Raw genomic sequence first — 123,515 nt, 5'->3', positions numbered from 1 at the left:
GACACAGGTTCGATCCCTGGTCCAGGAAGATCCCACATGCCATGGAGTAACTAAGCCCGTGTGCCACAACTACTGAACCTGTGCTCTAGAGCCCGCAAGCCGTGGCTACTGAGCCTGCGCGCCACAACTGCTGAAGCCCACGTGCTCTAGGGCCCGCGAGCCACAACTACTGAAGCCTGCATGCCAAGAGCCTGTGCTCTGCAATAAGAGAAGCCACCACAATGAGAAGCCTGCGCACTGCAACGAAGAGTAGCCCCCGCTCGCCGCAACTAGAGAAAGCCCCCATGCAGCAATGAAGACCCAATGCAGCCAAAAATAAAAATAAATAAATAAATGAACTGGGAACTCTGAGGCCTACCAGGTGGGCAGGAGGTTTACATTAGGGTCATTGTCAATCTGTGTCCCCTGAATGATGTAGATCCCACTTGGGAGGCCCCAGCAATTGTAAACAGGGACATCATATATGTCCCCAGGACTATACTTCCTTTGTGGAAGCCAGGCATTAACTTGCCTTCCTCCCTGAAAACATGGTGTCTTGCACCATAGGGTGGGTCATGATCAACCTTCAAGCGTTTAAGGAAGCGCCACCAGCAGATCATGTAGCCTTCAGATGACTGTGGAGATGGCTCCAACATGAGGCTACCCTTGGTTACACAGGGAGCTTCCTGGAGGGGTGACCTACTCATGTATGCACTTCTTCAGGAGGTTATCCCGATCTTGAGAGTCATCCTATTAGAAATGTTGATATGAAATTCGTTCCCGACTTTAGCTGAAGCCATCAATAATATACCTCAGCCCTGGAAGGCATTCAGGTGAACTTCAACTCACTGGCCACTGTAGTTATGAATGATAGAATTGTTCTTGACTTCCTTGTGGGCCAAGGTAAAGTCTGCAATGGCTAATATAACCTGTTGTACTTGGATTAATGCCTCAGGCAGGGTACAGGTCAATGCATAAACTAGAGAATACCACCTGGCATTCCAAGATAGATCTTAATGGCTTATGTTTGGTTTTTCGGTGGTTGTTTTTCCAGCTGGTTGGGTCCAGGCCCTTGGTTGTGGTTGAGGTCAATTCTGCAGGTTGGTCTCATCCTGTTGCTTGGATGTATACTTGGATAGTATCCTTAATTAAATGCTGTATGAGACCATTAGAATAGATTTGGTTCCATCTCTATCAGATTAATCAGAGTGGCCGATGAAGTGGCAAACTCAGAAAATTCATCAGAATCCATCTGTACAAAGTGCTGTGGAGGCCAGAAGAGGAACAACTGTTTAGCATGGAGGCCTGGAAGGTCCTTATACAGGAAATGAAATGTATTTGATCTGAGCTATGGATGAGGAGTGGGGCCAAGTGTGCCCTCTTTACAGATGAGGAGCCTGAGGCACAGAAGTTAAACAACTTGCCAAGCTTACTCAGCTAGGAAGTGGGAAGTCAGGATTGGAGTCAAGATCGCTTCACCTCCAAATATAGAGATTGCTACTAAACTTCACTGCCTCGGGCATTAGACTAAGACCAGCAAAGAAGAACTGAGAGAGACTTGGCATTAGCTTTAGATATTTTTCTAAAATTGACTTGGTGATCCAAGTTGGTGATTGTGTGCTTGGAGAGGTCTGGTGAAAAACCCTAGGACTTTGTATGAACCAATCTTTAAAAATGAAATAGTTTAGACAAACAATAAGGCTTAAAGAATAATAAAGTGAACACCCATGAACCCACTGCCACCTTTAAAAAATATGTTACCGATACAATTGAAGTCCCTTGGGTTTTCTTAATCACACCCTACTTCCTGCACTCCCAGAAGTGACTGTGATCCTGAACTTGCTATTTCTTATTCCTTTGCCTTTTCTTCACACGTGTCCACTAACAATACATAGTATTATTATTTTACATGTTTTAAAACTTTATATATTGTATTTGGTTGAGCATTCCCAAGATTCAGATTCAGCCCTAGATTCAGAGATTTGCTAGAAGTACTCATAGGACTGAAACAGGAGGGAAGGGGGCAGGGCACAGCCTTTAAAAGAATGACATAACCCGAGGGCACAACATAAACTGATTAGAACCAAATAGGTCCAAGGTGGCAGATGAGTCAACTTCCACTAGACCTTGAGCCTCAGTATATGCTCATTGTAACACATAAGCAAGCTAAATGACACACCTACAGGCGCCATGATAGTTCCAAGGCTGACCATAAAGGTAAAAAATTAGGCAGTGGCCTGATTCCTAGAAATCCCCACCCCTTCTCCCAAATAGCTGGAATACTCCTCCCACTCATTAGCCTATGCAATTACCCACCTCTATAAAAACTGACAACCCCATACCCTGGGGCTGCTCTCGCCTTCTGAGATGGCCCACACTCTGTTTGTGGAGTGTGTTTCTCTCTAAATAAATCCACTTCTTACCTCTGACTTTGTCTCCCACTGAATTCTTTCTGCCATGAGACATCAAGAACCTGAGCTTCATTAAATCCTGAGACCAGGTGTGTGATCTCAGTTAAAAGACCGTGGGTTCAAGTCCCAATCTGGATTTTGGCTGGGTTTGAGTCCTGGCCGGTGGGTTCAAGTCCCAGTTGGAGTTACACGGTTTCAGCACTAGGCTATAGTTGTACTCACGGCTAAGATTGATTACAGCAATGTATTTAGTATGGACACACACTGGATCATCAGAGAAAAGGACTGCAGGCTGAGTCTGAAAGAATCCATGTATAGGCTTTCTTATGCTCTCTCCCTCTCATGAGAGATCACGCTTTCCCCCAGCACAAATGCAGCATGTGTGCCATATTTCTGTCTAGAGAACCCATTAGAGACTCAGCACCCACAGTTTTTATTGGCCACGTGGGTACTCTCTTCCCAGCATGTTTCAAAATTCCAGACTCGCAGAAGGAAAGCAGGTGTTTAGCATAAACCGTAATGTGTTCAAATAGCCTGTGCACGGACTACTTTCATAAATTGGAATTCTACTATAGGAAGAGATTTCCTTTCTCCCCTGTTTATAATATTTATTCAATTGTGCATATCAATGTGGACTTGTGGGTTTTTATCTTATTCAGTGGGTCGTAATCTAATACTATTATTTTCTCAAAAAATATATACACATGCACACACATAAATATATAAAATAACACATATAAATATAATTTTTATTTTCTTAACGGTGGGTTGCCCAATGCTCTGGATCTCTGGACGTTTTAGTTGAGTCCCCTCTGAGGCCCGGAACCTTCGCTCCACTCTCAAGCTGTCCAGGGAAGTTTTAAGCGTGATACCCATCAACAGACCGGCAACCAATAGGTGGGAGCATGGGAAAAGGGGACTGAAGACAGAGGAGCGGAATGGAGGGGTGAGGGGCGGAGCCAGGGAGCTCCGCAGCCATTGGAGGGGGTGGTGGTCGGGTGGTGGGAGAGGAAGGGGCAAATCCTAAGCCACGGCTGGGTCGGGACTGGGGGCCGGAGAGAGGAGAGATTTCCCAGCCTGGGCAGAGAAGGGACCGGGCGGCGGAAGGAGAGGGGTGGAGCTTTGGCTGAAATGGCCCGAGGGGGCGGGGCTGACTCCCCGCCGCAGCCAACGGCCTGACCCAACCGCAGGCGGGCTGCGGCCTCCGCGCGTCCGGGACTGGCTTTCCTACCTGCTCTTCTCGGTGTCTTGGGTCTGTCAGCCCCGCTGCCGGCCTCTCGAGGTCTCTGTCGGCCTGCTTCTTTACTTTTCGTGGTTTGTGTCCGCGTCCGCAGTCCCTCTCCTGTCTCTCCAGCGTTGGTCATTCTCCCGGGCTTCAGTGTACGAGACGTGAGGGCTTGACCCCGCGCCCAGACCTACCCCAAGAGAGATGGAGGAGCCGGGGTCCCGCGCAGGTGAGTGGGGCTGGGAGACTGGAGAGCCCCCCAAAACGTGGGGCGCTGTGACTCTGGGGACAGGTTTGGCAGCACTTTCTGGGCTTAGGGAATCCAGTCTGCGGGGAATATTGGGTCAGACACACCCCAGTTGGCTAGGGTCTCAGACAGAGCCAGAAAGTATTTTTGGCTAGATCTGGTTTTGTTTTCCTTCGACAGAAGCCAAACTTATTTAGAGATGAAAGGGATCTGAGACTGGGAAAGCCTTTCTTACTAAAGGGGGTCTGTGGGCAGCAGAGCTCTGAGCAGAAACTTAGGAGACTTGGGCCTTGGTCCGGGTTTTGTTACTGACTCACTGAGTGGCCTTAGAGGAGTTTATTCCCCTCTGAGGGCCTGAGTTTTCCCATGTGTACCATGAGAAGGGTTTGGACCACAGGATCTTCAAAGGCCTGACGTGCGACGGGTGCTCCTTAAGTATTAGTAGTTAGGAGTGAATAAAGAAAGGAGGCCTCCTTCTGGGGTTCACTGGAGGCTGCTTGGCGCTCTGGATTAATTGGAGTCTATGGAATTACACTTGAGAAAGCTTGAGAAATAGGTGATATTATCTCCATTACAAGTGAGGAAACTGAGGTTCAGAGGTGAATTTGACTTGGTAGTGTCAAAGCCAAGTCAGTCTTCAAAGTCCATGCTACACTATACTTTCTTCCAGTGAGAGAGCAGGGAGGGCTTGATTGAAAGGTGATTATATGGAGCGGCAATTGATCACGTTGAGTTCTCTGCTAAAATGAACAACTCCGGAGCAGAAGTATATCTGATTCTTCTCTATCCCTAGCTCCCGGCTTACGGTTTGTGCGAAACAGTTTGGGTATCAATGCCAGAGTCACCACCTGTGTTACCATTGTCATCAACATGATCAGCATAATTAATAAAAAGTAATGATAGGGACTCTAATTGTTATAGTGATAGCAAAGCCATAAGTGAAATTGTGACGACATCTGAATTTATAATACTTTTACTTACATAGTGCTTTAAAGTTTATAAAACATTTTTGAGTGGTTCTTCATTCAGTCATCTTAGGTAGGTATTATTGTCATCCACATTTTATAAGCAAGGAATCCAAGACCTAGAGAGATTAACTGACTAGCACAAGGTCACGCAGTAAGAACTTGTGCTTCTCCTTACGTGCTCTCTTCACTTCCTCTCCTTTTCTTTTTTCCTAGTCCTCCCTGCCCATTCCCATGCTTATTCTGTGCTTCATTCTTCTTACCACCCAGAGACATCCTGTTGTGGTGTTAACCAATAATCATGTGTTAGCTGATGATTAATAGTATTGATATTAACATATATCTTATAAGAGTTTAAAATATGACCTCTCCCAGAGGTGCAGAGGGATTTAAATACTTTTAGGAAGGGGAGTTGTAATTGTGGTTGCCATTTTCATCATCATCATCCACAGGTTTCAAGGAGTAAAACTAGAATATGTAGTGATTGACAGTCTAAAAATAGTAACTGTCCTATATTAAGCTCATACTGTGTCATGGGCCCTGTAACAGACACTTAAACTTTTTAACTTAATTCTTTCACTCATTCTACTGAATCTTATAAGGAGGATCCAGAAGCATAGAGAAGTTAAATAACATGCCCAAGTTCATGCAGTCCTGGCCTGGTCCACACCTTATGTTCTAAACCATTACACCAGCTTGGCCAAGGGACAGATCTTTACTTAGAAGAAAGCCTGACCCTCTGGCAGGAGAGCCTGAATTGGGGAGAGAGAGGTGTGCTCAAGCATGGTGTGAGGAAGACACCTGAGAGCCCAGAATTGGAATGAAGGGAGGCTTTTCTTCTGGACTCAGGAGGCCACCTCCCCACCCCCTCAGATAGTGAGCTGTGATTCTTCTCGCTTTAGGTTAGGAACAAGTGAAATGAATTATTCATATACTAAATGAATTCATATGCTAAATAAATCATTCATATGCTGTCAATGACAAAGCTTGTCTTGACTGACACTATGAGGCTGTAGCCCAAAGCAGTGCAACTTTCCCCTTCAGTTCATTGCCCCGAAGCCTACCTGAGAGAGAGGTCTTTTTTTTTATTAGTTTCTGCTTTATAACAAAGTGAATCAGTCATACATATACATCTGTTCCCACATCCCTTCCCTCTTGCGTCTCCCTCCCTCCCACCCTCCCTATCCCACCCCTCCAGGTGGTCACCAAGCACCGAGCCTGCTTCCCACCATGAGAGAGAGGTCTTAAATGCATACTTGATCTTGGCATTCCTCTGCCAAAAACTGTTGAGTGGCTCCCTACCTGTGGGAATAAACACCTTAATAAGGTATCAAAGCCTCCCAGGATTTGCACTCACCTGACCCCTTCAGTCCCACCTTTGCTCACAGCTTTTGCACTCCACTGTAGTCGTACTGGATTACTGCGAGTCCCCACAGCTCACTGTGTTTTCTGTGACCTTTAGGCTTTTCACATCCGCTCCCTCTGCCCTTCTCCTTTTCACCATTCAGTTGGCCATAACCCACTATTCATGCTTTAAGATCCAGCTCACCCATTCATTCAATCATTCAGTGAATATTTGTCAAGTGCCTATGAATTACCAGGCAAGGTTCTAGGTGTAGAGGCATATCAGGGAACAAAACAGACATATCCCTGCCCTTCATGGAACTTCTATTCTGTGAGGTATATTAAATAAGTATAATATACGGGTGATGGTAAGTGGCATGGAGAATAGAGCAGGAATAGGGGATAGAGAGGGGCAAGAGAGTTGTCAGGGAAGGCCTCACTGATTGGATGATGTTTGAATAGAGCTGAAGGAGGTGAGGGAGTGAGGTCTGTGACCATCTGAATGTTCCAGGCCCAGAGTATAAGGATGTGAGACAGGAGATCCCATGGCTTATTACCCCTCCAAAACTCCACCACTGCTGCCTTCATCTAGACAGTTGCCCTTTTCTGTTTTCCTGCATGCTCTCATGTTGACCTCTAAAGTAGCACTTACTACATGATATTATAATTGTCTATGTATATGTCTGTTTCGCTCACCTGGATGTGGGTTTCTTGAGGGCAGGGACCTCTGAATTCCTTTCTGTCTCCTCAGCACCTACCTTATGGTCTAACCTTCTGAGTGGGCACTCAGAAATATTTATTAAATAAATGAGTAAGGCCTTATGGGCCTCATTCTTACAGCCTGATTATTTTTACAAATGATTTGGAAGACAGAGCTTGGATGACAGGTGGTGAGAGAAAATATAATCATTCTAAGCTTGGTTCTGTCTGTCTGACTGGATTCGCTTTTTGGGCCTCTGAGAAGTTGAACACCTGATTTTCTTTGAGAAATGTACCTAGAGATTTCCATTTTCAGCATGATGGCAGGCTAGCTAACCTGTAAAATGGTGTATAAATATAACAAAGTCTTTTATAGCTGAATTTGCAAGAAAGTAAGAGAAATCCCCAGGCCTAAAAACCGAGAGTAAACTGAAAACTGGAGAAGTTAGCCCCTTTACCTGACCTCAGCTGCCCTAGATGTTTGCATGTCCCGCTTACCTAGAAGCTTGGGCTTTAATATACCTGCTGTTACAGTGAATGAAACTATGGGCCCACCTGGGTTTGACTCTGGTTGGAAGTGAGATCCCCGCATGAAGCTAGATGCCTTGAAAATCTGTATCCTCTGGTCAAGTGGAGTAGGAAAAAGAAGTCTTACTACTGACAGAGATGACAAAGAAGATTGCCTCTTCTAGGCTCCAAAAGCAGGGGAAATTTTGCCTAGAGAATTCTTTTTTTTAAATAAATAAATAAATGTATTTTAAAAAAACAAAATAGGACAAAGATTCCCATATAACTTTCATACGGACTTACCAATTTGTAACATTTTACCCCGTTTGCTATATCATTTCCTCCCTCTCTCTGTCTCTCTCTGTCTCTGTCCTTGTCTCTTCATGCATACATACATACATACATATGTACATACATACATACACACATACATAAGTGTGTGTGTCTAATACTTCTTCAGAATCACTTGAGACCAATTTTCACATATCATCCGCATCTACCTGCCTGGAGAATTCTTAACCACAGGCATTCCCTCATATGGATTTGGGTTTATGTTTATATTACCTGAATGGCCTAAAAACTCCACACCAAGAAATTGACATTAGAAACCATCCGGGCTGGTAATACCTCTGAATGCTCGGCAGAAGCACATACAGAATCTCTCTGGAGAGACACTTGACACAGGCTGCATAGGATTCCCACAGAGTCTGGAGGATAGACTTGTTAAATGAGAGTGCCTATTGCATGCTTTGTACTGTTGAGATCATGATGTTACTTTTGTATAAAAAAATAAACGTTTGAGTACATCTTTGCCTCCCAGTGATCTCCAGAAATGGAATGATAGAGCAGAACTTGTATACAAGCCAGCATTTGAATGTGGACACACGTTTATCTGCCTCCTATCCTTGCAGAGGTCATGGAAGAAATGACATCGTGCTCCTTCAACAGCCCTCTGTTCCAGCAGGAGGACAAGAGGGGGATCACCTACCGGATCCCAGCCTTGCTCTATGTGCCCCCTACCCAGACCTTCCTGGCCTTTGCAGAGAAGCGCTCCTCGAGCAGGGATGAGGATGCTCTCCACCTGGTGCTGAGGAGAGGGTTGAGGACTGGGCACTCAGTACAGGTGACTCCTTATCCCAGATCTGAGCCTGGGCCTCAGTTTCTACACTGCTCTGAGTATGTCAGAGTCTGTGTCTTTTCCCATCAGTGCAAGAAAAGCCTTGTATCAGAGCTGAGGAGGAAAAAAAGCAGTAACAGCAATGCTTTCAGTTCCTGAGTACTTACTGTGTGCCAGGGGCACACTGAATCTCACAGCCATTCTGTGATGTAGGAACTATTGTCAGTCACATTTTACAGATGAGGAAACTGAGGCTCAGAGAGGTTGCTATTTGCTCAAGGTCACACAGCTATAATAAAGCAGTAAAAGCAGGCTTCAAACTCGGTCTCTGACTAGAGGCCTCCATGGTTTGTTCAGTTTGGCCAACATGTGGTGTGCTTTTCATTCACATTCTCTTTTATCCTCATAAGTCATCGAAAGAAGTAAGCATTGTTAATCCAGTTTTGCTGATGAGGGATCCTGGTGCTCCAACAGGTAGGTAGCTTGTTCAAGACCACAACTACCAGAAGATGCGGGGGAGGGAGGATGACGACACCCATACTCCCGCTCCTCTTCCCCTTCCTGCTCTTCTCTCCCCTGTGCTTTATGTGAGGTAAATATTATGAGGCCTGTTTTACAACAGGAAACTGGAGCTCGGAAGTAAAGTGACTTGCCTTAGGCACACACCTAATAAGAGGCAGAAATGGGTTTGGTGCCCTTGTCCCTAAGTAGCACATGTTTACTGTGTTTTTATAGGGGAGAGAATGGTTGCTGCTCTTGGGCCTATGAACCACAGGGTTACTTCAGATCCCATTTTTTTCTCATTGTTGCCTTTTATCTCTCAGAGATTGCTGAAGTGAGGTTCAGGTGAGACAATGGATTTGAGAGTTACACACATACATACATTTTTTATAAGAGGTACTTTAATCCCTCTAACCTGCTCTGCTTTTCTACTCACAGAAACCTCACCATTAAAACTTCATGTCCATAGGGATGCCTTGTTTTGCTGTTACAGTGCAAATGCTTTTCTGCTGATGGTGGCCCTTGCCAGCAACCCCTGTCTTTGCTTTTGATGACTTACTCACATTTCCCTGTAGGGAAGTTTTTTACTTCAGGGAATTTCCATTCCCTGCTCTTACACCTTGTCACAAGTCTTTCTTATGGCTTCCCAGGGTCAAACCTCTGCTTATATCCTGGGTGTCCTGTAGCCCAACTTGGAGTTCTCGCTGTTTTGTTTCCTCCAGGACAGGCAATGCCTGTGGTTATGTTGCCCTGCTTTCTGTCACACACAGTTGGGCAGTTAAGTGTTTTTTAATCAGACCATACCTGTTACATAACCTCACTGGCCAGTAGTCACACACATTCACAAATGTGTCCACTTTAACTCATTCTCTCTTCTCTTTATTTTATTCACATTAATTCTCTCATTTACTTAATTGTAGTATCTTAAAGTTAGAAGAATTATCAGCCCAACTTCTTTCCCAATATAGAAATCTTCTGTATTCCATTGGTAGCTACTAATAGCTTAGTGGTTAAGAGCCTGGCTTTGGAGTCAGGCAAGACCCATCATTTATTGGCTGTGAACTTGAATACCTGACTCTTCTCTGTTTCATTGTCTGCAAAATATAATTAATAATAGCAATTACATAGTAGGAACTCAACATTAGTCATCTTCTATTAAGGGTCTACTTACCCAACTCCTCAAATGAGGAACTTAATCCTGTAGCAACTGTTAACTTTTTTTTTGTTTTGAATGATACGATCTGTATTTCTCTATAATTACCCATTGGTCTTGTTCTGCCTTCTGTACATTGTATAGGTAAAGTCCCTTTTCTGGAGAACTGCTCTTTGATGTATCTGAAAACGGTATTCACACCCTCTGAGTCTTCTATTTTTTGGGTTCAACAGCTTCGGTTCTTTTATCAGCTGCTTAGACCACAGTCTTGATTTGGTTTCTGGTCCCTTGAAAACTGTGATTACTGTCCTTGGGACCTGGTGTGGGATGTCAGTGTCTTTTTTCAAAGTATGGTACTCAGAATTGAACTTAGGACCCTAGGGATAGACTGACCAGCTCAGCAGTGAGGTGGCTATCCCACCTTGTATCCTTTTAATACAGCCTAAGGTAAAGTGACATTTACTTTTTAAAAAAATAAATTTATTTACGTATTTATTTATTTTTGGCTGCCTTGGGTCTTCGTTGCTACGCGTGGGCTTTCTGTAGTTGTGGCGAGTGGGGGCTACTCTTCGTTGTGGTGCACGGGCTTCTCTGCGGTGGCTTCTCTTGTTGTGGAGCTCAGGCTCTAGGCGCATGGGCTTCAGTAGTTGTGGCACGCGGGCTCTAGAGCGCAGGCTCAGTAGTTGTGGCACACGGGCTTAGCTGCTCCGCGGCATGTGGGATCTTTCTGGACCAGGGCTCAAACCCGTGTCCCCAGCATTGGCAGGTGGATTCTTAACCACTGCGCCACCAGGGAAGTCCAACATTTACTTTTTTGGTAGCTGCATAAACGTTAAGTAGATGGTCAACTAAAACCTCCAAGACTTTTTCACATTTTTTGTTCTTTTTAAAACAGTTTTAATTGTGGTAAATACACCTAATGTAAAACTTTCCATCTTAACCATTTTAAGTGTACATTGCAGTATTGTTAACTGTATTACATTGTTATGGAACAGGTCTCTAGAACTTATTCATCAGTGCATGACTGTAACTTTATACTCATTGAACAACTCATTTCCCCCGACCCCAAGCCCCTAGAAATTACTATTGTACTTTGTTTCTATGAATTTGATTACTTTAGATACTTCATGTAAGTGGAATCATGCAATATTTTGTCTTTTTGTGATTGGTTTCTTTACTTAGTATAACATCCTCAAGGTTCATCCATGTCATAGCATTATGTCAGGATTTCCTTCTTATTGTATGTTAATCTATTCTTTCATTTATCCATTTCGTTTATCCATTCATCGGTTGATGGACACTTAAGTTGCTCCCACCTTTTGGCTATTGTGAACATGGGTGTGCAAATGTCTCTTCAAGACTGCTCTTTCAGTTCTTTTGCATATAGACCTAGAAGTTGAATTGCTGGATCATGTGGTAATTCTATTGATATTTAAAATTTTTGAGGAACCTCCATACTGTTTTCCACAGTGGCTGCACCATTTTGTATTTCTCCACATCCTCACCAACACTTACTTCATTTTGTGGGGGGGTTTTGATAGTAGCCATCCTAATGGATATGAACTGATTTCATTATGATTTTGATTTGCATTCCTCTAGTTATTAGCAGTGTTCAGTATCTTTTCATATGCTTGTTTTTGGCCATTACATTTGTTCTTTTTTTTTTTTTGCGGTACGTACGCGGGCCTCTCACTGTTGTGGCCTCTCCCATTGTGGAGCACAGGCTCCGGACACGCAGGCCCAGCAGCCATGGCTCACGGGCCCAGCCACTCCGCGGCATGTGGGATCTTCCCGGTCTGGGGCACGAACCCATGTCCCCTGCATCGCCAGGCGGACTCTCAACCACTGCGCCACCAGGGAAGCCCCATTTGTTGTTCTTTAATCACGTTTCTCCATCTAAATTTTTAAGCCCAAGACTTGTTTTATCTCTGTCAAGCCTCAGCTTGTTTGTGTGCCATTGCTTCCACCTGGTTGAGATCATTTGGCTTCTAACGCTTTAGTGTTTTGTTCACATTTTTTTCCAGCTTCATGTCAACTTTATATTAGACATATCTGGCCCATTTCGTTTTCTCCTCTCAGCTAGTAAGGATGGCTGAGCTTCTGACTTCGCAATGACTAGAATGCCCAATAACTTCTTTTTCTTCCTGTTCTTAAAGGGAGTGTCTGTGTTAATGGATTTCTTATATCTTCCTGGATCCTGCTCAAGGTTGTTGATCTGAGCAACCTTAACCATCCAAATGAGTTTGTAGCTGTTACTTCTCATCAGATCATATATTCAGTGCTATCCATGAAGTGTTGGTTTCCCCACAGGGTGCCAAGGACACAGGGGTACTATCCCCAGGGTGACAATAGAAAATTAAATCTGCTCCCCAGACCCTCTTGTTGGCACTTGGAAGGGAGAGGAGGCACGTAGTGGAGGAACGTGAAGAAGAGCCTCCATACATTGTTTATAGAGTACTGTTTCCATCTGAGGGCACTTCTGTGATCCTTCTTCCTTCCATCCCTTCTTCCTTCCTCCCACTTTCCTCCATTCCTCTCTCCCTCTGTCATCTTCCTTTCTCTTTCCCTTCCTTTTTTCTTCCCTTCAACATTTATTGAGCACCTACCAAGTACCAGGCATTAAGTCAGGGGATGTTGTGAAGGGAGGGGGATACAAAAGTTGAGGGACTCTGACCCCTCTTTGGGAAGAATTTGCACAACCAAATTGTAGAGAGAAAACAAAGCTGTGCACAGATGTGACTGTCCAAAACTCCCGCCCAGAATCCACAAAGTGTCACAAGGCAGGTTTATGCAGAGTGAGGTGTTTCCTTAGGAGTTCAAATGCAGCTGGGATCAGAGAAGCTGTCATGCAGGGCATGGCATCTAAGCTGATACTTGAAGTGGGTGTGTTAAAGATGAGCAGAACAGAAGGTGATTTCTCCCTGGATTTCTCATATCCAGACACAGTCTTTTCCTTCTCTGACATCCACAGTGCTTTCTTTATCTCCTCTCTCTGGTGGTGTCTTTGAGGCTCTGGATCAGCTCTGTGGGTGCCTTTTCTCTCCCTCTCGAGGCAGGCCTGGCTGCCCCTTCCTGCTGGTGGCCTTCTGAGTTTTGATTACCCAAGAGTCACAGGGAACTGAGGTCCCTGCTTCCATTGGTTTAAAATACAGTCAGATCAGACAGCAATGTGGACTTCTCATGCATATAGTTTCCAGAGAGGAAGAAAACCATTTGAGAGGACTTAGGAAGCAATCTTTGATCAGTTAGCCAATCTGGGAGAGCTTCGTGGAGGAAGGTGGGCTTCTGCCCAATAATTAAGTTGACTTTGGCACATAATGTTTGAAGTGTTTACAATGTACAAGGCACTCTGGTATAGAATGGGCTGCCCCAGAGATAGTGAGTTCCCTGTCCCTAGACCAGTTCAAGGAGAGACTGAATGGCCTTTATCCATAAGACTTAGAGGAGAATCTTCTGTAGGATGTGAGTAAGCACAAGATCCTTATAACTCTGAGATTCTATGATCTGAGCTTTGCTTAATAATATGCTTTGCTCATTCATGCAGGAGTTAATTTTTTAAAATCTTATTTTTGTTTTGGGTAGTTAACACTTTCATATTGCTGAAAAATAAAAACAGTGTAAAAAGGTGTATACATCCCATTCCCAGTCCTCTGCCTCTTATAGGCAGTCACTGTTGTTTCTTATGTATCCTTCTAGTGCTTCTTCATACAGAAAGGAAGTACAAAGTCTTTTTTTTAATTTAAAAAAATTTTAAATTTATTTTTGGCTGCATTGGGTCTTTGTTGCTGCGTGCGGGCTTTCTCTAGTTGCAGCAAGCAGGGGCTACTCTTTGTTGCGGTGCGCAAGCTTCTCATTGCGGTGGCTTCTTGTTGCAGAGCACAGGCTTTAGGCACGTGGGCTTCGGTAGTTGTGGCATGCGGGCTCGGTAGTTGTGGCTCGCAGGCTCTAGAGTGCAGGCTCAGTAGTTGTGGCACACAGGCTTAGTTGCTCCGTGACATGTGGGATCTTCCTGGCCCAGGGCTCAAACCCATGTCCCCTGTGTTAGCAGGCGGATTCTTTTTTTTTTTTTTTAACCCCTTTCCAGACAGGATATGAGGCAACTGATCATAACACTGTACTTTCTGTGTTAATTAATTTATAACATTGAAACTAAAGATGGAGTAACTTTAGTATATTCTAAATATTACATCTTGAGAAGCCTTCACAGTGCCTTTTATGTTAAAGGTGCACAATATATGTTTTTTATATAAATAAATGAATGAAGTCAAACAACATGACCAACCTCAGTGAACTCTGTAACTCCACAGTTATGTAACTATTAGAGTTATTACATTGTGGTGGCAGGCGGATTCTTAACTGTTGCGCCACCAGAGAAGTCCAAGTATATAGTCTTAATACTACCTTAAAAATGTTTTTCATGTAAAGTGATAACAGATACAGAAAACATAAAACATAGTTGTCAAATGCACAAAACATAAATGTCAGCTCTGTGAATTGACAAAGCCAACACTTGTGGACTCACACTCAGCTCAAGAAATAGAATATTGCCAGCACCTCAGAAGCTTCTCATTCCCCCTCTCTTCTTCCCCAAAGGTAATTACTAGCCTGATTTATAGCTCTAGAGTTTTGCTTGGTTTTAATCTATGGATTCTTTATGTTTGGCTTCTTTTGTTCAGTATTCTTGAGGTTTATCCAGATCGTTGTATACAGCTGTATTTGTTCATTTTCATTGTTACATAATTTCCATTGTATGACTATACACAATGAATTGATCCATTCTGCTGTTGTTGCCAATTCAGGTTAGTGATTATGTGTACAGACACTGCAGCTCTGAATATTCTGCACATGTTTTTCAGTACTATGTGCATGCTTTTTGCTGGGTTGATATCTAGAAATGGCGTTACTGGATTATAGGGTATGTTTATATTCTACTTTAGTAGATAATGCCAACCAGTTTTCTAGAGTGGTGGTTGTGAGGGCTGGTCTACTCCAGTTTCATCTGTACTTCTGGGACTTAGCCCTTTAAGGTTCCCTCAAAGCCTGGTGGGTTTAAAAGGGCCTCTAATTTTTGTCCTACTAGCCCCGTAGGGCGGTCAGATGAGTTGCTTGGCTTCTCAGCTTTTCAGTTACCTCTTTGAGAATTAGTAGAGATACCTGAAGGGAAAAGGTTCTCAAAATACCACGTCAGCCGCTCTGAATGAACTTTCAGTTTTTGGCCTATAATTCTTCATGGCCTTGTTTGCTCTCTGGTGCTTTCAAATGATGTTTTTGTCTTAATTTTTTTTATCTATCCTAGTTCTCAGTAGAAAGTTTGGTTCAAATTACCTAGTTTGGGCTTCCCTGGTGGCGCAGTGGTTGAGAGTCCACCTGCCAATGCAGGGGACACGGGTTCGTGCCCCAGTCCGGGAAGATCCCACATGCCGTGGAGTGGCTGGGCCCGTGAGCCATGGCCGCTGAGCCTGCGCATCCGGAGCCTGTGCTCCACAACGGGAGGGGCCACAACAGTGAGAGCCCTGCGTACCGCAAAAAAAAAAAAAAAAAAAATTACCTAGTTTGTTGTAATTGGAAGTCCTTTTCCTTCACATTTTCATTTTTTTTTCTCTTTCTGTTGAGTTGTCTGATCTTGCTCTTTGCCCAGTTCTGTTGGGGTTTTTGGAAATTTTCTTACCAATTTCTAATATTGTTTTAAAAATATATTAAGGAAATTAGGTCTTTGCGGTATGTCTGATTAGGCATTATTTTATTTTACCCTTACATCCCCTCTGTGAGGATGTTATTACATCCTCCATTTAATTGATGAGGAAATGGAGGTGAAGTGAGATTGAGTAACTTGCCCAAGATCACATGATGAGTGGTGAAGGCAGGGTTTGAACTAGATGTCTCTGACTCCATGCTTGAGTTTTTAATGACATCGTTATGAGTTGCCTCCTGGGGTAGTAGAGGAAGGGAAAAAAAATCTTTGTCTTAAATTTCCCTTTATTTGCCTAAAACTTCCCTATGTGTTGGCCTTTCTTTTCTTTTCTCTTTCTTTTCTTCTTTATTTTTTGGGGGGAGGTGTCCTTTCTTTTTAAAAATATTTATCTTGCTCCCATCATGTGCTAGGCACTGGCAATACAAAATCAGAATAATTTGGTTTTTACCTTCAAAGGACTCATAATCTAGGAATGGAGCCAGGCACATAAAAAATTACAGACATACCTCATTTTATTGCACTTTGCTTTACTGTGCTTCACAGATAATGCATTTTTCACAAATTGAAGGTTTGTGGCAACTTTGCATCAAGCAGGTCGGCACCATTTTTCCAACAGCATTTGCTCACTTTGAGTCTCTGTGTCACATATTGGTAATTCTTGCGGTATTTCAAACCCTCCACCAGCAGAAAGATTGTAACTTGCTGAATGGCAGTTAGCATTTTTTTAGCAATAAAGTATTTTTAAATTAAGCTATGTACATTGTTTATTTTTTTTGACATAATGCTATTACACACTTAATAGACTACAGCCTAGTGTAAATATAAATTTACCAAAAAAATCCATGTGACTCACTTTATGGCGACATTCGCTTTATTGCGGTGATCTGGAACCGATTGTCTTTGGTAAGGGATGGGAGGGAGCCTCATGCAAGGCTTCATAAAGGAGGTGACTTTGAGTTGAGTTTTGGACGATGAATTGGGCATGTAGACAAAATGCAGAAGAGTGTTCCAGACAGAGGGGACAGCATGTACAATACCTAGCATTGCCTCTTTGCAGCTGATAAGTTATCCTACAATATTTGAGAATTCAGTGAACACTTGGGCCTTCATGATTTTATAGATTTCAGTACCATTTATTTCTTACCTCTGAGAAGTATTCATGCTTTTTAAAAATATATATATATATTTATTTATTTATGGCTGCATAGGGTCTTAGTTGAGGCACGCAGGATCTTTTGTTGCAGGATCTTTCCATGCGGCATCTTTTGTTGTGGCGCACGGGCTTAGTTGCCCCGAGGCATGTGGGATCTTAGTTCCCCGACCAGGGATTGAACCCGCATCTCCTGCATTGGAAGGCGGATTCTTAACCACTGGACCATCAGAGAAGTCCCCAGTATTAATGCTTTTAATGAGCCTCATGTCTTCCTATTAATCTTTCACTCCTGCTCTTTCTCCCTTCCCCTTGTCTAGTGGGAACCCCTGAAGCCACTGATGGAAGCCACATTACCTGGGCATCGGACCATGAACCCCTGTCCTGTGTGGGAGCAGAAGAGTGGCCGTGTGTACCTATTCTTCATCTGTGTGCGGGGCCATGTCACTGAGCGTCAACAGATTGTGTCAGGCAGGAATGCTGCCCGCCTCTGCTTCATCTGCAGTCAGGATGCTGGCTATTCATGGAGCGAGGTGAGGGACCTGACCGAGGAGGTCATTGGCCCAGAGGTGGAACATTGGGCCACGTTTGCTGTGGGCCCAGGTCATGGCATCCAGCTGCAGTCGGGGAGGCTGATCATCCCTGCATACGCCTACTACATCCCTTACCGGTTCTTTTGCTTTCGGCTACCATATAAAGCCAGGCCTCATTCCCTGATGATCTATAGTGATGACCTAGGAGCCACATGGCACCATGGCAGGCTTATTAAGCCCATGGTGACAGTGGAGTGCGAAGTGGCAGAGGTAACCGGGAAGGCTGGCCACGCTGTGCTGTATTGCAGTGCCCGGACACCAAACAGGTGCCGGGCGGAGGCTCTCAGCACCGACCATGGTGAATGCTTTCAGAAACCAGCTCTGAGCCAACAGCTCTGTGAGCCCCCTCATGGCTGCCAAGGCAGTGTGGTGAGTTTCCGGTCCCTGGAGATCCCAAATGGGTGCCAGCACCCTGCTGGCAAAGATGCTCCTACCATTCAGCAGAGCCATCTGCTGGACAGCTCACTGAGGCTAGAGCCAGAAGCTAGAACCCTGTCAGAATCATGGCTCTTGTACTCACACCCAACCAATAAGAAACGGAGGGTCGACCTTGGCATCTACCTCAACCAGAGCCCGTTGGAGGCTGCCTGCTGGTCCCGTCCCTGGATCTTGCACTGCGGGCCCTGTGGCTACTCTGATTTGGCTGCTCTGGAGAAGGAGGGCTTGTTTGGGTGTTTGTTTGAATGTGGGACCAAGCGGGAGTGTGAGCAGATTGCCTTCCGCCTGTTTACAGACCGAGAGATCCTGAGCCACGTGCAAGGGGACTGCGCCAACCCTGGTAGGAGCTCTGAGCCAGCTCAAAACTAATTGGCTTAGGACCCAACCTTCCATAGAAGGGCTACCATAGGAGGCAACCACAGCCAGGACAGTGGAGGCCAGGATAACAGAGGTTACTGAAGTCTGCAGAGAATCCAAAATCGTAATATTCTGCTCCCTGCCTTTTTTCACTTCTCCAAAGAGCAAAATGAAAATTTTGCCATAGCTACTGCAGTCGAAAGGGCACTGAAGTGTGAGTTGAGAGACCATGATGTAGTCCTGGCTTTTCCACTGGCTTGCTTTGGGACCTTGGGCATGTCACCTGTACTCTCTGGGCCTCAGGTCTCCATCTGTAAAATGAGAGGATTGGGCCTGTGATTTCCCTTCTTCCCATCCCTAGGAAAGGCAGAGTGCCTTCATGCTCCCTGATCAGCAAGTCCTGGCTGCATATAGGACTCTTATCGCAAAATGGAAGTCAGAGGACTCAGCTTTTCAAATGACTCGCCACTCATCCAAGTACGAGGTTACAAGCAGGTGTCATGGCACAAAGGAAGATGTGGGTGGGTTGTTCTGTTTTTAATAACAAAACACACACATCCTTCTAATCGTGCTCAGAGTGCTACAGGCTCACTGTTCTAGAGGAATTGGGCAAAATAGTAGGATCATGAGGTCACTTACCTTCTCCAGCTTTGCAGCTCTACTCAAACTTCCCTTATCCAGAAAGCATTATCTCCTAGGGAGAAAGTGAGAAGCTCAATGTCAGTGGGCCTTGTTGATGGTACTTACTGTTTCTGATGGCATGACTCCTATGAAAGATCAACTTGAAGTTCATTTATTAGGATCGTTCTTAATGGGAAATGGACATGGGTTAGGACTTTAAAGCATTGGACAAAACTTCCCACAGTCTCTGCCCTCAAGGAGTTCACAGTTTTTGGGGCTAGAAGAGGGAGAAAAGTCAAGAAAACAAATGCAGCTGGTAGGGTAGTGTGTAGATGTTGGGCTGTAACTTGGGGTGACAGCAGCTCCTGATGTCATTGTCTTAGTTGTATCTCCATTGTGCCCGGAGCCATCTGCCCCATGGCTTGCCCAGCCTGCTGGGCTTCTCAGTTTGTTTTTCTCAGAATGTTGTCCTGGCCCAGCCACTCCTTTACCCATGGAGAAGGTCTTCACCATTAGGAAGGTCTCTGGACTCCCAAAGCTCTGAATCAGGCATATTTGTTCGGACCTACTGAAATCCCTGTTGGGGAAGTAGGGATGCCTCTTTGTCTAATATATTTGTGGCCAAACTTGGCCAGTGCTGGTTCTCTCAGACGAAAGCAGATGGTCGCTCTTACTTTTGATTGTTTCCCCCATGTGCTTGTTACTGTGACAGATATTCTATCATGAGAGATATCTTTTTTGTCCCTATTTGGGCGGATAATGCCTAAACAGGCATCAGGTAAATATATTTCGTGCTGAGTAATGACCCTGGAGAGCAAGTCTTAGTCGTGGAACACAGCCTAGGAGGCTGGGGGTTGCAGTCCTACCAGTCAGATGGCAGGGAGTCCTACAGGATGGAAGTAGAGATTAACTTCACCTACTTCAGCGTATGGCTTAAGCCCAGGGCTTAGAGGGGCTTTTAAAAATCCCCTTAGCCTCTCATACATTTGCTAAAGTTATCTTCCCAATACACAGTTATGATCATTCATTCACTCATTTATACATTTATCTAAATATTTCTATAACTGAGTGTCTAGGCATAATGTGAGATACTTTCTTTGCCATTCCCTGGTTGAAAATCATGTCTGGCTCCTAATTGCCTACTAAACGGTGTTTACATTTAGCCTGGCACGTAGGACCATCAGTTGTTGGGTGAAATAATGAATATTCATCTGTACTTCTTTTTTTTTTTTTTTTTTTTTTGTGGTACGCGGGCCTCTCACTGCTGTGGCCTCTCCCGTTGTGGAGCACAGGCTCCAGACGCACAGGCTCAGCGACCATGGCTCACGGGCCCAGCCGCTCCACGGCATGTGGGATCTTCCCGGACCGGGGCACGAACCCGTGTCCCCTGCATCGGCAGGCGGACTCTCAACCACTGCGCCACCAGGGAAGCCCTGTACTTCTTTATATTGAAGCCACTATCAGAGAAGGCCTCTGTCAAGTTGGCAAGTGGAGGGGATGGGGCTTTGGGAGTGGGCGGAGTCGGTGGTAGAGGGAGGAGCTGGGGAGGGGAGAGGGCTGAAGGGCAGTCGCCTCCTGACTAGTGGGAACTCCGTGTTCAGCAAAGCTGTCGTGGGCACCATACCCCAAATAGACGGGAATAGGGAAGGTGGCTAAGTTCTAAAACCAGAGCTAAAGGATGGAGAAAATGAGAATATGAAGACTTCTTTGGGGCCATCCAAGAAGGGAGTCAAAGAAGGGAGCTCAGTCACATGCCAGTGTGGACCACAGATGTCCAGTTCTCATAAGAAGTCCATCCATCTCTAAACTGCCCTCCCCTTTCTCCTTCCCCTTTGCTTCCTGTTTGCTTCTCCTTGGTGCCTAGCAATGAAACTCTTAGTAGGCACAGGGGCTATGTGCATATTTCATGAATAGCCAGAAAAGAGGATTGGGGACAGGGATAATCCAGAATGAGGATTAGAGAGAGGAACAGAGGGGTGATGGCAGCTGTGAAGGAAAAGAACAACAGGTAGGAGTCCTAACACCTTTAGGAAGGGAGAGAAAGGAGTGCAGACGTGAAGCCCAGGCTGGAGAGATGGTGTAGGTGGTGGCCGCTGTGAAGAAGAAATGACAACAGGCTGCAGCTAGTCCCCAAAATGTGTGGGAAGGGAAAGAGACCCACACAGGTTAGGCTGCAGACAAGTTCCCACCCAGCCCTGTTACTTTAAGCTGTCTCTGTGCCAGGTGACCAAGAAAAACAGCTGTAGGCACTCCAACTCTGTTAGTGTCAGTTACCCAAGGTCTTCAGGGCCCTGGGACCTATACCATTGATACTGGTCCCCTAACTGAGCCCATTTCAGCCACTGTCAGGTTGGAGAATGGAAAAGATAGGGCAGCTGATGGCAGCTGTGAAGAAAAGAGGAAAGTAGACTGGAGGTCGCTAATCTAGCGCATGAAGAGAGGACTGTGTAGGCTGTGGTGCTTTGACCCCAGAGGCCCTCCTGGCTCACTCACTCCCAGGCTCCTAACCTTTACCATGGACCCTTGTTATCTGGACCTGTTCCTCCTGGTCACCAGTCTCCCCTCAGATATCCACAGGATATCATGCAACTGCATCCATAGATAAGAGACCTTGCACCCTGCCTGTTGGGTGGCCCAAGGGACCCACAGAGGTCAGCCGGAGGCTGCACAATCCCCTCCCCGAGGCTGTAGGATTCATTACTGCCACTTTGGCCAGATTAGGCTGCTCAGCCTTCTCTGATAAGCTGTGAATTTTCCCCACTGCGTCATCCACTGGCTGTTGTGTCATCCTTCCCTGTGCTGCCAGAGCACACTGCCTGAGCCTCTCTGGTCCTTATCACAGGCTGCCCTGTGTTATTGTCCGTGTTGCAACCTAGCCTTGGCCTCTGCTGGGCTGTGAACTCCTCAAGAGCCAAGTTTGTCTGACTGCTTTCTGCATCCTTTTTACCTGAGTCACAATGACTTATTTATAAATATATGGTTTTTCTTTCATATTCTGAATTCCCTGAAAGTAAGGACTGTGTCTGATTCCTCTCTTTGTCCTCTGCACCCGGCACAGGGCCTGGCACAGAATAGACAGCAGTAAAGTTACGCTGAATGGACAAAGAAGTCACAGGCCCTTGGCCTTCTGGAGCTAATTGAGAGGCCAGGGCAAGTCTCCCCAAGGGAGAAGCATGTTGTGTCCCTCGGTGGCTTGCACTCTCAGCCTGCTGAGCACTTGTCCTAAAGGAGTCTTCTCTGTGGGGGCCTGTATCCAGGCCAGTCACAGTACTTCCTGGGAATGAGCTGCTCTCTGGCTTGAGCTTGGTCCTGCCTGGATGTCCCGGGATCACAGCCCAAGTCTAAAGCCAAGCCTTGACCTGGGGTTCCCATTTCACTGGCATTTCCCCTCTGTCTCTGATTGGGTTTTCTGTAACTGTCACTCCTCCAGGGAGATGCTGGGGCTCAGCGTGTTTGAGCGTGCCTTGATTCTGTGCTACTACGTGCCAGAAATGCTCTCTGTACTGTAAGAACTACCATGACTCTTTGAAACAAGGAAGGTGAATAAAGAGCTTTATTCTGATGGCTACCGTTTCTGATTTTTGTTGCTTTTGTTAAAGAAACTGAAATGATTATCATCCTAATACTTATATCTCGTTTGTAGCCAGCTTCTTTCAAAAAATGGATTTTGAAGCACTTTCTTGCTTTTCATAAGAACTTTTACTTTCAGAAAATCTTATTAATAATAATCCTTTGCATTTTTACACATTGTCATTTGAACATAGTTACCTACTGAGGGAAGCAGGACAGAGATTAGCATGACTGGTTTGGTTGCATATTACATACTAACTATTAAGTGCAGGAACTGGGGTGCACAGAATCACCCCTGTCTGACGCCAGCCCCATGCTGTCACTGCACGTCTTTTTCTATTTTGAAAATAACCTTGAGGTTCTCAAATTGAAGCTGGAGAGTCCACAGATGTTTACCTCAGTGAAGTGGGGTGATAGCTTTAACTTAACTCATGATTTTTACTTGACTGTTTGTTCCATTGAAATGCTCAGTGCACTGGCTGAATTTCGACAAATGTTTCCACATAACTCAAGTTCTATCAGTAGGTCAGTCTGCTCCTCTTCAAACAAATTGCCTACTGACAAGCTTTCAAATGGGCCTACCTTTCATCATAACACTGAGTTATATAAAGATGAAAGAATAAATGAAGTTCGGAGAACTGCTAATTTACCTCTTAAAATTGTTTTACAAAAATTATTTATATAATCATTTTTTTAAAAATCCAGTGATCTATTTTATTTTTGTGTGTTCTTTTAGATTGCTTAATGTCTGAAGGACCTCTGAGCTTCAGAGGAATATGCACTACTACATAAACTTCAGTGCTCAATTTATTAAACTCATATTCAATAAAACATTGAAAACCTCTTGAATATTGAAACAATGGCAAATTTGATTAAACTGGCTTAAACATAAATACCAGTTACAAGTTTAGTGTAGTTGATCCTTTTGAACCTTCCAAATAGTAGCTAAAACATACATAAATCCAATGAGTATAAAACATATCCTTATACCAAAACAGAGTACAAAAGAGCTGATGCCATGTTTTTAACTTTGATACGTATTGTTATTACACCTTCTGGGAATTCAAACGTTCAAACCTCTCTAGAGTTTTAGTATCTTTAAGAGATTTTGTTCCCCTACCTTCTTAGGGATTTAGTAATAGCAGATCCAAAGGAAAAAGAATACCATTTCAGATAAGCTCTCTTTTCTACCGGAAGCATTAAACTGAGAGGTTGGAGGCTTGGAAACACAGATATCCACCTTCTCCTTGGCCGGTGGATGATGCGGCAGAAGCCTGAAAGAATTGGAGCCTGACCGCCAACAGTCCCAATGATAATCAACTAGGGTCCTCCCTGTTATGGGAACCTATAACCCCCAACCATCGTTTGATTATTATTTTATTTCTTAAGCCAGTTTGGGCTGGATGTATACAGCTTGCAGCCAGAAGAATATAACTACCCATACTCAGAGAAAATTTGATTAGTTGTTACTACAACCTATTAGTCACTTACCTGGAGCAGAACTACAAGCCATGAGAAATTAACTTTCAGTCTAGTCTACTAAAGTTTGATTGACAGTATTACCAAAAGGGTACATTACCAGGAGAGACACGGATAGAATGGAGGAAAGACTGGACTCGGAGGAGTCAGGAGTCCAGGGTTGTTGGGTTGACATTGACTTGATGGGTGATTTTGTGTCAGCCACTGGCCCTCCTTGGGAACCCATTTATTCAGCTACAGCAGGAGCATGCTCCTAGCCCCGCCACTCACCAGGGAGTTGTGTGGATCTGATGACCTAGTGAGTCCTCAAAAGCATTCGAGGAAATAGTGCAATTTCATGTAAATAGGGGATGAACGACCTTTCACCCATTGTTCTTCATTGGCAACACTGGATAGTAGAATGTTGAAAATGAGGGTGATAGATAGAGGGGAGGAAGGCAGGGCCCACTGAGGAGGGCAGTCCAAGGCTGCACAGCCATCTTGCCTCATCTCCGTCACATGCTTAGCAAACCACAGGCCGCATAATTTTGCCCAACCTTCTGACTTTGCCCCAGACCTTTTGCTCCCTTACTAAGGAATGTCCCAGTCTGTATACAGAAGAGGGAAATCTCAACCCCAAGTAGGAAGGGACTTGGTCTGAGTCATTGCTGTTCTCCTGTGCCCACCATAGGGTCAGGCATAGCACAGTACAGGAAAGAAGATGTGAGGGGAGTAACACTTATAAAGTGCCTACTGTGTGTTTTGAGTTATACATACATTCTCTCCTTTAATTCAACAATTACATGAGATATTCCAATGTCACGCAACTGTAAGTGATGAAGTCAGATCTGATTCCAAACCTGTATTTTTGTCATGTGGCAAAGAGGCAGAACTGTGGGTGATGCTTACCTTGCAGGTTGATGTGAAGCAGAGATAGTGCCTCTTAAGTCCCTGGAACATGGTGGGTATTCAGCAGTTAGTAAGAGGCTGGTGGTGATGATTGCTGTAGTAACAAGGTCGCTACAGTGGCCTCTCAAACCAAAGGGCTTCCCCTTCTGTTTCATCTAAGAGAAATACATTAATTTCTCTCCTTGGGAGCCTAGATCTAGCTGGAAATTACTTTCCAGTACCCTCAACCTTCAGAGCAGCTGCCTTCCAAGACCCAGCATCATCCTAAACATAGATTTTGTTGTCATCAACCAGGAATAGAATCAGAAATGAGAGCATAGGTTCCCTTGACGGGTAAACAGAACTTGATAGCAGGTGAAGCTGACTTAGTGCCGAGTGAGGTCAGGGCTTGCAGGCGCTCTAGGCAGGTCTCCAACTGAGCCATAAGTTGGAGATGGCAACAACGCCTATGCCTTTCCCCACTGTGGGCCAGTCCCTGGGGCTGCACCAGTGCCAGGTTTGAGCCCATCACACCATATGGGTGGACCTTCATACATTGTCTCTAATCCTCACAGCAACCAGAGAGGCAAGACATTGTCTCCTACCCACAGGCAAGGAAACTGAGTCTCGTAAAGGTTAAATGACTCGGGCAGGTATCTTAACTATAATTTCTGCACCTGCAAAAACTAGGATAATAAAAGTGTCTCAAGGGGCTGCTGTGAAGGTTATGTAAGATAAGGTATTTAAACTTAGATAAAAGTGCCTGGAACATAGCAGATATTTTAAAAATGGGGGGCTTCCCTGGTGGCGCAGTGGTTGAGAGTCCGCCTGCCGATGCAGGGGACACGGGTTCATGCCCCGGTCGGGGAAGATCCCACATGCCGCAGAGCGGCTGGGCCGGTGAGCCATGGCCGCTGAGCCTGCGCGTCCGGAGCCTGTGCTCCGCAATGGGAGAGGCCACAGCAGTGAGAGACCCGTGTACCGCAAAAAAAAAAAAAAAAAAAAAAAAAAGGGAACTGCCATAATTATGATCTTCCCCTGTAGTAAATATATTAGCTCATCACATGCACACAGTGTGGTAGTAGTACTTTTCAAGCTTATGTGTGCATATAGATCACCTGGAGAGTTTTTCTTAATAGTTTCCTTCTCCCCGCCCCACCCCAAGATCCTAATTCAGTAGGTCTGGGGTGAGGCCTGAGAATTTGCATTTCTAACAAGCCCCCATATAATGTGATGCTGCAGGTCCATGGACTACTCTTTGAGTAGTACTATGTTACAGTACTTACCTCTTCATCTATCACTCACCCCCCTCGTACTCACACTCCCGCCAGGCCCATGGGGTGGGAGGAACCGAGACTGCTAGCACTAATGTTCGTGTAGTACCCATCAGTCAGACAGGAATCTGATCCTGTGTCTGGTCGGAATTGTCATGTTCTGCCCTTGGTGGTCACACTGTGGCCACAAGGCAAAGTTCCTCCTTACTGTTTCCTGATACCCCTCTCTTTAACTCCCTCTCAGGGGCCCCAGACCCAGGTTTCTTTGGGGTCAAGACATCGGAAAATGGTCAGGAAGCAGCAGCACCCATCCTGCTACTCCATGTGCCTGGCTTAAAAGCTCAAGTTCCTGTTATTGAAGTTGAATGATGGTTCTAGGCCATGGAGTTCATGTTAAGGCCAAGTCCTATGGACAGGTACGAGCTTTAAGGGGAAGGTGACACACCCATTTGTTCATTATATTATTCCATTCCCTAGCTTAGTAGGTACTCAATAAATACTTGTTCAATGAATGAATTAATGGCCATTCCAGTTTCAATTATTTGGAGAAGTAGAGATTCTCCAAAATTGGGAACTCAAAGGTGGGGCTTAGGCAGGATAGGACACTTCTGCCTTTCCTGACCTCATTCCTTTGGTCAAGACTTCATAGCAGGGCTTCCCTGGTGGTGCAGTGGTTAAGAATCCTCCTGCCAATGCAGGGGACATGGGTTCGAGCCCTGGTCCAGGAAGATCCCACATGCCGTGGAGCAACTAAGCCCATGCGCCACAACTACTGAGCCTGCGCTCTAGAGCCCGTGAGCCACAACTCCTGAAGCCCACGTGCCACAACCACTGAAGCTCACACGCCTAGAGCCCATGCTCCGCAACAAGAGAAGCCACCGCAATGAGAAGCCTGCGCACCGCAATGATGAGTAGCCCCTGCTCGCCGCGACTAGAGCAAGCCTGTGCGCAGCAACAGACCCAATGCAGCCAAAAATAAATGAATTAAAAAAAAAAAAAGACTTCATGGCATCTAAATGACCCAGAGGATGATCCCTGGTAGCCCAGGTTAAAGTGAACCCTGGATTCAGGGAGGTGCCATTAAGTGGCTCGCCGGCTAGAGCTGAGGAACAGCTTCTTTGCCATTCCAGAAATCCAGGTTCATGCCATGTTTTGTGCTGTTACTCAAAAACCTTTCCTAAAGCCTGACCTAACGCTGCAGCCTGGCTTCCACTGGGTTGTTGGTATTGAAGGATGGTTGGGTGAGCACACTTGACCTGGAGCCTTGGAAGTGGAGAGCGAGGCTCCCAAAGGCCAGCCTGGTGGTGGCTGCAGGAATCAGTGAGAAAAGACCCAAAGGGGAAGCTGAACCTTGAGGCCAAAGTCTGATGTGTCACTTGCCTTCCACCCCTTATGTGAAGATTCTCTTGGCAGGAGAGTAACAACTTTCTTACAACTCTGGTCGGGCTTGGGGGTTAGGGTTCCATGTTTGCCTTCCAGGCCAGTGAGTATCCCAATCCTTCAGGAGTTGCAGACGGAGGGCAGAAGCCTCACACTGAGCTCAGGTCCTCATCAGACCTCCCTGAGCCAAATGAGGCCTGACAAGGGTCCGCAGCTGTAGACACACTTAGACTTGCCGGGGAGGTGAGGCTGATCCAGCCAGCTAGGGGCAGCTGGGTCTCAGAGTCAGGGGCTCAGGTAAGTGATGTGTTTGGGCAGCACTGCTGCTTTTGGTGTATCATACAAAAGTGCCTTGCCGAGGGGCAAGTGGGGCCTGAAATCCAGTCAGTGCAGAGCTCCCCAAGCTCTGCATGTACCTGTAAGGCTGCAGTTGCCCAGAGGGTGCACCTTCTTCTAATTAGTACAGGGTGGTCCTGGGAAACCCTGGGTTTGGGTGTCTGAGGCTGGGCTGAGCATGGCTGTGTGAGAGCTCTGGGCTGGGAAGCCCATGCCTGTCTTCTTTGGGGGATGCTGGGGCCAAGGGCAGGCTCTCCTCCTTGCCATGCCTGAGAGAGGTTGACCTGGGCCTAGGATATGCCTGCCCTGCATCTAAATATGGGGAACTCACCTCCTCTTCTGTCTCCTGGGGCTGACCCTTGCTCTGAGTCCGGCTAGGACAAGATCCAGGTGTATCAAAACTTTACTGAGGGGCCTGCCCAAGAGAGGTACATCAGCACAGTTGTTTAGTTTAATGCCCACTATGGCTCTGTGAGGCTGGCATCATTATCCCATATTTTAGATGAGAAAAGTGAGGCACAGAGGGTATCAGTGACTTGCTCAATGTCATACAGTTAAAGTCAAGCCTGGATCTAAGAGTGGGGTCTCCCAGACCAGGATTTTGCCTGTAGCTCCATGGCACTGCCAACACTGACCACTAGGTGGCAATCTCCCTCAACTCCCTGCTGGCCACAGACAACCTGGAATTTTAAACAGCCATGCCTGGGGTTGGTGGCAGGGCAGCAGTCTCTGCCAGTCTTTCAAAACTGTCCTGAGGCATCACTTATTAACTCTGTTGTCCCCAAGGAGAAACTGAGATGCCCTGAGATGGGCGGTGGCTTTCCAGAGGAGGAAGTTCTGGGTGTGCATGAGCAAAGGATCTGCTTCAGTCCTGTTCTGTTTGAGACCGCAGACCCGTCGTCAGTTGAGAGACAGTGGGCATGGTTTTCTTGGCACGGTGTTCTTTCCCCCCGCCGCCTCTGCTGCCAAGACGTCACTCAGAGATGGCAGCTGAGCTTTCCTTTGACTCTGTCAGAGGCCCAAGGTGCAGCCTCTTCTATGGATGCTGTCACCCTTATGTGGTCGGAGGTCATCTGAATGGTCCACGGATCCCTCCCCTGTTGTAACCTGCGTGTTCTTTGTGTGGAGTGTGGGAACTGCCGTGATCTCCTTCCATGCCTGCCTATGGCCCAGGGGAACTGGGAGGACGTCCTCTGAGTCCTTCCTGGAATACCGCTCTGTGTTCCTTTCATCACGGCTGGCTGGGACGGACGCCCTCAGTGGGGGTCCTGCCGCGGGATGGCTCTACCAGAAACTTCATCCCAGCCCCTGTGCCGCTCAGGGGCCCCCCAGGGTGGGCCTTGGGGTTCCCAGCTCCCCCAGCTTTCTGCCCACAATCAGGCACGCCCATTTCTCTGAGGAGCTCTGGAACCCTCTCCACCTCCATCCTGGCAGTAACTTCTCAGCACGAACAGAGTACTCCTCACAAGGCTGCTGCTGACTTCTGCACTTTTCCCTCCTACGTTCCGTCATGTGTCCTACATGCTCCTTTGTGTCTCTCTTGACGGAGTGTATGTGGTCTTAGAGCCTCTGGTCCTCAGCTTGGGGCCTGCAAGGCAGTTCCCCAAATGGGAGGCTCAGGGGAGGGCCTACTCGACATCCTGTCAGGTAAAGGTCATGACAGCAACGCTGGCAGATCCTGAAAGGGGTTCATTCAGAAGTGAGGGAGACCGGGAGCACCTTGTGTGGGGCAGGGACCTGCCATCTGAGCTGTATCCCCAGCACCCATCACAGGCCTGCATAGAACAGGCATCGGGAAAGGCTTCTCACACGAACAAAGGGCTCTGAGGTTAGATCGGGTCACTTCTCGGAGCAGGACAAGTCCTCCCACCCTCTGTAGCTCCCCACACACTCCCTTCCACAGCAAGGCGGGGTGGAGAGCAGAACAAATATTTATCATTTCAGGGTTTCCAAGCTTCTCTCAGTCTCATGTCTCCTCCATGATTTTTTGCTAAATCCATGTATTATTCTTAATATTTTTCTTTAGCACATTTTATGTATATACCTAATTTCACTGTCTCCTAAGTAATAATACTCAGGAGATGACAAGTTTGATGTATTAATTATATTTTTCCTAATACACAATAAATATGTAGCCATTAAAACAAATAGCAGAGACCACCAACGAACATCCTATGTACCACCAGTAAGGTGTGTGCCACAGTGGGTTATTTCATTTTCGCAAAACCCTATGAGGTTTTACAGGTGAAGAAATAGAAGCTCGGAGAGGCAAATTGACTTGGCCAAGGTCACACAGAGTCTTCTGATCTTGACCCCACTGCCTACAGATAGGAGAGGGGAAGGGAGGAGTGTGTGCTTAGGGGGATGATGAGTGGAAGGGGACAGGGGAGGGATGGGGCAGCTACCAATGAGAAATGAAAGAAGACAGGAAAGATGCCGAGGGGGGCAGCTCTCCATATCAAAAAGGCAAATGACCTGAGTCCCAATGTCCTATGCACAGTAATGGCCATGAAAATAGCTGCAGATTTGCCTGCATTTGTGTGACCAAGATTTATTGTGCCAGCAACTCCAGTAATTGGATGATGAAAGCACTGCAGCTGGGACTGTTGGCTGGAGATTAATTATTAGGGAGGAGTGGGAGGGGCCTGGATGACACCTGGGGCGGTGGAGACTGTAACCCACTGGAAGAGCAGGCGAGCGGACCTTAGAAATCCTGTGGACCCCTCCCCACTCAACTGAGACCCAGGGAGGGAGGCAACTGGCCCAGAGCCACAGCTGTTCCACAGCAGAGCCGGGTGAGAGCTCTTCTCTGAATGAAGCTGATTCCCGGGGAAGACAGGCAGCTGCAGCAGCAGGAGGTGCCTGGACTTGGACTCATGAGGCCAGAGGGGAAATCCCAGCTAAGTCCCTTACTGCTTATGTAGTCCTGGGAAGGACTTAATATCTCTGCGCCTCAGTTTCCCCAGCTGTAAATTGGGGATGACGGTGCTGACTTTACTAAGAAGACGTGAGGTTCCAAGGAGATTACTGGGCCTTATGTAGACCTGGCACCCACTCTGTGGAAAATTATTTTATTTATTTTTGACTGCACTGGGTCTTCGTTGCTGTGCATGGGCTTTCTCTAGCTGCGGTGAGCAGGGGCTACTCTTCATTGTGGTGCACAGTCTTCTGGTTGTGGTGGCTTCTGTTGCAGAGCATAGCCTCTAGGCACGCTGGCTTCAATAGTTGTGGCACACGGGGCTCAGTAGTTGTGGCTCACGGGCTTAGTTGCTCTGCGGCATGTGGGATCTTCCCGGACCAGGGCTCGAACCCATGTCCCCTGCATTGGCAGACGGATTCTTAACCACTGTGCCACCAGGGAAGCCCCTACACATAGTTCTTGCTCTTCTTCACTCATTTAACATTCAGCCACAGTGGGCTATGGCTTTTTCCTTGCTAACTACAATTTTATTAGAAAACAGCATCAAACTAAAGTGTCCTTTTCTTCTTGGGGCATTCTCAGTTATCACACCTCCATAACAGTCTTTATGCATTTCCCAAACTTTCTCTCTCCTTCTCTTAGTCTGCTTTTTTCTTCCCTTCACATCTCTCCTCTACATCCCTTCCTAACACTGCTACCTTCCTCACCCAACTCAGAATTTCTGGGAGAGGGTGGGTAGGATTCACTAGTATGCCAGGGTCAAAAATGCCCCCAGGGCCATGGGTAGGGTGTATATATGTGTTACCTCTCCAACCATTTGGTAACACTGTGCCCATGAAGACTACTTTGTAAGGTTCCCAGTGCCTGCTGCCTGCTGGTCCCCAAACCCAATTTTTGGCTTTCACATTTCTGACTACTCAGCAGCATCAGGAACCACTTACTCCTTGACCTTCCTGTAGCAATTCCATTCCTCCTGGCCTGACCTTACATCGCACCACTCTCCCTATAAATCTTCCTGTTTCTCATCCTCTAAGGGCTGGAATTCTCCAAAGTTGCAGCCTCAATCTTCCATTTGCTATACATTTCCCTCTAATGACCTAATCTGCTCACACAACTTCGACCACCTGTTTGTCAATGATTCCCAAATCTCTGTCTCCAGGCTAGGGCTTGGCTCCACACCCAGATATCCAACTGACCTCTAATTCAACCACCAAACCCATCCACTGCCCCCAAACCCCTTCCTCCTCCCGTGCTCCCTCTGTTCGCCCAGCTTCCTTGGCCAGAAGCCTGCACAGCTTCCTTGAATCCTCTCTGTCCTTTGCTTTCCACAACTAAACAATCACAAAAGTCAGATGGATTCTATGCCCTCTTAGACTCTCTGGAAGCTGTGCCTTCCTTTCCAGGAAGTAGAACATAGTAGAAAGAATGTGGGCTTTAGGGTTGGACAGACCTGGGTGGAAATCCTGCCTCTGCCACTTATTAGCTATGTGACTTTGGGCAACTCTTTTAATTCACCCAAGGCTTAATTTCCTTAATTTATCTACAAAATGGGGATAATAGCTTACTTTGAAGAGTTGTTGTGAGGATTAGAAACAATGATGTAAATACCTAGCACTGTGCTTGTCCCATGGTAACACTTAATGGTAGTATTCATCATAATGATGATGATGATTATTTCTGGATTCACTGTTGTTGCTCTAATCTAGGACATCATCTTCTCTCTCCTGGACCATTGCATCAGCCTCCTCACTTAACTCCCTGCCTTCATACTTCATCACAACCCCCTGAAATCTGCTTTTCACAGTTGGAGAGATTTTTCTAAAATGCAAATCTGATACGATACTTACCTGCTTAAAACTCTTCTCCCTTGGGCTTCCCTGGTGGCACAGTGGTTAAGAATCTGCCTGCCAATGCAGGGGACACGGGTTCGAGCCCTGGTCCAGGAAGATCCCACATGCCGCGGAGCAACTAAGCCCATGCGCCACAACTACTGAGCCCACGTGCCACAACTACTGAAGCCCATGCACCTAGAGCCAGTGCTCCATAACAAGAAAAGCCACCACAATGAGAAGCCCGCACACCGCAATGAAGAGTAGCCCTTGCTCACCACAACTAGAGAAAAGCCCGCATGCAGCAGTGAAGACCCAATGCAGTCACAAATAAAATAAAATAAATAAAATAAATAAACTTATAAAAACAGAAAAACTCTTCTCCCCCGCTTCCCTCTACCCTATGCCCCAGCCATACTGGTGGGTTTCTAAGCACACGTTGGTCACTCACTGCGTTCTGCCATGCTTCATTCAAGCAGTCGCTTCTGCCTCTGCCTCTGCCTGAACGTCTCCTTTCTCCCCCTTCCCTCACTCCCTTCCTGGAAAATCCTCATCCTTCACACCATCGCCAGTGTCTGCCACCCCTCCATGGATGTCTGTTTACTGGGAGTTGACTGCCAGCTCCTTGAGGACAGGGAGTAGGTCTGATGTTTCTTTGTGGCCCCTGCCTCCCTGAACAGGGCTTGGTATAGAGAAGGGACACACAATGTCTTCAGACACTTGCCCAAGGTCGCAGAGTGCATCGGCAGCAGGGCCAAGGCTTGAACCCAGGTCCCTTGTCTTCCTACCCAGCACTCTTTCTTCTTTGCATGTCATTTTGACCCAGCAGAGAGAAGGAGCCCAGGGCTGGTGGCTTGGTGTGGGGGACCTCCCCACATGAGGGCAGCAGGCTGCCTGAGGACATCACATACTCCATCTCAGTGCTGCACCCGATAGTGGGGGAAGGATAAAATCATCCACTGCCCACGCCCTGTATCTCCCCATCTGACATGGAGATAAAAAATGAACAACACAAAATCCAATCTTCCTTGGCGCAGAGGCTGGCAGGAGTGCGGTGGTGGTGAGGCTGGCCCGAGCAGCCTCTCCTCGCCTAGCACATCTCATATTTATTGGCTCATAACTGAAGACAGCCTGGAGATGTCCCAGCACTAGCCCCAGCAAGACAGATGGGGGCACAAGGATGGCTAGGGGAAGGAGTCAGGACACAGAATTCCTCACAGGGCTGCAGCCATGGAGGGGAGGCCACAGAAGGGGAGACAACTAGTTGGCTATTGCACTGGCCCCAGAGGTCTGACCCAGGCCCAAGGTCCTGCTTCTGCCACCCACTTGTGATGATCTTGGGTCAGATCCTTCCTTCTCTAGGCCTATTGTTTCGGGCTTCTGTGTTTTATTACCAGGGTGTGGAAGAGCTGTTCTGGGATTTTGGAAAATCTGGGCGACTAACTTGCTGTGTGGCTTTAGGTGATTCTCGTTCCCTCTCTGAGCTTTGTGCTTTCTCCTTATAAAAGACTGAGGGGGTTGAGTTGGCCCACAAGCTTCCAGGCTGTGTGTTTTAGCATCAGCACTGGAAGGCTCCCTGTTGTGGGAAGGCAAAAAGAAAATCCAGAAATGCCGCCAAATATGAAGAAATTGCTATGTTCCCTGATGCTCTGCATTCCCGGGCTTGGCGTCCGAGGCCCGTGGAAACTGTGTAGTCTCATCTCTATAATTTGTGCTGCTGTGGGAGAGGGGTCGGGGCTGGTAGCCAGGCGCCTGGGTTCTGGACCAGTGTGTCCCCCCACCTCCTGCTGTGTGACCTGGGCCTTTGACATCTTCAGGTGTCAGAGTCCCTACCTGTAAGATTTCTGTCCCTGTTCACGGAGGCAAGTAGGACCCCAAGCCCAGAGCCAGTCAGAGGCTAAGATCTGCAGCTCCCCTTCTAAGTGTCCCCCAAATCCATCTGTCCCCCTCCATTAGAGCCACTGCTTTTACCTCGGTACCCATCTTTTCTTCCAAGATCAGTGCTGTAGCCTCTCCGCTGGTCTCCCAGCCTCCGCCACCTGCTCCTTAATCTCCAGTCTGAGCGACCCTTCTAAAGCATATATCTGACCACGCCTGCCCCTCCCTGGGCCAAACCCTCCCTCAGCTGCCCTCAGTTGAGCTCCTCAGCTTGGCATTGAAGACCCTGCATGACCTGGCCCTGTCTTGTCCACCTGTCCCCCAGCTCCCCCAGCTGTCTGCACCCGCAGGCTGGCCTCCCCGCTCCCCTCCTCCGTGCCTTTGCTCAAGCCCTTCTCCCAGGCCCTCCCCCTGCCCTCTCTTCAGCTCTGACGCCAGGCCTGGGCTTCCCAAACTGGCCACTGGAGGCGCCGGAGCCCTGAAGACAGCACGGGGTGGGGTCAGCGTTTTGCCTAGGCCCCTGCTCCAGCCCCTCCAGAAGCTTCTGGAGATCCGAGCCCCAAAGGGTGCCTGTTCTGTGGAGTCCCCACAGCTTCAGGTGGGAAGGATGCTGCCTGTTCTCCCTCCTGCTGCTGATGACCAGAGAATTTCTGAGCCCCAGCGGGCCCAGAGGTGATCTCCTATAATCCCCCATTGTACAGATGGAGAAACTGAGGTCCAGAGGGGACAGTGGCCACCTAGCAAGTCAGTGCAGAGCCAGAGCCGGGGCTTCTGCACCCACTGTCTGGGGTGGGGACATGGGCTGGAGTAGGACTATGAAAGAAACAGAACACTCCAGAGGTGTGGGTAGGAGGGGCATCTGGATTATCCCACCTCAGGGTGAGAGAGCCTAGCAGGACAGGCTTAGGGAGGGGCAGGGCCTTCTGCTGATTGAGCTCCCACCCTCATTGCTGGTTCTATTCTTTCAGGGTTTGCAGGTCTCTGAACTTTACCTGACTGAGGTTCGGGGTGGGGTAGGATTTCCCGAGTTGTCCTAGAACGTTAGGACCAGACCTGAGACCAAAATCCAAGGCCCCAGGTCCCCAACCAGGAGCCCACCCAGCATACCACATTCCAACCGATGACATAGGATGGTGAGCCAGAAACCTGCCCAGAGGTTTTGCAGAGACTGCTGAGTAGGGCTCGTGCTCACTGAAGGGGATGGGCACAGCCTGCCCTGCAGGAGCTCAGAGTCCAGAAAGAGGACCATGGGAAAGTCACTTTGGACGAAAGGCTATTTTATGCAGGCCCAATGTGATGTCACATTAGCTGGCACCATCAGAGAGCTTTTTCAAGGGTCAGGTTATTAGTTTCCTAGATGTAATTTCATAGGAGGAATATGGTCAAAATGGAAGCGTGTCAGTCTAACAGCTGAAGCAGCCTATTCAAGATGCAAAATCGAGGTACCTACATAGCTTGTCTGTTAGTGACATCATAAACCCTGAGTTCATTCTGCAAACAATGACAGAACACTGTGAACTAGGCCCAGTGCCAGGCTCGGAGAATCCACAGTCCAGAGCTACTTTTCCTTTAGTTTTTTTTTTTTAAATTTATTTAATTTATTTATTTTTGGCTGTGTTGGGTCTTCGTTCTGTGCACGGGCTTTCTCTACTTGTGGCGAGTGGGAGCTACTCTTCATTGCGGTGTGCGGGCTTCTCATTGCAGTGGCTTCTCTTGTTGCGGAGCACAGTCTCTAGGTGCACAGGCTTCAGTAGTTGTAGCATGTGGGCTCAGTAGTTGTGCCCTGCGGGCTGTTGAGTGCAGGCTCAGTAGTTGTGGCGCTCGGGCTTAGTTGCTCCGCGGCATGTGTGATTCTCCTGGACCAGGACTCGAACCCATGTCCCTGCCAATCCCTTGCATTGGCAGGCAGATTCTTAACCACTGCGCCACCAGGGAAGCCCTCCTTTAGTTTGTTTTTTTTTTTTTTTTTTTTGCGGTACGCGGGCCTCTCACTGTTGTGGCCTCTCCCATTGCGGAGCACAGGCTCCGGACGCGCAGGCTCAGCAGCCATGGCTCATGGGCCTAGCCGTTCTGTGGAATGTGGGATCTTCCTGGACCGGGGCACGAACCCATGTCCCCTGCATTGGCAGGTGGACTCTCAACCACTGCGCCACCAGGGAAGCCCCTTCCTTTAGTTTTTATAGTTTCATTTTCCACATTTCATTCTTTAACTCAGGGTTTATTTGGACATGTGGTATAAGGTGAAGCTGTAAAATGATCTTTCCCCCAGTTGGACTGGGTACATGTGAGTTGTAATCTAGGTCAGAATTTTCCAGAGCGATTCTATAGAGTACTGGTCCCATAAGATGCTCGAGAGTCAGTCAAAAAGATATGTAGTCAAAAAAGTTTAGGAACTGTTGCATCTCAATAACCTTTTAGAGACTCACAAAGGTCATGAACATAATGAAGGCTCAGAGGAGTCCTGCGGTAAGGAAATTTTTATGTATTTTTTTCTATTTCACTATAGAACCTGTTGTTAAATAATAACTATGAATGCAGTGCAGGGCATCCACTTTGGAGTAAAGATGACAGCAGAATAGAACCAAGAAAGAGGCCTCCTCTGCCTCAGCTTCTACGTGCTTGTGGATCTGGGGTCTGGCCAGGAAGAGTGAGATGCACATGACCAGTTCTGCTCCAGGGCCGACAGTCCTAAGACTGTGGCCAGGAGCCACAAACCATGGGTGCCCCAGGAAGGGCGAGGTGGCCTCTCTGGAATTCGGCTAAGACTTACAAAGGAGTGTTTGCTCTGGGCCTTGAAGGACGAGCAGAAGTGTGTGATGGAAGTACCTCTTGTGAGAGCAGGACCTCCATCAGTGATGCCCTGCCAGGGCAGTGACACAGACCATGCCTCCAGAACCATGGGACAGCCTGAGCTCTATGAACAGAGCCACCAGAATTAGATGCCCATGGGAAGCCAGGTGAGAACACAAATGCCTATAGCCTGGGGCAAAGCTGGGTGTGGGTGTCCAGCCAGAACAGGTGCAGGGAAACGTACTTAGCATTCATTTTGCAAGTTCCAGGTCTGCTTTGATGAGGCAGGATCTCCTGGCCCTCATTATGACTGTCAGCACAGAGCACACACGTGACCTCCCCCCAAGGCCTCTCTTTCCTCAGGGAGTCTGCAAAGTTCCTTTCTTGTCTGGAACAAGTAACTGGGGAGTTGGTGTAGAGTGAGGAGAATGTGGGGACCCAGATTTCTAGGGATTAATTAGGGCCCTTCAATGAAATCTGTTTCCCCTCTGGAGGCCAATTAGGGCATCTGGAACCTTGGGAGGTGGGGAGAAGGGAGATAGGTATGTGAGTGTGTGACTGAGGCAGGCCCATCCGTCCTGTGCTGGGTCCCTCTGAGGGGAGAGCAGACCTCAGGGGTACCCTGTTCACTTACAGGAAAAGTACAAGTGCAAAGATAATCACAGAACTGTTTTCAACATCTAAGAACAGAACTTTAGTGTTGCACTGTATGAAGTGCGTCATCACCATCACCTCTGTAGCATTGTCCTGTACTGAGCACTCACTAGGGGCCAGGCCCCAGGCTAGGCCTTTACATTCATGATCCAACAGCAATGCACAAGGGTTCCGGTTTTCCCACATCCTTGCCAACACTTGTTTTTATTTGTTAGTTTGTTTTGATGATAGTCATTCTGATGGGTGAAGTGGTATTTCACTGTGGTTTTGATTTGCATTTCCCTAATATGATGTTGAGCATCCTTTCATGTGCTTAAGGCCCTTTTGTATATCTTCTTTGGAGAGATGTCTATTCAAGTCTTTGGCCCATTTTTATTTTTTTTAATATGTATAGTTTTTAAATTTTATTTATTTTTTTGGCTGTGTTGGGTCTTCGTTGCTGTGTGCAGGCTTTTCTGTAGTTGCAGAGAGCGGGGACTACTCTTCATAGGGATGCACGGGCTTCTCATTGCGGTGGTTTCTCTTGTTATGGAGCATGGGCTCTAGGTGCATGGGCTTCAGTAGTTGTGGCGCATGGGTTTGGTTGCTCCGTGGCATGTGGGATCTTCCCGGACCAGGCCTTGAACCTGTGTCCCCTGCATCGGCAGGCGGACTCTCACCCACTGCGCCACCAGGGAAGCCCTGTAGGCATTCTTTATGTATTCTGGATGTTAATCCCTTATCAGATATATGCTTTGCAAATATTTTCTCCCATTTTTTGGGTTGCCTTTTTACTCCTTTTGATAGTATCCTTTGACAAAGAAAAGAATAAAAATTTATCTTTTTTTTCTTTTGTTGCCTATGCTTTTGTTGTCATATCCAAAAAATCATTGCCAAATCCAGTGTCATGAAGCTTTTCCTCTGTTTTGTTCTAAGAGTTTTATACTTTTAGCTCTTATGTTTAGGTCTTTGGGATAGGCAGTTTTTAATCTTAATTCATTTAATAGACATCTATTGAACACTTGCTAAATGATGGATCCTGGACCAGGTCCTTGACGATAAAAATAATGAACACAACTCTTAAGTCAGGCATGTCATAGATGAAGTATTTGAGCTTCAGAGAAATTAAGTAAACTGTCTAGGGTCAAGCAACTAATAAGTGGGGGAAGCATGACACCACTTAGGTCTTGTGACTTCAATTCTTCTCTCCTGTACTATATCCCTTCCCTGTTTGCACACCTCCTACAGTTCCTGAATGTCCAGAAACCAAGACCATAATCCACAGTGAGGCACCCTGGACTCTTAATTGGGCCAGCCCACACTTCCAGCCTCATCTTTCCTGAGCCACCTTTAGGCACCTCTCACTTGAGCCAGTGACCAGGTCTCAGTCCAATGCCCCATGCTCTCTGTTTCTCTCTTCTTCTTTGGCTCAAACCCACTTACACTCAAAAGCCCAGCTGACAACGCACCTGCTCCAGGAAGACTCTCCTAACCTCTCAGCCCTCACACATCTCTTCCCTTCCCTTTCCAAAGAATACAAAGTCTCAGTATTATACTTATTTTTATCTCATTAAAATCTTTCTAATACCCGAATCAGCATCAGATTTGGAGTCAGAGAAACTGATCTTGAATCCTCTTTCTGCCACTGTATAAAGTCACATCATCTCTCTCAACACCTGTTTCCTCCTCTATAAAATGGGGACACAGATGCCCACATGGCTGGTTTGTTTGTCGTGAGACTTTGAAATGGTGACCTAAATCCCCTGACACAGTGCACTGCCCAGAGCAAGTGCTCAGTGATATTGGTTGTGGGTTCTCTCTCCCTTCCCCCATCTGTTCTCCCCTTCCCCCTGTGACCTGAGGGTGAGTCTGCTCTTCTCACCTGGATCATGGATGAACTGTTTCCCCCCAAAGAACTCCGGTCCTCTCACTTTGGTGGCAGTGCAGCAAGAAAATCACCCTGTGCTCATCCCCTCCCCCAGCCTGGGATTGTTATTCTTCTAGAGAAAGAAAAGAGACCCATAATGGAAAAGTGACCTATTTGAAGTCACACTTATTGGCTAGGTCTGCCATCCATGTATCTGATGGTTTATTTATTTATGTATTTTGGAGATGGTTTATTTCATTAATAGTGCTATATAAACTGTAATTATCTTGTTCATTTCTTTACTTGTTGTCTGTGTTCTCACTTGAATGTAGACTCCATGAGGATAGGAATTTTATCTAGTTCATCTCTCTATTTCCTATGCCTAGCTTATAGGATCTTCTTCATAGATGCGTGTTGAATGAATGAGTGTTACCAATTTGATTCAAAGGAAAATGCAGTGGGGAGTAGTTAATTCAGAATATCCATTGAAGGCAGCCCCTTTTCAAGAATATTGAGATCAAGCAATTATACTCCAATAAAGAGGTTATAAATAAATAAATAAATAAATATTTTTTAAAAAAGAACATTGAGATCTCCAAATCTATAAGCAACTTTTAACATTCCAAAGGGTCAGATTCAGATGGGCCTTTCAAGACATCTTGATCCAAGCCCCTCATCTTACAGGGAGAGGAGTGAAGCTCAGAGATGGGTAAGGACTTGGTGAGGGACACATTGCAAGGCCGTGACAAAGCCTAACTGGAATCCTGGTCTCCTGCTGCCCAGCCTGGTCTTGTTTTCTTCCCCGACCCCACCCCAGGGGCAGGTTGTTTACCTCAGGAATATGAAAAGAAAGGCCTAGGGGAGGGCTTTGTTCTCAGAGTGCCTTGTCCTCGTATATCACTGACTGCTTCCTGAGCTCCCTGTGTTCTGAGCTCCCTCCCTGTGGGGGCCCCTCCACTGCCTTGAATGCAGGCAGAGCTCTGTGCCACCCTCCCATTGTGGAGAGGGGATGGACAGAAGACGGGGTTCCAGAACCATAGACCTGTACCATAGAACCCCACTGTCCATCTGTCCAGATAGGGATATTGAGGCCCAGAAGGAGCCAGGGACTTGTTCACGACACACAAACGAGCTCCACACACTGTCTCAGCTGCCCAGGCTCCTGCAGAGGAAGCCCACGTGAGCAGATTTTGGCCCCCTTCCCCAGGCACCCAGCTCTGCCACAGGCTCTATGGTTGGGGATCCACCACCAACTCATAGCGTGACACGGGCTGGTCATCCCCCTGCTTGGTTCACTTATACAATGGGGAAAATAATCTCTTCCACACAGGCATGTTGTGAACATCAGATGAAACAACATGTCTGGAGAATTCTTCAGAGAACTCTGTTATGCTGGGGACCTGAGTCTCCTTAACCCCAAATCCTCACCCATCTTAACTGGATCTTCAGCATCACCCCAAAATCTTAGTGTCAGCTCACTCTCCCATTCTCTACTGCACTATTTGGTACGTAGATATTCTTCACTCTCCTCAAATCCCTCTCATCCTTCACGCCTACTTCTCCTCCCCTTCTTCCTTTCTCTTCCCCGCCTCCTTCTAATCCACTTTCTTCTTCAAATACTTCTTCTCCCTATTTCTTCTCCACCTCTTTCTTCTTTCTCCTTCCTCCTCTCCACCTTCTGCTCAAGATTATCTTTTCTATTCTTGGCTCTCTACATTTACATTTTAGAATCAGTTTTTAAATTTCCACACATACATGCACAAAACTCTGCTTGGATTTTTATTGGAATTTCATTGTATATATACATCATTTTGGGAAAATTTGACATTTTTACAGCATTGAGTGTTCCAATATATGAGCATGGTATATCCCTCTCTTTCTTTAGGTCTTTTTAATTTCTCTCAACAATGTCTTGAGTTTCCTGTGCAAAGGTCTTACATGTGTAGTGAATTGGGAGGGGATATTGAGTTAGCACTGGCTTAATATCCCTAGTATTTGAGATGGTCATTATAAGGACCATGGAGTTAGTTAGTTGTTGCTAAGTAACATTGTGTGTGGGTGGGTGTGTGGGTAATCTCACTCTGTCTGTTCCTGCCCATCTATCATTAGGATTTGGTTTCCTTTTGCTTGAAACACCCTTTACTGTGAACTTGATGATGATGAATTCTTTCAGCTTTTGTTTGTCATAAAATGACTTTATTTGGTTTTCTTTTTTAAAGGATACTTTTACTGGGTATAGAATTTTTGGTTGACAATTATTTACTAACATCACTTTAAAAATATTATTACATGATCTTCTATTTCCTTTGCTTCTGTTGAAAAATCTGTGTCAGTGTATAAAGGTTGTTCCTTGAAGGAAATTTGTCTTTTTTCTCTGGCTGCTTTAAGAATTTTTATCAGTCTTTGGTTTTTAGCAACTTTACTATGATATGCCTGTTTATCCTGATTAGGGTTTATAGGATTACTTGAGTATATATAGATTGATGTCTTCAGTCAGTTTTGAAAACTTCTTGGTCATTAGATCATATATTGCTTTTTCCCCATTTTGTCTCCCCATTGCCTCTGGGGCTCCCTGTTAGACCTTCTTTCTTCATTCCGTATATCTCTTATATTCTCTTCTGTATTTGTCATGCTTTGGTTGTCTCATGCCTAATTCTGGATATTTTATTTTGACATATGTTCCAGCTCATTTTTTCATTCAGCAGTCTAATTTGCTGTTAAACTCATCCATTGAATTTTAATTTCAGTTATTGTATTTTTCAATTTTAGAATTATTATCTGATTCTTTACCCTAGTTTCCTGTTCTCTGTTGAAATTCTCCATATCTCTTAGTGGGTTTTAGAAAAATATCTAATATTAAATATTTCTTCCTCTTTGTTCTTTCATTCTTAATTCTGGGCACATTTTTCCAATGTAGTCCTTCAATTTCCTAATGGTTTCTCAGTTATATCTATTCTTTTGTTAACTTCATAGATAGTATTCTTTATTTCCACTACTATACTTTTCATCTTTATTTCTGTATGGATCTTTTCTGTTTCTTTGTTTGTGTTATACATGGTTAATGTCTTACAGTGTCATTATACGTATATTTAATAAGCTAACTATAATTCTCGGTCTCTCTTCTTTAATATTTCTGATATTGTTGAAATATTTCACCCAGTATATTGTTTCTCCTTAAAAATGGTTGTGCACCTCAAATGCCTTGTTATTTTAGTCTACTAATTCATTTTCCCCTGTTGGTGTTGGTTTAGCACTATCAGGCAATGCATATGAAGGAAGGCCAGACCCAAACTCTGTCAGTCCCAATTAGCTTAGGATGTGCAGAGCAGCTGAACCCCCAGTTGGAGAAAATCACAATCAATCCCTCCCTCCCCAACAAGACAGTCCTCAGGAGGTCAAGTCACCCCGCTGCCCCACAGGCAGAAGCAGTATTAAGGTCAGACTGTAATTAGACTATACTTACTTAGTTCTGGGGTTTTGGAGGTGAACAGTGCCTGGGAAAATGCCTAAATCAGTTATTCACATCTATGTTTCTCAGTTCCTCAGAAGTGTTTCTGTACTGCCCTGATTTTGCTGAGGCCACTTGGAATGGAGTTCTGAGTTGCTGCTGGTGTGGGAGGCAGGCAGTTTCTGTCCCGAGACAGTGATGAGAGAGAAGGCAAAGCAGAACTCCAATAGCCCCCCTTTTGTTTTCTCCTCTTACAACTTTTTTTGTTTGTTTGTTTGTTTGCGGTACGCGGGCCTCTCACTGTTGTGGCCTCTCCCATTGCGGAGCACAGGCTCCGGACGCACAGGCTCAACGGCCATGGCTCACGGGCCCAGCCGCTCTGCGGCATATGGGATCTTCCCGGACTGGGGCACGAACCCGTGTCCCCTGCACCGGCAGGTGGACTCTCAACCACTGCGCCACCAGGGAAGCCCTCCTCTTAAAACTTTTCAAGGTTGCCTCCTGCCCAAACCAATATACCAGTTCTAAAAAGGCCCTGTCACACCACAGATTTTGTACAGTTTTCTCAGCATCCTGGTGTTTTTCCTCTTTGGCTCTTTGAAGTTGAGACTGTGGGAGGAAGCCAGCAGTTTTGCTAGTTCATTGGCTGGGACAGAACCTCTTTATTTATTTTCGAAATGAAGCTTCTTTTATTTTTTATTATTACATGTCCCACTAAAAATATAAATAGTTCCCTGTGCTATATAGTAAATCCTTGTTGCTTATCTATTTTTATGTGTAGTAGTTTGTAACTGTTAATCCCATACTCCTAATTTATTCCTCCCCATATTCAATATCTTGCAATAACCTATAGTGGAAAATAATCTGAAAAAATATATATATATACATATATAAATAGTTAAATTTTATTTTAGTTAAATTTAATAGAAGGAAAAGAAACAGAAATGAAACTGGAGAAACCAGTGAAGGTCAGCTAAATGTATATTCAGCTCAAGAGATACTAATTCTTAAAAACAACATAATGATTAAAAAATTAAAAGGTTATAAAAATATTAAGAGATTGGAGTCATTTTTAATTTCTCATTTCAATTTTAGAAGATATTAACTTTGTACCCTTGTTCATATTTCCTTTGGACTCTCAAAAATATTAGTAATTTTACTTTGTCAAGGTTTATAACATTAATTTCTATCCTGCAGTTATAATCCCCAGAGTTCTTAAGTCTTAGTTCTGTATATAAGTGGATTATTTAGTACTCACCATTATCCTTTTATCATGCTTCTCTATTCCAGAATTCTTTATTTTGACTTATCTCTTGGTTGTCTGGATTTCTTTATGAAGTAGGTTTTCAGTGAAGAGCACATAGATGCCATACTTCCTGAGTTCCTTCATGTTTCAGAATATTTGCCTGTTGCCTTTAGGCTTGAATGACTTCAGAGATATTGTTTCACTATTTGGAACATTGAATGATGCTGAGGAGAAATACAAGAATTATTTTTTCTTCTTAAGTGTTCAAAAAAGTTTTTCTTTATCCTTGGAGTTTGATAACTTAATCAAGATATGTATAGGTATCAATCTTCCTGCACCAAGTTTTCTTGAAATATGCTGCACCATTTAGTGCTGCAGAATTAGTTCTTTATTTCATTGAACTTTCCTGCTGTTTTTCTTGGGATACTCTTTCTGTCACAGTCATTGGGTTCTCTACTTCAAGGACACCAAATAGATAAAAATTTTTTCTTCCCTACTTGCCTACTCTCTCCATTTAGGCATTGGAAAGAGGGAGAGGCACCTCTCTTACACTTCTCTGTGGGAGAATATTTGTGGTGCTTGTGGGTGGGAGAAAGTAACAAACAAACTGCTTTTTCTTACACCACACCTCCTAAGAATGGTGTCAGAGGGAAGGTCCTGGGTAAACAAGAGGCTGGAGTCAGGGAGAAAAGAGAGAGTCCTGAAATCACACTGACTTTTCCAGCTGCACTCTATAGCTTTCCTGGTCCCTGTTGTCCTGCCCTGGCTAGAACTCAGTCTGATCCATTCTCTCTTCAGGGACAAATGAGCTTTGACTGCTGGGAAGATACCACCAGTGATTGGCTCTGTCCCCTGAGAAAGGGGCAGGGGCAGAAGAGGGCTCTGCTGTGTATTAGAACACTTTTGGTTGCAAGGGACAGAGCCCAGCTCAAACTAGCTGCACCTTGTAGAGTCTTGCAAATAGCAGAAACCAACTGTGGCTGGCTTAATCAGCAAAAAATTTTACTAAAGGATATTAGGTAGCTCACAAAAATCTCTGTTGGGCCAGAAAATTTAGGTCATATGCCTGGGCTGTACTTGCAAGGGAAGCAGGAAAGCAAGCAAAGGCAACTTTAGTGGGAGAAGATGGGGAACTCCACAACATAGGAAGCTTCTGGGAAGCCAACAGAATAACAAGCGTCCAACTCACCAGCTTGCGTAAAACGCAGAATCCATTGTTCACTTAACTGGGGAGTCCAAGGGGATAGCTAGGTTTCTGACATGGCCGATCCAGAGATTCACGTGATAACTTTGCTCTCCTTGCTCCATCTCTCAAAGATATTTTTCCCATGCTGGTTTCATTCTCAGACAGGTTCTTTCCAAAGCCACATTACAACTTTTATGGATCCTCAGTATTTTTGCTTTTTGAGTTCCTTCCTCTACACAAAAATATAAAAGATTATATTTTACAATTACATTGTTATGAAGATGAATATAATCCAGGCTGGATTGTATTCCTTTTTTTCTTCTGATTTTAAAAGAAATTAAAACATTTTCATGGGTTCCTAAAAATATGGTGAGCCTTAGGCACTGCACCTACTGTGTCCATGGATAAGCCAGCCCTGGCTCTTTCCACCTCATGGAAAAGTTGACCAGGAGCAAATCTTGACTCACAGCATTTATACTGTCCTTAAATCACCTGTCATAATACCAGGTGATGAGAGTGCACAATGCTCTTTCTCCCATTGTATATATTACTGCTTGAAGAGTCCCTCTGCTCATGTGTGGAAGGATTGCTGTGTTCAGGGTATGGGAGTTTACTAGTCGGACAGAGTCATGTGCCCACCCTTGAGGTGGGGGAGGAGATTCTGTATGTGGTTGATGATCCCCTCAGAATTGTATGGAGTGGGGAGTTGCAGTTTCTAAAAGGAAGAGATGCTGGGCACACAAAAAGTAATTGGAGTCCACTCCAGCAACATAATGATGAAATTGAAGGCAGAGGAGAGGTTCACGTTATAGACAATCTGGCCTTACCAGGAAGTGACTGAGCAAGTTGGCAACTTTGACCTTGGTTTAAGTTTGCCTCTGAGCACCATCTCAAAAGGTGCAAAGCATCTCCTGGCAGATGGGCTGGAAAGTTGATTTATTTGTTCAGGTACCACCAGTAGTTAGGTAAAAGGCCATAGAACTAAAGATTCCAGATTTCTACACTTTTTGACTTAAAATTTTAAGAATTTGAAGTCATTGTAAATTAGATTCTAAAGATCTTATCATTTAAGACTCTAAGAATCTACAATCTCTAAATAATGGAATTTTCTATTTTTACTCTTGTTTCCTTGGAATCTTTGTTTCTAAGTTTTAAAATTTTATACTCTTAAACCATAGACCTTGAATCTGAGAACTTTAGAATCTTATAATCTAATAATGGTTTAAGATAATAGAATATTAGGATATTTGAAACTTACTCTCAGAATCTTGGCTTTGTAATCATGAGTCTTCAGTATCAGAGAAGCTTGGGCTCAGACTTCTGGTCTCTTGACGCTGAGGCCTCTGAACTGTCAGGAATTAAAGTCAGGAAAGAACCTTCTTTGGTGCCTCAGACCTTTATGAGGAGGCACTGGGGTAGGTGGTGGATTTAGAGTCCCCAGTTTAGTTTCTGTCCTGGGTGTCCCATCCTGAACCTGACCTGCCCCCTGTCCAGTTACCTGACACTCTCCCCCAGATCCTAGAACGTGTATCTGTCACACCCTGAGCACATACCAGCCCATCTTCTTGGGGATGCTTCTCCTCTTCTTAGGGCCAGGGTGCCCAAGCCTCCAGTGGTGACTACTCACATGAATAGGATCTAATAACTGGGCAGATGAGCCAGTAGGAGAGGGCAATAGGCACCTTGCCAAACCTTTTCCCAGGGGTCCTGTAAGCGTTCTGGAAACAATGAAGTCTTCTCTGAATGTTGGCCTACTGGCTACTGGAATGGTGGGGATCCCAGCTCTGGAAGAGGCCTCCAGTAAGATGTGGAAATACCATTGAATTGCACCAGGCTCTTGCAACATGCCATAAGAGCAACTGCTGTCTAAGACCTGGTATTCAATATACCCTAATACTTCCTTCATAATCTACTGAGATAGATTAATATAATCTATATTATATAGATTATAATCTATATAATCTACTGAGAATAAAACATAATACAAAAGAGTATCTAATCCTTAACTTTTTCTGGTGGTCATTGTTTTGTTTTAAGCAGATGTCTTCATAATGATATCGATGCATTTATATATAATACATGCATGTTATTTATATCCTATGTAAAAGAAGGGTTTGAGACAGCTTTAGAAATTGAAGACAATGTAAAGTAGGACAAAACAAAAAAAATAATCTAGAGGGAAGGAGAAGAGCAATAGATATTTTCAGACACTTGAACAAGAGAGGGACAGAAGATGAGAAAGAGTCTCTGAGTTCTTGTCCAACAAGGCAAAAAAGAATCAGGGTAGGAAGGATTTCATTGCCTGTCAAAAGGAAAGAACAATGACATGATAGCATACATAGAGAATCCTAAAGATGCTACCAGAAAACTACTAGAGCTAATCAATGAATTTGGTAGAGTAGCAGGATACAAAATTAATGCACAGAAATCTCTTGCATTCTTATACACTAATGATGAAAAATCTGAAAGAGAAATTAAGGAAACACTCCCATTTACCATTGCAACATAAAGAATAAAATACCTAGGAGTAAACCTACCTAAGGAGACAAAAGACCTGTATGCAGAAAACTATAAGACACTGATGAAGGAAATTAAAGATGATACCAACAGATGGAGAGATATACCATGTTCTTGGATTGGAAGAATCAATATTGTGAAAATGACTATACTACCCAAATCAATCTACAGATTCAATGCAATCCCTATCAAACTACCAATGACATTTTTCACAGAACTAGAACAAAAAATTTCACAATTTTTATGGAAACACAAAAGACCCCTAATAGCCAAAGCAATCTTGAGAAAGAAAACCAGAGTTGGAGGATCACACTCCTGGACTTCAGACTATACTACAAAGCTACAGTTATCAAGACAGTATGGTACTGGCACAAAAACAGAAATATAGATCAATGAAACAGGATAGAAAGCCCAGAGATAAACCCACGCATATATGGTCACCTTATCTTTGATAAAGGAGGCAAGAATATACAATGGAGAAAAGACAGTCTCTTCAATAAGTGGTACTGGGAAAACTGGACAGCTACATGTAAAAGAATGAAATTAGAACACTTCCTAACACCATACACAAAATTAAACTCAAAATGGATTAAAGACCTAAATGTAAGGCCAGACACTATAAAACTCTTAGAGGAAAACATAGGCAGAACACTCTATGATATAAATCACAGCAAGATCCTTTTGGATCCACCTCCTAGGGAAATGGAAACAAAAACAAAAATAAACAAATGGGAACTAATGAAACTTCAAAGATTTTGCACAGCAAAGGAAACCATAAACAAGACAAAAAGACAACAACCCTCAGAATGGGAGAAAATATTTGCAAACGAATTAACAGACAAAGGATTAATCTCCAAAATTTACAAGCAGCTCTTGGAGATCACTATCAAAAAAACAAACAACCCAATCCAAAAATGGGCAGAAAACCTAAATAGACATTTCTCCAAAGAAGATATACAGATTGCCAACAAACACATGAAAACATGCTCAACATCACTAATTATTAGAGAAGTGCAAATCAAAACTACAATGAGCTATCACCTCACACCAGTTAGAATGGGCATCATCAGAAAATCTACAAACAACAAATGCTGGGGAGGGTGTGGAGAAAACGGAACCCTCTTGCACTGTTGGTGGGAATGTAAATTGATTCAACCACTATGGAGAACAGTATGGAGGTCCCTTAAAAAACTAAAAGTAGAACTACCGTGTGACCTAGCAATCCCACTACTGGGCATATACCCTGAGAAAACCATAATTCAAAAAGAGTCATGTACCACAATGTTCATTGCAGCTCTGTTTACAATAGCCAGGACATGGAAGCAACCTAAGTGTCCATCAACAGATGAATGGATAAAGAAGATGTGGCACGTATATACAATAGGAATATTACTCAGCCATAAAGAGAAATGAAATTGAATTATTTGTAGTGAGGTGGATGGACCTAGAGTTCGTCATACAGAGTGAAGTAAGTCATAAAGAGAAAAACAAAAACCATATGCTAACACACATATATGGAATCTAAAAAAAAAAAAAAAAAAAAAGGTTCTGAAGAACCTAGGGGCAGGACAGGAATAAAGACGCAGACTAATAGAGAATGGACTTGAAGACATGGGGAGTGGGAAGGGTAAGCTGGGACGAAGTGAGAGAGTGGCATGGACATATATACACTACCAAATGTAAAATAGATAGCTAGTAGGAAGCAGCTGCATAGCACAGGGAGATCAGCTCGGTGCTTTGTGACCACCTAGAGGGGTGGAGGGTAGGAGGGAGATGCAAGAGGGAGGAGATATGAGGATATACATATACATATAGCTGATTCACTTTGTTATAAAGCAGATACTAACACACCATTGTAAAGCAATTATACCCCAATAAAAATTTTTAAAAAAGGAAAGAACATAGTTGACTTTTGATAAAACATTTTTTCTCCCACTGCAATTAAAGAGAAAGTTATAGGGCAGTGCTGAGCAATATAATGGGTACTGTAATCGACTCGTTGGTTCTGCAGGATGATACTTAAAACCTAATGCTTACTGAGTTCCTACTGTGTGCCTACTTGTGTTAGAAATGCAGGTTCTTGGGCCCCACTCAAGACAAACTGAATAAAAATATTCTGAGCAGGAGGCCCAGCAACCTGTGTCTGAACAGCCCTCAGTATGATATCAAAGTGCACTGAAGTTCAAGAACCACAGGTATGGAGGATTGGAGAACAAGGGGAAGAGCAGCTCGAGATTCTGTGTCACCACAAATCATCCTCCAGGTCCTTTGACCCTCTCGAGGAAAACTGACCTTTGACTCTGGTTTTACTCGACTAAAGAATCTGCCATCTGTTCTTCTGGTGAGATTAAGAGAAGGGACACTTAATGTGCAGAGACAGCTTAATGGAAATGAAATGGATCTCAGCCAGGAGACCTGGACTGTGGCTCCAGCTTTTTCTTTACTTTACTCTGTGTCCATAGGAAACACATCTTCTCTCTCTTTGGGCGTGAGTATATCCATCTATAAACATGGAGTCTGATGTGGTGATTGTTCAGAGTGTGGGAGGAAACTAATGTCGAATGACACCACGTGCCAAGGGCTGAACTATTTATTAAGCGACTACTGTGTGCCAGGCCCTGTGAGAGGTGCTGGGCATGTAGAGATGGAAAAGGCAGAGGCAGTGCCTATACTCATATAGCTTGGAGTCTAGTGGAGAATACATACAAGTAATGACAATGTAATTATAACTCAGTGTGATAAGGGCTATGATTGGGAACCTCTATACTAGTTAGAAACTGGTCTTCTTTTCCTAGCATAACAACTAGAAAAAAAAAGTTTAAATACTTTTTACAAAAGTAACACAAATGGTGAAGTTTATACTATCAAAAGTGACTACCGTGTTTGTTGAAAAAATTAAAAATTTGAAATAAAGACATAAAAGAAGATTTGAATAAATGGGGAGCTATATCAAATAAGTGGGAGCAGTAGCTTAATGCAGTCTTAAAAAATTATCACTGCATTTTTGAGGGAGCTTACAAACATATTCCAAAATTTAAATGAGAGACTAAAGACAAACAGGTCAGTCAATTTAAAAAACTATGAAAGGTGAGAAGGGGCTTCCTGAATCAGATATGTAAAAAGAGATACTACAAAGCTATAATAGTATAATAATATGGTACTGACATACCAATATGCAAGTAGACAATAGAACAAAATAAATAGCTCAGAAGTAGACTAGGTGTATGGGAACTTGATATTGATAAAGATGGCACTATAAAACAATGAGGAAGGACAGGTTTTTAAAAAAGCGATTGGTGGGACTTCCCTGGCTGTACAGTGGTTAAAACTGTGCTTCCACTGCAGGGAGCTCGGGTTCAGTCCCTGGTTGAGGAACTAAGATCCCACATGCCATGCAGGTGCAGCCAAAAAAAAAAAAGAGAGAGAGAGAGAGAGAGAGATTGGTGAAAAAATAGCTTCAAATATGAAGAAAAATAAAGCAGAATTCCTACCTTACAACTTAGAGAGGAACTCCACATGAATTCAAGATATAAGTATAAAAAAACTAGGAAGCTAATGAAAGAAAATGTTGGGGAATAGTTGTGATATAGTGATGAGGAAAGGCTAAAACCCCACATATCAAAAGGTTAGAAAATGTGATGGATTTAAGTATATCAAAATGAAGAATTTCTGCTCAGTGAAGGACAGATTACAAACTTGAAAAACATAATTGCAATATTTAAAGTTGACAAGGAACAAACATACAGAAGTCCTGAAAGCAATGAAATAATACAGGAAATCCAAAGAAAATGAGCAAAGTTTCTTGATAAGCAATAAGGGGAAATGTGGGTTGTTACCAAGTATTTACAGAGATGTTTCATTAGTAATCAAAGGGATGCAAATGAAACAATGAGTTACCACTTTAGCCTGATAAAGATGGAAAAAATTAGAAAGTTGGGTAATACCAATTTTGGTGAGGATGTGGGGAGATGGGAACTATAGTCTATAATCCATTACTGCTGGAGGTATAAAAGGCACAGCCATTCTAGGAAACAATAACGAAGTACATACAGTCAATTGTCATTATTTGTGGTAGTTATGTTCTATAAAGTCCCTGTGAATACACTCACACTCACTCTTTTAGGGGGAGTACAAGATTAATTTCCTGTGAGCCTCTGGTCACAACATTTTCATTAACTAATGTGATCAAATACATAACCTTGTTTTATGGGTATTTCTGATTGACATATACACACTACTATGTATAAAATAGATAACTAATTACTCAGCCATAAAAAGAAACGAAATTGAGCTATTTGTAATGAGGTGGATAGACCTAGAGCCTGTCATACAGAGTGAAGTAAGTCAGAAAGAGAAAGACAAATATCGTATGCTAACACATATACATGGAATTTAAGAAAAAAAATGTCATGAAGAACCTAGGGGTAAAACAGGAATAAAGACACAGACCTACTTGAGAATGGACTTGAGGATATGGGGAAGGGGAAGGGGAAGCTGTGACAAAGCGAGAGAGAGGCATGGACGGACATATATACACTACCAAACGTAAGGTAGATAGCTAGTGGGAAGCAGCCGCATAGCACAGGGAGATCAGCTTGGTGCTTTGTGACCGCCTGGAGGGGTGGGATAGGGAGGGTGGGAGGGAGGGAGACGCAAGAGGGAAGGGATATGGGAACAGATGTATATGTATAACTAATTCACTTTGTTATAAAGCAGAAACTAAAAAAAAAAAGAACCTACTGTATAGCACAGGGAACTCTATTCAATACGCTGTAATGACCTATATGGGAAAAGAATCTAAAAAAGAGTGGATATATGTATTACTGATTCACTTTGCTGTACAGCAGAAACTAATACAACATTGTAAATCAACTATGCTCCAATAAAAATTAATTTTAAAAACCCTAATTTAGTGTATATTGTTGATTCATTAACGTTGAACTCATGGCCAACAGCACTGTAATTCATGACTGAATGAAGCTTATCTAACCCATGTATTTTCTCCAGAAGGCACATCACAGACTTTTCATGCTTAGGAGCCCTAGACACCACTTGAGCTCTATGCTTGGGTACCAATTTAAACAGGGAAATTACCAAAAACTAACAAAAATGCTAAAAACATAGCAAAAATAGACCATGGAAAGGACACCTGTCCACAGTATGAGTTGAAACAAGAGGGCAGAGTGTTGCCTTGTTAGACCTCAATTGGGAACATGCACATGGTGACTCAGATATTTTGCTGCTCTGGGTGTATCCCTGAGTGATCCTGAAATTGTCATGAGTATTGGTTTTAGGGTTAGTGAGTAAATGAATTTACAAACATAGAATCTGCAGATAATGAAGAGGGACTATGTTTAGCTAAAGTTAATGCACAGCCATGACTAACCTGTTTGACTGCTTGTTCTATATTTCAGGGAGAATACTCCATGGATTCATACAAGGGCATACACAAGGACATTTATCAAGACACAATGATAGCAAAGAGTTGGAGGCAATTATGGTTTTCTCTGGGTATATGCCCAGTAGTGGGATTGCTGGGTCGTATGGTAATTCTATTTTTAGTTCTTTAAGGAACCTCCATACTGTTCTCCATAGTGGCTGTATCAATTTACATTCCCACAAACAACAGTGCAAGAGGGTTCCGTTTTCTCCACACCCTCTCCAGCATTTGTTGTTTGTAGAATTTCTGATGATGCCCATTCTAACTGGTGTGAGGCGATACCTCATTGTAGTTCTGATTTGCATTTCTCTAATAATTAGTGATGTTGAGCAGCTTTTCATGTGCTTCTTGGCCATCTGTATGTCTTCTTTGGAGATATGTCTATTTAGGTCTTCTACCCATTTTTGGATTGGGTTGTTTGTTTTTTTGATATTGAGCTGCATGAGCTGTTTATATATTTTGGAGATTAATCTTTTGTCTGTTGACTTGTTTACAAATATTTTCTCCCATTCTGAGGGTTGTCTTTTCGTCTTGTTTATGGTTTCCTTTGCTGTGCAAAAGCTTTGAAGTTTCATTAGATCCCATTTGTTTATTTTTGTTTTTATTTCCATTACTCTAGCAGGTGGATCAAAAAAAATCTTGCTGTGATTTATGTCAAAGAGTGTTCTTCCTATGTTTTCCTCTAAGAGTTTTAAAGTGTCCGGTCTTACATTTAGATCTCGAATCCACTTTGAGTTTATTTTTGTGTATGGTGTTACGGAGTGTTGTAATTTCATTCTTTTACATGTAGCTGTCCAGTTTTCTCAGCACCACTTATTGAAGAGACTGTCTTTTCTCCATTGTATATCCTTGCCTCCTTTGTCATAGATTAGTTGACCATAGGTGCGTGGGTTTACCTCTGGGCTTTCTATCTTGTTCCATTGATCTATGTTTCTGTTTTTGTGCCAGTACCATATTGTCTTGATTAATGTAGCTTTGTAGTATAGTCTGAAGTCAGGGAGTCTGATTCCTCCAGCTCTGTATTTTTCCCTCAAGACTGCTTTGGCTATTCGGGGTCTTTTGTGTCTCTATACAAATTTTAAGATTTTTTTGTTCTAGTTCCATAAAAAATGCCTTTGGTAATTTGATAGGGATTGCATTGAATCTGTAGATTGATTTGGGTAGTATAGTCATTTTCACAATATTGATTCTTCCAATCCAAGAACATGGTATATCTCTCCATCTGTTGGTATCATCTTTAATTTCCTTCATCAGTGTCTTATAGTTTTCTGCATACAGGTCTTTTGTCTCCCTAGGTAGGTTTACTCCTAGGTATTTTATTCTTTTTGTTGCAATGGTAAATGGGAGTGTTTCCTTAATTTCTCTTTCAGATTTTTCATCATTAATGTATAGCAATGCAAGAGATTTCTGTGCATTAATTTTGTATCCTGCAACTTTACCAAATTCTTTGATTAGCTCCAGTAGTTTCCTGGTGGCATCTTTAGGATTCTCTATGTATAGTATCATGTCATCTGCAAACAGTGAGAGTTTTATTTCTTCTTTTCCAATTTGTATTCCTTTTATTTCTTTTTCTTCTCTGATTGCCATGGCTAGGACTTCCAAAACTATGTTGAATAATAGTGGTGAGAGTGGACATCCTTGTCTTGTTCCTGATCTTAGAGGAAATGCTTTCAGTTTTTCACCATTGAGAATGATGTTTCCTGTGGGTTTGTCGTATATGGCCTTTATTATGTTGAGGTAGCTTCCCTCTATACCCACTTTCTGGAGAGTTTTTATCATAAATGGGTGTTGAATTTTGTCAAAAGCTTTTTCTGCATCTATTGAGATGATCATATGGTTTTTATTATTCAATTTGTTAATATGGTGTATCACATTGATTGATTTGTGTATATTGAAGAATCCTTACATCCCTGGGATAAATCCCACTTGATCATGGTGTATGATCCTTTTAATGTGTTGTTGGATTCTGTTTGCTAGTATTTTGTTGAGGATTTTTGCATCTATATTCATCAGTGATATTGGTCTGTAATTGTCTTTTTTTCTAGTATATTTGTCTGGTTTTGGTATCAGGGTGATGGTGGCCTCATAGAATGAGTTTGGGAGTGTTCCTTCCTCCACAATTTCTTGGAACAGTTTGAGAAGGATGGGTGTTAGCTCTTCTCTAAATGTTTGATAGAATTCATCTGTGAAGCCATCTGGTCCTGGACTTTTGTTTGTTGGAAGATTTTTAATCACAGTTTCAATTTCATTACTTGTGATTAGTCTGTTCATATTTTCTATCTCTTCCTGTTTCAGTCTTGGAAGGTTATACCTTTCTAAGAATTTGTCCATTTCTTCCAGGTTGTGCATTTTATTGGCATACCGTTGCTTGTAGTAGTCTCTTAGGATGCTTTGTATTTCTGCCATGTCTGTTGTAACTTCTCCTTTTTCATTTCTAATTTTATTGATTTGAGTCCTCTCCCTCTTTTTCCTGATGTGTCTGGCTAATTGTTTATCAATTTTGTTTATCTTCTCAGAGAACCAGCTTTTACTTTTATTGATCTTTGCTATTATTTTCTTTGTTTCTATTTCATTTATTCCTGCTCTGATCTTTATCATTTCTTTCCTTCTGCTAACTTTGGGTTTTGTTTGTTCTTCTTTCTCTAGTTCCTTTAGGTGTAAGGTTAGATTATTTATTTGAGATTTTTCTTGTTTCTTGAGGTAGGGTTGTATAAACTATAAACTTCCCTCTTAGAACTGCTTTTGCTGCATCCCATAGGTTTTTTTTTTTTTTTTTTTTTTTTTTTGCGGTACGCGGGCCTCTCAATGCTGTGGCCTCTCCCGTTGCGGAGCACAGGCTCCGGACGCGCAGGCTCAGCGGCCATGGCTCACGGGCCTAGCCACTCCGCGGCATGTGGGATCTTCCCAGACTGGGGCACGAACCCATGTCCCCTGCATTGGCAGGTGGACTCTCAACCACTGTGCCATCAGGGAAGCCCCCATAGGTTTTGAGAGGATTTAGGACATGTCACCCTGGCCAAAGCCTTCCCATGGGAAAGGACGTAGTGAAACATGATTTTTTGAAAATGACTCTAGGGGTTTGGTTTGTATTATCTAGCAATAGCCAGAGGAGAGGCTGCCTGCATATATTCTATTTCCCAGGGGGCTAGTGATGTTCATCCCCTGCAGGAGAAGATACAACTTTCATGGGCTCTCATAGTCTCTAGATGCCAAACAGCTGGCTTTACCAGGTACTACTGTCAACAGGTGGCATCTAAGCTTAGACTGATTAGTACCCAGTAGTTGGTTTTTTCTGCTTATAAAGTTACTCTCTTGCTCCCTTTCCCCCCAGAAGGAAAGAAACAAGGGCCATTATGCCTCTATCTTAGGGTATACATATGTGAGTTGTTAGCAGCCAACACTCAGCTGCCAGAGGGAAGACCACTAACTGTGTCTACTATAGCCTATCCTTTGAAACTCTCGGATTCATTCACTTTTCACAAGTTCACTCCATTTGGACATAGGGTTTCCAGGATTCTGATTAGTCACAGTTTCAAGGGAAATTTCTAAGAGAAGGATTAGTTGGATTAACGACTGCCCTCACTGCTGCAGTCCGTCCTAAGGCTGCAAGTGACACTTCATCATCCCTCTCCTCTGCCACCCATTCTAGATTCCCTTCCCCTTTCCCTTCACATTCAGTCACTTCAGTGGGTCTAGATGGATTCCCTCCTAGCATGACCCAGACCCTCATCCCTGACAGTTCTGAGCCCCTGGTTACTCTGTCTCATCAAGCTATAGTTGCTTTAATTGTCCACTAAGAGTTAAAGTTGGCAGAAACCAGAAATGCTCACTTGCCTGAGTGCTGACCTCCCAGCCCCCATTATGTAAGAGTGGCTTTACTTCCTCCTGAAGATCACGGTCAATCGCCCTTCTAAATATGGTAACTCCTTTTTCTGACTGCTGATCTGCTTGCACAGTGGGCTTAAAATGACCAGGCAGAAGCTGTAGCTTTAAATTTAGTGAGATTTACTGTGTCTCCTGGTGAATCCAACTGCTTAATCCACAGAGGCCAGAATCGTCAGGACTGGAAGTACAAATTCCCCCAAATAGGTCACTGTGGGTAATGGTGGGTGGAGCCACTCTAACTTCCACCCACTGGTTCTTGGCAGGAAGCCTCACTTTTTAATGGGCATCCAACCTGAAAATGGATCCATCCCACTGGATGGGAATATGGACCCTATTACCGCTCCCTGACTGGAGCAGCTAGTGGTTTTCTTATGCAATCATTTCCAGCCTCCCACTCATCTATATTGCTGATACATGAGTATTTGCTAACAAACAAGTGATACCAATGCCAAAAATATAAAAAATTACAGGAGAAAATTTTAACATTCAATCAAATGCTAACTTCTTGGCTCCCACAGCCCCCTTTGCTTCTCTCTGTCTTAGCACCTTATATTATTTTTCTGGGTCTGACTCCCCAATTAAACTATGGATACCTTGAGGGCAGCAACTATGTCTGGCTTATTTCTGTCTCTAGCAGTCCTAGTAAAGATTTTAAATATAAATGATTGGATGATCAAATTTTATTCATCACATTAATGACTGACGAAAACTGTGAAAACCAATTATTCTATAGCACCAGTGGGAAGACCTCTTGATCCAGTATTTGAGGACCGGGTTTTCGCTGTCTGCTCAACTGAAAGAAGTCAATTTGAGTTGCTGTAATTCATTTAAAAATATTTACTGTGTTTATTCTGTGCTGGGCGCTGTCATTGGTGTCCAGGGAGCTGAATTATTTGCATCTAAGGATCAAGGGTCCCAGAATTCCCTGGGCCCTGGGGACATGGCATCTTGGTGATGGTTGCTTTGACATCCTTGTTCCTCAGCGTGTTGATGAGAGCGTTGAGGACAGGTGTGAGAATAGCATGCACCATGTTGCCCGTGATGTGGAAGTTGAGGGGTAGGTCAGCACTGTAGGCCACGTAGGCTATGACAATGGATGAGTAGTAGGTGCCAACCAGGAGGTGGGAGCTGCAGGTGGAGAAGGCTTTTGAGCATCCTTCTCGGGGGCTGATGAGAAGCACTGAGGCCAGGATGTGGGCATAGTAGAGAAGCACCAGGAAAAGGGAAGAAGGGACACCACCATGGCGATGCAGAAGCCCATAAAGGTCTGGGATGTGGTGTCAGAGCAGGAGGCCTGGACCACAGCCAAGTGGTCACAGAAGCAGTGGTAGATGTGAACAGTGTTGTCAAAAGCCACGTGGAAGGTCTGCACCACTGCTGGGATGGGCAGAAGGAGGGCAGTGAGCCAGGCACCGGCTGCCAGTGCAGCATTGGTCTGTGGGGTCATGAGGGCAGGGTAGTGCAGTGGGCGGCAGATAGCCACATAGCAGTCATAGGACATGACCACCAGGATGAAGGCTTCAGAGCAGTTAAGGCCATGGAATAGGTACATCTGCAGGAAGCAAGCAGAGAAGCTGAGGTACTGGTCCCCAAGCAAGAATAGGAACAGCATCTTGGGGACAGTGGTTGTAGTAGAGAGGATGTCCACGGCTGAGAGGTTGATCAGGAGGAAGTACATGGGTTTGTGGAGGCTGGGCTCTGCCACCACAGACACCAGGATCAGCTCATTTCCCACCAGAATGAGCAGAGAGATTAAGAGGAAAATCAAGAAGACAAGGAGGAAGAGGGATTCAAGCTGAGAGGGGATGCCCACCAGGTAGAAGACAGGCGAGGAGTCCTTTGATCCATTACAGGTGGCTTCCATAGTGGGTCAGGGCTGGTTATTTGCAGACAGACACTGGAAACATCAGTACATATCTGGAAACCAGAACAACCAGGGAAATTTTAACTAGAACATGCATCTTTTTGTTTCCAACCATGGATCTCAATCCTAACTGTTTCTTTGTGCCTGGAATTTCATTGCACAACTAAGATGCTCAGGATAGTGAGTTGTCTAATGAGCAATGGTTAAAAAGCTGGTCCTGTGTGGTGGGCAAGAGGGGTGAACATAAACACCTGAAGGGCTGTCAAGGGACAGGTACAACACTTACAAAGAACTGGGGCCAGTGTTAGCAGCTCCAGGGACCCAGAGAGCCCCACATATGGAATAAGTTTCTTACAATTAGAACTATCCCATAAGGCAAAAAACTGGCTTGAGAATGAGTGAATTCCTTATAAGTAGAGGTAGCAAAGCTGGGGTCTTTTGAGCTGAAATGGTGCACAGGAGGTTTAATATTTAGATAGGAGCTAGATTAAAAACCCTTAAGCAACCTTCTGACCCTAGATCCATTGGTTCTTTAAAAAAAAAAAAAAGTAACATAAATGAACTACATCCATCAGATTGTGGAAGATTCCCTTTCTATGATATCTTATTGATAGGAAGAGCTGCTTCCCCCAAGGGCTGCTACAGAATGCAGTCTGCTTCAGCCAAGAACAGCTCCCCTTTCTGTGCAGCTGCTGCTGGGACTCTGTCTCAGTCTAACCTGGGTCCTTGTATCCTGTCTATTTGTCATATCCAGAGACCAATCATCCTGATTTGCCCAGAACTGCCTGGTTTTAGCACTGCAAGTCCCATGTCCCAGGAAATCCCTTAGTCCCCGGCAAACTGAGATGTCAGTCACCTTGCGAGGGCAGAGGCATTGTATGCCTTTGGTAGAAGGAGTCATTTCCCGAAAGGAATCCAAGTGGAAGATAGATTCTCTCCCTGGTGGGAAAAAACAAACCCCAGGGCACTTCCTGGGTCACTCCATGGTCTTCCCCCTCCTGGCTGCTGCAGCTCAGCAGGTGTCACTGTTAAGCCACTTCATGCCCACTGCTCTGGGCCCCAGTTCAGAGGGCATCACAGAGAACTGAAAAACCTCAGAACCAGTGTCAGGAGAGAAGACCAAGCACCCTTCAGAGAGTAACTCCGCTCCCAGGAGGCTGTTGAAGAAGGTTACTGTGCGTGTACGACAGCCCAAGACCCCCGAAGTGAGACTTTCCAACCCCCAGAACTGAGCTGAGGGAAGCGTTGACTCGCCCTTCACCTTGACTAAGTGATCCAGGGCCAGGTTATGTTGATGTTCAGATCACTGCCTCCCTGCCCCAGGGACCCCTGGAGCAGATCCACTTGGTTTTCCAGGACCACCTCCAGCTTCTCCCTCTTCTAACAAACCTTCTCACGCCACAGAATACGTAAGCGTGGAAATGGCCTGCAGATAGTTGAGTCCCTGACCCTTTCTTTCACAGATGAAAAGTCAGGCCGGGGAATTCCCTGGTGGTCCAGTGGTTAGGACTCTGAGCTTCCATTTCACGGGGCACGGGTTCTATCCCTGGTTGAGGAACTAAGATCCCGAAAACTGGGAGGCCAAAAAAAAAAAAAAAAAAAAAGACAAGTCAGGCCGGGGTGGGGATGGGGAGCTGCCCCCAGATCAACAGCTGGCCTGTACCAGACTTGGTCCTGGAAACCAGGCCTCAGGCTCTGGTCTTGGACTCTTTCCACCAAGCCAGGCCACCTGGAGGATTTGGAAGCTCTGGTTTCCACCTGGGGAAAAAATAGGCCAAAAGTTTTATTTTCCTCTCTCCATTTCTTAGGCTGATGTCAGAGACAGTTATGGATTTCTGTTTGGTTCTGAGGGTGTTTTCAAACAGTTTCAGATGGTCTGGTTACTAAATAGAGGCACTACAAGGCTAGGAAAAAAATGCTCTTTTCAAGAAATGACTTAAGGAAGAGGTGGACTGGGCACATCTGCATGGAAAGAAGTCATGACAATCAGGTCCCGTGTCCTGAGCAGAACGGTTGTATACCTGGTGCCTGGTAGTTGTGGGACATATACACAATGGAATATTACTCAGCCATAAAAAGAAACAAAATTGAATTATTTGTAGTGAGGTGGATGGACCTAGAGTCTGTCATACAGAGTGAAGTAAGTCAGAAAGAGAAAGACAAATACCATATGCTAACACATATATATGGAATCTAAAAAAAAAAAAAAGGTTCTGAAGAACCTAGGGGCAGGACAGGAATAAAGACGCAGACGTAGAGAATGGACTTGAGGACACGGGGAGGGGTAAGGGTAAGCCGGGACGAAGTGAGAGAGTGGCAAAAAACAAAAAACAAAAAAACCCTACAACTACAGTTTCAGTAGTTGTGGTTCACGGGCTCTAGAGCACAGGCACCAGGCACCGGGTACCTGGCTCATAATAAACCCTCAACAAATAGTTTTTAAATAAATGAATTAATTAATGAAAGGGTTAACCTGTGTTAAACTGAACTTTTTCCCATAATGGACTAGTCAGCAGGGATTTTTCTTTTCTTTTCTTTTAACATGTAAATTGACAGAATGCACATTTCCGGGGAAGCTGCTGCAATTCTGAGATGCTGTTCCCTCCACTGGCTGGGCCCATGTAAGCAGGTTTTGCAAGGTCTGCAGGGCAATCACAGAACATCAGAGCCAGAAGCGTCCTTAAAAGCAAGCAATGTAGTCCAATCCCCACAGCCCTCCTCCCATTTTTCAAATAAAATAACTCAGAGAAGGGAGTGACTTGCTCAGTCAAGGTCACACAAGGAGCTGGAAGCCAGACTCTGGGCTCCCTGCCAGGTTTCCCAAGGGTCCACCACGGGAGAGGCGCTGAAGCATCCCTGTCTGGCAGCCCACATCATTCTTGTATCCCTCACCAGCCTGAGGATTCCTTGGGGCCGGAGACTGACCCTGACTCCTTTCCTATAAAACCAGGATCTCAGTGTGGCCCAGCGCCTGGCTTCTTCGTGTTTCCACAGAGCTGTCCTGACCACCTCAGGGCTTTCCTTCCAGCATTCCTGCGGAATCAAACACTTCACCCTGTGGAAAGCTTCTGGTCCTGCTCCCCTATTGTTGCCGATAAGGAGGAAGAGGCTCAGAGAGGGGCTATGCCTGGCCAAAGTCACACAGCTAGTGAATCAGCAGCCAGCCTGCAATGCTCTAAATTGGGGCAGAAAAATTTTAACCCATCTCCCTTCTCGTAGGGCCCCTCTCATAGTGGGGTGACGGTCCCTAATTGCCTGTTCCCTTAAACTGTGCCCTTCCAGAACCCTGTCCCTCCTTGGGCTCTGACAGGCTCTGGGCACTTCCTTTGCAGCCTTCATGCCTACATAAGGGGGGGCTCAGCTCACCTGTGACCCAGGCCACTCCAGCTGCCCCTTCCTCTCCCCAAGCCAGCGCTGCCTCAGTGGGGAGGACAGGTTGGGGCTGAGACTGGTTCCATTAAACCCCCAGGCCCTCCTGTCCCTAACCTGCTGGGTCCTCTCCCCTGAGGTCCCTTTCTAACAGGGCCTCGTGTAATGCTTTTCTGAGGACTCCCAAGTGGCTGGTTAGCAGCTACCACTGGGCTTGGCTGATATTAGAACAACAAGATTAATAGTCCTCACTGGGGCACAGAACTCTGTGGTCTATGGAGGTTTTCCCACTTATTGAGCAACAGTTCACAGCCCCATGTGACAGGTGAGGAAACCAAGGCTCAGAGGTGAAAGGAATTGCCCAGGTCACACAGCAGGCCGAGGACAAGGCAGGATGGAGGTCTCAGATTTGCTAACTCTCAGTCTAGCCTCTGAGCCAACCAACCACACAAATGAGACAAAGGTTGTGAAAAATCTCTATATAACTGTAAAGTGCTGTGCTGTTGGCCAGGGGATGGGGGTGTGGGGACCCTTCGAGTGTTTTGAAGCTAGAGGAACAAGTGTGACAGAGCAGAGAGCCACTCAGCTTCCCAAATCTTCACTCCCTCTCACTCGCTTGCCCTCTCTTACTCTCACTGTTTCTTAGATGCTTTATTACTCCAAGTCCAACCTCCTCCAGGGAGCCTTCCGTGACTTATCTTCCTCCAGCTCCCAGGGTTCTTGCTCTCCTCTGGATTAACCAGGCTGACTGCCTATGCCGTCCGCTTTAAAAATTAGGAGGGGACTTCTCTGGTGGGGCAATGGTTAAGAATCTGCCTGCCAATGCAGGGGACATGGGTTCAAGCCCTGGTCTAGGAGGATCCCACATGCCGCAGAGCAACTAAGCCCGTGCGCCACAACTACTGAGCCTGTGCTCTAGAGCCTGCGAGCCACAACTACTGAGCCTGTGTGCCACAACTACTGAAGCCCACGTGCCTAGAGCCCATGCTCCGCAACAAGAGAAGCCACTACAATGAGAAGCCCGCGAACTGCAACGAAGAGTCACCCCTGCTCGCTGCAACTAGAGGAAGCCCGCGCACAGCAACGAAGACCCAACGCAACCAAAAATAAATATAAAATAATAAATGAATTAAAAAAAAAAGATTAGGGGAACTGAAGTTCATCATTCATTCCACATTGAATGAAGCTGGCTTCGTGCTGGGTGCCAGCAGAGAGGGAGAGGAGGAAGGGATGGTCAAAGAGGAGGAGAAGTGGATCTTCTGAGCCCAGGGTCTGGACTACTAGTAGGAGAGAAGGAAGTTTAAAAGAGAGAGAGAGAGAGAGAGAGAAAGGCAAGGTTGCAGATTTAGTGGTGCAGGGGTAGGGGGGCAAATTTCACTTAAGACAAGAGTGGCAGGAGAATTTTGTGAAGAGGCTGAGATTGCAGGGGAGTTTGTTCTCCATCGAATGGGTCTGAGAGGCCATATAGTGGATATGTGCTCAGATCCTGGTGCCAGACCAGTTTGGGTTCAAGCTTGGCTGGGAGCTCTCTGAGACTCTGTTTCTGCTTCTGTAGCACAGGAGTTTGTTTACTGAGTGCAAGCTCTGTGCTAGAGCGGCGCAGGTTGAGAAGAGGTGAAGGGTGCCAGCAGGTGTCAGAAGCGTCTTCTACCCAGGTTACACAACCCTGTCCCTCTCTCCTGGGACCGTGGGGAGGCCCATAACATTCCCAGTCCAGGTCTCACCCACCTGAGAAAGTGGGGAGGTCCAGAAATGTCTCTAGGAGGAGTCCGTGTATCTCAGGAACATTTCTGAGCTCAGAACAGAAGACAGCCTGGCCCTCTAAGTTCCGCCCGAGTGCAGGCCAGCTGCCTAAGCCGCTCTGCCCTGGAAAGCCGTCAGTGACGCTCTGTCTCTCTCCGTCTCACCCCTGCTGCCCCTCATCTTCACTGGTGTCAGGCTCCCACAGATGCGAGAGGCTGGAAAAGGAAGGTGCCAAGGAGGAAAGGGAAGTTATAAATACGTCCAAGGAGAGACTGTGCTGCCTCCCGCTGTGGGCGGGAGGCTCCTGGAGCTCTGGGGAGGGGAGTCCAGAATCAGGGACCACTACGGGGGCCTCCAGCATGCTCATCACTGTCACCATCCTTCCTGCCACCAGGAGGCAGTGTGGCATCAGCTTTGGGGGCCAAACGCACTTGGATTCAAATCCCAGCTCCTCCATTTGGGCAATGACGTCACTTCTCTCTGCCTTTGTCTCCCCTTTGTGAATCGGGGTAATAGTGCCAGCAATATTGGCTGGAATGAAGGTTTAGTGAGACACGCCAGGTGAGAGTTCTTTGCAAACTCTGAAGTGCTGTGAAGAAGTTTTCTATACCATCACCACCATAGCCACTGAGAAGTTACCCCCTGGATGTCTTCCCCTCTGAGGTTTTTCATCCTGGAAGGCTGGAAGCAGAGGACCTGGCTGAGGAAAGTTCCCTGGGGGTATGAGCAGTCTGTTTAATACTCACTGATGAAGGTCATGTAGAGAAGTAGGATATTATCCTGACCACATCCATGTTCTTTCAGGAACCCAGTCAAAGGTGCTATACTCAGTGCTCAACTCTGTATAAAACCTCATGGCTAGGGGCTTCCCTGGTGGCGCAGTGGTTGAGAGTCCGCCTGCCGATGCAGGGGACACGGGTTCGTGCCCCGGTCCGGGAGGATCCCATATGCCGTGGAGCGGTCGGGCCCATGGGCTGAGCCTGTGCGTCCGGAGCCTGTGCTCCGTGGCGGGAAAGACCACAACAGTGAGAGGCCCACGTACCACACACACACAAAAAAAAACAACCTCATGGCTTAGTGACTGATGGACAGATGACTGAGTCCTCAAACTAGTCCTTTGGGATAGTTAAGTGCCAAGGTTAGGGACATGAGCTCTGGGACCAGATAGTCTAGGTTAAAAACTGGTCTGCCTTTTACCTGCTGTGCAACCTTGGGCAAGTCTCCTAACCTCTCTGTGCCACCGCTTTCTCCCCAGGTGAGGGCACTTGTGGTCATGTCTGGTGTACCTGTGCACTGCTGGGCCAGCCTCCTATGGTGAGGGGGTCATGGTATCGGCCACGTCAGAACTCAACCTGCACTGTTTTCACAGCCCCCTCAGGTAGGGGACTCGTGGTCAGTGGTCACGTCTGGGGTACATCTGCACTGCTGTCACAGCCTCCTCTGAGGAGGGGACTTATGGTGAGCGGTCAGGTCTTAAGTACAAGTGCACTGCTGTCACTGCCTCCTCAGGTGAGGGGACCTGTGGTGACCAGTCACCTCTGAGGTACCCCTGTACTGCTGAGACAGCCTCCTCTGGTGAAGGGGCTTGTGCTATTGGTCACAACTGAGGTACATGTGCACTGCTGTGACAGCCCCCTCAGGTGAGGGGAAGTGTGGGTAGCGGTCACATCTGAGGTACACATGCACTGCTGTCACAGCCTCGTCAGGTGGGGGGACATGTGCCCTGTGGTCAGGTCTTAGTTAGACGTGCATTGCTGTCACAGCCTCCTCAGGTGAGGGGGCTGTAGTATCTGTCATGTCAGAGGTACACGTGAAATGCTGTGAAAGCTTCCTCAGGTGCGGGGAAGTGCAGTGATGGTTCATGTCTCACCACATGCCTCTGGCCTGTGGAGCTGTGACATCACTGCATGTGTATCTCAGACCTGACCACTCACTGCACGACACTAACCTGTGCAGGGTAGGCCATGTAAGGTTATCACAGGTAGTTGGCAACATTGACTAAGTTAATACAAGTAAAGTATTTTGAATGGTGCTTGGCCTATAATGAATGTCAGTCATAATTATTGCATTCATTTTATAGTCAAGGACACTGAGCCTTAGAAAAATGAAGTAACTGTCGGTGCCACATAGCTCGTCGTTTGCTGAGCTCAGGGCCAAGGGACTCCAAAGAGTGGATTGGTTTGCTTATGCTGAACTGCCTTCTTCCCTTGTGGCTATTTCTAGAGGATAGTTGATATTTCTCACTCAAGAGACAGGAGCCCCCAACCTAAGGACCCTTAGGAGGAGATTCTGTGGCCCTCTAGGCTCCCAGTCTGGGCCCACCTCTGATTCAAACATCACCGTGAAACCCGCTTGCTGGAGAGATCCACCCCTGCCCTTGCCAGAGACCAGGCCTGCCCCACATGGGACACCTCAGGCCTGGTCTCTCCCTTCCCTGAGGAAGACACGTCTATGTTCCACTCAGAGAACAGAAAAAAAGAGGGGACAGGCATTTTAATAAGGACAGCACCCCTTCAATGGTGAGAGAATTTTACACAGGAGTGCCAGAAACAGTTGGAGTGAGTGAATCTAGGAAACATGTGTGCAGAGTGGAGGGGGGTGGGTGTGCTTGGGGTGGAACATGAGAAGGAGAGAACCAAGCAAACTGTAGACTGACAATGCTCCAAATAAACAGCACTGAGGAAAACAGCTTAGCCTGTTCCAGCCCCTCCTGAGAGACTTAGAACAGAGAAAAGTTGGGTGTCCCACCCTGGCCCAGACGGGACCCTACCACCAGTCAGAACCCTCCTTGCCTGTACAGTTGTCACTGGAGCACCTGTGGAGGACCAACCTGGTCAAGAAGCAGCTGCCCGTGTTCAATCTGCTTCCTGCCTTCTCCATCTCCAGGCTCATAACCCCATCGGGTGAGGAAGTGACTCATCTTCCTAGGTGAAGCATGAGGCGTGCTTCCTCAGCAGCTGTCATAAACTCTGCCCGAGTCACAGAAATGAATCCCGGGCAGTGAAGGCCCTGGATGTCTATAGATAACCCCTGCAGTCCTGCCACACTTGCTTTCCCCCAGAGAACAAAATAGTAGTAATGTTTGTTGAGTACCTATTAACTACCTACCAGGCACTGTGCAAAGTACGTCCACTCATTAGCCCCATCCTGCAGATGAGAAAACAGAGGCATGAAGAATTAAGTAACACATGGGTATGAAGTTTCGGTTTGGGAAGATGAAGAAGTTCTGGAGATGGATGGTGGTGATGGTTCCACAACAATGTGAATGTACTTAATGCCACTGAACCATATACTTAAAATGGTAAATTTCACATCTGGGATATTTCACATACACATTTTACATGTGTATTTCACATACACACCAAAAACCCCTACAAACAAGCAAAGAATTAACACAGCTACCAAGTGGAGAAGCCAGTAGTCCTGCCCCAAAGCCTTGTTCTTGTACCTTTTCCTCTCACTTGCAAGTGGAGATTCTGATCTGGCAGAAGACAGAGAGGTAGGGGGCACTCCACATCAGGCAGAGAGAGATGGGTTTATCCTGAGGGCGCTGGGGAGTGGGGTGGGAGCAGAGTTTGAAGAAGGGAGGGGCATGGTTAGATTTAGGGGCTGGAAAGTTCCCTCTGGCTCACAGGAAGATGGAGACCGGAGGTGGGGAGGAGGCTGGGATACTGCCCGGGCCAGAGCTGCTGGTGTCCAGGACCAGGGCAGTGACAGCAGGATGGGAAGAAGCGGGCTGGTTTGAGAGATGGGTGTGGAGGAGAGGGAGAGAAGGGAGCAGGCGGTGACTGCTCTCACTGGGCTCCTTCTGGCCTGTCCATTTCAGCCTCCTCTGACAGTCATCCTTCCGGCCCCCTCCTCCTGGACTGGAGTCTTAAAGGAAGAGCCTGGGGCACCGACCTCCTCTCTGGCCCCCAGGGAGCAGTGTTACAAAGTCTGCAGGGCTTTGGGGCCCTTGCAGCCAGGGGCAGATGCTTGCTCCCCTTGGTCTCCACTCCCCCTCCCCCATGTCCTCTCTCCCAGGAGCCAAATCATTAGTAACCGTGATCCCTCATGTCCCACACTTGACACTTTACAAAAGCAGTGGTACATCCATTAGCTCATGTTCCTTCCCCAAAGACGGGGGGGTGGGCAGAGTAGAACGAGACCTACCCCCACCACTTTATAATAAGGAAACTGGGGACTAGGCAGGACATAGGACCTGACCAACGCCAGTGTGTTGGTGGCAGAGGCAGGGTTGGGAGCCACCGGCCAGCCAGTGCCCAGTCCGGACCCCGTGAGAGGGGACAGCCTGCGGCACCCACAGAACAACAGCTGTTAACAACTTGAGTGCCCTCTCACCTCAGAGGGCCTTCCCAGTGATTGAGTCACATGGGGTTGTCAGTGAGGTCAGGATGACCTGGCCTCTGATTTACTTCTATCGCATCCTCTGCTTCTAGAATTACAAGAGTCACCGCCATTACCATCGCCACCATATTAATAATAATGGCTCATGTCTGCTCAGCTCTCAGACTTAGTAAGCACTAATCCATCAACTCATCTGAGCCTTAGGACAGCCCTGGGAAGGTATGTCACAGACAAGGGCCCTGAGGATCAGAGACGGCAAGTGACCAGCATCAGATCACCCAGCTAGGTCTCCAGGGAGTTTACAGTCTCCTGGGAGAGCTACGCACATACAGAGTGACATGAGTGAGATGATTGCGTTGAGTGCAGCCCTGCCAGGAGGTTTCCCATCATCTCCACGGATGAGGATACTGAGTCTCAGAGATCTTCTTACCGGGTCAGGATTGAACCATCTGATGCCCATGCTCATGCCCTGTCTGGGCACAGGACTGCCAGTTTCAGGGAGGAGCGTAGAGTTTTCAGCAGACACCTACCCGCCTGCAGACCCATGATTCTCCTCACCTAGTTGGGAAATTTGCTGCGTTCTGATCCAGGAGCCATGCCAACAAAGATGGGAAAGTCCTGAACCCTTGGCAGGAGGGGGTCTGTTTCTCATTCACCAGAGGGAGAAACTGAAGCCCACGGAGAGACTGGGACTTCCCCGTGGTCACGACCCAGCACAGCCTGCCTCTCTCCAGCCTCAGTCTCCCAATCTGAAAAAGGGAGAGGATGAATTAAGGGAGCTCCAGTTTCCTTCCTGCTCTGACCTTCTGAGGACCACGGGTCCATCCTTGCTGTCTTTGGCTCAGACCCCAGCCCCGGCTGTATCCTCCACATGTAGCCCTGGGCAAATCACATGGCATCTCTGAGTGTCAGAGTCCTCATGGGTGAAGTAAGTATGCACTGCCTTCCTTGGGCAGATCTAAGGAGCCATGCATGAGAGCATGTCGGCACAGCTTGGGGTCTGACCCCCAGGCAGCATCTGGGGGTAGGGATGGCTGAGGCTCTGACCGAGGCCATTACTTGTCTGCCTGGCGAGGGCCCATTTATAGATATCTGCTCTCTGGCTGCCAGACCAGAGGGAAGTAGCAGCAATGGTGCTGATGTGGCAGTTTAGAACCTTTTTCAGGAAGGAGCCTCAGGCCCCCCTTCCCCTTCCCCCACTGCCCTGCCCCCCAACCTTCTGGGCATCCTCACAGTGACCCTCAGAACAGTCCTGAGGGTGGGCCATTTGATTTCACCATCTCCATTTAACAGGTGAGAAGACTGAGGCCCAGAAAGGAGAAAGGATGTGCTCCAAGTCCCACAGCAAGGCAGTTACAGAGCTGGGACCAGAATTGAGGTCTCGAGGCTGGAGCCCAGGACTCTCCCCTTGTACCCAAATTCCTCTTTTGCCTGGCTTGCAAAAAGGCATTTCCCCACGTGGGATGACTTAAAGAGGTAAAGGCTTGGGTTCTGTGAATGGCTTGGGGTTTCAAAAGCAGCATCGGGGGCTTCCCTGGTGGTGCAGTGGTTGGGAGTCCGCCTGCCAATGCAGGGGACACGGGTTCGTGCCTCGGTCCAGGAAGATCCCACATGCCACGGAGTGGCTGGGCCCATGAGCCATGGCCACTAAGCCTGCACGTCCGGAACCTGTGCTCCGCAGCGGGAGAGGCCACAACAGTGAGAGACCTGCGTACCTAAAAAAAAAAAAAAAAAAAAGCAGCATCAGGCTCGACACAAGACACAGGAGTGTGCAAACATCATGGGGCCCTGGAAGCTGCAGAGCTCTGTAAACTGTGCCAGCCTTTGCCAACAGTATGGGACTCTAAAAATTAGACATCAAGCTTTGCAAGCTGTGGGAATCCACAGATGGTGTTGCGATCCACATACATCATGGGGCTCTGTAAAATGCACAGGGCTCAGCAAACATCACGCTGGCAAGTGACAAAGGTGGGGTGCAAACCAGGTTGGCTGAACCTCAAGTTGGGGCCACCCAGAGTGGAACCTCACTGCAAGATTAACCCAAGAGCTATCTGAAGGCCTGTTAGCTTAACTCCCAGAGGTCCCAGGGATTGGACTTGTGCTCTAATTCCACAACTGAGTTCAGGAATATTCTTGGACCTGTGTCAGCCTGGGGAGGCTGAGGTGATACCTGAAGGATGCTCATGCCTGAGGTTACTGTATGTTCTGTGCCCTGTGGGGTGCTGTGCATTCTTTTACTCAAAGATTGGTGAAATGAACTTAGCCAGCCAAGCTGGTCCCAGCATCTTTCCATGTGCAGAACTTCTGCAGCCTCTGGGGCCAAGAAGGGGGCAAGTGAGCCTCCGGAAAGTCGAAAGGACCCTTCCCTCGCTCGACCATGCACCTGCAATTTGGAGTCTGGAAGGCTGCACCTCTGCCAATCTCTGTGAGGACTCACAGTACCTGTCTGAAGGATTTAGAGAGAGAGAGAGCCAATTTGGTTTTCTCGAGCAGGATTGGGGTCTGGTTTTCTATCAACACAAGCCAACTGTTGACCTTTCCCTGGGTAGTAGTCCTGCATTCCCATTTCTGGTCTCTCAGAGACTCACTCACACTACGAGTATCTATCAAGGGCCTACTGTGTGTCAGGCCTATCTGCTATTATTTCAGATACTCCTCCTTCCTTCTAGCATCCTATACAGCCACTGGGAACAAAGTGGGGCTGATGTGTGTCTCTCTGTCATTGCACCCCAAAAGCTGAACTCCAATCCCACATCCTTATATCATGGAAAAACTATTGGAACTGGGTCGGGTTCACTTCTGTATGTTGGATTTGGGGAAACCCAGAGGTTTTCCTCAGAAAATGCAGCCTGGGTAGAGGAAAAAGCCTGTCCTAGCATCAGAGGTTCAAGGCATGATTCCAGAACCTACTAGCTAGCTAGGTGACTTCTGGGCAGTTACTGAGACTCAGTGCCTCATCTGTAAAATGGGAGAATAAGTACCTGGCCCACAAGGTCATTAGGAGGGCCAAACGGAAAGTGAAAGTGTGGAGCAAGGAGGAAGACCAGGTTCCTTGCCCTCTCACTGCCCTGTTCTGAGTCCCACCTCTGTCACTCCCTTCTCTGAGCTCCAGCCCTCAGGCTTGGATTCTTTTTCCGCTCACTGAACTTGCACAGTAGCCCTGTGAGTGAGGACTATTGTCCCTTCTTTATAGATGAGGCAGCTGACGCTCAGAGAGGTGCAGGGACTTGCCTAAGGCCACTTGACTGGTGAATGACAAAGCTGAGACGGGACTCAGGTCTGTCTGGCTCCAAGGCCTCCATCCTCAGTCTTCGGTGCAGAAAACTCTGGGAATCTCATATGTCCTCTTCTTCTCTCCACCCTTCCTCCACTGAGATGGCCATACTCTTTGGAGCTGCTGCCATGAGTCCCTGCCCTCCCCCAGAGGCACTGGCCACTGTGATTCCCAATGGATAGAGTCCCTCCTTGCTCTGGATCTGAGGAGCTCAGAGAGGAGATAGGGGGTCAGTGAGAGGGGATGAGAGCTTGAGGGGGACAGAGGTTCAGTGAGGGAGGACAGTGGGGGAAAGTGGCTCTGTATGGGGCTCCTGGAGGGTGAAAAAAGTTCTGTAACTGGGACAAGAGCTTGGTGTGGGAGGAGGCTCAGAGCAAGAATGGGAATGCAGAGAGGAGACTGGAAAATCAGGACTGAATGACCTCAGGGCTGGGAGGGGCCACCCATCCACACTCCCTCTGCCCCTCACCTCTCCACTGCTGGTAGGAGAAAATAGCCAAGGGAAATGTCAAGCCAAGAGGCTGTGAAGGAACAGGCTGAGGGGAGGCTAGTCAGCAGCCTCCTCCCATCAGCGGGGCTGGATCTAAACAAACCCATCCTCCTCCACAATTCTGGCCCTGGGCTGCCCCAGCCAGAGATCAGAGGAATTCAGAGAAAGAGACAGAGAGAAGGAACTAGCGACTAAGGGAGATAGGCACTTGGAGAGTGGGTTCAAGTTTGAGCAGGACTTCCTAACCCACTTGGAAGAGGTGGCTGCTGTCCACTGTGGCCCAAAAAGCATCGATCGACCCAGTGCCTGGAGTCCCCACGTTGGCGCATCCCTGCTGTGGTTCCCTGGCTGCTGTCTACAGAAGTCCCAGATAAGTTCTCACTCCCTCTCTCCTACTAAACTCCAGTCCTGAGATTGAAATAGTGGCTGAAGCTCACTGCACCCCAGAAATCATGGGACCCAGGATAGGTAAGTCTGGACAAAGTCAGAAAGAGGCATTGGGAGGGATTCTGGGCCCCACGTTCCCAGGGCGAACGGTGAGGCTGTAGGGGTAACTTGTGCGCACTGGGGTGGGGCAGGGGTTCGCAGTTCCCTACACTGAGCCAGACACATGGCCAGACCTAGTGAGGGTGTGTTGACTGAATGAGTGAATGACCAGAGGGGCAGGAAGGGACACTGTTTACTCAGCTGGAGGCAGGGCACCCAGCCTAACCTCCCTGATGAGACAGAGAAACCGAAAGGGCAATGGGAAGGGAGGCCCCTGGATGCTCTCCAAACCCTGTTCCCCCTTTGAAGTAGGCAAAGATAGAGACAGACAAAGCAGACAAAAACAGAGATAGAGAGAAGTATAGTCAGACACAGAGCAAGTCCAGAGATACTCAGAGTGAGACAAAGTCTGAGACAGAAGGCCAGAGACAGCAGGAGAAGACAAAGATCAACAGATGTCAGCTGGAGCAATGCAGGGACAGGGGCAACCAGCTCAGAGAGAGGGCTGCGGAAGAGACCAGGAGAAATAAAGAGAAGCAGAGACAGTGAGAGAGAGAGAGAGAGAGAGAGAGAATCAGACAGAGACAGATCAGGAGAGAGACGGGCCTGCAGACAAAGAATCCGAAAGATCAGCACAGAAAAGAAACCGATTCAGAGAAAGGCCTGCACAGACCTACGTGTGTTTGGTGGTGGTGGGGCGGGAGGAAGCGGGAGGGGAGGTGTCTTGAAGTCTTGAGAAGCCAAGTCTGGAGCGTGCCCAAAGCACCATGTGGAGAGGGCGGCAGTTCTGGGAACAGAGCATCCTGCTGAGCTTCTTGGGCAGGAGGAGGAAGGTGGAAGAAATAAAGGGTCTTCAGATAGGGTGTCCCTCGGGCTGGACGCCCTGCAGCGATCACCTCTGGCCTTCTCCCAGCTGTCTGTGTGCCTCACACTCACTCAGGCAAGGCCGGACTTGAGTTGGGGAGTGAGGCATGAGGGCTTCCTGGGCCGAGCAGGCAGACGCGGCTGTGTTGCAGCCACGGCATGGAAGGGGAGGGTGGGGGTGGATGCTTCCTCTGAGGCCCTCGCAGGGGAGATGACAATGAGGTCAGATGTGAGTGAGTTGATTTGGAGACAGGCCACTGACAAACCAAATTCCCAGTCAGCCTTGGCCTATTATGGGATCTGAGGGTTGGTGATCCTATGGGAAGAAACTAGTGACTTTGGCTGTACGGCACCTGTCCCCCAACTGTTATTCTGACCCCTGCAGGGCTCAGCTCTGGAATATTCTCTAGCTGGCCCTCCACTTCCCCCACACACAGCAGGAGGCTGACCCCAGCTTCTGCCCACTGAGCCACCTGAAGCCACCTCTGGCCTCTCTTCCTGAGCCCCAGTCTGAGCTATGGCCAGGCTTCCCCTATGCTCTCTTTCTGGTCTGAGGGATATGGGGATGCAGCTGGGGCAGGACACAGAGCCTGGAGCCTGGTAAGAAACCCACACACAGCTGGCCTGACGGAGAAGGGCCAGCAGTCCCAGCCAGGGGCAGACACCAGAGAGAAGAGTCAGGGTCAGACCTGGCCATCAGCCAAGTCCCAGCACCAACTCGCCACGTGCTTTTAGGCAACAGGCCGAGCTTCCCTGTCTATGGGGGAGACGCTGAAGAAAATGACCTCCCCGGACCATGCCCATTTTGTGATTCAGGGAAGCCGCTTTCCCACCTCTGCACCTTTGCTCAGCTTTACCTCTACCTGGAAGGCACCTGCCCACATCCCATTCTCGTGAAATTTTTCCTGTTTTCTAACTCCTCCAAACACCTCCTCTTCCAGGAAGCCTTCCAGACTGATTCTCCCAGCTGGAAGTAACCTCTCTCCCATATGCTGTTTGACCCTCTCTTTGCAGTTCGTCCTTCCTTGCTCCTGGTATTGTTTCTGTTGTTGTCTCTCCAGTCCTAGGTTCAAATGTGGGCCAACCCAGGGCAGGGAGGTGGGACAAGGGAAAGAACCAGGTTCAAATTGTAGCTCTGCCTTACTGGCTTTATGAGAATGCAGTGACATTCTCTCACCCTTTTTAATAAGTGAGGAAACACATGCTCAGAGAGGGCAAGTGACTCATCCAAGGTCACCCAGCAAGCAAGCTGCAGAGTCGGGACAAGAACCAGGCCTGCCCCATGCCAAAGCCCTTTCCGTTCTGTGCCATTGCCCTCGGGGCTTTCTCTTCCCTTCACACACCCCACGCTGGTGAGTCTCCACCCACCTTGGGCACTTCTCCACTGGCTCCAGACAAAGCAAGCTGTTCTCTGGGAGCTTGTGACTGGGGAGTGGACAGGGGATTTATTCCTCCAGGCCGGGCCTGGTCCGATGCACCAGATCTCAGGCAGCTGGGAACCACATGGCGAGCTTGCCTAGACCCCACGATCGGACGCCAGGTATCCACTGCCCAGTCTGCTTCTGTCCCTCTCTGGGACTCACTTTCTCCATCTGTGCAGTAGATGGTAGGGGTCGGCCGAGGTGGTCACCTGGTCCCTTCCAGTGCTGAGAAGCTCAATTTTCTGCCTCTGGAGAGAGCAATGGAGCACAGGCCTCTTGTATGGGGCAGGCTTGGCTATCTCCAGGGTGCAAGTCTGGGCCTAGCCCCACCTTGGGGGTGGAGAGGAGGTAAACTTGGTTCCTGCTACCCCTCATGGGCTGCAGCCCAGAGCCCTAAGCACTGATGCTTGGAGTGATGGAGAACAATGCCCGCCTCCCCAGACTGGGAGCTCCCTGGGAATGGGGTCTGATTTGATCCATTCCTGAGGCCCCAGAACCTGGCCCAGGTGGGGCAGAGGTGGGGTATTGGGGAAGGCTCAGTGCAGAAGCTCTCCTCCGTCCTCCTCATGCCCCCAGCACCCCCTGCCCCATGACGGTCCTTCCCTCCCTCCAACCTGCTTTGAAAGCCTACTCTTAGTGAGGGCTGGAGACTCGTGATAAGGAGTGAGGTGGGGTACAGTGGAGCCCTCGGGGAGTAAACAGTAAAGCACAGAGAGTGACAAGCTGGGACTCTTAGCTGGGGGAAGCAGTGTGGCCTGGGCCAATGGGCACATGTCTCTGAGCCTCAGGCTCTGTGTTTTAGGCCCAAGGAGGCCGGCCTGGATTCCCTGTGGGCGCAGGGCTCAGGGCTCACCCTCCATCCCCCGGCCCTCATCACTATTTTTAGGGTCATCTTGGGTCTAGATGGGGTAGTCAGGGCTGGAATCGGGAATAGAAAGTCCCAGCATAGTGTCTCTGACCCAGCTTGGAAAATACCAGAAAGCAACAGCTGGAGGCCAGCAACGTGCTATTGTTCTCCCAACAGACCACCCAAGGGTCCTGCTAGGAGGAATTTCCCAAAGATGACAGCCAAGCCCAAGGCCCAAGACTGCCCCACCCCCCGCAGCTTCCTGTCTTTGATTCTTCCCCTGCGGAACCCCTGTGGGACCACACGGGGAACTGAAGCCCTCAGGGGTCCCACACTGCCCCCACCCCACCCCAGGCTCATGCTGCAGCCCCCCCGCTTCCCCAGACTCCCACACTCCACCCTTCTCTTCTCCCTCAGTCAGTTTAACTCAATTCAAGAATCATGTTTTTAAGCCTGGCTTGGCCTTGAAAGTTGAGAAGTGGTTTGCTGGGAAGGCAGGACACTCCAGGCTGAGGGTACAGCATGTACAAAGGCTGAGAGGCAGAAAAGAACAGGATGAGTTTGGGAAATAGCAAGCATCTACTGGGGCCAGAGAAGAATGTTCACTAGGGGTGGCCTTGACCTCCTGGAGGCTGTGGCGTCCGTGCTGCAGATGGGGTCCTCAACTCACCATTGTTGAGGGTCACAGTGTACCAGGCAGGGCATTTTCCTTTAATCCTACCAAAAACGCTGTGTGCCAGAGAAGGCGGCTGAGGCTTAGAGAGGCTAAATAAACTGCCTAAGATCACAGCCACAATGTGGCAAAACAAATATTTGAATTCAAAGTCTTCTGTCCCAAAGGGTTTCAACAGGGACCCGATACGGTCCATGAGGACCCAGGAAAGGACAGCCTCTGCCCGGGGGAGTCCACTGGCTAATCAGGCAGATAAGAGGGGGACATAAATGATGCAGGAGGGTGACCAGCCTGGCATCCCAGAGAAAAGGCTGAGGGAACTGGACCAGGAGGGGCAGGGGAGGTTTATGGAGGGAGAGAGAGCTGGCCTGGGCTGCAGGAGCTAGGCCGGGGAGCCTGCAGGCTGAGGGAGCCCAGGGCAATCTAGGAGGTAGGAAGGGCTGGAGGCGAGGGTTAGCCATGAGGCTGGCCTCCTCCTACCCACACACCTCCAGAGAGAGGTATCTGGACAAATGGATTGCCCAGTGTCTGCGGCTAGGAAGTCATCACAGCTCAGGCCGTGGCTGTGTGAGTGCTGGAGGTTGGTAGGTTTTCCAGAAACCTCCGGGATCCTTTGTGACACTGCACCATCCCCTCAACCTTGGCACCTGAACATGGTTCCAGGATGGGTTCCTCCTTTTGCTCTGTTCTCCTCAGTCGGGACATATGGTGGAGGTTTCTCACTCTCAAAGGCAAGTTTGCCCTCGTGTGGCTTCTGCTCCCTTCTCTCCACACATGCCTTCCAGACTGAGAACCAGACTGGCTCTGGCCCATGTCCTCTCATGGGCTGTCCTGGAGCCCACGATCTCCTAGGCGTCTTCCCCTGGGAGCCCCCCTGCCAGCCCAAACTCACACGTCCAAAGCTGAGCTCACTATCACCCTACAATCCTGCCTTAAATGGTGGTACACCCAGACCAAAAGCCTCACCTCTCCCCACTCACCTGCCCCCAGAACTCCTTGGCCTCCTGCACTCCCCATCCACCTGCTTTTCCACCCAGTCCTGTCCATCCCACCTCCCCACTGTGGTCCATCAGCTCGTTACTCTATGTCCCCACTGCCACCACCTGGCCCAGACCCCATCATCGCTCGCTCCCCTGGACCCCAATACTGCATCCTCCCTGGTCCCGGCCCACAGCCTGACTTTTCCACTCTCTCCCAAGAGGCACGGAGGTCTTCATAGGAGACCAAATGAGACCTTATCACTGGGCTCAGGACGAAGCCCAGCCCTCCAGCCTGGCGTTCAAGGGTGGTCATAGCCTGACCCCTCCAACCACTCCAGCCTCACCTCCCCACCTTGACCCCAGTGCTCCAGTCTTGCTGGACTATTCGTTCCCTGAGCAGTCTTTGCACGTTCATACTTCTGTCCTTTACTTTGATGTTTCCTCCCCCGGGAATCCTTCCAGACCCTTTAAATGTAGTCTAGGACCTCTTCACTATGTTTCTATAGTCTTGGAACTTCTTGTGTCACACAGTGAGCACATGTTGTGATTCTGTATTAGATGTTTGCCCTGCCATCACACAGACACACACAGACACACACACACACAGACACACACACACACACACACACACACACACACACCCTGGTAGCTCCCTGAGAGTGGGCACCTGGGCTGCTTGCTTCCAAGACCCCGGCCACCTGCCTTGTGGAGCTGTCAGTATGTGTGGAAACAATCTTCATTCTTACTCCTAGAACAAGCAGAGACAAGCTCCATCCCCACTGTGGTGACCCTGGGCAAGTCATGGCCTTTTCTGGTCTCACTGCCTCACCCTTCAAAGGGTTAACCCAGCCTTGGCTTCCTGTCCAGCAGACTCCTCAGGCCCAGGGTTGCTGTGGGTCACAGATGGGGAAGCCCACAGGCAGGTGAAAAGGATCCTGAAGCGGGCCAGGTGGGCCCAAAGAGGCTCTAACAGGGCAAATTGCCACATGAAAGGCAAGCATCTTAGACCAGCTGAGTGTTTCCATATGGGAAGGTGGGCCCAGTGTTGCCAGATCTGCTAATCTTTCAAGAAAAAACAAAAACCAGGAGTTTTGTGTGAAATTTCCTGATTTTTTAAATGCTGGCAACTAACTTAAAAACACTCAGCGAGCCAGCATTGTACAAGCCAAATAAAAATGTCTAGGAGTCAGATGTGCCCCCAGGCAGGACTGCCATCCGCCCCCCACAACTCCAGAGGGTGCCGTTCACTTCACGGCGCACAGCTCACGCAGCTACACATGGGGCCTTTGGCCAGGGCCTCCCCGTTGTAACCTGTGCTCTGTATTATCTCTCTGCCAGTTCCTCTGACCACCCTGGCAAAGCGTGTGTGGTGGCAGGGGTAGGGGAGAGTCCTTTCCTTCTCTTGCACGGGGAAATCATCAGAAAAAAAATAATAAAGGTAGGGCTTCCCTGGTGGCGCAGTGGTTGAGGGTCCACCTGCCGATGCAGGGGACACGGGTTCGTGCCCCGGTCCGGGAAAATCCCACATGCCGCGGAGCGGTTGGGCCCGTGAGCCATGGCCGCTGAGCCTGTGTGTCTGGAGCCTGTGCTCCGCAACGGAAGAGGCCACAGCAGTGAGAGGTCCGCGTACCGCAAAAAATAAAAAATAAAAAAAATAAAGGTCTTGGAATGCAGCAGGTGAGGATGGAGAGGGGAGGGAAGACAAGGAGACAGCAGAGGGAGGCTTCCAGAGGGTTCTGTTCCTCTTCAGGAATCAAGAGGAGGTGAGAGAGTACTGCTGGGGCTGAGTGTCCCACTGCAGGACAATAAGTTCTGAGGCCTGGTGGCCAGGCCTGGGGTTAGCTCCCTGGTGAGTTTGGGGCAAACACTGACAAAACACACTGTGCAACATCTTGGAGTTAAAGGCTGTGATCTGTGTGACCCTCGTGCAGGCTTGAGAGGCAAGGCTCATTATTCCTATTTTGCAGAGGCTCAGAGAGGTCTAATTGCTGGCCCGAGGCCACACTGGGTCTGAGTGCCCCTAGATCGTGCTCTCTCAGCTGAGGGACAGGCTGGAATGTTCTGGAGAAAAAGTGCCCTTTCCTTGTCCCTCCTTGGTCCAAGCCCTCTTCCTCCATCCTCAGGACATGAGAACTCTCCCAGGCTCTCTCGGCATTTCTCAGCCCGTCCCTCCTCAAAGTTCACATCTGGGCCTTGGCTATGAGTCCTGAACTTTCACCATACTCAGGTCCCCTGGACTGAGGGCCACATGTCCTTCTCACCCTATTTCTCTGTCCAGCCTTGCCCTGACAGTGCTCTCTGAGACCCTCAGAAGAGGGTGTTGACTGACCAATGAACTGACTGACTGACCAGCTAAAGAATCAGCTGGTAGAAAGGCCGACTGTCCCCATACAACCACCTTTGACAGTTAACTGGAGGGAAGCCAGGCCAGAATAAGAAATGGCTACATGGGGATGATTTTTCATAGGTTCTAAGGCCATCATTGGCAGCCACCATCTCATGGTTGCTGTTAGGGGCCCAGGTGTCAGACAGACCTGAGTTCCAGTCCAGGCTTTGCCATTTACCAAGCCCCAGGACCTGGATAAGCCCCTTCCCCTCTCTGTGCTTCAGTTTCCTCATCCACATCATGTAGTCACAGCAGCTACCTCAATGGTTTGCTAGGAGGCTGGGTGAGTGTGCCCAGCCCAGCACATAGGGTGGCCCCAGGACAAACTCCTCCATCAGACCACTTCCTGTAAGGGTAGAAGGTGAGCCAGAGAGCTGGGTCTCCCAGCCCCCCACCTGCCTGGCCCTTCAGGGTTGAGCTTTCTCCTGGTTCCCAAGTTCTAGACGTGGCAATGCTCCTTGCTGTCCCAAAGCAAGTATGAAGGCAGGCGGGGTGTTTGTACCTGACAGGGAAGAAAACATTGTTCACTGAGCACCTGCTATGTACCGTGTCGGTGCTGGTTCCCCACATGTTAGTGACACAACCTGTCAATAAGACAAAGTCTATTATTTACCGAGATAAGGGACAACGCCACTTCTCAAAGCTTTGGCAGTATCTCAGAGTGGGGAGGAAAGGTCAATATTTGTTGAGAATTTGGAAGTTTGTTTTACAGCCTGTTCTTCAGAATGGGGAGAGAGGTGGGTGAGGGAGGGCTGACCAGGATTGGGTAAGAATAGTGATACCACAGTCCAGGGTTTGCTGGTAGAAACAGCAAGGTGAGGATTTGGGGGGCAGAGATTCGAAGAATCTGAGGTGCACACCCTGTTGATGGTTTCCCTTGAAGAGTCGCTCCGTCTTTTCGGAAGTTCCTGTCATAAAAAATCAAGCCATTTGCTGGGGCTGCTCAGTCTAAGAAGAGTAAAAACTAAAAATGCTAATGAAGACAGTGGAATAGCAAAGTCAAGTTAATGTCATCGGTAAGGTGTGGTTTGGGGCCTCTAGTGTCCAGGCTGAATGTGGCGGGAGGGTCTGGTTCTCGGGGGGCGCTCTCGGCAGTGGGAAGTAGGGATTGCTGGCCCTGTGTTGAGGATGAGGAAGGAAAGAGGCCACTGGTCTAAGGGATTAAAACCAGCTGGGGGATTAAAACCTGGGCAACTGCCTCCACAGCTAGGGAGTGTGCACGGCGGGAAGGGGTCCAGGTTCTCAGGTCTTGTGGTTGACTGGGGCTTGGATGGCAAAGAGAGAGTTGATCCAGAGATGGAAAGATTGGAGCTGTCAGAGGGAGGCGTTAACGTGGAGGAACCAGGGGTGCGTGGAAGGAAATGAGTTCAGGTGGGCCTGTGGCCTCAGAGGTACTTGAAGATTATCAGGAGAGGGGAGAGCATTGGCCCTCAGGAGGCCTACTGTGTGCCAAGCCTGAGCCAGACGCCCGAGATGCCTTACCTCCTTGAGTAGATGCTATATCCTCGCCTTACAGAGGAAACAGACTGAGAAAGATAAAGGGGCACATCCAGGCTCGCAGCCCCATATCTGCCTGAGATGTGCTGTTTATAGCTGGGAGGTAGCTGGAGTAGGCAGGCCCCTGAGCCTTTCCAGGAAAGAACAGGCAGGGAAAATCAGCCTTTCCTGTCAGGCTGCTCTCTGAACCTTGCCCCTCATCCCCCAGACTCAGATTCCTGGCCGTGGAGTGGGTATGGCCACAACCAGGACCCCGTGCCTTGCAGGCATCTGGAGTCTCTGACTGAACTGAAGGTCTCTGGCTGACAGACTTTCGGGGCAACTTTCTGATTGGCTTTCTGAGCAGCTGCTCTACAGTGAGTGGGCAATTGACAGCCCGAACAGACAAGTCTCCTAAAGGACAGTGGAGTAGTGAACCAGTGACTTACCAGCTGATGGACATGAGTGCATGAGCAGCCACATGACCCACCGACAGGCACACAGGCCCCTTGCCTGCCAGCTCTGGAGCCGCGGGCTGCTAGCCCTTGGAACCACCTGGCATACCTGGGTCCCCCAAAACTGGCTACCCAACTAGGAGAGGAAGAGGCTGGAATTTTTTCCTGGGACCTGGTTCCCTGCCTCTCTCCTTATTCCTACAGGCCAGCCCAGCTCATCCCACATTCACTCCCTCAGCTGCCCTCTCTCCTGTCAGGACTGGCCCTTGAAAAAGCCTTCACAGGACAGGAAGGGGCTCAGAGACAGCAGGTGAGGACAGCAGCCCTGGATTCAGGACCCTCCTTCCAGGGGGAGTTCTATCCCTTATCAGGGAGTCAGACTGTCTGCTGCCAGCCCCCCTATAGAGGCCTCCAGCCCACAGGAAGGAGTCAAAGGGGACTGACAACCAATCTGACCAGCCCTGTTCAGTGACCGACTGACTGGTGGCTGCTCTCAGAACCCAGGGGGACAGGGCCAGGGCTTCCCTCCTCCACCCAGAGGCTCACACTATAGACTGGGCCACAGGAGGGTGGAAGGTCCTGAGCTGGTCCATTGACCTTTTGCCCCCTCCCTCATCCATCCCCTGGGTTTCTTTCAGAGCTGGGGATCCAGGTCAGTGACTTCTGACCTTCCAGCCTCAGCTCCAGCCTCGTCATCTGGTTGGCCTGGCCCCTTGTGGGTGGACACTGCTGCCTTCCAGGTGGCCTGGCTAGGTTTGGTTGGGCCAAGACAGAGAAGTACATTGTACTTCTTCCCCTCATCAAATCTGTGCAAGGAGCACAGAGTGACATTGAGATGAACACCTCGGCTCATGTTCCTGCACCAACATGAGTCAGCAGAGCTAGTTACCTGTGAGCCTTGGTGTCCTCATCAGAAGCATAGAGATCATGAGATCACCAAAGGCATGGAGTTGTGGAGATGTTTCACGAGCATGCAGAATGTGCATGCAAGCCTTTACGTACATGGACAGCATGTAGCACAGGCTCTGTGCTATAGTCCGTGACTGGTCTCTACTGGTGAGAGGAACTGGGGTTCAGAAATCATCCTGTCAATCTCCTCTGGTTGAGTTTGCTTGGAACTCCCTCACCTTCTCTCCTCCTTCAAAGTGACCTCCACAGAGCCTCGCCCCAACTTCCCTTATCTAGACCAACCCCCTATCTCCTCCCTGTCAGGTGTCACTTTTGTTTCAGCATCTCCTTGTTTCCTCCGGGTGTTCTTACCCCACAAAAGGGACTCCTTCCCAGCCACACACATTTCTATTCCTCAACCAAATTCCTCAAGCTATTTGTTTTTTTGTTTTTGTTTTTAATTAATTTATTTTTCAAAGTTTATTTATTTTTGGCTGTGTTGGGTCTTCGTTGCTGTGCGCAGGCTTTCTCTCGTTGCGGCGAGCAGAGGCTACTCTTTGTTGCAGTGCGCGGGCTTCTCATAGCAGTGGCTTCTTTAGTTGCAGAGCACGGGCTCTAGGTGCACGGGCTTCAGTAGTTGTGGCACATGGGCTCAGTAGTTGTGACACATGGGCTCAGTAGTTGTGGCACATAGGCTCAGTAGTTGTGGCTCGCGGGCTGTAGAGTGCAGGCTCAGTAATTGTAGCACACGGGCTTAGTTGCTCCACGGCATGTGAGATCTTCCTGGACCAGGGCTCAAACCCGTATCCCCTGCATTAGCAGGCGGATTCTTAACCACTGTGCCACCAAGGAAGTCCCTCCTCAAGCTATTTAAATAGACATTTTCCCAAAGATATGGCCAATAAGCAATGAGAAGATGCTCAACATCATTAGTCATTAGGGAAAATCAAATCAAAACCACATGAGGGTTGTTTGTAGTGAGGTGGATGGACCTAGAGTCTGTCATACAGAGTGAAGTTAAGTCAGAAAGAGAAAAACAAGTACCGTATACTGACACATATATATGGAATCTAAAAAAAAAATGGTACTGATGAACCTAGTTGCAGGGCAGGAATAAAGAGGTAGACATAGAGAATGGACTTGATGACCCAGGGGTGGGGTGGGAGGGTGAAGCTGGGGTGAAGTGAGAGTGGCATGGACATATATACACTACCAAATGTAAGATAGTTGGCTGGTGGGAAGCAGCCGCATAGCACAGGGAGATCAGCTCCGTGCTTTGTGATGACCTAGAGGGGTGGGATAGAGAGGATGGGAGGGAGGCTCAAGAGGGAGGGGATATGGGGACATGTGTATGCATATGGCTGATTCACTTTTTTGTGCAAAAGAAACTAACACAGTATTGTGAAGCAATAATACTCCAATAAAAGTCTATTAAAAAAACCACATGAGATATCATTTCACACCCATGAGATGGCTATAATCAAAGAGACAGACAATAATAAGTATTAGCAAGAATGTGGAGAAGTTAGAACCATCATCCATTGCTAGCAGGAGTGTAAAATGGTGTTAGAAAACAGTTTGGCAGTTCCTCAAAATGTTAAACACAGAGTTACCATATGACCTAGGAATTCAACTCCTGGCAAGAGAACTGAGAATAAAATAAAATAAAATAAAATAAATACACACACACACACACACACACACACACATTTGTATATGAATAGTCACCGTACCTGAAACAACACAAATGTCCATCAACAGATAAATGGTAAACAAAATGTGATTGATATATAGCCATACCCTGGAATATTATTCAGCCATTAAAAGGAATGGAGCATAGATACATGCTACAACATGGATGAACTTTGAAACATTCTGCTAAGTGAAAGAAGCCAGTCGCAAAAGACCACATACTGCATGATTTCATTTATATGAATGTATATGAAATACCCAGAATAGGCAAACCCAGAGAGCCAGAAAATAGATTAGTGGTTGTCAGGAAGTGGGAGGAGGGAGGAATGGGGAATGACTGCTAATGGGCGCAGGATTTCTTACTGGGGTGATGAATATATTCTGGAATTAGATAGTGGTGGTAGAGTATGACTTTTTGAATGTACTAAAACCACTACATTGCATACCCTGAAAGGGTAGGTTTTACGGTGTGTGAATTATATCTCAATTTTGAAAATTTCCTTAGGCTCCCAGGTATCTTGTGTGAGGAGCACAAAACCCTCCCTGGCGGTGACAGACCTCCGTAGTCCCTCCCTGAGTTTGCCTTCCATCTTCCTGGAGATGGGGTGAGGGGTCCCACACCCCCTCTCTGGGTCAGAAGTGTCCTCAGGGCAGTTTTCAGTCTCCAGAGGAGCTTGTTGAATGAGCGGAAACTCCTGCCAGGTTGAGAGGCCTCTGAGACAATGGAGTGGCTTCTGCAGGAAGCGGGACCCCAGAAGGGGAGGAAGGCCAAGGAGGCCTGGGCTGCCAGGGGGTGCAGGTGGTTTTCATCTGAATGGAGGGGTGAAGTCTCCCAAGGCCAGGCTTCCAGGCTCCTCACTGAGATTAAACGTCAAGAGACCCTGAGAGATGCCTCTGAAGGGACTGCAGTGAGTGGGAGATGAACATGGTTACCATGGTTACCATGGGAGAAAACCAGACACGCATAACGGGGCCAAGAATCCAGGTTCTAACCTAGCTCTACCTCCTGAGTCATCTCCACACATGGGGCCTCAGTTTGTCCAGGGGTAAATGAGAGGGGTTAAATGGGATGACCTCTTAGTGCCCTTTCTGTGCAGACCAGCAACCTGGTTCATGTACGATTTGGGCACTGGGCTGGTTAGCTCTGTGATTATAGCCAGGGTGGTGCCCTGTGGAGGTGTTGGTATCTGTTTCAAACTACCCCCAGGAAAAGCCTTTATGTCCTGACTTTGGACCAAGACTTGACCATGCACTGGACCCCAGACCTCTGATCCTAGACTGAACCAGACAGACCCAGACCCAGATCCAAAGTCAGCCTCCAGGAGCACTGGATGTCTCACAGATATAGGCCCCAGGGGGGCTAAGGCTGTGCATTTCTACACCAGGGCCACAGCTTAAAGGTTGTGTGGCAGCATCAGAAACTTCTCCCTGGAAGGAAGCTTTACGTTGGGAATGGAATGAAGGTGTGAATAGGTGGTCCTAGCGGGATCTGACCAGCATGGGCACATGGAGCACAAACACACCCTCTTAGGAAGGGCTCTTTCAGCACCTGGGATGCAGGAAGGCTGATGGTGCTTTGACTCAGATTCTCACCAACCCCTGAAACACCTTGGGCTACCCGGTCAGGGCCATTCTCTGGGATTCCATCTCCACTCTCATGCGCTGGCTGTCTGTCCCACAGGGCCGATTGGTGAGGAGCTCCAGGTGCCAGACAAGGACACCAAGGTCATGGTGGGCACAGAAGACACACATGGAGGCAAAGCCAGGCCAAATCCTCAAGATTTGCGGCCAAGTGTGTTTCACAGCATCAAGGTACCTCTCAGGGCCTGGCAGGAGCAGGGCCATCCAAGCCCAATAGAACAGCCTCTGCCACTTACAGGCTGTAAATGCCAAGCAAGTTGCTGCCTTTCCCTGAGCCTCAGCTTCCTCATCTGTAGAATGGGTAGCTGTGATCTATAGAAGCGCTTAGCTTGGTTTCAGGCACATGTTCTCTCCTTCCAGAGAGGCTGCTCTGTGGGCAGTGGGTGACCAGTCTTCTTGGCTCCTGTTTTTCTAGCAGGAAAGAGAAGGACCCCAGGGATCCTGAACCTGTATGAATACTGGGAGTGCTGGCTGCAAGGGCAGCCCTAAACATCCAAGCCTCCACCAGCACCCACAGTGTGCCAGGCCCTGTGCTGGAAGCTGTCCCCACATGGTCTTATTTAGTTCTCATAATAACTTGGGGAGGCAGGGGTGTCTTCCTTGTTGCACAGATGAGGAAACCGAAACTCAGAAGAACAGACACTCTATTTTTTAAGCTCTGGCATAAACACTCTATTTTTAATTCTTTGAAGCAAGCTTTTTCTTCTCTTAGGAATTCTGCCAGTTTTTCAGGAGGAGTGCAGGCAGGCGGGGTGTTTGGGTGAGGCTGAGTGAGGTGGGGTGGATAGCTTGGGGGTTCGCTGTGTGCAGGTGGTCTCCCAGGGGAGCTCCAGGGAAGGACTAGGTGGGGTGGGATCTGGGGAGCTTCCTGGAGAAAGGGGCAGGGTGGTGGAACACAGAGCAGGGTCCAGACCAGCCTGGGGACCTCTGGGGGTCAGAGGGGCTCCTGTCATCCTTGGCCCCATGAAGACCCTACTCTCAGTCCTGTGGATTTCAGGTCACCCCCGGACTCCTGGGGTACCCAGGACAGCTTTCCTAGATTTTAAGCCTGTGTGAGAATCCATGCTTTACTCCAGTATCTCTCTCTCTCTTCTTGTTCTGGACTCTTCCTCTCTTCCTCTCTCTCCTCCTGTGTGACTGTCTCCTCTGACTCTGTTTCTCTATCTTGTGGCCTCACTTTCCCTCCCTCTCTCCAACCCCATCTCGTCTGTCTACCACCCACCCGCCACGATCTCCCCGGCCCTCCGCCCATCCGCTGCCATCACCACGGCCCCTCCGACAGTTCTTCGTGCTGTGCCACAGCCTGCTGCAGCTGGCGCAGCTCATGATCTCCGGCTACCTCAAGAGCTCCATCTCCACGGTGGAGAAGCGCTTCGGCCTCTCCAGTCAGACCTCGGGGCTGCTGGCCGCCTTCAACGAGGTACTAGCCCCGGCACAGCCGCAGGGGGGGACATTGAGGGAGACTCACACCCCCCCTCCCCCTCCCTCACTGCCCCAACATAAACCCTTCCCCCCCAGTGCCACATGCAACCCCATCTTAGCTCCTTGCTATCCCACCTTTGGGGGGCCCTCTGTTGGGGGACGTGGAGGATTTTAGAGCTAGCCAGGGTCCCCATGTCCCCCCATTCTCCTTTTGGTTCCTTCACTTTTTCAGGCACCCGGCTATTGTCTGCCCCAGGAAGGAATCAGAGGAAGCCAATTCAACAGTAGTGAGAGAGGTTTAAATTAGATCAAAGGCAGAACTTTGGGACCTTGGCGTGGTTGGGGGAGGGGATGATTCCACGGCGTGGAGTTGCCCCGGGATCCACAGGCCTCTGCCTCTGGGATGACAGCCAGACAGCCAGGAGTGGACAATCTGCTTTGGGTGGATTGGGAGATCAGAGTCCAGCTGTGCCCAACCCCTTCCCCACCAGATGTTTTCACCCTCAGAAAAGGCCGCAGTCCCGAGAACACTCTCTTTCTCCCTGACCCCCAGTAGAGTTCTGTGAAATTCTCTCTCCCTTGGATGATGTGTCACATTCCTCCCAACCCAAGGCCTGTGAGTCCCCAGGTGTTCCTTAGCACTCCATCCTCAGATCTCAGAGGTGGGAAGAGAACGTCATTACCTGGGGTCTTGGGCAAGTCACTCCCTGACTCTAGGCCTCAGTGTCCCATCTATAAAATGAAGAGTGACTGTTCTTCCCAGGATCAGTCCTCCCACTGACCTTCTGCTGATACTGCCCCCCTCCATCGGCAAGGAGGTAAGAGGTAAGTACCTCACCCGCGGTCACCAACCAGTGAGCCGCAGAGTGGAGTGCACAGCCCAGCTTCTGACAGCAGAGCCGCCCTTCCCTGCAAACGCTTACGTCCCCTTCAGCACCCACATCTGAGGGTTTTGATTCTAAGGCTCAAAATCCAAGCCTTAGTCCTCTGGCTTTAGACTTTCTTTATTTGTTTCTCATTCATGACTTCCCAGAAGTTCTAACACGGGGCCCAACCCACATTCTAGAAAAAAATTGAACTTCTAGCCCTGTCCACGCTGCTCTTACTTCTCTCCTCTAATGGGACACTAGGGCCCTTCCTAGGAGGACCCAGAATCTGTATTTTTAAGATGGACCCAAATGATTCTTATTCAACCAGCTAGTCCATTCTACAGAAGGGAACACTGAGATTGGCGATAGCGACAAGGCCGGCCCTCTGCTCCACTTTAATGGGTCCTCTCATCCCTTTGCAGGTGGGGAACACAGCCCTGATTGTGTTTGTGAGTTATTTTGGCAGCCGGGTACATCGGCCCCGCCTGATCGGCTATGGAGCTATCCTTGTGACCCTGGCGGGCGTGCTCATGACTGTCCCACACTTCATCTCAGAGCCGTACCACTACGACCACACCAGCCCCGGTAAGAGCAGGAGGGGCTGGGCTGAGGGTATACCTGAGCTGCCGCATTACTGTGCACATGGCCCCTCCCCAGGCCTCCAGCGGTTAGGATGGGCCCAGCTTCCCAGAACACCTACTAGTCCTCCCCCCACCCTCCACTGCCTCCTTCAGCCGCAACCCTGGTGGGTCCCTCAGGTAGCCCTGGGCAGTGGGGTAGTGGGTAGTCCTGGGGCAGAGAGGTGAGGCCCTCTGGGCGTCTCTTGGTGAGGGCCTGCTTGTATGTCACTGCTTTTATTTTTGAGGTAGAAGTGGGTTTTACAATGCAGCCCACTTTAGGGCCTGGCCTGTGTGGGTCCTCAGGAAATATTTATGGATAATAATATATAATAATTTGTATATAATAATAACAGTATCACACACCACTTACTAGGCACCACTGTTCTAAGCCGTTTATGTGTATTGATGCATTTAATCCGCACAAGAAGCCAAGACATTGATGAAAGAAAGAATGAATGAGTGAATGAACAAATAAAACCATGACAGAATTTTGGACAGGAATAGTGAAGCCCCTGTTGAGCCCAGTGGGATTTTGTTGAGAGTCAACTTGACAGATGGATGCCTGTCCCTTGGAGAACGACTCAGGCAGCCTTCCCTGTCCCATCCACCTCTCCACCCATTCACCCATCTACCCATCCACCCATCCATCCACCAACCCCTCAACAATCCATCTGGTCGTCCACCCAAGAAACCCTTAGTGCTGCCTACTTTTTGCTGGACCCTCTCAGGGGACTCAGTCCTTGCCTACTAGGAGCTCCCAGTCTGGGAGAAGAAACAGACCATCAATACCTCCCCTTCCCCCACGCATTGTATCAATTGTGTGAGGAAGGAAGAACAGGACCGAAGGAGCCCAGGGAAGGAGCCCACGGCCTAGCCTCCATCATGGTAGGCTTCCCAGAGGAGGAGCGCTGTCAGAAAGCATCCTTCCTCCCTTGTCCTCCCAACAGCTCAAACCGCGGAACTCCTACTCTGTGCCAGGTCCAGGGGTGGAAAGATGGAGCAGGTACAACAAGCCCCGAGAAGCTGCGAGGGAGCGTGGGTTGGCGTGAGCATGGGCAGCTCTGCCGCAGGCCAGAGCGTCCAGCACCAGACAGCCAGGGGGAGCCGGTAGAGCCCTGAGTAGGGGAAGGATACTGGAGGCTGGAGTGAGCTGGAGGAGGTGGCAGTTGAGAGAAGGTGGGCATTTCGGGTGGAGGGAACCGCACAGGCAATGGCTGGGAAGTGGGGAAAGTCCAGGAAGAAAGCAGAGTGGTTATCTAGGCCTGAGTGGAGAACTGTCAAGACGCCTGACTAGGATGCTGAAAAATTACACTTCCTTACATTCCTCCGTCCAGAATCTTCACTTTAACAGGGATTTTCCCGTGCAGGGTCACACACATTCTTCATCCTCATTGCCATACAACACCCTTCTGCTCCCCATGAAACCCCAAGCAAACCTCTTCTCCTGCCTGAGCCTCAGTCTGCACATCTGTCCAATGGGTGGACAGGACTTGGTGACCACCAAGCACCCACGCTGCTCTGACATACAAGGCTATTTCATTCACTCGTTCCTCCTCATTAATGAATTACTTATCATTAGTATTTATGTGCCAGGCCCTCTGCTAGGTACTGGGGACCCAGGGGTGGGAAAAAAAAGATCTTACTAACGATCCCCATAATAATCCTCATATCTAATGTCTAGTAGGCACTGTGCACAGGCACCAATCACCACTCCTAATGTTTACAACCCTTTGAGCAGGTGTTATCTTTATCCTATTTTATAAGTGAGGAAACTGAGGCTCAGAGAAGGAGGTACTTCCCCAAGGCCCACAGCTAGTAGACATGCCCTGGTAGCCTGGCTCTAGAGCCTCTGCTCTGAACTACTGAATTATTCTGCTTCTGAATTTCATATTTGTGTAGAACTTCCATCCTAGGAGACTTGTTCAACAGATGACAGACGAAGCCGAGCCCAGAGGGGCTGAGGGCCTCTCTGCCAAAGTCTCACCGTCTTCAATCCAGGCAGTCTTGGTTGAGGGTCCAGGTCCTTGACCTTGTTCACATGGCTTTTTCCAGCCCTAAAGAGTGGCTCTCTGGGCTGGGTGGACATGGCTCAGAGCTTCCAGAAAGGGCTGGGCCAGCCGCAGAGAGAAGGCCACTTCTACACCCGCATTCGGGATAATAATAGTATGAGGGTCTTCTTAAGTTTGCTCAGCAAATATTGGTGAGCTACAGGAAACAAATGTCTGGTACTAATTTAAGAAATTTCCCTTTATTGCACTCTGCATCTGTGTCCCAAGCTGACACCAAGCCTCCCCATAATGAAGGTCAAGGGCACTAGAGACCTCCACAGCCCAGGCCCAGCATCCCCTCTCTTGCCTGGCCCTGCCTTTAGCCCTGGCCTTGACCTTTACACTCTGTGAGTCAGCCATGCTGAACTTCTCAAGCTCCTGGTTTTGCATGTGCTGTGACCTCTTTCTGGAACACCCTCCCCCACCTTCCCTTTCTGGAAAATCTTGTTTGTTCTTCTCCACCCAGTTCAAACTCCACCTCCTTCAACCGCCCCCACCCCTCCCACCTAAGAGCCACTGTTGCCATGGCACTTCCACATACCTCTGCTCAGAGAGGTGGCATAGGGCAGTTTAAGAGCATGGACTCAAAGCTGGACTGCCTGGGTTCCAATCCTGGCTCTAACCCTTGCTAGTTGCTGTCTGAGCATCAGTTTTCTCATCTGTAAAATGGGAGTAATGAGAGCACCCCTTCTCTGGGTTTGTTGTAGGGGTCAGATGATTTAGATACAGGGCATTTAGAACAGTACCTTGCATCAGTAAGTGCTATATAAGTCTTAGGTATTGTCCTAATATTTTTTATCATCTCTCAGCAGACATGCCACAGGACTTTGAGGCCTCCCTGTGCCTGCCCACCACTAAGGTCCCAACCTCAGCTCCGGCCCCATCCAACAGCAGCTGCTCAGGCTACACAGAGGTCCAGCATCTGGCCGTGGTGGGAATAATGCTCACGGCCCAGACCCTGCTCGGCGTGGGCGGGGTGCCCATTCAGCCCTTTGGCATCTCCTACATTGATGACTTTGCCCACAACAGCAACTCACCCCTCTACCTTGGTGAGGACCTGTCCCACCCCTCGGGCTCTGAGGGAGGGCCCGGCCCAGGTCGGGCTAAGTATGAGTCCCTGACCTCTGCCCCATGTGGCTGGTAAAGGGCCGGAGAAGCCCTGGAGAGCTCTCCGGCCCTGACCAGGGGAGATGGGCTGCTCTTGCCCGCTGGAGGCTGGGCAGGCACTAACCTGCAGAGGGAAGCCGGGCTAGAGGGGTCTAACCTAGGCTTCCTGTTGCAGGGATCCTGTTTGCAGTGACCATGATGGGGCCAGGCATGGCCTATGGGCTGGGCAGCCTCATGCTGCGCCTTTACGTGGACATTGATCGAATGCCAGAAGGTGAGCCTCAGAGCACACAGTTGTCCCCAGGGGCACATAGACACAGCTGACTGACCACTGGTCTCATAGGATACACTGAGCCAGGGGACCCAGGTTCAAATCCCAGCAACCCCATGACCTTGGACATGCCTCTTAACCTCTCTGAGCCTCAGCTTTCCCATCTTTGAGATGCTCTCTGTCCCGCCCACCTCCCAAAGCCATAATCAGAATGCAGTGAGAATGTGGAGATAAGCTATAAGGAGCCGTCAGATGGAGAGTTCTAGTTGTTGTCACTATTGTTATGTGTCTTCACCTCGTTCCACCCCTGAGCTCCCCCAGGCCCCCAGCCCCCTGCTCAGATACGCTGTGGAGCAGACAGGGCCGCATACCCTTCTTGGCCTGTGGGGCACTCCCATCTGTCAGGGGACAAGCCTCAGGACACAGAGAGGACACTGGCATGCCGGAGAGAACTTTGGAGCAGGACTCAGCTACATTGGCCATCTCAGGTGGGAAATCCACTGGGTGACCTCTAAGGACCCTTCCAGCTCTGACCACCTCAGAGCCTGACAACCTGTGCTGAGGGCACCGTGTGGGGAATAGCGGTCTCTGATCCAGGTAGTGGTCAGTGTGGGCCAAGGAGTGGAACTGAAGCTGGGTCTGAAGGCAGCCAGGAGGGAGGAGTGTTGGGGATCCCAGAGCTCTGGTGCTCTGTGAGGGGTGGGAGTAGAATTTTTTTAGAACAGGTCACTGGGGCATCTCAGCTGCCTCTGGTCACACCAAGTAGCTCTGAGCCCCCAGCTCTGCCTTCTGCATCGTGCTGCTCAGATGTCCCATCCCTCACCTGGAGACTTTCCAGCAAGCCCTAGAAGCCTCAGGTGACACATGTACAGGTAGATGGACAGGCAGATTCTGTTTCTTGTTCTCTGGCTTTTGCCTACGGGTGCCTCCAGTCAGGACAGGCCTGGGCAGCTCTGAACAAGAGTCGCTAGGGATAACACTGCCCCACCTCCCTTCCTTCTAGAAAGCTGGGCCAGGAGCCAAATGTGGACTCTGGTTGTAACTCCTCTCTCCCTCAATGGAACAGTCTTGGGAGTCAGGAGTAGTTTCCCAGACACACCCCAGCTCAGGGGATGGGGGTATGTTTCTGGCTCTGTTGACGTCATCCTGGCAGCTATGCCACCTTCACAGGCAGATGTGGCATTCCTGTGGACCAGTGTGCCACCTCCCTAGTCCTTCTTTCTCTCTGGGGGATTGCATGGGTTGGGCGGGTCATATCGACTGCAGGCACAGACTGGTATGTGAGAAGCGGATCTGAGATGTGTGTGTGAGTTCCCACCAGCCTGGCACAGAAGCCAGGGGAATAATAAGTGGAGGAGGAAATCAGTGCAGAAGCCAACTTTGTCCCCAGTTTTACAGATGCATTTGCTGAGTGCTGACTGTGTACTCTGGCCCCTGTCCAGGAGGAGCTCAGGATCAAGCACCTGGGAATCAGCCCCACTCATGGGGTTGGTGTCATCATGCATCTGTATTGTTAGAAAGTGTTTGCAGGGCTTCCCTGGTGGCGCAGTGGTTGGGAGTCCGCCTGCCGATGCAGGGGACACGGGTTCGTGCCCCGGTCTGGGAAGATCCCACATGCCGCGGAGCGGCTGGGCCTGTGAGCCATGGCCGCTGAGCCTGCGCGTCTGGAGCCTGTGCTCCGCAACGGGAAAGGCCACAACAGTGAGAGGCCCGCGCACTGCAAAAAAAAAAAAAAAAAAAAAGTGTTTGCAGACGCTGTGGTAGTTGAAGGAGGAGGTACCCAACTCAGTCTTGGGGTCAAGAGGTCTAATGGGAGAGATGGGCACTCCAGTCAGGAGGTACACCTGGGATAATCTTGTCCTAATTACACCTGGAGGGGGATCAAAATCACCTGGGGAATTTTTTTAAATGTTTTTTTATTGTGGTAAAAGTCACATAATATAAAACATACTATTTTAACCATATTTAACTGCATAGTTCAGTGGCATTAAGTACATTCACATTGTTATGCAACTCTCACCATCCTCCATCTCCTGAATTCTTCACCATCCTAAACTGAGGCTCTGTCCCCATTAAACACTAACTCCCCATTCCCCCTCCCCACCTCCCATTCCCACCCTCACCCCTACACCCTGGCCTCTGGCATCTACCAATGTACTTTCTGACTCTATGAATTTGACTTTTCTAGGTACCAAGTATAAGTGGAATCAAACAGTATTTGTCTACACATAATGTATATTGGAATGCATTTTTAAGATTAACTTAATATATGTCCTGCAAACACATTGTACCTTCTTTTTTTTTTTTTTTTTTTCTCCCTGTGCTATACAGTAGGTGGGGAACTTGTTAAAGGCACAGATTCTTTGGTCACCTTCCCCCCCCCATCCTGTGGCAGTTCTGAGCTGGTCATGGGTAAGGCCAGGTTTTTTTGACAAGCACCCCTTGTGATTTTAATCATCGCGCAGGTCTGAGAACCACAAGAGTCATCCTAGCCATCAGTTTCGTAATAATAATCACAGTAGTAACAGTAAGCAAAGAGAAGACACCCATGTAGACATTCTACATGCCAGCACTATTCTAAGTGCTTTACACGTATTAGTTTCTATGATTCTCACATCAGCCTTATGATGTAAGTGCTACTAATATCTGTACTTTACAGAGGAGGAAACTGAGGCACCAAGAGGTTAAGTAACTTGCCCAAGGTTATGTTAGTAATGGAATTCAGACCCAGCGGTCCATTTCCAAAGTCCATGACCTTGACCACGACACACATTGCCTTAATAGTTGAAAAAGTTGAGGCCCAGGAAGGGTCAGGGACTTGCCCAAGGTCACACAGGATATACTAACTGGCAGAGGCACAACTGGAACTCAGATCTCCTGACTCCCAGCACAGGCCACTTCATGTCTCAAGAGGCCAGTCCCAGGGTGGTGGCCAAGAAGTGACAGCCCATCCTGACCCTAATATCACATGGTCTTCTCTTCTAGGTGGCATCAGCCTGACCTCAAAGGACCCCCGATGGGTGGGTGCCTGGTGGTTGGGCTTTCTCATCTCCGCTGGCACAGTGGCCCTGGCTGCCATCCCCTACTTCTTCTTCCCCAAGGAGATGCCCAAGGAGAAGCATGAGCTTCGCTTCCGGCGAAAGGTCTTGGCAGTTTCAGACCCACCTGTCAGCAAAGTAAGCCCCCTCCATGCCCCACTCTAGTCCAGGCTCCACCCCCAACCCACTTGTCCTCCTTTATAACTTGAAACTCCATCCCTCCTGGGCACTGCACGTCACAGCTTACAAAGCCGTCTCCCCGACGTCCCTGCACAGTGTGCATTTCCTGCCCCTCACAGCTGAGGAGCTCGAGGGCCAGAGATGGAAGTGACCTACCCAAGATCACGAGACCAGCAAGGACAGTGTTGGAACTAGAACCCAACCCTGTCTGAGCCTACTCCCCTCATTCTAACCACTACCCTACCACCTCTCTGCTTGTTGCTTAAAGTGTTTGGTAGATTCGGAACGTGCTATAGCAATGTCGAGAGCTGGGAGGAGGCGGAGGGTTTGCAGGAGGGTCTGGGAAGGCTTCTCTAAAGAGAGGGGAGTCGAACTGGACAATGAAGGACGTGTGGAAGCATGGAAAGGAAAGGGAGGGGCATTCTCGGTGTGGAAACAGCCTGGGCAAAGGATTTGGCTATAGAAATGAACCTGGCCTTTTCAGGGACAGTGAGGGGACAGACATGTACTGAGTGCCTCCCTGGGGCCAGGCGTCAGTCTGGACCCTGGGGCTCAGCACATGGTCTCCACCCTTACTTAAACCAGGCACAGTCTAGACTCTGAGGACGGAGTCTCTTTAAGAGACAGAGAAGTTGTTAAGATAAGTAACAACTGGCGAGGTACTGCAGGGGTATCTCACTGAATTCTGCTACTCGGCTCATGGTCTTTCCTCAGAGGATGACACTGAGGCCCAGAAGGTGCAAGGATGTGCTCAAGGTCACAGGTAGTAGGAGAAGGCAGGACCATGTGAGGCCACTGGGCAGGAGAGATGATTCTGGTCCAGGGACCTCTAAGTTTTTTTACCAGGGACCCACAAAAACACGAGACCCGAAAAACAATAAATTGGCTCTAAAATACAAAAGAAGACAAAATAGAAACGTCTTATAAAAGCTTAATTGTATGTCATTAGCGTCAGCTTCATTAACTTTTCTTTAATACTCATACACATTTCATTACATTCTGAAAATTTGTGCATTAGACTTTCTTTTTTCCCAAGTCTGGGAGTATAAGGGGAAAATACTCCTGTTTTACCTTTACCTGTCCCCACGCAATATTTCTGTGGATTTGATTGTTTGCTGGAGTGGCTCACAGAACTCAGGAAAACACTGACTTACATATACCAGTTTATTACGTAATAAAGGATATGGTAAATGATACAGATGAACAGCCAGATAAAGAGATACATAGGGTGAGGTCTGGGAGGGTGCCGAGCACAGGAGCTCTGTCCCTGTAGAGTTGGGTACATCACCCACCTGGCTGTGTTCTCCAACCTAGAAGCTCCCTGAACCCTATACTACTGGGATTTTTTATGGAGGCTTCATCATGTACACATGATGGATTATTAACTCCCTTTTAGCCTCTCTCTCCTCTCTGCAGAATTAGGGGACGGTGGTAGGCTGAAAGTTCCAAGCTTCCAATCATGGCTTGGTCCTTCTGGTGACCAGCCCTCATCCAGGAGCCCACCAGAGTCACCTCATTAAAACAAAAGATGTTCCTATCACCAGGAAATTCCAGAGGATTTCAGGGCTCGGTGTCAGATGCTCTTGCCACTCAGGAAATTACGATCTTAGGAGCTCTGTGTCAGGAACCGGGATCAAAGACTAAATATTAGATCAAAAGATTCTCCTAACACCCTTATTTACAAGAGTTTTAGGACCTCTGTGCCAGGATTTTGAGAAATCACAAGCAGTCATAAATTAAGGAAGTTAGTTGTTGCTAAGTAATTCAATTTCAAAGGGACAATTTTTTAAAATCCTGTCAAATATTTTGCAGCAAGAATAATTCAATTTAATGTTGCAGGTTGGTGCATTTGAATATGTTTGCTGTAATGTGAGATAGTGCCTCATCCTTAGAGCAAGAAAATTTAGGCCTAAGAGGAAGGGCTGAAAATGTCTCTGCCTGGAAAAGCTGGGACTTGACCCCAAGTCATTCTGATACCACACCTGGCTGCCTTCACCAGCCCATCTCCCACCCGCTGCTGCAGCAGAGGCTATATACATGGGGTTGGGGGGACCAAAGAAAATTGTTGTTGGGACAGCCAGCAGGGGCCAGAACAGGAAAAGGCTTGCCTTCCAGCTTCAAGAGCAGTGGGTAGCCCTGGAGGGAGTCCTATGGCTTTAGCACCAGGTGCTAAGAACAGAAGGGATTGGAAGGGACAGGGGAGTGTGCAGAGAGCAGCTGGGGGCAGGGAGATTGATGTGACAGCTGTGGTGTTGGTCCAGGCAGGAACCAGTACATTGTCAGTAAGGCAGGGTGTGGGGATGAGTCCAAAGAGCCACGCAGGAAGGGGACCACACAGACCTGGATCTTGCTCTACTATGGGACGGGCATCCCAGAGGCAGCGAAGGGCTGATGCTGGTTCAGAGGCAGGCGAGGCAGGCGTTGGAGAGAGACCAGTTTCAGGGGAAGAAGACAGCTTGGAACCACAGATGGTCCTTTCTGGTCCTGCCTAGCTCACGCCAAAATATGAATGAGAAGAAATTCCTGGAACTTGGGGGAGAGTTCTTAGAAGCAAGGGTGATCACAGAGGAAGGAAGGGAAGAGACTGGGTTGCCAGTTATGGGTAATCTCCAAGCTGGGTCTTGCCACAGAGAAGGGGCACTTCTCTGTTCTGAATTTGAACAGAGAAGAAGTGCCACTTGAGCCATGGGGTAGAAGAGGTGGAAGAAACAAGGGCGAGCCTCGGCTATGCTGGGCTCAGTCATAAGTCAGTCATGTGACCTTGAGCAAGTCACTTCCCCATTCTGTTCTGTTGTGTATGATGCTGAGTTTAGATTCCTGGAGCAGTATTCTGTGTGCCTCGGATTCTGAGAATGCACTATTCCTTGAGTCGAAGCTGCTGTGATGCAGAGATTCAGATTTTTAGAGCTGTGTCTCTGTGATGACTTGAAACCCTGGCTCCCTCGCTGTGAACCTGTCTGGCTGTCTGGATTCATTCTCTCAGCACATCGGGGATGGGGAGTGTGGAGGGAAGGTGGTGAGAGGTTCTTAAAAAAGAACCGATGGCTGAGAACATGATGATCTGCTTCCAGCAGCATTCAGGCAATAAATATTGATGTGGGAGGAACTGTTCCCCCACCTCCTGAGGCTGCCTAGGCTGGGTCTGCTTGCAGTTGCTTGGGCTGGCCCAGCCCACTCAGGCCACTGATGGGGAGGGGGATGGACCAGGAGGAAGGGCCCAGTTAGGCAAAATTGGCAGCCAGAAAGTCCAGGTCCTCATACCTGGGATGTGTATCTTCCACGGGAGTAGGAACAGGCAAGGGGAGAAAGTGAAGTGGGGAACTATTTCTGAAGTCCCTTCAAGCACCCCCTCCCAGGCTCAGGGATCCTCTAAATACCCTCCTAGAAGTAAATGCAGCTTTTACTGGTATCCAGGAGATAGTGGTATATTATATAAGGATTGCGTGACCCAGAGGTCTCTGGCCTCCGTCTCCCTGTCTGTACAATACGCAGAAGACGGGACAAAGTCTGCTAGCTCTGGCAGGTTCACTGGTGTCTCCTTTAAATGGCTCCCTGCGTATGGGGCAGTACATGAGCACTTTTACAGGAGGACTGAGGGGTGTATCCCACAGCCCTTGCCCCAAGGAGCTCTCAGGTAGTGCAAGAAGGCCAGGAGCAGACAAACGGAGGATGACTGGATGACAGCTCAGGTTTCTCCCATGGCCAGTGCTTAGAGTCCTCTGCCAGCGGGGAGGGGATTAATAGTCTCCACAGAGAAGACTATGGGATGGGGGATAGGGGAGGCCATATTGGCATGGGAGGGGCAGGAGCTCTGCTTCCTGCCTTTGGCTCTGTCCATGTGTCTGTGACCTCAGAGCTCAGGTGGCCACCCAGACGTCTTTCTAGAAGTGAACCAGGGCAGGCCTCACCTCTCTCAGGCCTCAGTCTCCCTGTCTACAATTAGCCAGTTTCTAAGGTCCTGTCAAGCTGCCGGACTCCTGGCACATGGCTCTGCAGAGCCCATAGAGTAAAGATGGCCTCTTAGGGGCTCCCTAGCAGGTCAACTGGGCCCATATAGCTTTGTGGCTGTAGGATCCCATTCAGCCAGCAGCCCTCTTGTGCTCTCCTTAGGCCCTTCTGAGCTACCCTTCGGGCTGGACCAGGGGCTGAGAACAGATCCCCTGGAGATCCTGTGTCCCTACCCAGACTCTGAGCACCACTGGCCTCTGTCATATTTCCCAGCAGCCGCAGTGTCTGTTATTCTGGGGTATATCCCAGAATCTGGGATTAGAATATTACCTGGTTTTAAAGTTCTATGTTTCTAGTAGTTGAAGATTCTCGAGTATTTATGTTCTATTATTCTAAGATTCTGTGCCTCAAATGCTGTGTGACTCCCAAAATTCACATTTCTAAATAGCTACAATTTTGGCCTGAGTCTATGAAATCCATTGTCTCCCAGTCATTAACCTTGATGTGCTTCTTTGGGAAAATGTTCAGGGATGGGGACAGGAGTGGGCAGTGGCAATGGCCTTGAAAACCTAGGACTTAGGGCCCGTCTGTTGGGGTCTGCCCAGGCGGAAGGCCCCTGTTCGCCTGGGACTTTGTGCTCCCACTGCAGCCCCTGTGAGATTCAGGGTGACACATGTCTTCCCTCTGCCTGGAGTCTCTCCCTCGCTGGCACTGCCTCCAGGGCCCTCCCAGCCAGCTTGGGAGCCCTCTTGTTTCCTTCCCCATCCCAGGTGACCCAAGCCTGTGACTTCCCCCTCACCCCACCTCAGCCCTCTAAGGTAGAAGGACCTGTGTGATCACCCAGTTCAACGCCCACTCCTTCTTTCAGACAGAGGGATTGAGGCCCAGAGAGGGTCAAGGTTGTGCCCAGAGCTTGGCCAGCACCACCTCCCCCTGCACCCATCTGTACAAGGCCAGGTCTTGGCCCCAAAGGGCTGAAGAGAGCCTTCCTCTCCCTGGCCTGGTGTAGATCAGAGCTTCCTCATACACTGGGGCTGGAAGGCCCTTTGGAGTGATCTGCTCAAGTGGTTTTCAAATTGCACCCCATAGAACCCAAAGGGTGCCACCATAGGGAGACTGAAGATTGGGGTCCCCCAGCAGGACTAAGGACCTTCCTCTCCTACACACACACACACATACACACACACACACACACACACACACACACACACTTCAATCAGACCAGTTCTACTTTTCAGTGTTTTTATACCAGTCTTTTGAGTGAGATTTCACTTGGGAAAAGGGTTCTGTTGCAAAAACCAGTTTTAAAAACATTGGTCTAGTCCAATACCACCAAACGAGAGAGGAGGAGACTGAGGCTAAAGGAAAGAGGTGTTTGGTAGCTGAGCTGGCCCATGAGGCACCACGTAAGTGTTTCCTTAGTGTCTGAGTTGGAGGCATCGCTTAGTGGCAGCGAGGAAGGCCAACAGCAGCTTTGTCTGCACCATCCTGACCTGGGTATGAATTCTGACTCTGTCACTTACTAAGTCTGAAATCTATAAAATGGGTATAAGCATACAATCTATATTTTGGGGGGTTTGTAAGAAGGAGATGAGGCAAAGTGTTGAGGTGGGTGGTTCAATACCTGACATGCAGGCTCAGTAACCAGGAGTGCTTGCTCTTAGCATGGACTAGGCCAGCTCTTAAAAGGAAAAATTACCTTTTTTTCCAATATTCTTCTCAGATGCTTTTCTATATCCTACTTCCACTATATTCCATAAAAAGTTTGAGACAGCTCACACCAAATACATGTACAGTACTAGTAAGAGAGTGAGAAATTAGGCCAACATGTACTGCCTACTCTGTACCATCCACTGTTCTAAGCCCTTTGTATGAATTAGCCCATTTAATCCCTATAACCCACCTATGAAATAGGTTCAGCTATTACCCCCATTTTACTCCCGAGGGACCGAGTTACAGAGAGATTAAATAACCTGGTGGCATGGCCAGTGAAAGGTGGAGCTGGGATTCAGGCCCAGGAAGAACCATCGCAGGGCCTGTGCTGAGTCACTCAATCAAGACCAAGACCACTCGTTGAAACACTTATTTGGTCCTGAGCTTTCTGGTAGCCACAGGTAAAAGAGGCGCGGCCAGTTGCAAGAATCCCATTGTAAGAGAGCCAGGAGCACACCGCTCCCTCAAAGAAGCTCAGATGTCCAGGACCTCTGCTAGAAGACATGATCTCCCTCCCATAGAGGATAGGAAGTTAAACAGATAACCCCATCCCCGTGGCTGCTTCCTGTGGCCAGATGTGACGGAAACTGAGGGCTGGCAGAGAGTTCCACATCACCCACCAGGGTCAGCGCTGGCTCCGTGGGTCTGGGATCACAGCCCCTGCCCAGAGCCTTCAAGGAACCCAGCTTCCTCTAAGGACAGCTCCTGGGCCCCCTGAGGCCCCACAGGCAGTGGGACCTTCCTCGTGCTGGACCGCACACAGCGTCCCAGGTCCCACGGGCTGCAGCAGTCAGCACACAGCCCGAGAGGGGAAGTTCTGACAGTCTCCCTCAGCCCAGACCTGCTGACCTGGGGAAACCACAGCCCAGATTGGTCATACTCTGAGCCCCACTCTGAGCAGAGGCTCGATGATTCCTGTTTCTGGGCCCACTATTAGTTGGAAGTCCTCAAAACAGATGTGGGGAGAGAGGCGGAAACTTCTGAAGAGCACAGAGACAGGGGCTGGAGGTCAGTGTTCCCAGCACCCACAGAAGAAAGCCCAAGTCCCTCAGCCTGGCCCTCCGAACCGCCCTGCTTCTGTCCCGAGAGGCTCTTGAGAGGTTCTTGGCTGTCGTCAGTTAGTTTCTCCCACTTCCCAGACACCCCTCTTCCCACCCCTGCCCTTCTGCTAGTATATGTCCCTGTTTCAAATAACCATTCCCTTCCTATCTCTCCAATCCCAGAGCTCACCTCTGCCTGGATGCCCTCCTGACCCCGCAACCCCTGAAGGTCTGTCCCTCCCCTCCCATCCCCAAAGCCCAGAGGTCAATATGGGCACAGGGGGTGGTAATAAAGCCTAGTCTTCCAACTACTCCCTGGGTGACACTTGCCCTTTGGGGGCCTCCGCTTCCTCTTCTGTGAAACAGGTGCAGTAATAGTCCCCACACTAGACTGTTGTGGGAATTAAATGACAGGGTGGATGTGAAAGTGCAGTGTAGACCACATAGGGTTATACATGTGGCAGCAGATGACACTGTGGTTGTTTTTACTGTTTACTTGGGGACAAGGAACCCCAGGCAAGGAACTCACAAGATGTTGCCTGTCGGAAGGGCAAGACTGCCTCTCCTTGATAGGAAACCTAGGAAGTTGTCAATCTATCCCCACCCTTCTTACTTCCATTCCTGGGGCAGCACCCCTCTCGCTCTGGGACCCTGGACCTTCCCACACGCTCTCTCACAGCTTGGCTAGGACTGAGAACAGAATAAGGAGATTCTCTAATTCTCCTTAAAGCAGCATGTCCAAAAGAAATATCACGTGAGCCACAAATGTTGTTCTAAATGGTCTAGTAGCCGCATTCAAAAGGAAAAGAAATTAATTTTAAGAAGAATTTTCTTTAATCCATTATATTTAAAACATGCTCATTTTAGCATATCATAACTATAAAAAACTAATTGTGAGATATTTTCCGTTCCATTTTTTCATACCGAGTCTTTGAAATGCAATGTGTATTTTACACTTACGGCCCATCTCAATTTGGACCAGCCATAGTTCCCGTGCTCAGTGGCCACATGCGGCTGGTGGCTGCATCAGACAGCACAGCTCTGAGATATAAATGAATAATAGACCCACAGTGCCTTATCCAGAGAAACAAGACTCAGATTTCAGGCCCCTTCACATCACCCCACGAAGGTGCCTCCTAATTCTGCCAGCCCTGCACCATACTTCTGATTCACAAGGCTTGGTGGATAAAGTGTAAGTTTTCGACTCGGGCAGGCTTGAGCTCAGATCTTAGTTCTGCCACTTGCTAGTTGTGTGATGTTGTGCAAGTTACTGTTGACTGAAAAAAAAAAAGCACAACATGAGAGTTGTGAATTAAGTTTTATTTGGGGCAAAATGAGGACTATAGCCTGGGAGACAGCATTTCAGATATCTCTGAGAAACTGCTCCAAAGAGGTAGGGGGGAAGGTCGGTATGTATGTGATTTTGGTGAAGCTGGGGAGGGAGGTGTGGTACATGCAATCAAGTACACATTTTTGTAGAAGGTTGCTGCTGGGAGCAGACATCACCATGAAGGATTTTAGTGCTTTTCTAGATATGAGGAGATGCACAAACTGGGCTCATAAAATCTTCTCCTGAAAATATCTAACTATCTGAAGGCCTGTTCTGCCAGTTTTTCCCAGAGCACAGCGTGTCTTATTCCTGGTCTCCACCCTGAACTCCTTTCAGGGGATGTTGAAGGTCAGCGGTCACAGTGGCTTGTGATTTAGTCCTTGTAGAGGTAGAGGCAGACGGCAAGTGCCAGGTTTTAGTCGGCATTACCTAACCTCACAACTTATTTGCTCCTGTGTGGCGTGTAAGTCTCCTTCCTTTGCAGGTCCCAGTGAGGCTGGAGCAGGGGCCACCAGCCCACATACCAGTGGCCTGGCATGCCTGGAGTCTCCGTTCTGCTAGGCCCTGGGGGCTCAGTGTGGACCCTTTGCCCGCCCTTGAACCAGCAGCCATCTCTGAGCTTGCTGCCAGCACAATAGCATCTCCTGTTGATGTTCTCATTTTCCTTCCAGGCGTTGCCTGCACCCACTGCCTGTGGGAGCCATCTCTTGCACTCCTTCTTTTCATAGATGTTTCACAGACATCCACTATTTCACTCCAGTCCCTGTGCTAGGCATCAGAGTTTCAACAGAGAACAAGGTAAACGTGGTCCCTGCTCTTGCAGAGCTCAGAGTTCAGCAAGGGAGAGACACTGAACAAGGTTTTACTCAGACCCTAAGTGTGTATAAGATAGATAGTTATTTTTCTCTGAAAATCAACTTAACTTCTACTCTGAATGCCCATCCTCCCGGCTCAGTAGGAAATTCAACTTCAGCCTTTCTCAGGGCTCCCCCACCAAGGTGAAGCAAAGGTCCTGAGGTCTTACAGGGTGTCCAGGCACCAGGGAGGTCCTATCCTCACCCCCGCCGCACCCCTAGCAGGTATCAGTCTCAATCCATCCTGGTCCATGTGATCCCCCTTAACGTGCTAGGAGCTGAGAAGCTCCATGTGGTTGGGAGTATGGGGACCCAGCCTCCTTAAGTCATTCTGCAGCCTGCCCCCCAGAAGTGAACTGCTTCCTTGGGTACTGTCGCAGAGGCTATGTGGCTTCCTGCTTCTCAGGGAACCCCTCTCTCCTCTCCCTCTCCTCACAGCCCCCCTCCCCACCCCCCAAAACACCCAGAGTAATCTTCTCAATGGCATCAGACTTTGGAAACAAAAGCCAGAAAGGAAAACCTTGCAACCATGACTTTCTGCCCTGCCACGAAACTCCCCTGAGGCCAGGAAACCCAGAGCCCAGTACCTGCTGGAATAAAAGTAGAGACGAGGAAGGGAGAAGCCCACGGGGGACAAACACACTTGAACGGATGTTTGAATGAATTTCCCTGCTGGGTCAGGGCCAGCCTTGAGCCAGCCAACACCTGGAAGTGAGGTGGAAGAGGCTTGGAACAGGGCACTCCCAGGGTGGGGTTCCACATGGAGGTTCTGAAATGAGGGGAGCTCCAGTATTTGCTCCCTTAAAATAAAAAAAAGATGGGAGACAGAAGAGAAGGCGTCAGACACCAGCCAGAGGGTGAAGCTTATGGGGACCTCACAGAGGCTCTGTAGGGAGAGAAGAGGCAGAACCAGAGACCTCAGATGAGCTCTCCAGCCCAACCCACCCTTCCCCATGGTATATAGCACCCCAGGGCGAAGTCAGTTTGTGCTTGCATGCTCCTAGGGATGGGGAACTCACTTCCTCCCAGGGCAGCCTCATCCAAGCTGCTCGTCACATTGGGCTTCAGTCTTTCTCCATGGAACTTGTTGCTTCTAATCTTGGTCTCAGGCTCCACAGAAAAATGTAGAAAATCAGACCCCACTTGATCACTTATACTTGAATGACCCTGTGCCAGAAGCAACTTCTCTAAGACTTAGTTCCTCATATAAAAAATGGGTACAGTAATAGTACCTGCCTGAAAGCACTGCTGTATTGGAGTAAGGCAGGCAGAGTACCCAACACTTAGTGCTGGTTCACTCAGGGCCTTGGTTCCCCCTGCCCTTAGGGTGAACCAGCCAAATGCACACAGGCCCTGGAGTCAAGCTGTCTGGGTTCAAATCCTAGCCAAACCACTTACTAGTTGTGTGACCAGGCAGGTTACTTCATCTCTCTGTGTCTCACTTCTATCTCCTGAAAAATAGGGATTACAATGGTACCTACTTCAGAAAGTTGCTGTGAGGTTTCAATGAGTTAATGGATTTGTCATTAGAACAGCGCTGGGATGGTAGTAAGTGCTTAGTAACCATTAACCATTATTTATCCTTATTTCCTACCCTCTTTGGTGCAGTCAGAAGACCATAGCTGTATTACCCCTAGTCTTCTCTTTTCTGGGATCAGAGATCTTTTTTTCAGGAGTTGCACAGAGGCTGTCCTCACCTAGGTGGGGGGCACACTACAGGCTAGCCATGAGCTTCCTCATAGTGGTCGCAGGGCTGAGCAAACCCCTCTGGGTGTGGTCTGATTCACCCAAAAGGAGGAGGGGGCTGTTGCCTCTTGGCTCTCCCACCCCAGTTCCCTTCCTGTGGCAGCAGACAGGATGGAACAGGATGGTCGCTGGAGGCCCCTTCTCATGGTGACTCTCCAAGTGATGACAGCCATGAGTGATACAAAACTGAAGATAGCGGGGTGGTGATAACCTTGGATAGAGGTTGGTGATGCTGCTGATGGTGAAGACAGTGGTAGGGATAACAGTGATGTGAGAGACAGCGATAATGATATTAGTGATTCTCATAATGATGCTGTTGCTGGTGACTCTGAAGAGTCAGGTGGCAGTGACGATATGATAACGATTGTGAGATTGTGCAGGCAATTAGTGACCTTGACGGAGACAATGACAATAGTAAGGACTATAATGGGCTTCCCTGGTGGCGCAGTGGTTGAGAGTCCGCCTGCCGATGCAGGGGACACGGGTTCATGCCCCGGTCCGGGAAGATCCCACATGCTGCGGAGCGGCTGGGCCTGTGAGCCATGGCTGCTGAGCCTGCGCGTCCGGAGACTGTGCTCTGCAACGTGAGAGGCCACAACAGTGAGAGGCCCGTGTACCGCAAAAAAAAAAAAAAAAAAAAAAAAATAGTAAGGACTATATTGGTTGTTTATTTATGATGATATTGGTGATGTGAATGGGGGTGATATTTAAGGTGATGAGAATAATGATGACGATGGTGGTTATGGTGGGAATTTTCATGGTAATGTTGGTTATTATGATGTTAATAATGGTGATGACAGAGTTCAACCATTGGAATTTCATCCATTTTTTCAAAAACCACTTAAGTATCTACAAGAGCACATGGGACGCTGCTGGCAGTGACAGACCCCTGCCCTCTCCTCTCCCAGAGCTCCCTTCCCCAGCCCGTAGCATCTGTGAGCAGAATGCCTGGCATCCAGCTGACTGCCCTGGGCCATGTGTCTTCCCAGGCTGAGGATGCCTCCTCTGAGTGGAGCCCTGGGGAGTCCCCAGAGAAGAAGGATGGCCCAGCCCAGATTGCCCCAGACTTGACTGTGATCCAGTTTATCAAAGGTAAGTGAGCTGAGGCCAGAGGTGGGGCCAGAGGGGCACATAGGACTGTCCAGAATCCAGCCCTTCCTGCCTTTCTTGATTCACCTTCCACATCTACAGGTCCTTCATGAGCACCATACATTCCTTGTCAGTCTTTGCTCAAAGGGTCCCCTTTGCCTGGAACATCATTTTTTTATCGCTACCTATTAAAATCTTTCTTGTCCCTCTAGGTCAAACCACTCTGTCCTTCCCCCAGCCTGGCTCTCTCTCCTCTAGGCTCTCCGAACCTCAGGACTCCCGTGTCAGCTCAGATCTGTACTGTCCAACCCTTCTACCAAGCAGTGAGCTCCTGAGGCTCAGGGCCTGTGCTGGCTCATCTGTGACCCTTCTTCTCCTCCCACCATGGAGCCTGCAAACAGGAGGCTCGCAGTAAATATTTATTTTTATTAAAGTCCTTGGCTGTGGCGTGGGCCAAAGGAGCTCTGGGCTGAAGTCCAGAAATCTGGGCTTTTGCCCTGGGCCCTTGCTCCTCTCTGGGCCTCAGTTTCTCCATCTGTACAGTGAGACGTGAGATCCATATCACTCTGACCCTGAGACTATGAACTAAATTGATCAATAACCAGGGTCCATGTTGTGACCACGTCATCCTTTCTAAGGAGTCTGATCCCACAAACTGAGTGCCTGTGGTGTGCCAGAGCACTGGACAGCAAGTCAGAAGACCTGGTTTCGAGGCCTGCCCCTGACACTGACCAGCGCATGATCTTTTACAAGTTACTTTCCTCCTCTAACCAGAGTTTCCTCATCTGAAGGACCGGGTCAGTAATCCTTGCTCTGACTGCCTCTCTCAAGGACTGTTAGGAGACTCAAATGGGATGATGAATGGAAGGTCCTTTATATGGATTTAAAAACTGTGCTTGTATTGATATGATACAATTATTCTTTCAGTCATCACCCCTGCCCTCCTGTTATAATTCTGACCATATCCCAGGACAGTAAATTGAGTTGCCTGTGGTTTAGGAGGGTGAAAACCACAGGGTTTGCTTGAACCACCCCCATCCCCAAGGAATTTTGCAATAGGAAGTTAACTAGGCCCACTTCTTGGGGGTTAAGTTTTGATGCTGAGGTGCCAGTGATCTAGCCCCTGGTTCTCCAGTACTCTCAGGGAAAGGGGGGCCTGGAACCCAAGAGGCTGGGCCTAGAGGCAAGGGCTTAGGCTCCCTAACCTCAGATCACCCCCAGCTGCTAGAAGGCCCTAGTGTGCTGTTCCATGGAAGAGCTTGTTAATCATTGCTTTGGCTTCAGCCCAGAGGAAAGCTGGGGCCAGTCGCTGAAATTGGATCCTGGAGCAGGTGTCCTGGGCCAGATTATCTCTGATGGTTTCAGCTCCTACATGATCCTAGGGGAGATCAAGGCACGGCCGGCACAGGCCCTGTGGCTGGTCAGCCACCCTGGCTTCTGGGCTTTCTGCTGAGCTCCAGAGGTGCCAGTCTGATCCAAAGGCTTGGCCTTGACCACCTAGGACCAGTGGGGAGGCAGAGGGAGGAGGAAACATGGTCCTTCTGCTGGAGGAGTCCTAAATTCAGGGGAAGACAGTCTCTGAGCTAAGGAAAGGCTATCTGATGGGGGAGACATAGTCCCTGAGCTGGGAGAGGCCCTGTTTGATGGGAGAGACACAGGTCCGTGTCTGATGGAGGGTACATAGCCCCTGAATGGAGGGAGAACTTGTCTAATGGAGGAGACCTGGCTTCTTTGCTGGAGGAGGCCCCTGTCTGATAAGGGAGACATAGTCTCTCAGTGGACAGAGGCCCTGGCTTGTCTGATGGGAGGAGACATTGTGCTGACCTAAGGGAAGCCCCTGTCTAGTGGGAAAGAAAGTCTCTGAGCTAGAGACAGCCCTGGAATTCCCCTTCAGGCATCCTTGTCTAAACTAAAGGCATAGCCCTGCCCTCCAGGAATTTTCCATCTGTTCTAGGTATAGGTTGCATATGCTGAAGAGAGAGAGAGAATGGGGACAAAGTGTACTGCAGTGATGAGCACAGAAGAATGGGATGGAAACAGTCCATGAGACGGAGCCCTCTTGAGTCAGGCAGCCAGAGGCACAGGAACGCAGGATGGGGTGGGAGTGGAGGGATAGAAGGGACAACGACCCTTACACGAGGAGCCAGGAAGCTCCCAGCAACTCCTGGCCTGGCCCAGACCTTCCTAGATGAAGTTGGGAGAGTCCCTGACCTCTCTTGGCCCTACCTGCACCATGAGGTCACCCGTACAGCTTGGGCCAAGCCCAGGCTACTCCTGGCCAGGACAGCTCAAGGAGGGAGGGAAGCTGGAGCAGCTCGCTGGGGTGAAGGCCTGGCGTCACTCCCTCCCCACTCCAAGTGCTGCTGAGTGCACTGCGTGTGTGGCAAGGAACTGAGGACAGGAGAAAGGCCTGGGACTGGAAGAGGGGGAACTCCACAGCCCCAGCTCCCAGCCACCCTGCCCAAGGAAACAGTTCTTGGCCACTGGGCCAGGCCCAGGGGGTTAGGGAATCAGCTGGCTTGGCTCCGGCCATGCTCTGAGGACAGACAGAAACTCCCTGGCCCTGCAGCTGCAGGAACTGAAGGGAGCCCCGCCCTCACCCCCACTCGGCCCAGAGGAGCCCATGGCCATCTCCCCCAACCAGCCCAGCCTGGCAAGTGTTTAAAGCTCCTCTGGTGCCTCTTTTTTTTTTTTTTTTTTTATTGGCTGTGTTGAGTCTTCGCTGCTGCACTCTGGCTTTTGTCTATCTGCAGGGAGCGGAGGCTACTCTTCGTTGTGGTGCCCAGTCTTATTGCGGTGGCTTCTCTTGTTGCAGAATACTGGCTCTAGGCAAGCAGGCTTCAGTAGTTGTGGCACGCGGGCTCAGTAGTTATGGCTCATGGGCTCCAGAGTGCAGGCTCAGTGGCTGTGTCACACGGGCTCAGTTGCTCCACGGCATGTGGAATCTTCCCGGAGCAGGGATCGAACCTGTGTCCCCTGCATTGGCAGGCGGATTCTTAACCACAGCACCACCAGAGAAGCCCTGACGCCTCTTCTTAGAAAGGCCTTTTCTCCTCTCTCCTTCACACCTTATGTCTAACTTCATCTCGCCTCCTGAGGGCAGAAACACGTCTTTCTCTTTTGTTGTTGGTGAAGAGAGAGTCCCACAAAGCCTTCTGGTCCATCACCTCAGCTGCCCCTGCTGATGAAGGCCCTGAAGCTCAGAGTTCAGGACCAACCCAATGTCATGTGCCCTTCAGTTTAGCAGACTTGCAACGAGGGAGACCTGTACACAGGCATTGGTTTAGGAAGCAGCAAGGGAGGGGAGGGCTTCAAAGCCAGAGCCGTCTCGTCTGTTCTTGTTTCCATGCTTTTGCCCTGGCTGTGCCCCTATAGGAATTCCTTCCCCTCCACCTCTCCAGATCCTCTCGTTCTTCAGACCCTACCTCTGTCCTACCTCCAAGAAGCTGCCCAGCACCAGGCCTGCTCAGCTTCCACCTTCTCTGGAGGTTTTAGATTCTGCTCCAACATTTTGCTATTTGATCACCTATTAGTCTGTGTGTCCATTCATTCATTCTCTCACTCATTCCATAAGTACTTTTTGAGTGCCTACTATATACCCTGGGCTCTGGAGATTCAGCAATTGACGCAACAGATAAAAATCCCTGCTCTAAATGAAGCTTACATTCTGGTGGGGTGACAGTAAAATGGCTAAATGAGTAAAATGTGTAGTATGTTAGGTAAAGTGCTGTGGAGAAACATAAACTAGGAATGGGGAAATCAGGGGAGTGGGCGCTGTCCCATGTTGGGGACACAGAAGGGAAGACAAAGGCCTGGGTTGGCTTGGAAAGAGCTATTGCAGGACAGGATGGAAAGGACTGGGTGGGGGTAAAAATGAGATGAATAAGTAGAACAGAAGATATGAGATGGGATGAGATGAATGAGATAGAATCAAATAGGATGGTATAGAAGGGAACTACATGGAATCGCATTTTGGGTAGAACTGAGTGGAAAGAAATGCAATTGAATAAAATGCAGTCTAACTCAATGGAATGGAAAGCAACCGAATTTCAAAGTTGGAATATTATTAAATGGAAAGGAGTCAAATATAATGGGATGGAACTGAATGCATCAGAATTAAGTGGAATGAGACGGGATGGAAGGAATGGAACAAACTCAACAGGCAGGGTGGGATGGAAACGCGTGGCATGGCCAGCCCACTCTGACCTTCCCTCCCCTCACCCCAACAGTCTTTCCCAGGGTGATGCTGCGGACCCTGCGCCACCCCATCTTCCTGCTGGTGGTCCTGTCCCAGGTGTGCACGTCGTCCATGGTGGCAGGCATGGCCACCTTCCTGCCCAAGTTCCTGGAGCGCCAGTTCTCTGTCACAGCATCCTATGCCAACCTGCTCATAGGCTGCCTCACCATCCCGTTGGCCATCGTGGGCATCGTGGTGGGGGGTATCCTGGTCAAGCGCCTCCGCCTGGGCCCCATGCACTGCGGTACCCTTTGCCTGCTGGGGGCTCTGTTCTGCTTGCTTCTCAGCACGCCCCTCTTCTTCATGGGCTGCTCTACCCACCAGATTGCAGGCATCAACCACCAGCCTGGGTGAGTATGTGCAAGAGCCTGTGAGTAAAAGCTGCAGGAGGGTGCCAGGGACACGGGAGGGGGTGGCCCGGATAAGGCCAGGTCAGTGGGGCGCCCCCCACCTCAAATCTCCCCTCCCCTCCCCTCCCCTGCCTGCTTGGCTCAGCTGTGAACAGTGGGACTTGTCTCCTGAAGGCTCCAGGGAAGATGTCACACACCACTAGGTAGGGATGGGACTTCGTGGGCAGGACAGCTCAGGCCTGGGGCGGGGTGGAAGGTGAGGCAGGGCAAGGCCACTTGTGTGGATGGCACAGGTAAGAAGGCCCCTATCAGGAGTGCTGCAGAGGGGACTTATGCCCTGGGAAGGAGTTGGCCTGGAGACTTCAGAGATCCTTGGTCCTTAGAGGCTGGGAGCTAAAATTCTGCTGTTCCATGACCCTAAAATGCCAGAGTTCTTTTCCACATCTGTGGGGCAGCACCTGCCTCTACCCTCCAGGGGGAAAGCCTCTGATACCTATCTCCCTTCTCCTTCCCCCACCCCGCCCACAGCCCTCCATAGACACAGACCCTCTCCCCCGGGAACCGTCTTGGAGAGAGTGTTGGAAGTTCCATTGCTGCCTCTTCTCCAGAATGATTTTGTTTTTCCTGGGAAACTGCTCCAGGCTTAGGTTGGCCCAACACCCAGCTAGAATCCCCCAACTTGCTCTGTTCTCTCCTCTCCCTTGGCATCTCCTCCCTCCACCCAGAGGCCAACTTTCCATACCCGGGGCTCCTTCTGTGTGACTACGGGGGCCTCAGCCCAGAAATGCTCAGCCCTTGCCCCTTCTGTCCCAGATCCCACCTCGCCGACCTCTCCCCCATCTCCCTTCCCTCTCCCCTCCTTCCCTGTCCCTTCTCCTTTTCCCAAAGGTCCAGGGTGGGTCCTTCTGTCTGCAGAGCCTTGTTCTAGGCACCAAGGTGGGGCTTCAGCCAGGCTCTCATGAAGCCCCTGGTCTGAGGAGGGAGCCAGGACATTTTCATGATTTTTAGAGTAAAAAGTAAATGAATATTTTACCACAATTTTTAAAAAAAGCAAATGGGAAAAAGTGAGCCTACCTCACATGCCCCATTTGTCTCTTCTTCTGAAGCCTCTCACCTTGACCCTGACATCTCATCTCATCCAGGTTCTCATCTATATTCTTGCAATTTATTCAGCTTTGGGTTATAATTCATTGAAGAAGGGGGGACCAACTGAACAAACTGAGAATTTCTCAAACTCCAGAACAACTAATAGTACCAACAGCTGCTGAGAACTGAGGGTCTCCTACACGTCCAGCTCCTCCCATATTCCGTATTATTAAACCCTCACGGGGTCTCCGGGATGGGTCCTACCATTATCCCCATTTCACAGATGAGGATAGCAAGGCTCAGAGAGGTGGAGTCACCTCTCTTCTGATCTCCTGCCCCTGGGCATCCTTGTTCCTGGTCAGACTAGAGCGGAGTCCCTCCTGGGACTTGGGGGCATGCCCCCAGAAGGGAGTCAGGTGGGTCTAAAATGTGCCCTAGACAGCAAACAGGGCAGTGAGAGTGAGGGAAAGGTCATGAGACTGCAGGATGGCGATGGGAAGGGGAACCTGCAGAGCTGACAGAGAAACTGAGGCCAGAGAGAGGCAGGAACAGGTTGCAGATCCCACAGCTACTCAGGTACTCTGACTGGGCCCCTCACATAGAGTTCTAATTTTCCCAGAAAAGAAAGCAATCTAGCTCATTGAGATAAAGACACTTTTCATCTGAGACTAAATTCTGAGAATTCACCTTATGTTCCCTAAAAGAAAGGGTCATTGAGGTGAGGAGCAGAGATGTTTGCAGAAGCAGGCTCAAAGAGTTGTAGGGTCTTGGGGCTGGAAGGGGGTCTCAGAGCCTCTGGTCCAGACTCTGCTCCCCACTTCTCCCATTGGAGGCCTCTGGTAGCTTCCACTGCAAGGGGCTCACCACTGCCTGTCATGGAGCAGCTCTGACAGTGTAAAACCTCTGTGTGGAGCTGAAATCCCTGACCATGGCCATCAGGGGAGGTTTCAGGGCTGAGGGAGCCCTGGCTCGTGGTCTGAGGGAGGGAGAGCCAGGCCAACCTTGCCGACCTTCTCTCCCACCAGTGCCCAGCCTGGGCTGGAGCTATTTCCAGGCTGCATGGAGCCCTGCTCCTGCCCGTCAGACGACTTTAACCCTGTCTGTGACTCCAGCGCTCGGGTGGAGTACCTCACGCCCTGCCACGCAGGCTGCACGAGCCGGGTGGTCCACGAGGCTCCGGACAAAGGCCAGGTGGGTCAGGCCTCTGGCCGCTCCCTCTGCCTCCCATGGGCTCTGCCCTCCCCACCTCTGTGCGCCTGCCCCACTTCCAGCTCTGAATGGTCTCACTCTGGCTCTTCTCTCTGTCTGTGTCATCTGTCTCCTTCTGCTGGCAGATGTAGAACTTTATTCTTTCAATAAGCTTTCATTGCCAGCCTGGGCCCAGCCGTGTGCCAGGGCTCAGAGCACAGAGGTGAACCAGATCTGGCCCCGGCTGTCCATGCAGGGGAGGGGCAGAAGGAAGTAACTCGGGAATTCCAGGGGTGGTGATAGGCAGGAGAGGTGGTCCCCACAAGTACGGACAAGGATGCAAGGAGATACATCCCACCTGGGAGGGTCCCAAAAGGCCTCACGGGACGTGGCATGTGTGCTGGATCTTCAAGCGTGGGCAGGCAAACTAGGGAAGGGCTTTCCAGGCAGGGAGGGCACATCACATGGTACACACACACACACACACACACACACACAAATACAGTGTTTCAAGAAACTGCAAAGAAATTATTGGAGCAGAAGCATAAGGGTTCATGGAGGGAAAGCAAAGCCCAGATGAGGAAGGGCCTTGAATGCCAGGCCACGAGTGGGGCCTTTATCTGGAGAGCAGTACGGAGACTTGGATGGGTTTTAAGCAGGAGAGTGACAGGGTCAGACCTGTGTCTGATCACATTTGAGGCCACGGTGCAGAGGAAGGTGAACAGAATGCAGGCCAGGAGACAGGGAGACCAGTGGGGAGGCTGGAGCAATGAGCCCGGTCAGACAGTCAGTCAGTCAGTCAGTCAACAAACCTTCGTGGAGCCTCTCCTTTGTGCCAGGCCCTGCGCTGGGGGCTGAGGACAGACCCAGAGCCAAGGGTCCCTGCTGTCAAGGAACTCCCGGGGGTGCGGTTGTGGGAGAGAGGAGGAGTGGGCAGCGTAACTAGCAGCAGTGCGTTCTACGTGAATCTTAGAAGGACCACCAAGACCAGCTGGTTCCTCCTCTCCTTTCCTCTCATTGCCCCCAAAGGACAAGTGGGGACAATGCTCACCTTCCTCAGGCCCCCCAGGCTGGAATAAAGCATGTGTGTGTGGGTGTGGTGTCAGGCTGGTTGTTATGACAACGCCTCCCTCTCTCTGGAGACCCCCACTCCCATCATGCGGGACCCCTGCCGTTATGTCCTGCTGGGCATCCGCATTTAAGCCCAAGACTCCTACAGGGAGAGACCTGGGCCCCACGGGCTGACGCAGAGTAAAGCACATGGTCGATGATATTTCAGAAGCCAGCCAGGTGCCACCTGCGCTGTGTAAACTGTTTACATTTGGAATAATCGCAATCCAGGCTTTCGAGCCCCCTGGCACTTACTGTCCTGACTTGGTTTGATCTCCCTGAGACTCTTCCAAAGTCCCCCAGGCCCTGGCAGCTGGGGTGGGATCCCCGAGGCAACAGTGAACTCCTGTGGATAGGGGCCTGTGAGCACTGAGGCCAGGCCACCTGTTTCAAATCCCTGTTCCGCCTCTAACTGGCTCTGTTACCTTAGACAAATTTTCTAATCTGTGCCTGTTTTCTGGTCTGTGAAATGGAGGTGACAGTATTGAGTGCCTACTATATACCAGGCACTGTGCTAATGTTTTACCCGGATAAATTCATTAAGTGAAGAGCCACATGACATAATCCATGAGAAGCACTCAGCACGGTGCCTGAGGAATTTTAAGCATGCAGCAATACACACTTCTATTATGTCCATTATACAGATGGGGAATGGAGGCCCAGGAAAGGACCAGGCATTGCCCAAAGTTTTCATGCCAGAGCTGGGACTAGAGCTGAGGGCTCTGGCCTCTGAGCCCAGCCCCCTCTCCAGTGCATCCTCAGAGGTTGTGTTAGGTATAGAGCTTGGAGGAGGGTGTAGCTGAGTCCTGGTCAGCACTCACGAACTGTCACCCTGGCCTGGAATTGTCTGTTGGTGAGCCTGCCTCCTCAGGCCAACCTGAGCTACTCAGCCCAGAGATGGATCAGTCAGTGTCCAGCACAGCTGCACTCAGTAACAATTTATGAATGAGTAAAGGCCCAGGGGAAAGATGGGAGATGTGGATGGCTGGCAGTACCTAGGGCTCAGGGGGTGGGGTCCTAGGGAGTGAGAATCAGAGGCAGCTGGAGAGATTAAAGTCATTCATAAGACGAACTTCCTGCCATGGAATTAGATGAATATGAATGAAGGGCTGGGAAAACCCCAAGAGAAAGGCCTCTAGCCTTTTTATCTCTCCCAGCAACCTTCTGCCTCCAGAAAAAAAAGAACAGGATAATTCTCTTCCAATAACCTGGCCTTGGCATATTTCTCCACTTACCTGTCCCTTTCTTGTATCTCTGACCCAGTGGATTGCTCAGCCCGTGGTGAAGGTCCAAACAGTGTGTGCTAATCGGGGCAGGCACATATGGCAGCATAGCCTTGTCGAGCAATGCTGGACATTGGATGGAGCACCCAAACACCCAAGCTGGAATCCTAGGTCTCCAATCTCTCCTCTCTCTCTCTGTCTCTCTCTTTCACCGTCTCTTTCTCTCTTACCTTGCCCTAATTCCACCTTCTAAATATCTCTCAAATCAGAATCCTTTTCTCCTTCCCCCTCCCCCTCCCTCCTGCCTCTTCACCAGCCTCCCCAATCAGGTCCATCCTCTTGCATCAGCCAGAGCAGCTTTTGTGCTATCAGGTCTTATCTCTCCCATGCTTAAAATCTTTCCAAGGCTCCCAGCATCCATCTCAGGGCTTCCCAGCCTTTTTCACATTGGGAAGAGTCTAAAGCTGCCAAAGCTGGAGGTGAAAGGCCCAGAGAGTTCCAGCTGCCCAGAGTTCACCAGGTCACCCTGAGGGCTGATGTGTTCCCTGCACGCCTGTCGCTCAGCTGAGGCCGAGGTCTCTGGGGCACACTGGTTGGGAAACTGTGATCTAGGGGCAGAAAAGAAAAGCCAGGTCTTCCTGGCTCAGCTTTGCTCCCGTTGAGGCTTCTGAGGACACTGGTGGTCTAGACCAATTCTGAAAGAATCTGAAAAAAGTGGTTTTCCAGGCCACCTTGGGGCTGGGAATGAGGGTTGCAATCGAACGCGAGCCTGAGGACATTTCATTGCACTTTAGAAAAGGGTCAGCTTTTCCTCATTCTTCAGGCTTTGGTGGGGCCCCAGTTTTCCGGGCGTCTCCTATTAGACTTTTCACCTGACAGGAAGGAGGGCTAGGACTTGTCCTCTGGCCCTGTAGCCCCCAACCTCAGAAAGCTGTGCTCCATTGCACAAGGTTCTGCAAACACCTGGTGGCCAAACCTTGTTTCAGGCCTCTGCTCGCCTCTCTGGGTTTGCCTCACTTAGTACTTACTGAACCTGAGTATTTTTTCCTTCCTGCCAGCTCATAGATGCTCTCAGGACATTGTTTTCATTGTTTTATTTTATCCAGCATTTTAGATTGCTGTCAGCAGGATGACTGACAGGGCACCTAGTCCACCCTGCTTCTGGAAACAGCAGTCAGGTCCTCTTTCGTGTCCAGGGTTCTTCACAGTGTGGCCCCAGCACACACACACCCCACCCCCCATGCAAAGAGAAGGCAGAGAAGGCCTCCCCTCTGCCTTCTCTTTGCATGCATTCTGCTCCCGACAGAAGGAAAGATTTGCTGGCTTCTTTCATGCCCCTGTGATTTTACATTTAGCTTTCCCTCTACTCATTCCAATTTTCCTCTTGGTGAGCTCCTATTCATTCCTCAAGACCCAAATCCAACACCCCTCTTTGGCGAAGCATTCCTTGCGCCTCCCTTACCTGCTGAACCAAGACTCCCACTGATGCTATCTGCCTCTCTCCATCCTGTGCTTGAATCTCTCCTTGAGAATCCACTCTAGCAACCAGTGCCCTGGAAGACCTCAGTAAAGCAGGAAGAGGGAACACTGAACTGGAAAATCTGAATTCCTTCCCCAAAATACTTTGTTGCTTTAATTCCTTGCACAGACAGTCAGGAATTTGGAACATTCTGACATCATCAGGTGAAAGAATGAGTGAGTATATGTGGTGTATGAGTGTGTGTGAGTATATATGTGTGTGAGCATGTGTGTGGGGTGTGAGTGTGAGTATGTTTGACAGTACGTGTGTGTATATGTAGTGAGTGTGTGTATGTATGTGTATGAGAGTGTGAGTACATAGGTATGTGTGTGAGTGTGTGTGTGTGTGTGTGCTGTGTTGGGGGTGACTCTCTTCTAGTTCCCTCTCCCTGTTCTCTCCTCCACGTCCCCTCTCCCCACAGCCTCAGACTGGGCTCAGCCCATTTGTGTGCAAACAGCCTGTGTCCAGGTACCTGTCAGGCTGCTCAAGCCATCCTGACTCTGCCAAGGGGTCAGAAGTCCCAGCATCCAGCCAGCTCTGCCCCAGTTTGTGTGTGTCCATGGGTCTCTCATAAGCCTCCTGGGGCCTCAACCCTTGGCCAGCTGCTTGTCTTTAGAGGTTCCTGAAGGCTCTTCTTCCCCCCTCCCCACCCTAGGTCTTCTACACCAACTGCAGCTGCGTGGTAGGGGGCGGCCCTGTGCTAGCAGGCTCCTGCGACTCAGCCTGCAGCCACCTGGTGCTGCCCTTCATGATCCTGGCCAGCCTGGGTGCAGCACTGGCTAGTGTCACCCACACACCTTCCTTCATGCTCATCCTAAGGTGAAAGCAGGGGCGTGCTGGGACCAGTGGATACCAAGAGGTTCTTAACCACAGGCAGGATAAGGGATCCTGAGGGAGGTGTTCGAAGAAGGAGGTGTCCTGGGCCCCCAAAGCAGACCAGGCTCTCACTGTCCTGTCTACATCCTCATGGCAACTGCTGAGATGAAGTTTTCTCCCCATCTTACAGATAAGAAAACTGAGGCTCAGAGAAATTCAGGAGTTAGCCCCAGGTCATGTAGCAAGTTTTGGGTGGAATAGTACTGATGCCAAGGCCCAGACCCCAGACCTCTACTTTCCCCAGAGGAGGAGAGGCCACACCTAAGCCCCTGCCCTGGCCTCCAGTCACAGTGAGGAGGAAGTGGGGGAGCGTCACCTGACTCTCCGCCCCACCCGACCTGCAGTGAGCTGGTCACAGGTGGTGCATCTAGAAATCCAAACCCCATCAGTGTGGTCTACAACTCTTCCACTTCAAGTCAACGAGCACTAAGTGCCCACTGTGGACCCAGCCTGTGCTGAGCACTGCCTCTTGGTCCAAGATCTTTCTGGCCCTTGTCCTGAGGGTGCCTGCTGGGACTGACAAATTGTCGCCTGAGGCCATAAGAGGACCTCAGAGCAGGATAATTCCAAATTTTCATTATGCTGGGATTATTTTATTCCCCATCTGTTTTCTAGAAAATAAGAAGGGGGATGGAGCCCCTTACAATATTAGAAGGCATGTAGATCCATAAACCAGGCTGGCTGCAAGAGCAAACGTAGAGGAGTCAGATGCCCCAGCAGGCAGGCTGATTAAGAGAAGTTCATGCAGGCAGTGTACGGCACAAATTCCAACCTTTGACAGCCATCAGCCGTGGGGTCTTGGCCAAGTCACTCAACCTGTCTAAATATCTGTCAGTTTCCTTACCTGTAAAATGGGCCTAATGCTATACCTACCATATTGGGGGGGGGGATGTGGGGGGCACAGTACAGAATAACTGAGCCATAGTAAGCACTCCACAAATGCCAGCTGCTGGGATTACTTAGGAAGAGGAGCCAGTGATTGCCAGGGCATCCCAGGCTGAGACATCATAGTGATCAGGGAAGTTAAACGGCATGTCTGGCTGCCCAGCTCCAGGTTTTGCTAAGTGTAGGAGGAAGGGGAGAATTTGGTGGGACCAGGGGGTGGTGAGAGAGGGGTGTCTGTGACCGGCAACACAGGGAGGTCAGCACAGGGCCCTGATGGTCAGTGGGTATAGCCGGGACCCGGCTCTGCAGGTTGAAGGGAGTGTGGAGCCTGAGCCCCGCTCCCCAGGAACCTCTGGGGGCAGGCTGGTGCTGGGTGGTAGGACAGAAGGGGATTATGAGAGCCCCTTGAAGGCTGGAACCCTCTCAATCCTCATGTCACCCTGTCCCTGCTTGTTAGGGGAGTGAAGAAAGAAGACAAGACTCTGGCTGTGGGGATCCAGTTCATGCTCCTGAGAGTTTTGGGTAAAGAATGTGCTGGGGACCACTGGTCCAAGGCCCGGGGGGCACAGGGATGAGTGGGGCCCGGTCCCTGACCTTAGGGTTCACTGGCCCACAGGGTCACAGATCCAATCTAGGTACCCTGGAGGTGGGTGCACAAGCAGCTAAACAGCCCATCAGGTAGACACCATCCAATACCAGGGCAAGGGGTGGGCTTGAAGGCTGAAGACTTAATGGGCCAAGAGGCCCTCGGTGCCTCAGAGCCCTGAAGAGTTATATATACCAGGGAGTGGGCAGGGGAGGTACTGGGATGCCAGGTTCCATTGTCCCCTGAACACCTCCTCCTCCAGCCTGGATGCCCAGCCCCGTGATCCACGGCAGTGCCATTGACACCACCTGTGTGTACTGGGCCCAGAGTTGTGGGCGTCGGGCCGTCTGCCACTACTATGACCACGACCTGCTTCGAAACCGGTGAGACCGGGGATAGGGGCTACCGGGGGGCTGTGAGAAAGCTTCTAGAAACACTCTTGGGGTCCCAGGCAGGCCACCAGCAGGGAGGGGAGGTCCACTGGCATCCACCTGCAAGGTGACCCGTGCTCTATGCGTGCTGATCTCACCAGTCCTGCAAGCTAGACACTGCCTCCCCTTTTGATGGATGAGGAAAGTGAGATTTAAGTAAGAGGCCCAAAGTCACACAGCTGATAAATGGCAAAGCTGGGCCTGACCAGTCTGTGCTGGCTGAGTGAGGGGAGAATCAGGGGAGCAGCCCAGCTGTGAGAAAAACAGGGAGTTGGGGTGGGTCAGGAAGATGGCTCTATCTAGGACATAGGAGGCCTAGGATGCAGGCCCAGCTCTGCCTCCCTCATTGCGAGACCTGCCTTTTCTGGGACTTAATCTTCCCATCCATACAATGGGGAGCCCAAAGGAACCTGAAGGCAGAGAGGCTGCAGGCCCTGGGATGGATGGGCAGCTGCGGGGTTGGGGAGGGACTTACTAGCAGAGCTGGGAGTAGGGAGCTGTTCACATCCAGCTCTGAGGAGTGCATGGTCCCAGGAGGGCTTCCTAGAGGAGGAAAAGTCAAGAAGAGTCTTGGTGAATTAGACAAACAGGAGAGGGAATCCTCCTTTTCCTGTGGCAAGTGATGTGATCCAGAGTTGCAACTGTCAGGCCCCCTGAGCCCTTAGAGAGACCCAGAGAGAGGCAGGGCCAGCCCAGGCCATGAGGCAGTCAGCACAGGGCAGGCAGGCTTCTTTGGAGCCTCTCCTCCTTCCAAGGAAGGACCCCCACGGGGGTCAATTCTAGGGCCTCCCAGCGAAGGCCATGGTGACTGGGTCCACTGCCCTGGGGCTGGAGGCTTATCCCCCCCGATGCCTCAACGTCTCCAACTACATAATGGGTGATGATTGCTGACGCCACTCTGCTTCCAGCCCAAGCACATCCAAGCCCTGAATGGGGAGGTCCTGAATTCAAGGGTCACTTGCTCTTTCCCAGGTTCATCGGCCTCCAGTTCTTCTTCAAGACAGGCTCTCTGGCCTGTTTCGCCTTGATTTTGGCCATCCTAAGGCAGCAGGCCAAAGAGGAGGGGACCAAGGCGACCGTACCCAACCCTGGCCTACAGCAGCAGCTGTTAGAGTCAGGGGCAAAGAAGGAGCCTGAGGAATCCAGAGTGTGAGCTGTCCCAGAGCCCCATTCTGGCCAGGAGTGGCAGCCATGGCAAGTAGCTCCTCTGGGCCCTTTGCCTGAGATTGGGGGTTGGGAGCCCTGTTTTCCAATTATGAGTCCTCCACTAACTTGCTATGTGGCTTTGAGCAAGCCACTGACCCTTTCTGGGCCTTTGTTTGCTCACCTGAACCAAAGAGTTACTTGCGGGTTTGTTGTGTTGGCCACTTCTGGAGCTTGAGGGTCTTCCCCCTCTTCTCTCCCAGCCACACGGGCTGACCTGAAACCAGGCTTTCCTGGGTGGAAGGACTGCATATCCTTCCCCCCAGGGCCCGAGGATAGAGAAGTGGACAATAGTAGGCCAGGCTGCCCCGCATACTGGGTCCTGGCCCTGCTCTGCTGCTCACCTGGAACAGCCTATCTGAGCCTCAGCCTCCCAGCCTCCATCTCTGTCAGGTGGAAATGAACTTGTCAGCTTTCAGGCCCCTTCAGCTGTGACCATCTGTGTGGCCAGGACAGACTCAGGTCTCCTCCCCAGCCCCGCTCAGCCTGGACTTGGGGCCAGTACAGCCTCTGTTGAGAAGTGTCCATTTGGCGCCCCCTGGAGGCAGAGCCCTGAGCTTTGGGGAGCCGCCCTGGGGAGGGAACTGGTCCCACTCACGACATCCAGGCTAAGCAGGGCCTTCAGGAAACCTGGTGTGAGAGCCCCAGGGGCCTTGGCTGTGCAGGGAGCCTCACTCCCTGGAGTCAGGAGATCCCAGCCCTTGCCCTCAGGCAGCCACAGTCTGGGTGAGGCCTATTCTCTGCCTGGTGGAAAGGGGGACCCAGCTCCCACATTGGGGCATTTTCTAATTTCAAAGACCAAACACACTCAGCATAGACTCACTGGTACCCATGCATTGCCAAGATTTCACACATTTGACCTGGGCCCACCAAAGCCACTTTGACTTTTGTGACTAGAATCCTAATTTCACCATTTCCTCCCAGGTGCCTGATTCTATGTCACCTGGGGTTGTGTAGACAATGTCTGGTTCTGTGACACCCACATTTTGGGGTAACATCTGGCTCTCTGTGATGTCTGGGTTGGCGTAAGAACCTGTTCTTTGTGATGCCCAGGCTTGTGATCTGGAAGCAATAATGTGTGGCCCTGTGTAATAAGTGGGTCTGTG

At 48.7% G+C, this 123,515-nt stretch overlaps 3 protein-coding genes across 3 annotated transcripts; 2 read left to right on the top strand and 1 right to left on the bottom strand.

Moving 5' to 3' along the window:
• Nucleotides 1–8,290: 8,290 nt before the first annotated feature.
• On the top strand, nt 8,291–18,390 carry NEU3 (neuraminidase 3; the record flags this gene model as incomplete). Its single annotated transcript, XM_079707511.1, has 2 exons — nt 8,291–8,500; nt 17,311–18,390. Exons 1-2 carry the CDS (start codon nt 8,294–8,296, stop codon nt 18,388–18,390), a joined length of 1,287 nt encoding a protein of 428 aa, XP_079563637.1. The 5' UTR covers nt 8,291–8,293.
• A 40,053-nt stretch (nt 18,391–58,443) lies between these two features.
• OR2AT4 (olfactory receptor family 2 subfamily AT member 4) lies at nt 58,444–59,408 on the bottom strand (the record flags this gene model as incomplete). Its single annotated transcript, XM_079707797.1, is given in 2 exon segments — nt 58,444–58,766; nt 58,769–59,408. Coding segments are annotated over 2 exon segments (963 nt in total).
• Nucleotides 59,409–75,484: 16,076 nt separating this feature from the next.
• On the top strand, nt 75,485–122,359 carry SLCO2B1 (solute carrier organic anion transporter family member 2B1; the record flags this gene model as incomplete). Its single annotated transcript, XM_079707796.1, has 14 exons — nt 75,485–75,521; nt 86,481–86,611; nt 87,723–87,860; nt 89,154–89,316; nt 92,209–92,448; nt 92,682–92,780; nt 95,763–95,953; nt 107,616–107,718; nt 111,945–112,302; nt 114,414–114,579; nt 119,084–119,247; nt 120,647–120,711; nt 121,038–121,158; nt 122,179–122,359. 14 exons carry the CDS (start codon nt 75,485–75,487, stop codon nt 122,357–122,359), a joined length of 2,157 nt encoding a protein of 718 aa, XP_079563922.1.
• Nucleotides 122,360–123,515: the final 1,156 nt, after the last annotated feature.

Source organism: Hyperoodon ampullatus, assembly GCF_949752795.1.
Source record: "Hyperoodon ampullatus genome assembly, chromosome: 7".
NCBI lineage: Eukaryota > Metazoa > Chordata > Mammalia > Artiodactyla > Ziphiidae > Hyperoodon > Hyperoodon ampullatus.
Note: the sequence above shows the minus strand (reverse complement) of the source record. Positions and strands in the feature narration are given on the sequence as shown.